The sequence below is a fragment of the Haliotis rubra genome, unplaced genomic scaffold (genome assembly GCF_003918875.1).
Source record: "Haliotis rubra isolate DU_JTF1 unplaced genomic scaffold, ASM391887v1 Scf1221, whole genome shotgun sequence".
Taxonomy (NCBI): domain Eukaryota; kingdom Metazoa; phylum Mollusca; class Gastropoda; order Lepetellida; family Haliotidae; genus Haliotis; species Haliotis rubra.
The window spans coordinates 2625-145838 of record NW_025765139.1 but is presented as its reverse complement, the minus strand read 5'-3'; the positions used below and the strand labels follow the sequence as shown (position 1 = coordinate 145838).

At 40.0% G+C, this 143214-nt stretch overlaps 2 protein-coding genes and 1 long non-coding RNA gene across 3 annotated transcripts; all 3 read left to right on the top strand.

Annotated features, from left to right (window-relative positions):
* Positions 1-36152: 36152 nt before the first annotated feature.
* LOC124265954 (angiopoietin-related protein 1-like) lies at positions 36153-57740 on the top strand. The gene is made up of 3 exons (XM_046700776.1): positions 36153-37148; positions 45685-45832; positions 56397-57740. The coding sequence occupies exons 1-3, from the start codon at positions 36503-36505 to the stop codon at positions 56875-56877; spliced, it is 1275 nt and encodes a 424-aa protein (XP_046556732.1). The 5' UTR covers positions 36153-36502; the 3' UTR covers positions 56878-57740.
* Positions 57741-62368: 4628 nt separating this feature from the next.
* On the top strand, positions 62369-124392 carry LOC124265956. The gene is given in 6 exon segments (XM_046700778.1): positions 62369-62630; positions 112906-113272; positions 121203-121352; positions 123043-123144; positions 123146-123274; positions 124168-124392. Coding segments are annotated over 6 exon segments (1059 nt in total). The 5' UTR covers positions 62369-62544.
* Positions 124393-137172: 12780 nt separating this feature from the next.
* On the top strand, positions 137173-141395 carry LOC124265957. The gene is made up of 3 exons (XR_006895595.1): positions 137173-137314; positions 139889-139967; positions 141198-141395. It is a non-coding gene; the product is annotated as an uncharacterized LOC124265957 (long non-coding RNA).
* The last annotated feature ends 1819 nt before the right edge of the window (positions 141396-143214 follow it).

Sequence of the window (143214 nt, the reverse complement as noted above, 5' to 3'; positions counted from 1 at the left end):
AGTGCCATGCATTAACATTAACTCACGACTATCTTAGCGCTAAGAGAGCTTGAAAATCTAGGCCCTGGACCTGTCTAAACCGGACTGAAGGTTAGATCCCTCAAACGTCCGGTTTATACATGCCATAATGGTATGATGAAACACTATCAGATAGATAAGGCAATGTGGCCACACGATCCACATTTTAATCGAAACTTTCAGCATTGGTAGATTAAAAGTAGCGGAATTTTCATAGGCGATCGAAGAAAATGAGAGTTACTATAGAATGTGTTTATTAAAGTCGGTGTATTGTAGGATGTGTAGTGTTAACGAGATGTGGACTTCCTTACTACCTCTTCTACCTGTAGTTCTTGACAAATCAATTATTCGCACCAAAGTGATTTTGTTTCTTTATTACTCTTACTGAGAATGATAATGTGCATATTCTCAACTTAGTATTAACCTTCCTGCAACAAGTTACATCGGACGCACTATTAATGACCATTCTTTTTGCCGGTCAGATGACATAAGATATAAATTAGGATAATTAAAGGGGCCTTGATATATTACGAAACTGTTGTTTCACGTGACTTCAGGTGATATTAATATTAAAATAAGCGAAGACTATGTTGTTTATTACCAATGTATTTGATATCAATTAGGATCAAATAGAAATTTATCATGCTGTTTATTGCGATACCTGACTCACATGATGTACATCAAGATCAAACATGTTGATCATGTTGTTTATAAAGATACTGTTTAGCTGCACTTGATTTCACATGATATTAATTGGAAACAAATAAAAACTGACTTTACTGTTTATTTAGATACTGTTTAGTTGCACTTGATTTCAGATGAACTTATGTGGACAAAAAAAACTGACTATGCTGTTTAAAGCGATAATATTTATGCGATTATTTATATCATATTTAATGTGATATTTATTCACATCAATCACAGTCAGCTGGAAAGTGACCGTGCTATTTATTATGATACCATCTTCTTGAACGTGATTTCATATTATACTAGCCACATAAAGAAACTGTGCATTGTCAAAATATTATCCCAGTTGATAAGTACGATAACAATGTCAAAGGTACATATAAACTTTAATGGAGGGATCATGAGACCATAACAAGTCGGGAGAATTTCAATTGAAAAGTCAATCACAATGACGTCACGAGTCCACAAGCGGGACAGGGGTCAAACGACCATGTCACAAGCTCAATAACGGCTATGTCCACCATCGGCATTGAGAACAGCAGTGCATCGACGACGCATAGAGCCTATCAAACGTGCAAGAAAGGCTTGTGGGATGTCACGCCAGATTCTCTCAAGTTCTGTTGCAAGGTCAAGGACGTTATCTGGCGGATGAGGAAGACGGCGTAGACGTCGATCCATCTCGTCCTAAACATGCTCTATCGGGGAGAGATCCGGTGAATGTGCAGGCCAAGGCAGTAAGTCAACGTTGTGGTGTTGCAAGAAATCCATAACAACCCTTGCCGTATGAGGGCGGGCATTGTCCTGTTGGAATGTTAACCCAGGACATGACGTTGCAGAAAAGGAATTGCCACAGGTCGAAGATCCCTGTAGCCCACACCAGTTAAGTTGCCCTGAACAATCACCAAAGGAGTTCTTTGGCGTGCTGTTATTCCACCCCAAATCATCACGGAACCACCACCAAAGCGATTCCTCTCCAAGACACAGGCCTGTGCATAACGTTCTCCCACGCGCCTATAGGCACGTTGACGTCCATCACTATGGGAAATGTTAAACCTGGACTCATCTGTAAAAACAATATTTCTCCACCAAAACAAGGGTCTGCGGACATGATTTCGGCACCACATTCGGCGATCTTATCGATTACGTTGTGTCAGGATAGGCCGTATGGCGGGACGTCGTGGTCTGATCCCGTGATGACGTAAACGTTGTTGAACTGTGTTGGGGTGGATACGACGAAGTCCTGTGATGGTTCGGGCAGTCATCACAGCAGTCTGAAACCTGTGGCGAAGATGGGTCACCCTTATCCATCTGTCCTGTCTTGGCGTTGTTACACGTGGACGTCCAGAACGTGGCCGATCGATGACGTCATTTGTGTTCTGGTAGGGTCTCACCAGTGCAGAAATGGTGTTCCGGTGGCAGTGGAAATTTGCAGCCACTTGTTGAGACATTCCCCCACGGACCATCCCAATGGCCTTATGACGTTGTGCAGACGTGAGCCTTGGCATGCTATGCGTTTCAATAGCCGTTTAATTTTTTGAACGATCGCAAGGGCAGGGATTGAGCTTTCCAAAGTGACAGTATTGTGTGGCATTCATTTGCTCTGTTTCTCTTTCCCGGAATGCACGTGCAACAAGGTATTGCACGTCTCAAGGACGAACCCACTGACGTCACGGAACGTGACACGTGCATGCATGTTGGATACATGTCACTAATCTCTGAGTTTAAATCCTTATGTGTCTACACAGGTTTGATAAATTTAGATTTGAAATTTTTGTATGCACAGTTTCTTTATGTGCCTAGTATTTATCAGTTATGATCAAATAGGAAATCACCATGCTGTTTATTTAGATACATGTTTGTTGAACTTGATTCCACATGCTATTAATGAGGATCGTTTAACGATTTATCACCCAGCTTATAACGATACCATTTTGTTTCACTTGATCTCAGATGATATATTTTTTTCAGAAACCGATTTTGCTGTTTATCATGATATCATTTTGCTGACCTTGATTTCACATGATATTAGTCATAGTCCAATATAAACCGACCGTACAGTTTATTGTGATATCATTTTGCTGACCTTGATTTCTCATGATATTAGTCATAGTCAAATATAAACCGACCGTGCTGTTTATTGTGATATCATTTTGCTGACCTTGAATTCTCATGATATTAGTCATAGTCAAATAAAAACTGACCCTACTGTTTATTGTGATATCATTTTGCTGACCTTGATTTCTCATGATATTAGTCATAGTCCAATATAAACCGACCCTACTGTTTATTGTGATATCATTTTGCTGACCTTGATTTCTCATGATATTAGTCATAGTCAAATATAAACCGACCGTACTGTTTATTGTGATATCATTTTGCTGACCTTGATTTCTCATGATATTAGTCATAGTCAAATATTAACCGACCCTACTGTTTATTGTGATATCATTTTGCTGACCTTGATTTCTCATGATATTAGTCATAGTCCAATATAAACCGACCGTACTGGTTATTGTGATATCATTTTGCTGACCTTGAATTCTCATGATATTAGTCATAGTCCAATATAAACCGACCCTACTGTTTATTGTGATATCATTTTGCTGACCTTGATTTCTCATGATATTAGTCATAGTCCAATATAAACCGACCGTACTGTTTATTGTGATATCATTTTGCTGACCTTGATTTCTCATGATATTAGTCATAGTTCAATATAAACCGACCCTACTGTTTATTGTGATATCATTTTGCTGACCTTGATTTCTCATGATATTAGTCATAGTCCAATATAAACCGACCCTACTGTTTATTGTGATATCATTTTGCTGACCTTGATTTCTCATGATATTAGTCATAGTCAAATATAAACCGACCGTACTGGTTATTGTGATATCATTTTGCTGACCTTGATTTCTCATGATATTAGTCATAGTCAAATATAAACCGACCGTACTGGTTATTGTGATATCATTTTGCTGACCTTGATTTCTCATGATATTAGTCATAGTCCAATATAAACCGACCGTACTGTCTATTGTGATATCATTTTGCTGACCTTGATTTCTCATGATATTAGTTATAGTCCAATATAAACCGACCCTACTGTTTATTGTGATATCATTTTGCTGACCTTGATTTCACATGATATTAGTCATAGTCCAATATTAACCGACCGTACTGTTTATTGTGATATCATTTTGCTGACCTTGATTTCACATGATATTAGTCATAGTCCAATATAAACCGACCCTACTGTTTATTGTGATATCATTTTGCTGACTTGATTTCACATGATATTAAGCATAGTCCAATATAAACCGACCCTACTGTTTATTGTGATATCATTTTGCTGACCTTGATTTCTCATGATATTAGTCATAGTCAAATATAAACCGACCCTACTGTTTATTGTGATATCATTTTGCTGACCTTGATTTCTCATGATATTAGTCATAGTCAAATATAAACCGACCTGCTGTTTATTGTGATATCATTTTGCTGACCTTGATTTCACATGATATTAGTCATAGTCCAATATAAACCGACCCTACTGTTTATTGTCATATCATTTTGCTGACCTTGATTTCACATGATATTAGTCATAGTCCAATATTAACCGACCGTACTGTTTATTGTGATATCATTTTGCTGACCTTGATTTCTCATGATATTAGTCATAGTTCAATATAAACCGACCGTACTGTTTATTGTGATATCATTTTGCTGACCTTGATTTCTCATGATATTAGTCATAGTCAAATATAAACCGACCGTACTGTTTATTGTGATATCATTTTGCTGACCTTGATTTCACATGATATTAGTCATAGTCCAATATAAACCGACCGTACTGTTTATTGTGATATCATTTTGCTGACCTTGATTTCTCATGATATTAGTCATAGTCAAATATAAACCGACCCTACTGTTTATTGTGATATCATTTTGCTGACCTTGATTTCACATAATATTAGTCATAGTCCAATATTAACCGACCGTACTGGTTATTGTGATATCATTTTGCTGACCTTGATTTCACATAATATTAGTCATAGTCCAATATTAACCGACCGTACTGTTTATTGTGATATCATTTTGCTGACCTTGATTTCACATGATATTAGTCATAGTCCAATATAAACCGACCCTACTGTTTATTGTGATATCATTTTGCTGACCTTGATTTCTCATGATATTAGTCATAGTCCAATATAAACCGACCCTACTGTTTATTGTGATATCATTTTGCTGACCTTGATTTCTCATGATATTAGTCATAGTCCAATATAAACCGACCCTACTGGTTATTGTGATATCATTTTGCTGACCTTGATTTCACATGATATTAGTCATAGTCAAATATTAACCGACCGTACTGTTTATTGTGATATCATTTTGCTGACCTTGATTTCTCATGATATTAGTCATAGTCAAATATAAACCGACCGTACTGTTTATTGTGATATCATTTTGCTGACCTTGATTTCACATGATATTAAACATAGTCAAATATAAACCGACCGTACTGTTTATTGTGATATCATTTTGCTGACCTTGATTTCACATGATATTAAACATAGCCAAATAAAACCGAACGTAATGGTTATTGTTATATTATTTTGTTATCCTTGTTTTCACATGATATCAATCACCATCAAGTGAAAAACCCATCGTATTGTTTATTGTGATGTGATTCTGCTGAACGAGACGTCTCATGACATTAATTAGGATCAAATACAGACTAACCATATTGTTTATTAATCTCCTCTTCGATTGTGGTTAATTTCAGATGCTTAACATGCATACGTCGTATTAATCAAGATCAATTGGGAAATGACCATGACACTAATAACTCGGCTGTTTTCCAGAGCTTGGCATAAGATAATGTTGATTAACAACAGGTGGACACTGGCTGTGTCGTTTACAGAAATGCAACTTTCGCATGACTGGAATAGCGTATTCCTGACTATAGTATGACCAGAAATTCTTGAGAATTTTAGGATTATGTTTAATTGGATTTCTAGTATAAACAACCTTGACCAGCTATCAAGTGCTTGGTTTCATTCAAGAGACAACTCCGTTAATCCTTTTTCATTAGTTACTGAAGAGTTATCCCCCTTTGTTTACTTGCTAGCAGACGACATTTTCAGTGATCCTCAGTATGGATGATTTAGAAAAGAGGAAGTTGATTTTAGAGTATTATAACAAGGACATCAGATCAGCTAAAGTGACTTCGTGTAGAACAGGCATCCCTTTGTCCACTGTTTATCGTGTTTTGAAAAATATTGCAAAGCAAATTCTCAATAATTTCTGGTTGTACTGTAACATTCATTCATAGGGCTGTGTATTGCGTACCCGTATTGCGATACATTGGGAACTTAAGTGTTTAACATTGTGTGACACTGATTATGGATGCGGATCCCATTTTCTACATTATATGTCCCTAAACATATATGTTATGGTTCTGATAACAGCAATCTCAAACCTAGGTTGCGTAGTCAAGGCTTCTATTTTCTTTTTCAATTTATAGTATTACAGTATTCCGTTTTGTCATTGAATAACGAATGAAAACGTGTTGTGAAGGGAAGTCTTTGTAAATTTTAATTTGAACCATAATGACTGACTGACTGAGTTTGGTTTTACGCCGCTTTTAGCAATATTCCAGCAACATCACGGCGGGGGACACCAGAAATGGGCTTCACACATTGTACCCATGTGGGGATTCGAACCCGGGTCTTCGGCGTGACGAGCCAACGCTTTAACCATTAGGCTACCCCACCGCCCCGAACCATAATGATAATCACAGAAACTTCATATATGTTCTTTACCCAATGTACCAGTTCTCAAAATAATTATTGCAATACGTATCGTTTGAAAAGCGCATTGCCGATATACCGATATACCGGTAGTACCGTGGAGCCCTATTCATTCAACGTCTTTGAGTGGTATTTTAGAAGTTGGGAAGTACAATATGGAACAAACTTTATGGATAACAACTTCTTTATTTCGTGAGTGCGACGTTTCGATAGAGATTCGTGTACCGTTGTCAAACAGTACAAAAATCTGTATCGAAACATCGGACTCACAAAATAAAAGAAGTTGTTATCCATAAGGTTTGTTCTACAACATTCATTTACATGCCCAGAACCATTTGGATGGTTGATGGCAATCAAATCATCTTGCTATTAAACCATTTTACGAAATAACTTGTATTAAACAAATTGGGGACATTATTTCTTACGTATATTTGTGAAATTAAGATGAAGAACGCGAAAGAAACGATCTACATGTATTTGGAAAGCTATTTGGCTTCACTAAACGACGAGTCTACCTCCTGTAGCCGGCGCGATCGATTTTTAACTAAAGGAAACGAAGGTTGTTCTTATGGATGTAAATCAAATTTCGGATCTGAAAAAACAACGTTAAAGAAACAACATGAGTGGCAGGTTAAATAATTATGACTGGCCACTGTCACCAGGTGTATGGGAATTTATGATTCACAAACTGATAGTATAAACCCGTATAAACCTGAGGCAGTGGAGTGGCCTAGTGGTTAAAGCGTTCGCTCGTCTCGCCGAAGGTCCGGGTTCGACTGCCCACATGTAAAGGCTATTTCTGATGCATCCTCCTCCTCCCCATGATATTGCTGGAATATTGCTAAATGCGGCGTAAAACTAAACTCACTAACTCACTCACTCCGTATAAACCGTTGTCAAAATATGGAACAAATTAATTAAAGTTCTCAAGTTAAAATGTGTGCTACTCAAAAATAGTCAAAGAACACCCGATTCTTTCACAAGGACATGTTAAGCTATAGTACTAAACGAATCGAGTGTTCTTATATTTCTTTGAGTAGTATTATTGTTCATTCATATAACGGTAGCTCTTCGTGGAAACAGGATGGATTGTGACCTGGCATATTAAGTCGCATCAAAGATTATGATTTCATTGTCTTTAGAGTGAGCGAGTGAGTTGCATTTTACGCCGCTTTTAGCAATATTCCAGCAATATCACATCATGGGTCACCAGAAATTGGCTTCACATAATATACCCATTTTGGGGACTCGAACCCGGGTCTTTGGCGTGACGATCGAACGCGATAATCACTAGGTTACCCCACCGCCCCTTGTCTTTAGAGACCAGTCGACCGATGTGTATGGTTGCTACAAGACTGTAACTGGTCATTCAGATTGACAGAGACCGCCTCCGTGGTGTAGTGGTTAGAGCGTCCGCCCGGAGAGCGGAAGGTCGCGGTTCGATCCCCGACCGCGTCATACCAAAAGACGTTAAAATATGGTACTTGTTGGTCCCTGCCTGGCGCTCGGCATTAATGGGTACAACAAGGACTGGTCGGCTCGGAGTCAGTATAATGTGTCTGAGTGGGGTATTCATGCTTCACTGCGGCATGGTATCTCAGTGGGCTAGCACTATAAAACCAGCTTCAGTCTGGGCTAGTACAAGCAGCCGCACATACACATACACACGCATGCACGTCGTCATATGAGTGAAATATTCTCAAGCACGACGTTAAACCTAATTTCACCTCACCTCACCTCAGACTGACAGATTGTTTGACAAGCACTAATAACATTACATCCTTACCAACAAGGAGGAGATACATGGCGCAGGCGATGTACCCCACGTCTGTCAGGGGTGTCACTTTGTAGATCCTCTTCAAGTATTCCCAATCATCTTCATTATACGTGACGTTGTTGTCGTCGAAGGAAACGTTCATGTTGTAGATGTCAGCAGTCATGGTGTTTACAGTTAAACTCTTCCGGTACTGGTTCGCGTCCAGTTCACTCGAAGTTTTAAGTGAACACGTCTTGAGAGTCAGAATAAATACGTCTTTCTATCAGCGAACCGATGTCTATCCAGTATGGTACAGCTTCATACGCCACGACAGAATCTACAGTTTCATGTGTCGTCCAAAGATTTGCAGCTTCTTACGGCACGCCAGGATCTACAGCTTCATATCACACGTCAGGATCTACAGCTTCGTTGGTTACGGCAGGATCTACAGCTTCCTATGGCTTGCCAGGATCTACAGTTTTATATGTCGTCCAAAAATGTATAGCTTCCTACGGCTCGCCAAGATCTACAGCTTCATACGGAACGCCAGGATCTACAGCTTCCTACGGCTCGCCAAGATCTACAGCTTCAAACGGAACGCCAGGATTTACAGCTTCATATCACACACCAGGATCTACAGCTCCATACGGCACGCCAGGATCTACACCTTCAAATGTCGTCCAATGGTTTACAGCTTCTTACGCACGCCAGGATCTACAGCTTCATACGGCACGCCAGGATCTACACCTTCAAATGTCGTCCAATGGTTTACAGCTTCTGATGCACGCCAGGATCTACAGCTTCATCCGGCACGCCAGTATATTTTACTTCATATGTCGTCCAACGATTTACAGCCTTTTACGCACGCCAGGATCTACAGCTTCATAGATTCACAGCTTCATATAGCACATCAGGATCTACAGCTTCATACGGAACGCCAGGATGTACAACTTCATACGGAACGCCAGGATCTACAGCTTTATACCACCCGCCAGGATCTACAGCTTGGTATCATTAGCCAGGATCTATAGCTTGGTATCATTAGCCAGGATCTACAGCTTCATATCACACACACCAAGATTTACAGCTTCATATGGAACACCTGGATCCGCAGCTTTATACCACACACCAGACAGACAACGTTTCCCTCGGACAGCAGTGAATGTAGATTGGCGTCTGAAATCCCGAGTAATGACTTTTACTAAGATGGGTCAAATACAATCACTATCGTCCGCGAGTATCAATAGTGAACGGGCAAATGCCATTTGCGTGTCGCACTTACTGTCAAAGGCGATATTCCCCGCCCCCATCCATAGAGTCAGTATCTGTTTACCTGACGGTCACAGTCAGCCAATTAGGATAGACCATTCATAAATCTGCCCGTAAGTGTTGATGCTAATCAGATGATATAACGTGGCATCGTTCTCCAAAGCGGAGATAACATTTTACCTCCATTATGTTCCATTGCCACGTGTCATCGATGTGTAGCAATCAGACTCCGAGTCAATTTACCGTCCACGCTGTCGGCAACGTGAGCACAGAACGCATACGATGCGACGGTGACTTATTGACGAGATCGAGACGTAGGCGTTTCGTGAGTTTTGACCACGATTAATGGTTTGCTGTATTGAATGGGTGGAAATGGACTGCTGGTCGGTTTTGGTTTAAACAAGTGATAATTTGTGCTGCATCAGCAACTGTTCTGTTGCACCATGGTGATCACATGCACAGTGAAGCAATGGCTGTACACCCACAACACCTCCCATCACAATCGAGGATGGTCATGTCAGAAATTGAAACGTGTAGGAGAACAATTGGTGACGTGAGATTAATGGAGAGAGAGAGAGAGAGAGAGAGAGAGAGAGAGAGAGAGAGAGAGAGGAGAGGGAGAGGGAGGGGACAATTGGTGTCGAGTCATTACATGAGAATAGTGTGTAGAGGTACGTGAAATTATTTCTTTGAGAGGCATTTAAAAGAAAGTCAAGTTCTATAGATAGTCAACTTCTTTATTGCTTGCTTGATAACGGTGGTAGTACCTACACCTAAACGTCGCACTCATTGCTATAAGGAAGTTGACTATCCATAGAACCTGTCTCGACAGAGAGACAGAGATAGAGGGAGAGGGGGAGAGAACAATTGGTGTGGTGTCATTATAGGAGATTAATGTGTCGAGATTCGTGAGATTGTTGTCTACAGAGCGAGAGACGAATTGGTGTCGTGTCATTATTACGTGAGATTAATGTCGAGAGAGAAATGAGTGAGAGAGGGCGAGAGAGAGAGAGAACAAATGGTGTCGTGTCATTATATGAGATAAGTGTGTAGATATACGTGGGATTATTCTTTGAGAGACATTTTAGAAGTTGTAAAAATAAATGAAAGTCAAGTTCTATGGACAGTCAACTTCTATATTGCATACTTCATAACGGTGTAAGTACCTACACCTAAACGTCGCACTCATTGCAATAAAGAGGTAGACTATCCATAGAACTTGGTTTTCCTTCACGTTAGATTATTGTCTACAGAGAGCGAGAGGGAGAGGGAGAGAGAACAATTGGCGTCGTGTCATTACATGAGATTAATGTGTAGGGATACGTGAGATTAATGTCGAGAGAGAAAGAGAGACCAGTTAGTGTCGCGACAATATTACGTGAGATTAATGTGTAAAGATACGTGAGATAGAGAGAGAGAGAGAGAGAGAGAGAGAGAGAGAGAGAGAGAGAGAGGAGAGAGACACAACTAAAGTATAGACCCGCAATCGATCCTGATGCTGAAATAGGTATCTCCACTAATATCGCTGCCCCCAGCTCCACCAACCCCCCACCCACCCCTGGCAGACCTTGAAGACTCTTTGGTATTTCCAACTGAAGCATCAAGATGGAATAAAATTAAGCTAGTAAGAAATTTCATGACACATTACTAGCAGCCTTGAAATACAAACATACAGTGTACGTGTTTCGTTAGGTTATCACATTGATAATGGCAAACTCTAAACAAGCGAATCGATGCTCATGTTGTTGACCACTGGATTGTATGGTCCAGACTCGAATATAGCCATATAGCTGAAATATTGCTGAGTGCGGCGTAAAACTAAACTCACTCACTCACTAAACAAGCGGTAGTGATTCTTTAAATTTAAGGAAGAAAAGTACGTGGCCCTAAAACGTATCCGTAGAATACGAACCGAACAATCTCGTTTGAATTAAGGAGGGGATATTTTTATGCACAGAATATATTTTTGCCGCTATTTCAAGATTAGACATTTTTATTAGGAGTCTAATTGTTTCTGAGAACCACGGTGCATTTTGTTCAAGACACGAATAATTATACTCAACCCTGAAAACAACTTTCAGCTTCTCGAAGAAATGTTTTGCCTCATCCTTTATTCTCCAACAAAATGCTTCTCACTTTTTGTTTTATTTCTTTGTATTATTGATTAAAACAAACTCAGCTAATTGGAAACAAAAATTTTGAACTTCTTTGAGAGGCATTTTGGAAGTTGTATAGATGAAGGAAAACCAAGGACTATGGATATTAGTCAACTTCTTTATTGCAATGAGTGCGACGTTTCGGTGTAGGTACTAACACCGTTATCAAGCAAGTTTGAAACTGAATAATTTGTATCGACACATTTTGTGAATGATCCAGGTTCGCCTACAAGCTTTATTTAACGACTTGGATCAAAGGATCGATTTCCATCAGGCGACTTCACACAAGAAACCATGAGGCTTGTCTGCCCATAGACAGGTGTCAAACTGACCCATTTACTTGACTGTGCGTTATGTGGTGTATTTCATGTAATCTGGAAAATAATCACCATCCAGACCTTAGTGTTTAATAAGAAACCATAGACTTACTTGTGTGGGAAGTACCGCCAAAGAGTGTTTCATATAACTCAGCTCTCGTAACGAGTGTAGAAGATTGGTTCGTTGTCAGTTCCTGCGTATCGCAGTTGAAGACTGCAGCTTATTAGGGCTCCATGCTTCTAGGCAGGAGACCTATTGTAATCGTTCGGATAATTATTATTATGTTTTACAGACTAAAGATGAAAATGCAACAAAGAGGGTTCGGGTGATCCTGGCACAGTCAGGCTGGTAAGGCTCATCATCAGCTCAGGGCCCTCGCCCCCTCTACACGCAGCCCTCTGCATTACCCAGATTGTCAGAAGGGCTGTGGTTCCGGTGGAGAACCCGGGCACTCTCCTGATCTGCGCCAAGAGTTTAGGAGGTACCAAACCAAGGGCACCGTATTAGTATTATTATTATTATCTGTTATTCCGCCGATTTTTACAAAAAATCACACAGGTGCGAACCGAGGTGTAGTTATTCCCCTTAAAATCTCTAGGCTCTAGGCCCAATAGCAAAGGGGAGATAATTCAAATTGCTCAATCCTCCAAAATTTCACAGTTTGACAGCACATATCACAAGAACTAATTGTTCCAACACTTCCAAATCTCTTGTACAGATGCACAATCGAATTCCCAACAATTTTGCCTGAAGGGTCAAGTCGCTAAAACATACCGTTTGGCAGTTATTTATGTTTTCAGTTTTTGGCCATGTTTTTCAGCAGTTTTCTGAGTAGTTTGCTCCCAAAATGTGCAAATTCTGCACAAAAAGTACCAGTGTGGTAGATGAAGGCTTGGTGACTCCAGAACACTAATTGTTTTGATCGTAGACCCAAGAACAACTGAGATACAGCCTTTTAAAGAGGGAACTAATTCTTCTCCGGAACTTCTTAAAAGGTACATCTTCCCCGCGACCCCGGCTGTATTTGGAAGATTCCCTCACTGTCAAAAACGTGTTCTGGCTCCGTTTTGAACGATGATTTCTAGCCCTCAGAAACAATAGATAGAACTAAAAGCCGAGGAGCCCTCATCGTTGCCTGCAACTATATTTAGTAATGCTTTACATAACAATCTGGCCAAATAATATGGCGTTATCACCACAGTGTTGAAAGGAGTCCTTTACACTTGTCACATGCTCGCACATGAGAACTAAACAATTGTGAAATTTCTTACCTGAACTCACCTATTGAACATTCTCTACTAACGAGTAACGAGCAAATACTAGAAGCAACCAGACAATAATAGAAACAACGAGAAAATGTTTGAAATAGCGTAGAACAATCGATTCAGCGAGAAAATAATAGAAATAATGAGGCATTTCGTTTTTCGTTTGTGTTACAAATACATTCGCAGTCAGTTGGTTGTTATTGGTTATTTCAGTCCTGTTATAAAAACTGTAACTCGCAATGTAAGAGTCCGTTTGTTATTGGGGATTTCAGTACTTTCCGGTTATAAAAACTTTAACTCACAGTATAAAAGGTTGTTAGCTATCGATTATTTCATTACATCCCAGATTTATATAAGCACATATATATATGATGATATATCATCATCATCATCATCACGATTATCATTCAGCACTACCACCATCATCATCATCATCATCATCATCATCATCATCATCATCATCATCATCATCATCATCATCATCATCATCATCACAATCATCACTCACCACCACATCGTCAATATCATCATCATCATCACAATCACCATTCACCACCACAACCACCACCATCATCATCACAATCATCATTCACCACCACATCGTCAATATCATCATCATCATCATCATCGTCACCATTCACCACCACAACCACCACCATCATCATCACAATCATCATTCACCACCACAACCATCATCAATATCATCATCATCATCACCACCACATCATCACCACCACAACCACCACCATCATCATCATCATCATTCACCACCACAGCCATCATCACTATCATTTCACCACCACCACCACCACCATCATCATCATCATCACAATCATCATTCACCACCATCGTCAGTATCATCATCATCACTGATCACCACCACCACCACCATCATTATCACAATCATCATTCATCATCACCACATTCACCACCACCACCACCACCATCATCATCATCATCTATCATCATTCCCACAATCCACCCACCTGACCACCACATCATCATCATCATCATTCGCACCACAATCATCACTGTTCACCACCACCATCATCATCATCATCACAATCATCATTCACCACCACATCGTCAATATCATCATCATCATCATCACAATCATCATTCACCACCACAACCATCATCACTATCACTATTCACCATCACCACCACCATCATCATCATCATCATTACCACAATCATCATTCACCACCACCATCATCATTATCATCATCACAATCATCATTCACCACCACCATCATCATCATCATCACAATCATCATTCACCACCACCATCATCACTATCACAATCCACCACCACCACCACCATCATCATCATCATCACTATCACTATTCACCACCACCACAACCATCATCATCATCATCACTATCACTATTCACCACCACCACCACCACCATCATCATCATCACAATCATCATTCACCACCACATCGTCAATATCATCATCATCATCATCATCATCATCATCATCACAATCATCACTCACCACCACATCGTCAATATCATCATCATCATCATCACAATCACCATTCACCACCACAAGCCACCATCATCATCACATCATCATTCCACCACCACCATCCATCATCACTATCACTATTCACCACCACCACCACCACCATCATCATCATCATCATCACCGCTCATCATTCATCATCATCGTCAATCATCATCATCATCTGAATCACCATTCACCACCATCCACCACCATCATTATCACAATCATCATTCACCACCACAACCATCATCACTATCACTATTCACCACCACCACCACCACCATCATCATCATCATCACAGCAATCATCATTCACCACCACATCGTCAATATCATCATCATCATCACAATCACCATTCACCACCACTCATTATCATGATCATCATTCACCACCACAACCATCATCACTATCACTATTCACCACCACCACCACCACCATCATCATCATCATCACAATCATCATTCACCACCACATCGTCAATATCATCATCATCATCACAATCACCATTCACCACCACAACCACCACCATCATTATCACAATCATCATTCACCACCACAACCATCATCACTATCACTATTCACCACCACCACCACCACCACCATCATCATCATCATCACAATCATCATTCACCACCACAACCATCATCACTATCACTATTCACCATCACCACCACCATCATCATCATCATCATCATCATTACCACAATCATCATTCACCACCACCATCATCATTATCATCATCACAATCATCATTCACCACCACCATCATCATCATCATCACAATCATCATTCACCACCACATCGTCAATATCATCATCATCATCACAATCACCATTCACCACCACAACCACCACCATCATTATCACAATCATCCACCACCACCACATCATCATCATCACTATCACTATTCACCACCACCACCACCACCATCATCATCATCATCACAATCATCATTCACCACCACATCGTCAATATCATCATCATCATCATCACAATCATCATTCACCACCACAACCATCATCACTATCACTATTCACCACCACCACCACCATCATCATCATCATCATCATTACCACAATCATCATTCACCACCACCATCATCATTATCATCATCACAATCATCATTCACCACCACCATCATCATCATCATCACAATCATCATTCACCACCACCATCATCACTATCACAATCCACCACCACCACCACCATCATCATCATCATCATCACTATCACTATTCACCACCACCATCATCATCATCATCACTATCACTATTCACCACCACCACCACCATCATCATCATCATCACCTATCACAATCACCACCACATTCACCACCACCATCATCATCATCATCTCACCACCATCATCATCATCACTATCACTATTCACCACCACCACCACCATCATCATCATCACCACATCACCACCACACGACATCATCATCATCATCACTATCACTATTCACCACCACCACCACCACCATTCACATCACCACCACCACCACCACCACCACCATCATCATCATCATCACTATCACTATTCACCACCACAACCATCATCATCCATCATCCCCACCACCATCACAATAACTGCCTTAAAGTATATTGGTAATGCCCCTATACTCGCTTCCGACAACTTATTGTCGGGCATCAATGGTCATCTCTACATTAATCAGTACAGAGAGTATAAGCGGATTAGATGCCTGTGGATATGTAATTATCGTATGGAAGCTTGCTGTTGCGAGAAGGAGCGGTGTTTCCATAACAGGTCCCTTCATCCCTGAACGACCTGATTATACTAAATCGCGACTTAGTTAGGCTGCGATCTGTCAGACTACTTAGTTAGCTATGACAAATGCCCCCCAAGAAAATGCATGTACTCTTCCCTGAGCATATGTATAACTGAACGTTCGCACTGATCATCAAACTAAAGATGGACGGGTAGGGACACTTACTCTCGTGTAAACTGTAGGGGTCTTTGGTTTGGAGGTGTACGTTTCTGCGTGTTTGTGCCTGCGTGTGTGCGTGCGTATATCAGACTCATCAAATGTCACCGTTATCAGTGTTCAGCCCTGAGCTGGATTGCTATTATCCCCGCTGTAACAGACTGTTCAGACTTTAGTAGTAGAATAGTTCCAGGCGCACAATGGCTGGTTAACTGCAAATACTTGCCACACACACGCTCGCCTAACCAACTGACTGAGACCAGTTGCCACACACACGCTCACATAACCAACTGACTGAGACCAGTTGCCACACACACGCTCGCCTAACCAACTGACTGAGACCAGTCGCCACACACGCTCGCCTAACCAACTGACTGAGACCAGTCGCCACACACACACTCACCTAACCAACTGACTGAGACCAGTCGCCACACACACTCACCTAACCAACTGACTGAGACTCCTTGCCACACACACGCTCACCTAACCAACTGACTCGGACCAGTTACCACACACGCTCACCTAACCAACTGACTGAGACTCCTTGCCACACACACGCTCGCCTAACCAACTGAATGAGACTCCTTGCCACACACGCTCGCCTGACCAACTGAATGAGAACAGTTGCCACACACACGCTCACCTAACCAACTGACTCAGTCGCCACAGACTGAATGAGACAGCCACGCACACACTTCGCCTAACACTGACTGAGACCAGCTCACCTAACCAACTGACTGAGACACACGTCACCTAACGAACTGACTGGGACTCCTTGCCACACACACGCTCACCTAACCAACTGACTGAGACCAGTTGCACACGCTCACCTAACCAACTGACTGCCACACACACGCTCACCTAACCAACTGACTGAGACCAGTCGCCACACACACGCTCGCCTAACCAACTGACTGAGACCAGTTGCCACACACACGCTTGCCTAAACAACTGACTGAGACCAGTTGCCACACACACGCTCGCCTAACCAACTGACCGAGACCAGTCGCCACACACACGCTCACCTAACCAACTGACTGAGACCAGTTGCCACACACACGCTCACCTAACCAACTGACTGAGACCAGTTGCCACACACACGCTCACCTAACCAACTGACCGCGGTCACATCTTATCCCCTTGGTATCAAACTATTCCTACTTTTATATATACAATGTAAATGATATTTGACCATTCCATGAATACAGATATCGATACGATATTGACAGGTGTCGATTTTCTTGACATTATGTGCTTCGTTATATTTCCTTTAGCAAGTTAAAATAGTTTGATACATTAAAAGGTAATACCCTAAAGTCTGCTTGAATTATACATTGCTTCTAGCTGACCTTTAATCAGACAGTAGACGCAATGGCAAACAAGTTCCATCCAACGACATGTTCAGACCCTAAAGGTATAGAAATACTTATTTCATTGTATTATAATTATTTCGGGTTTTATGAGACGAAATTCAAATAAAAGATATATTAAAGAAAGGAAAGGTAGATAAAAAAAATATATCTTGAATATGCATTTAGAATTTGAACTTTGTTTGCTATTTGTAACCTTCAGGGCTATTTGTTGTAATTAAAAATGATCGATTAGTAGATGGATGCCCTTGCCATACCTTGTTACACATACAGTCGGTATGGGACAATCAACCCTTCTTTTTGCAGATATTTCATATGATGAAGATTTTTTATATTTGTTTTTGGTTATATTCTATATTTGATTTTCTACGGGTATTGTCCTTTGGGGATGGTGAGGTAGCCTAGTGGTTAAAGCGTTCGCTCGTCACTCCAAAGACCCGGGTTCGAAGCCCCACATGGGTACAATGTGTGAACCCAATTTCTGGTGTTCCCCGCCGTGATATCGCTGGAATATTGCTAAAAGTGGCGTAAAACCATATTCACTCACTCACTCACGCTTGTCCTTGTGGTACATAAACAATGAAACGTAGATATCGGAATTTTTCTCTGTCGTTGAAAAGAATAAACTAGGACAGCATCACCAAAGGATGCAGTATGAAAGCTGAACTGAGGTTATCATAGACCGGCTTCTGTGACGGGGCTGATCCACAACAACAGGCAGCAATATGAGTGAAGAGCTCCGAATTCCACTTCCACGTAAACAAGTTTCCGCCTTGCAATTTCTGAACAGCGAGAACAGACGATTTAAAATGGAATGACAGACCAACAATAATAAACAGTATGGTGAATGTGCGGAAATACCAAAGATCACAGGATTTGATGATAAACAAGTCATGAAAATCTCAGACTCTTTCCAAAAAATACGAACACATTGGGACACGAAGGTCCCATGTATGTCAACACTCCGCTTTCTCGACGGATATCAAAGACGTGTTTCTTTCAACCCAATTCCAGGAAGGTTCTCTGAAAGGAACGCGCACTTGTACGCGTTATGACTGCATAATAATGATTAACATTCACAGATTATATTTCAATGTTGAGAGAGTAGAATTATTACTCCAATTTAATGGGTTTCAGCGTTAGTTCATAAACGATGTATTTATTTTTATAAATTATTTTAAATATTTATCTACATTTATTTAAGCCTCGGAGACGTCTAATTTGACAACTACAGGGATTGAACAGTTAAATACTTTATATTTTGAAGAATATATGTGTGTTCTCCAAGAATATATGTATGTTCTTTAATACCATTAGTCAACAATAGATCAAATTTTCATCAGCATCTCTGATTTAGCGTGATCAAATCTCAGTAACACACTGATTGTGATCCTCGACAAAGACAATCGTGTCGCAATGTTATAATGCTATATATGAAAGCAACAGAACTGTGTCCGTATTTGGAAGAAATCTCTGCTGAAAACAGAGGCAATTGTACAATTCTGACTATCCTGTGAACATGGTTTCATGGATCACTATCAAATAGTGATGAAACAGGTGTTCGCGGATAGTCTGGTCACTTGATCGCCTGACGCAACACAGGTACATATTAGGGGTGACTGTTGAGGGGAAAACAACAAATGCGATAGCGATAGTCTATTGCGACCAACTATTGCAATACTTATCAAATGAATGTATAGTTTATATGAAAAAAAAACCAAGCCAAAGTGGTTTCAATCTCTTTTAATAACTGACAAGAAACTTGAAACCTTGTTTAAGGTCAGATAACGCTAATTCCAGGTGAAAGAATTTTGTACTTCCTGTATTTTGCGCTGCGCATTTCAACGGAAGTCAATTACTAAACTATCGGTGCATCGATAGCCCTAGTACATATGGTACACGTCAAAATAGGGAATAAAACGGACATGATTTTGGTCACGGGGCCTTGAATGTACCCTTGTTCGAACAGCTTCTGAGTCGTGTGAAACTCTTTGAAAGCATCTTGGAAAGATGTTCTATACTACCGCTTTCATTTCTAAATGTTAACAGCTGGAACTGCAGGGATATCGATGTCATCGCCCTTGTCATACAGTCCAGTGGAGAGGCGGTGGGGTAGCAACGTGGTTAAAGCGTTCGCTCGTCACGCCGAAGGCCCGGGTTCGATTCCCCACATGGGTACAACTTGTGAAGCCCATTTCTGCTGTCCCCCGCCGTGATATTGCTGGAATATTGCTAAAAACGGCGTAAAACCATACTCAACCAGTCAGTCAGTCCAGTGGATGTCGATTTGTCCTTCTGGAACGTTAGGTTTATATCTAAATAAGTCCATATTTGAGCCTATATGTTTAAGACTCAATCAATATAAGTCTCGCATATTTGGTTAATTACATGTCATCGAATCCCAACTGTGCGGATCGATGATCACTTTTCCAGTTACTTGAATCTCTTGTACAGCTTGAGCAGACCGCTGTCATATGTAGCTGAAATATCAGGAGTGGATACAGCTTCGTGCGAAACGGGAGGTGGGGTGGTGGGGGAAGGGGGTGCGCACCCCTGCACTCCCCTCTGGATCCGCCTATGAATATTGCTGGGGCTAGGTTAAAATATATACGAATACACTATTCACCAATTCTCAGAGAGAATGCCCAATTTCCTCTTTCTTCCGTCGTTTTGATTTGTACTTGTTTAGCAGACGAATAAACACGAATAGAAGTCAAATACGCATCCAGTACTACCAAGTAAACATGGTATAATTCGTAGAAATCAACTGGAAATCACTAATTTGTTTGTAACAATCAAAACTTGTGTCACAATTTATTCATTCTTGGTGTCGGAAAAGCTGTAGTGTTAAAACAAATGGATACAATTAGAATGTTTACCATCAAAGGCGTTTAAAATCACTCCCCATAGGTTGTTCGTACATGAATCAAAAACATGTAAAATGAAGGGATTATCATAATAAACAAAACAAACGTACCACTACGAAATATAACCACAATAGCGGTAATCTACGTTACAGAACGTAAAATACAGTGTAAAATGCATATATGTTGACAAACATTTGTTTTGAAAGCTCGCAAGTTTTTACTGGATATATTATATGTAGAAAAAGTGTCATCTTGGGACACATCGTACTATATAAAACCGTACACAAAGACGAACCCGGTCTATAAAAATAGTTGTGTTAAGCATGAAAGCTACTATACCATTACTGTACGGAAACATTAATAACAGCTACCTATAAAAGTGATTAGAATGAATGCTTTGTGTTTTCATAGTGTACTAAAACCGAAAAGGGAGTGCAATCTGCTTCCAGTCAAGATCATGGTCGTTTGCAAACGGCGAAAGTAATCTACGTTATGAAATCTACGTTACCACCTGATATGGAATCTTACAAAATATTACTGGAAATAGAAGGTTTCGCTTCGTAGCATAGTCAGAGAACCTAGGCAAAAAATTTGATAACCTGCAACAGTTGCCACCGGTTGCTGCCACATGATCGCAGCACTTCAGTGACATTTCACGAAATTCAAATTTGGAAGGGAAACTTCAACTTTATTCTGGAAATTCCCTGTGAAACAGTTACGATTGCTGTTAATTTACTTCATTATAGGGATATAGTTTCACGATATTTCAAAACAATTGTTCTACTGTTGAGAATTTCTTCGGTAGAAGCATTTGGAAATGATCACCATATTTGGGTGTCGTTAGCCATCATTTCAAAAGATTGACAAAAGATGTATTTCGTGAAGCTTGTATCAATTCTGTTTATATCACATAGATTTTTTAGACATATTAATATTGACCCTAAACGTATGATATTTCGATCTCTTAAAACAAAATGCAACATATCTTTCACATCAATTTTGTACTCGCTCCTCAAAGTAAGGTAACGTAGATTGCAATGAATCAAGTAATACCTTCATAGCTATCACATGTTCCGGTAGCTGTTCGAATATTTGATTGATTGCTAATCAAGTAGCAATAGTGACTTTCATATATGGTAAGTTGTTGTAAATTCAGTCTATATGAGGACGATTATTACGTCCAATGATTTAATTTGTAAGGTAACGTAGATTACAGTTTGGTAACGTATATTACACAAATATAATTGTTGAATTCTGACAGAATGGGCAAGACTCATGCCGAGATCCAGCGGGATTACGGACAAGGGAATAGGGAGAAAGAATGAATGAATGTTATTTATGTGAACAAGTGTTTTTTGTGCAAATCTGTAATCTACGTTACAAAGGCATTCACTCACAATCAATAATAATATTACCTTTTATAAATACTGATGTATTGTCAGTGAAGTTCATGATATTACCTCTCAGATGTCGATTCATTTTGTCGACTTCTTTTGCGTAAAGAACTGCATTTAACAGTATAACATAAAGATATATTTTCAAGAGCTTTGACTTGATCAACTTTAATGTTATAATGCTAACAACCTCAACTGAGTGGAAAGGATGTTACATGTAATGTTGTTTCCTTAACGCAACACAACTTTGGGATTAACGACTGAACTTTGTGAATGATATCTCCCTTCAATGTTTTATGCAGCCATCATAAAGAACAGTCACGTAGATTACAACGATCGTGTAGGGTGGTATTGTATGAGATGTGATGGAATTTTTACAAGCTCCCCTTGAGTTCTACAATTTCTGATTTTCGTTCGTGACACTCTCTTCAATAAAACAGCAACAACAAGTGACAGAAATATTGTCTTTAGTCTTTACGATTTGTGTCTTTCAAATTGGTCATTCTCTGTGAGAATTGGTGTAATGGATCTACCTGACACCATCTCGCAAATGAAACGGGACGTTACCTTACAAAGTATGAGAATTGACAAAGTATGCTCGACAAGTACGTTGTAAACAACGGAAGTGTGAGCAAGTTAAAATTTAATGTTTGAGCCATATTGTCACTTTAACAAGATGTACTGTTACTATACGTAATCGAAAGGCAGTTAAATAACTAGAATTAAATCACAAATTGTTTTAAAACTAGTCCTACAAAATTAAAATATCAGGCTGTTAGAACACGATGAAAAATGAACATGGGCCTGTAGATCACAGAAGAAAAGTTAGGCTCACAACACAAGGACTGACTGACTGTCTGAGTTTAGTTTTACGCCGCTTTTAGCAATATTCCAGCAACATCACGGCGGGGGACACCAGAAATGGGCTTCACACATTGTACCCATGTGGGGCTTCGAACCCGGCTCTTCGGCGTGACGAGCCAACCCTTTAACCACTAGGCTACCCCACACAAGGAACCATGGAGACTTACTTTGTTTTAAATGTTTTATTGATCTTTCTTTTAGGTACCAAACCATGACATCAAATAACAGTAAAATATAACCATGCGTCTGTATACAGAGTTTGGCAAGCATATTATAACAAATGACATTGTAGGGAAATGGGTCGGTTGTACGTTAGTATGAATCAAACAGTTGGTGACAATCAGACCAGAATCCAACAAATTTGGTAAAATTACAAGAAGAGATTGTGTTCTCTCGATATTGTAAACTTAACTTATGTCATTTCTGATCATATCGAACTTTGGTGTGCAAGTATATGTTCCTATTTTAAAAACACTAAATTTGACAACTGATATCAGGAGATTAAGGACATCGTTCTCTTTTTTCAGAGAATCCAAATATGATTTTCTTCTTATTCAATGTGATATCTGTTTTTGTTCTTATCCATTTAGAAAATTGATTCCATATGTTGTTTGATTTTGGACAGTCGTAGGAGAGATGAATTCCGGACTTACGGTAACTCTGCTTCTTGTGTGGCTTGACAGAAGGATTTATACTTTTCCCTTAAAACAAACAATATCTATTCCATTTTCTACCTGTGTGTACTAGTGGTGGTCCGATTAATTGAAATAATCGAAGATTGGTCGCAGTGACTAAACGACCAAGGAATCGATCATGTTTTCTCATAATCGAACACAAACAATTCTGGAACACTTGTTTTCATTAACAGTATTTTTCACAAGGTTGGTTTTGTCTGTTATATTTCATAAGCACTACAAGCTCGTGATTGAATTTATCTTAAAGACTCTAAGAAATTTATGTTCCTAACATACTAGTCATCCTTTAAAGATGTGTAATTTTGACCAAAAAAACCCAAAGAACTACATGCATTAACAAATTTCATAAATGACGCTAACCAATTATTTTCGATGATTGATCGGTTGTAATGAACCAATTATCAATTATGAGATTTTAACCAATTCCCAACACTAGTGTGTACACACTATTTTGCCAATATATGAATTCTGTAACTGCATAGACAGTCAGAGGTGATACAAATATTCATAAAACATGTATGTCGATGCTATATGTTTGTCAATGTTTATGCAGTGGCTGTTCCCATATGCGCGAACGTGTAAGAATGTGCACTTTTTACACCCGACCATCGTGCTGATTATTTAAGTAACATGCTGAGACTGACTTGGACCGAGTTTATATGGGGAAATGGCTCACATGTGCAGGAAGTCGTGGTGTTGGTGCACTGCCATGACAGTTATTATAAAATTCCCAGTCAGGGCGATATTGCATTCTGTGATAAAACATTCCACTGTTGGAAAAACTATATTGGTAAAGCTTTCTGTGGTACGGGCGGTGAGGTAGCCACGTGGTTAAAGCGTTCGCTCGTCAAGCCGAAGACCCGGGTTCGATTCCCCACATGGGTACAACTTGTGAAGCCCATTTCTGGTGTCCCCCGCCGTGATATTGCTGGAATATTGCTAAAAACGGCGTAAAACCATACTCACTCACTCACTCACTTTTTGTGATACACATACACGGAATGTTGGGCAATTCCAATTCTGACGCACCAGTTACCAAAAAGTATGTCCGATGCAGTGCCCTATTTTTATGTGTCCCTTTTTGTCCCATACCGATGGGGAGAGCGGAAGGTCGCGGGTTCGATCCCCGGCCGCGTCATACCAAAAGACGTTAAAATATGGTACTTGTTGGTCCCTGCTTGGCGCTCAGCATTAATTGGTACAAGGACTGGTCGGTTCGGAGTCAGTATAATGTGTCTGAGTGGGGTATTCATGCTTCACTGCGGCATGGTATCTCAGTGGGCTAGCACTATAAAACCAGCTTAAGTCTGGGCTTGTACAAGCAGCCGCACATACACATACACACACATGCACGTCGTCATATGAGCGAAATATTCTCAAGCACGACGTTAAACCCAATTTCACCTCACCTCACCTCACCTCACCTCACCAAACCGATGGGGCAAGGCACTCTGACCTTTAGTCAGACAACTGATATCAGTGTTTGACAGAGATTCTTCAGCACAAGTTCATGGTACAATATAGACTCTTTTCAGTAGATGGATTATGGAAAGTCTTGTGGATGGATTATCGAAACAGCTTTGTCCTCTTTTCATGTGTGTTACCAGAGTGAACCTCGAAAAATCGTTCAAGTCCGACCTATGTCCTCCTATTTGAAACCATCTTCTCTCAGCCAACTGGACTGAACCGAACTGAACTTCAAGAATTTTAGACATTAGTATCTAATTAACATACGTTAAATGCATGTGTACATACAAATATATAACCATAGATGTGGTTTGTAAAATGGACTTATGAACGTGAGCGAGTATATGTTGTTTGGCTCCGCATTCAGTAATATTCCATTTCAATAATGACCACCTTCTGCAACACCGTGTCAGATGTCGTAAACGTTGCTGAATGTTGAAATGATCTATGTATATATGGTCTATATACCTGTATGTCTTTCTAACGCTGTTTCTAAGCGTGACACGCCCCTGTGTTGCCATTCGCCCGTTTAGTCGTGTCACGATCCAGATCATAGGTTCGGCCAAATAATATATACTTGTCAAAAATAATTAGGGATATATGTAACTTTTGAAATTGTGAATAATGATCTATTTATTCTTGGACACACTGATAAAATATCAATCATAAAAATACCAATATCCCTAACTTATTTTGTTCAGTATATCTTTGTCTGTCTGCACACTACCCAACACGTGAACGTCTACGGTCATGCTCACGTTTGTTTATACCCCCGCAATAGTTTGACATGTATCAGTAAATCGGTATCGCCACGGGAACGGGTGATGTCTTGCTACCCATGATGACACGTTTGACTTTTACCTCCTGAATTGCCTTATATCATGCTTAACTGGCAAATTTCGAGATAGATTTTATGCACGCTTTATTCGCACCAAGGAAAGATAGAAAAACAACAACTAATTTTTGGCATGTGTGCTTGTTAAAACGTGCGCTTGTCGCACCGAGCACGTTCTTTTACATGGGTACAATGTGTGAAGCCCATGTCTGGTGAACCTCGATTTGACATTGTTGGACTATTGCTGCGTAAAACCATAGTCATTTTCCTAACTTAAATCCAAAAAGCATTTCGGAAAGGGTGAGATTTGAAGTTAAATTACTGACAAGAAATCGAGGAAATTTTTGTACGCACTTGTGCGTGATTTAATGTTGAATTTCAGGGTATTTGGGCACCGAGAACCACTACTGAGTTCAGAATACCCCGTAAATGGACAACCGAATTCCTCTTTCCAAAAGAGGAACCAGTGAAGATCCAGGTTAGAATTGGTCTTCCGCAACCCATGCTCATAGCAAGAGGCGACTAACAGGATTGGGATGTCGGGCACGCTGACTTGGTTGACATCGTTTCCCAATTGCGTAGATCGGTGCTCATGATGTCAGTCAATGGATTGTCCTGTCAAGACTCGATTATTTACACACCGTTGTCATATGGCAGGAATATTGCTGAGTGCGGCGTTGAACAATAAATCTACAAACATGCAACGCAAAAGAGGGTTGACATCTTCAACAATGACATATTCTTATATCAGGTCCCGACAAGGTGAATACACAGAGGAAAGTGGTTCAAATCAAATACAGTCTAGGTCTGGCTATGCCAGTATTGCCTAAAGACGTGGCCAATAAGAAAAAAAAGGTTTGACTTTTTCTTTTAAGCGACATAATGAAATGGTCTCACGGTACCACGCACCAGGCGCTGCCATTCTGTCAATTTCCTTAATATTCCGATTGTTTTGGCTGCAGCAGAAGGTGTATGCATTCACCATACCAGGGAGAGGAAATCACGTGGCCAGACCTCGGTGTTTATTTGTGATAGGGGCATGTACACACTGGGCCGCGTGAGGCCAAACAGCCTGAGCCAATTAGTCGTCGCTATCCGACGTTGCGCAATCTTGAACTGATTTAAAAATGTCACCTCCGTTCTATTGCAGAGTTTTGTGAAAAGCGGACAAGCGCCCAAATAACGGGCGATGGTCTTTACAATATTGTCCATCATACTCTTGTTGATTACGTATTGTCATACATATGTCTGTCTGTCTGTCTGTCTGATTGTCTGTCTGTCTGTATGGACGAACGGGAGCGGGAGGAAGGGACGGAGGGAGGGACGGACGTATGGATAGAGGGAGGGAAGATCGGCTGGCTGAGTATGGTTTTACGCCGTTTTTAAGCAATATTCCAGCAATATCACGGCGGGGGACACCAGAAATGGGCTTCACAAGTTGTACCCATGTGGGGAATCGAACCCGGGCCTTCGGCGTGACGAGCGAACGCTTTAACCACTAGGCTACCCCACCGCCCCAGGGAGGGAAGGGAGGGAGGGACGGACGTATGGATAGAGGGAGGGAGGGAGTGATGAGGAAGGGAAGGAGGGATGATTGATGGATGGATGTACGACGTATGTATGGAGTTAGTGAGTTTAGTTTTACATCGCACTCAGCAGTATTCCAGCTATATGGCGGCGATCTATGAATAATAAAGTCTAGACCAGGTAATCCAGTGATCAACAGTATGAGCTTCGATCTACGCAGTTGGGATACGATGACATGTGTCAACCAAGTCAGCGATCCTGACCATCCCGTTAGTCGTCTCTTACGACAAACATGGGTTACTGAAGATCAACTCTAGCCCGGGTCTTCACGGGTGCCTGTCCGTCTGTCTGTCTGTCTGTCTGTCTGTCTCCAAACTGTTGGCCACCTTAGCGACCATTCGTTGCAACAGCTGGAACAAGCTGACTTATGAAACATAAGGGAATATACGCCATCGTAAAATGTCCTTTCGCCAAACCCCAATTTTCTAAGAAATTCAAATGTTTCCTTTTGTATACAGTCAAACGCTGATTGTTGAGGAATGATAACTGTGGCTTGTTTGCATTGTTTCGATTTGCTCTGGGTTGTTGTGGCCAGTGTTGGATGGGTGTGCTTGGTTTGGGTTGTACTTTGCTTGAGAATGATTTGGATTGTTGCAGCTTGCTTTGAATTATTGTGGTTTGCTTTGGATTGTTGTGGCTTGCCTTCTATTGTTAAGACGTGCTTTAGAATGATATGGATGAGGCTTGCTTTGGCTTGCACTGGATTACTGTAGGCTTGCGTTGTACTGATGTGCATTGTTTTGTATCACTATGGCGTGCTTTGGATTGTCTTGGCTTGTTTTATTGCACTGTAGCGTGCCTTGGATTGTCTTGGCTTGTTTTGTAGCACTATGGCGTGACTTGGATTGTCTTGGTTTGTTTTGTAGCACTATGGCGTGAGTTGGATTGTCTTGGCTTGTTTTGTAGCACCATGGCTTGCTTTCTATTGTATTGGCTTGTTTTGTAGCACCATGGCTTGCTTTCTATTGTGTTGGCTTGTTTTGTAGCACTATGGCTTGCTTGCTATTGTATTGGCTTGTTTTGTAGCACTATGGCTTGCTTTCTATTGTATTGGCTTGTTTTGAATTGCTGCCCTGGCTTTGTATTATTGTTTGCTTGCTTCAGAATGTGTATGGCTTGCTTTTGATTGTTGATGCTTTTATCGGATTAATTTGGGTTGCTTTGATTTCGTTGGCATGGTACCAATTGCTTCGGATTTGTTTAAGTATGTTTTTAAGCTTTTTTCCTTAAGATCCTTGATGAATAATATTTTAAATGGAAATATTTTAATAACTAAGAATTGTAAGAAAAAGATTATTATGCATTTGTTTTGTTTACAGTTTTAAGAGTTTCCTGCGTGTAGTACCTCCTGGGGAAGGTAGGGTTCTTTCCGTGTACAATGCCCGCAACTAAAACTTCTGAAAAACACAGTGCTTTTAAAAGTGCCAGCGAATGTCTAACTCAGTTCTAACACGGAAGACCCATTAATTGATTAAGCTTGTCATAGAACCACGACTGCCCTTCTCAAAATATACTCATGAAGTCATCGACATGATTCATTCGAAAAAAGCATATAACGGAGGCATATTTTCAAGTTGAAATCGGCACCTCTACGACAAACGGTAACATATGCATCCATCATGAGATGCCAACTCCTTGAGATCGTGACGTTTGTAAATTGGGGATGAATAACGACTGCATGTGTTTTGCGAGCTGCTTTGACGTACAGAAATGAAGCTCCACCGTGAGAGATTGCAAACCACGTCTTTTACACTGTATCAGAAACATTATTTATTTATTTTTATATTTTTTTATTTATTTGTTTTTATTTTATTTTATTTTATTTTGTTATTATTTTTTTTTTTTGGGGAAGGATCATTGACTTTGCGATTGCATCCGTACCCGGAACAGGACATGAATTATCAGATCAGTAGGCAATTACTTTCGTTGTTCTTGGAAAGTGTTATGGGACCTGTTGCACTAAGGGATCTTAGCGCTACAACATTCGGAAGTAAATGTTAATGTATGGTTCTTTTCTTGAAATATCGAGGCAATAATTCCATGCCCATGTTAAAAATGGTTAAAAGGAACAACCATAACTATGTTATTTTATAGTTTCTGAAAAGAGTCAAGAATACCACGTTCTTTCACATTTACTAATTTTATCTGCTATGTTGGTCGTGAATAGGCTAATAGTTAGCATCTTAGACTAGTATACATTGCCATATTAAACGCCGTATCATAGTTGTATTTGATTATTTCAACATTTGACAAACCCCGCATAAAAAGTCCCCAGTATCCATTTGTGAAGTGAGGGCCGATCAATGTGGATATCCAATACGAGTCATCGTGCCCTTACGGTGTGGTCGTTATGCCCATTGTGTATTCAACGCTGGTTAAAGATTCCCTGCTCAAGTAATATTGCTGTAAAAATGTTTACAGGGACTAAAACAACATGCAACACCCCAATAGGCAATACAACATATACATGAATTCTCTGGATCTAACGAATCCGGTTTCTACTGTCGTTTGACCTTTCTTTAAAATTTTAGTGCTACGAATTAATCATCCATGTTACATAGCATTGGTTTAACAATTGAACGTTACCTAGGCTTAACATTGTCAAATATTCTGTGAGGTACACATCACCCATTTGACTAAAGAATGTCACCTTGGTAGGTATAACATTCTTTGAGCAACACAACAGGCGATATAGTCTTACCCAGACAAATTAGATATTTGGCGAGGTTTCCAAACGCCGTTCAACAATAAAATAATACCCAGATAATTTAGTGAGTAACACAACACCCGTTCAACAAAACAATGCAGCTGCAAGTAAAGTACAACATTTATGTATGTAAGTGCGACGTAAAGACCCACTTCAAAGCAGAGCACCTGTTCCCAAACGCATTGGGTATAATACATGCATATATACCGATGTTGGCAGCGTAAGACCCAAGCTGTTCCTTAGAAACAAATGTATCCCTTGGTAGCGCTTGTTGGCTGACCTGGAGTGATGGAGTGAGTGAGTGAGTGAGTGAGTGAGTGAGTGAGTGAGTGAGTGAGTGAGTGAGTGAGTGAGTGAGTGAGTGAGTGAGTGAGTGAGTGAGTGAGTGAGTGAGTGAGTGAGTGAGTGAGTGAGTGAGTGAGTGAGTGAGTGAGTTTAGTTTTACGCCGCACTCAGCAATATTCCAGCTATATGGCGGCGGTGGTCTGTAAATAAGACAAGACAATCCAATGATCAACAGCATGAGCATCGATCTACGCAATTGGGAACCGATGACCTGGAATGAATCATGTAAACTGAAAAACATATCGCAGATATCTACAGCTTACCTGGAATGTTCATCAGCGACATTTATTGACGCATTGTACATATCCACAACTGACCCAAAATATGCAGCAAGAACATCCGACCACCCCTCTTAGATAATCACAGTCGATCTAGAATGTCCGCCGAGAACACCCTACCGTACATTATACATATTCCACATATAACCTAGAATGTGCATCAAGAACACTCATCCACACATCCTACATATCAACAGCTTACACAGAATGTGAACTCCCTTCCACACATCGAGTATAACCACAGCAAAGCTAGAATGTTCATGAAGAACAGCCTCCCACACATCGTACAGATCCTCATCTGACCTAGAATGTTCATCAAAACACATTACCCCACATTGTACATATCCCCAGCATGCCAGCAGATCTGGACCAGTCTCAACATGCCGTAGATCTGCAGTAAATCAAAAGGCCACATGCTTGATAGCGAGGCGCATGGACAATGATCTGATGTTGGCTGCCAAAAGACATTGTCTCTCGGGATGGTTGTATGGCTTCACTTGATTCGGGTTTCATGTACTGCACGTGCTTCCGCATTACTGATTAAAGAAGCACTTCTTCATTACTGAATGTGAATTTAACGACTTCAATGGGCCACGTGGTTCAGTCGCACTAAATGAAAGCTAAATATTTTAACGCCTTTGTTTCTTTTGTTACAAGCACTCAATGGTATTCACGAGGCGGTGTTTAAATGTGTTCCGATTGGAAGGTTTCATTGTCTCTATCATGCCAGAGTGTGTCATTTGAAATCGATATCATTTAGTTGGGAAAAGAATACTCAGTAACACAAGAAACAGCAAATAGAAATAATGTTTTCAACATTGCAAGATACAAACATTACCAAAAATTCATCAGTAGTACCGTTTATAGAAAACCTCGCAGCTGTAACACACAGATGACGTCACTCTTGAAGGCTATGACGTCATGAAACAATGGAATACGTCGTATGTTTCCGTTGTAAATGATCTTGGTCATATCAAACATGTCTTTCAAATTTAACTTTAGATTTTATGTATTATGGCTTTCGGCAAACCAACCGACACACTGATGTACCTTTCAGTCTTGGCATTCAGGAAATTATATGATTATCAAGAAGACTTTTAAGTGCAGTTAAATGTCCGTGATCAAATCCCATTTAAGAGATTTCGGACCAATCATCATAAACACCCCCCCCCACCCCCACCCTATTCACTTCCAAATTAAGAACAAGTGCTACATAGTTAATGATTTATTGTAGTGTATGTTGTAATCTAGGGAAAAATCCCAGCGCCTTGAGCAAGCACTACTTGCCTGTATATGTGCACTGTATAAATATCGTATAATAATAATAATCAAAGTGAAAAGCGAAGATAGCATTCCGCAGTATATCGCTTGGGTTATTAGTTATAATATATCTTAAGTATTATAAACGTCGATGTACATCCCTGCTATCTTGGCATTTATTGTATTGATTTGCATTTATTTGTCTCATGTACCACCGTTGGTGGGTTTTTGAGAATAAAGATGAGATGAGATGTTACCGTCTTGAGATTTTCCAAGAGTGTTTCTTTAACGGAACGCTCTTTTCAGAGCACTGACGACTTCATTACTGGCAAGACTTTTGAAATGGATGAACAATGTATGCCAATAAAAGCAGCTAAAGGAGAAAGGGCGTTGTGATATATCCGGAGACAGAGACGCCTGAGTATCAATACTGACGTGAAACGTGGGGTAAGGCAAGGACATAGACGATGGGCGTTGTTAGTTTATCTGTCAAAGATGAAGGGTCATTATGCCAACAATATTATTGTATAAAACTATTTTTTTAAATAACATAACAAATCCCAAATTTATACTTTCTTTGTAAGTCGCTTGATTCAATTGATATGCATGTAGTTCTTGCAGGCTCGTGCACATGTTGCTTTCAATTTTATAAAGTCTAATTAGTTTTAACACGTCTCAATTTAATTTAGAAAACCCATTTGTAAAGAAAGTCATAACATACGAAAGCTGTATTTTAAAGTTTGGTTAGGTGTCAACATAGTACAATAAACTACATTTATAACAAACATGCTAATGAACTGACGGATATATCGAATTGTTTGGGGTTTTTATTTGGTCCCTACCACTTGTTGTGTAGTCGAAATGCGTACAACGAACTACGGATATAACGAACTAAAATTAGAGGTACCTTAACCATAGTCCATTGAACGCATTTGTTTTTGTATACAAAGAATATATTTCTTTGTCAACATTCACATCAACAGTTTTTCAATCCTAGCACCCCCACGGTACCCCTAATTGTACACACCTCACCTGCGTCATCAAGAGTACGGGATATCGAATGTATCGCGCTAAGACACTCTATGGTAAGTCCAGTTATCGGTGGTACGATACAAGCAAAGTTTGTAGAATTCTAGCAAGAACATCGTTTCATAAAGACGAAAGATTTCGAGATAAGGAGTTGTCGTTGCATAGATACTACCATGCTACCCTCTAAACACGTTTGATCTAATAACCAAATAAATATATAAAATTCATGTTTGCATAACTGAATGAACAAACACTGTTTCGACCCTTACATAAAGCAGAATTGTATTATATATGAATACACCCGGTGGTAGCGTCTTGTCCGAGGTTTTTAGCACTGTTCTAGCAATAACACCAGAAACGGGCTCAACACATTCTTCCCATGTGGGGAATCGAACCCGGAACTTCAGCGTGATGAGCGGACGCTTTAGATATTAGTCTGCACAAACGCCCCAACTACATCACGAGCATGCGTTTATGAATCAGTGAGAAATTGTGAATATACCATAAATCATTTTCATTAATCAGTCACTTACGTTTAGTTACACATAAGTACGCATCTAATTACCTTTGAAGGTTTCCGTTGATCTTGGTGCGTCATCAGAAAAGGCGATGCTGGTGGGACTGTTTAAAGCACTCAGTCCGGGGAATCGTAGACTATTTTTCCAATTTGAGACTCCTCGTCCACCTTTTCCACAAGTTCACGCAACTCTTGTAACTGTTTCTCAATCTTGTCCAACCGGTCATTCGTTTGTTCCTTGTCCGAAGTGGACGTCTCAACATAGTTGTTGAGACTGTTGATGGAATATTCAATATTGGCTGGACACCCACAACTGTCAAGCCTACCACTGGGGACAGGGGATGGGGTGGTGAAGGCTGGTTCAGTGGTTGGGGGTAGCAATCCCTGGGTTGTGTACAACACCCTCTGTCTCGACCGCTGTCGTTCTTGCTCCTTCCTTTCTAATTCCCTCTCTCGTTCCCTTCTCTCAGTTTCTCTTTGCCTTTCTCTCCCTCCTGCTGTTGGGAAATATATACTTTTGCATGCAAATTGTGTGAATGTCAGGTGCTACAAGTAGACCTGGGTGCCCTTGTACAAAACAACCTTAGCGCTACGACAGTCGTAAGTCCATGTTAAGGTATGAGAGTTACGATCGCTTTAGCCCTAAGATCGCTTTGAATAACGGCACCCTGAACATGCTGCACTTTGCAAGAACACCTGGTGTCATCACTGTTCATTGCTCCAGTCATAATAATTGCACAGCAATATTTAAAATTGAATCCTGTTACTGGGGATGATCAAAACTGGTTATTTATGTCCACTGTTCATCACCTATCAACACTATTTAACGGTTCAGTGATGGCTTCTATTCAGCGCTAATTAACTGTTAAGTGCTGGCTTCCATTTGTCCTTTCCATTTGTCCTTTACCAATCACACATCAACGCCTGTTACCTGTTATCTTCCATTATTTAGCCTAGTGGTGGTCCGATTAATTGAAATAATCGAAGATTGGTCGCGGTGACTAAACGACCAAGCAATCGATCATGTTTTCTCATAATCGAACACAAACAATTCTGGAACACTTGTTTTCATCAACAATATTTTTCACAAGGTTGGTTTTGTCTGTTACATTTCATAAGCATTATAAGCTCGTTCCAAGTCATGATTGAATTTATCTTAAAGACACCAAGAACTTTATGTTCCTTACATACTAGTCATCCTTTAGAGATGTGAAATATTGCCCAAACCTCCCAAAATAACTACATGTTTGTTTCCTTATTTTTTTGTGCATTAACAATTTCAGAAATGACGCTAACCACTTATTTTCGATGATTGATCGGTGGTAATGAACCAATCATCAATTATGAGATTTTAACCAATTCCCAACACTAGTTTAGCCTCCATCTTTGTTGTCTTATTACTTGTGTTGTTCTTACATGTATATATATATATATGTTCTCTGCCTCATACTATTCATTCACCTGATGAAGGAGTAAGGATATACTCCGAAACGTTGTGTTCCTCATCATAAAGAAATTTGACATCCATAAAAACTTCTTCCTGGTTATCTGTTTAGTATTGACGATCTGTATTGGATGCCAGCCGCGAAAATGGAGGGCCGTAATGTTTCTAATCCACCATAGCATTATGGAAATAAATATCTAGACTCTTCCTTGAACACTTGCTATTTTGGACTTGTACCATATGTTCCTGTATTTGTTCAGGTGAACATGTGTTCACCTTTACGCGAACACTTAATACCATCACTATTTGATAGTGATTCATTAACGTATGTTCATGATATAGTGAAAATAGATTCTGTCGTTGGCAAAGATTTCTTAAGGATGACAAAGTGTTTTAATGAGTCACAAAGAGCATAAGACGACTCAGTATTACACATTAAATCTGAAATTTATTATTCGGCATTTTCGTTTTATGTTGCAACATCAAAAGAAATATTTCACAGCAGAACATATACTGACGAAAGGTTACGGTGTTATTTAACTTTTTTCCGAATTAAAATATATTGTTGTATAAGCATATCCCGGTGTCGCGTTGTGTGGAACGAAAGACAAAAAATACCGCCAGTCTTTCCGTTTTCTGCTTCATACTGAAGTCAGCTTGTTGACATTTTCCGCCACGAGCCAAAGTCACGTGATCCGTTATTGTATCAGAACCAGACTGGTATCATTGTGTGGAACATTACAACACATCCCTTAAGCAAATACTACAACTTGGACTGTTCCCTGGCTGTTGGTCTCAGAGAACCCAAACCTACGGGTTTCTTTGTATGTGGAGGCAAGTTTCTCCAGACCATTTGGACGCGCACAGGCGTTTTTAAGTGGATGCCTACTAGGGCCGGCAGACCAATGGCCTTTAAGGGAATCCATCGTCACTAAACTTTCAAAGGCCCGATTCGCTTGTGGCCGGTGTTTTTTGACATCCCATTGTTTGTGCAGATTGGGATTCGTGGCAATCTTTCATTGCCGTTTCCCCAAAACGACCGACGCCTGTCTATCCAACATCTGGTCCACTTACCGTCTGGAAATTGGCCTGGAAGCATGGAAGTGCATATACTTCGAAATATACTGCTAATATGTGTTCTGCTTCTCGTATGCGTACAGCTCAGCTTGCAGCAGAGGGATTATAATGAATACGACGACATCGACGACGGACTGACACCAGCTCCTAGGGCACGACGGCCACGACCAGATCGACATCGTACAAGCAGTCGGACCAGAGGAAGGGACAACAGCAGGAGGGAGAGAGAGAGGCAAAGAGAAACTGAGAGAAGGGAACGAGAGAGGGAAATAGAAAGGAGGGAGCAAGAACGACAGCGGTCGAGACAGAGGGTGTTGTACACAACCCAGGGATTGCTACCCCCAACCACTGAACCAGCCTTCACCACCCCATCCCCTGTCCCCAGTGGTAGGCTTGACAGTTGTGGGTGTCCAGCCAATATTGAATATTCCATCAACAGTCTCAACAACTATGTTGAGACGTCCACTTCGGACAAGGAACAAACGAATGACCGGTTGGACAAGATTGAGAAACAGTTACAAGAGTTGCGTGAACTTGTGGAAAAGGTGGACGAGGAGTCTCAAAATTGGAAAAATAGTCTACGATTCCCCGGACTGAGTGCTCTAAACAGTCCCACCAGCATCGCCTTTTCTGATGACGCACCAAGATCAACGGAAACCTTCAAAGGTAATTAGACGCGTACTTCTGTGTATCTAAACGTAAGTGACTGATTAGTGAAAATGATTTATGGTATATTCACAATTTCTCACTGATTCATAAACGCATGCTCGTGATGTAGTTGAGGCGTTTGAGCAGACTAATATCTAAAGCGTCCGCTCATCACGCTGAAGTTCCGGGTTCGATTCCCCACATGGGAAGAACGTGTTGAGCCCGTTTCTGGTGTTATTGCTAGAATAGTGCTGAAAACGGCGTAAAACCATACTCACTCACTCATGATATAGCCGGATTTGCACAATCGGCTCTGTTTTTAGCAATGATTTCTTGTTGACGTGCAAAGTTCTTTGTTGATTTTATTAAATCAAATAGTACACGTTTAATCTTTTACTGATATGGGGTGCGATTAGATCTTTAAATGATTGACTTATTATCTGTGCTTACTTTTGGGGGATCATATTTACTACCGTTCTTAGTTTACGCTGTTAGATAGGTCCGTTATTTTGTGTGTTTGTGTGTCTGTGTTTCTGTCTTTGTGTCTGTGCGTGTCTGTGTGTGTTTGTGTGTCTGTGTTTCTGTCTTTGTGTCTGTGCGTATCTGTGTGTGTCTGTGTGTCTGTGTTTCTGGCTTTGTGTCTGTGCGTATCTGTGTGTGTTTGTGTGTCTGTGTTTCTGTCTTTGTGTCTGTGTATCTGTGTGTGTTTGTGTGTCTGTGTTTCTGTATCTGTGTGTGTTTGTGTGTCTGTGTTTCTGTATTTGTGTCTGTGTATCTGTGTGTGTTTGTGTGTCTGTGTTTCTGTCTTGTGTCTGTGCGTATCTGTGTGTGTTTGTGTGTCTGTGTTTCTGTCTTTGTGTCTGTGCGTATCTGTGTGTGTTTGTGTGTCTGTGTTTCTGTCTTTGTGTCTGTGTGTATCTGTGTCTGTGTGTCTGTGTGTGTGTGTGTGTGTGTTTCTCCCTATATGTGTCTGTGTAAGCAATCTATGTCATCTATTGTCATTAAATATAAAATCTAAAAACAAATATGATTTAACAATGAAACTGATACGATGAATCCGCTTACGCGCTACACAGCACCCTCCCGCAATTAGACCACAGACCTCATGCTTTGACCTATGGAGGTTTCACTTGTGTTAAAATCTGTTTACAGAAATGTGGAATGCAAGTACAGTGTAACCAAAGAAGATAAAACAAAATTAAGTCTCAGTTTGCAGGTATTCACGGGCAATTTACATACAATGTACATATGATTTCATGTCAGTTGAAAGTTATATTTACGGACATTTACATTCAAATTTACAAAATGTATTGCGGGATTGACACTGTGTGTGTGTGTGTGTGAAGTCAGAGGTAACTTTTTTGTATTTGCTAGGAGATAACATCGGATGTCATGCCGTGGTGGTCGATATTCGATTACAATGAAGGTCCTTACCCTTAATATTTATAACTTTTGGTGTTTGATATTCTATTAACTGAAGGTGTTTGCCATAAGTTTACATTGAACCTCGTACCCACAATAACTGTAGGTGTTTGGTATTAGACTACATTGGACTTATATTGGACGACAAAACCCACAACTCTTTGATATTTGATATTAGATTTCTTTGGATCGTACCCATAAAAACTGTAGGTGTTGACATTAAATTACATTGAACCTCGTACCCACAATAACTGTTTGATGTTTGACATTAGATTACATTGGTCCGTACCCACAATAACTGTAGGTGTTTGATGTCAAAACCCACAATAAATGTTTGGTGTTTGATACTAGATTATATTGGCCGTCAAATACTACAATAAATGTTTGATGTCTGATATTAGATTATATTGGACGTCAAAACCTACAATAAATGTTTGACATTAGATTATATTGGACGTCAAAACCCACAATAAATGTTTGATGTCTGCACCAAGCAATCCACCGAATCTTGACCACCAGATACCAAAATGTCACCTCTTAAGACAGAAATGCTGAAGATTCATTCTACCTGAATTTCCACCAGTTCTTTGATGAAAGACTACAATGTATGTCTGTATCCTTAATGACTATTGGCGTTTATGTCAGATTACAATTAACATCGTTAACAGATTATATCTTTACGCAGTGGGAATGATCCAAAACAAGTTTTATAACAAAATATTACTTAAATCGACCTACAAGCATGTTTTCTAAGAACAAAAATACTAGATTTCGTGTTGTATATTTTACATATTTTATTGCATGTGTAAAGCATTTTACTGACAATCCGTTTTCCCGCCTGTGTCAGGAATATAATATAGGTAGAAACAACGCCACATTAACTCAACCTGCAACCAACTGCTCGCATATCACCTCAAACTAGGCCCAGGAACCAAATTCCGGAATTCCTTGCCATTTGTTAACATCTTTAATCCATTATTGTCCCTAACAATAACATTTCTTACCTCATAAATGTGGAGGTTTCCTCCATGTTCGGCTAATTATACAGTATTGTTGCCACACGTTACTCGGGGGAAATTGTGGAGTTGGCGATTTCCTTTAGAACACTTCACGATTTGTCTGTATGTTTGTGTGTCCATGTGTCTGCATTTGCTAGCTTCGCTGGTGTGTTTTCTTTGGTTTCTAGTCCTTTTGGTATACTTGAATATCTTCATCATGGGGGCCATCCCCCATCCTCGTATCGACGGATCAATTCACCCATCCATCCAACCATCCATGTTTATCCATGTAGTCGTAGCTATCACCTATGTGTCTATTAAGTATCAACCTATGCTTTGTTGTAAGAGGGGAATAACGGGATCGGGTGGTCAGGCTCGCTGACTTGGTTGACACATGTCATCGGTTTCCAGTTGCGCAGATCGATGCTCATGCTGTTGATCACTGGATTGTCTGGTCCACACTCGATTATTTACAGACCGCCGCCATATAGCTGGGATATTGCTGAGTGCGGCGTAAAAGTAAACTCACTCACTCTATTAAGTATCCGTTATCAATGCAAAGCATCTATGTGTCTATTTATTACTTGCAAGGCTTCATTTTAGCATCAAGTTATCTGTCCAGGCACAGTCCAAGTTCGTCCATAATTATAGTGACAAGCATTTATCCAGGTGCCAATATACGTTTTCCTTTATTTATCTAGCCTTCTGTGTATTTATCAACGCATGCATTCATTTTGCCATCCATCAATCTTCCTGTCCAAAATATATATGCATCCTTTCTGGTATCCAACTGCATATCTATGCATCTATCCATTTGTTGACTGCTGCATCTTATCTGCAATATTGCGGGATCAACCGTCAGTCTATCATCAAAACATCTGGACACAATATGAATGTGTTTCAACTAGTGGTGGTCCGATTAATTGAAATAATCGAAGATTGGTCGCAGTGACGAAATGACCAAGCAATCGATCATGTTTTCTCATAATCGAACACAAACAATTCTGGAACACTTTTCGCATTAACAATATTTTTCACAAGGTTGGTTTTATCAGTTACATTGCATGAGTACTACAAGCTCGTTCTAAGTCATGATTGAATTCATCTTAAAGACCCCAAGACAGTTGTGTTCCTAACCTACTAGTTATCCTTTCAAGATGTGACATTTGCCCCCCAAAACCCAAAGAACTACATGTTTTTTCTTTATGTTTTGTGTATTAACAAAAATAACCAGGACAACTTTCATAAATGACGCTAACCAATTATTTTCGATGATTGATAGGTTGTAATGAAGCAATCATCAATTATGAGATTTTAACCAATTCCCAACACTAGTTTCAACCCCATTCGCATTCATGATTTATCTATTCAAACTCTCATATATCTTTGCATTCTATCCATTCATTTTTGTGTCATGTGATGCTGCTACGGTGCTTAACCTAAATAAAAGTTGTAACAAATAGATACATTCATGTAATACTACAACAATGCAATAATGTATGTAAACCCGAAGTAAAGTATCACATGCTTGCTTGATACAGCAATGCTTAACATGAATGTAAACGTATAACAAATAATAGATTCATGCAATGATAAAACACTGCTAAACATGCATGCATATCTGGGACAAATTGAACGCGCATGCATACTACTACAATGTTCAACACCCAAAGCTTTAACAATGCTATGCATGCGAATCTGTAACAAAACATATACTCATGCCAATAATGGTTGTCACCCCCCCCCACACCCCACCCCATGCATTCAAATAAACAAAGTAAAACTAAAGCTGCAATGAATACTGCATGCAAATAAATTACAACGAATGCTATGCATTTTGTTTGCTCATTAAAACTGTAACAAATAACAATGTTATGCAAACAATACCAGCTATCAAGTCTGTAACAATGTTACACAATATCCATTCAACAAAGCTCAATATCCGAATGTTCAAGTGTTACATCCTGAGCCTGACGGTATCTTGGCGTGGCTTACAAGAGTAACAAACACAGAGCAACCCAACACCGCTTTTACGACCGCTTCTGAGGCATTTCCCCAGGTTAAACCCCATTCCCCGGTCGCCTCCGCTGTTCCTTGTCTTACCCCTCAGAACGGAAGTACAGACTTGTGTTTTTCACCCCAGGGGAAGTTCTTTCCTTGTCAATTCTCATTTACATCCGCCGAAGCATTTGTGCCAGAAATAGATGCCGTGAAGTCAGCACATGAATTAGGCATGGTGAAAAACGTTCCTCGTCCGACCATCCGAATGGTGCAATAATAGAAACGAGGTGCCTCTTTCGGGGATATGTGGCTAATCAAATCAGTTTATCATGTACAGATGTACAAAGGAAATGCCAGCTAAACTCGGTGCCAGTCTGCTACCACCTGCTTGTACTACATGGCTCTGATACTTTGTTGGACGTGACTGAAAATATTAATATTGTTTTTTATGCTTAAGTGATGTACGTTGAATTTCTGTTTGTATACGTATCTATTTTGTTAATCTTGATGGATTTCTTTTAATTATCCCCACTTTTCTCGAAACGTAATTCTTATAATGAAGTAAAGACAACATTTTGTGTTTTATTGCCGCAGCAGCTGCATCATCACCATCACCATCATCATCATCATCATCATCATCATCATCATCATCATCATCATCAAGTTCTGTCGCTATTTCATCACTGTTATGTTCATCATCTTTAAACTATCACGATAGTTGTCGCCATTTCTACCAACATGCTGGTCAGCATTGTTATCATTAAAACTGTCTTTGGCATCATCATCCTCATCATCTTTACCATCTTGTCATCATTATTATGCTCATCATCTTTACCATCATACCTTTAATTGAGATCATCATCATCACCCGCTGGTGGTTTATGTGATAACGGCGACTGATTGTGTGATTTCAAATTGTAACCAACTTTAGACTCTAACTAGCGCGCTATAATGAATGCATTATTATATACTACCCATCAAAAGTTTAGACTCACTAGTGTAAATGTAGCCACTTACTTGTCCACTGTTCTAAACTAGCTTTTTGCAAAATATTCCATACTGTTTAAAGGTACTGTTTAGTTATGAACTGGTGTATTGTAAAACATATTCGTAACATTGAAAAGATTATTGTCATGAGTTCAGTAAATGATTAAAATCTGTGAAAATTGGCGAATTCTTAACAAAACTTTACACCAAAACGAATCTGTTCACATGCACGACATTTGCTCATGCCTTTCGCAATTTGAAGCATCATCCTTGTGCAATTCATCTGCATAAGGTTTTCAGTTGGTTCCCCCCAAGTTGGTGGAGAAATTCATCTTCGATGTAACCACATACATATACATAACATAGTGAGTGCTTTAAGTGAGTCTAAACTTTTGATGGGTAGTATATATCATATTCCCCCCTCTTTCAGTTGTTCGTGTTGTCGTTTAGTCAATAGAAATACATTTCACAGCCAAATGAGATTAAATTAAATACAAAGGTCAGTGCGCCCCACGAGAGGCACTCTTGTGTCACCAGCATACCAGACAAAACAGTTGAAGAGCTTATAGACTCATTCCAGGACAATCCCTCACCCCACCAACCCATCCACCTTCACCCCACACACCCCTCACCACCTGTTTTCCTAACAACCCGTGAAGGTCCGGGTTAGAATGAACCTTCAGTAACCCATGCTTGTCGTAAGAGGCGACTAACGGGATCGGGTGGTCAGGCCCGCTGACTTGGTTGACACATATCATCGGTTCCCAATTGCGCAGATAGATGCTCATGCTGTTGATCACTGGATTGTCTGATCCAGACTCGATTATTTACAGACCGCCACCATATAGCTGGAATATTACTGAGTGCGGTGTAAAACTAAACTCACTCACTCACTCACTCTTCCTAACATCCCCGCCCTCTTCCCTCAATTCAAATGCAAATCCAGACAATATTTAACGTGGCTTTGCACCAAAATGATAAAAAATCCACCTGTTAACCATCTGCAAACGATTCGTTTTCAGCCAAATATTTACGTTCTCAAGAACTGAAGTTTTAGAATGGAAAGCGTTTGGACAAAATTGGCCACACCCTTACAAAGTGACTAAAAAATTATCCGTTTTAAAACAATAGATGTCGGTGATCGCATCCTTGACCTCATTTCAATCTGAATAAATATCATCCGGTTTGAATTACTTCATATAGAAAATGTATATGTCTGAATGTTTGCCAAACACCCATTGGCCTTGAGGGTTGCATTCCCCAGTTAAAGAATTTGTAGAAATGTTGAAGTGCATATATTTTAGCTTAGGGCAACAGTCACATTACCACGGCAACACGAGTGCTGAGTTGTTAGCTGGCGTTTACCAATAAACACAAATATATAATCAGACGATTCGGACTAGATTTGGTCTTCATCAATGCATCCTGGTCATATGAAAATACGAACGGACTGGTTGATGCATGTTATTGTATCTTACGATGCTCATGATGTCAATCACTAGATTGTCTGGTCCAGACTCGAGTAGTTACAACCCCCATATAGCTGGAATATTGCTGAATTACACACAAAACGAACAGAAGTATCACTAACAATGACTATATAATGCCCAAATAATTATTCGTTCTGATAGTAGTCACAAGAAAACAGCAATAACTCACTGGCTTGTCTCGAAACACGGATGTTTCCTCGAAGGTTCCGAATGTTTCGTTTAACAAGGCTTGACTGTATTAAAACACAGGGCTGTGTTCTGTGATTCTGATCTTAAAGTGGTACCCTTTTAATGATGGCACATGTGTTGTACATTCCAAAGCCTCAAATGTCATGGAGACAACATCAGGTCCATTCAGTGGGTGAGTGAGTGAGTTTAGCTTTACGCTGCTTTTAGCAATATTCCAGCAATATCACGACGGGGGACACTAGAAATGGGCTTCACACATTGTACCCATGTGGGCAATCGAACCCGGGTCTTCAGCGTGACGAACGAACGCTTTAACCTCTAGGCTACCCAACTGCCCCAAGTCGATTCAGCGTTTAATCAGACACAGACAGACAGATATAGTAAACTACGGTTATGACGAACTCAAAGGGACCACAAAATGTTGTTCGGTATAACCGTAGTTCGTTATAAGCATTTCGATAAAACGTACAAGTGGCTGGACCCAAATTCATTACGTTGTATCCGTCAGTTCGTTACAAGCGAGTTCGTTATAAGCATACTGTAGACTGTAGACACAGTTCCCAAGTTTGTTAATTTCATCGCATTGACTCATGTATATATTGACAACAAACAGGAAATTCCTGAACAGATGCTGTACACGTGCATGCCGGCCAACTTACACGGCATGCATCCTATGAAGCCTCGAAGGTTGATAACCTGTGTTAAAGTCAACCAGGTGTGGCTAGAAGCTCTGACCCAGATATTGCCTGATCCATTTGATGCAAACAAGGTGTTTTGTTTGTCGGACATGGTGAAGCTGTATGGGGTAAAGACGCTGATTAAGTCCTGAGAATTAAGTCGTTTCATATGAACCCATGAAGATCAGGTTAGAATTGATCTTCAGTAACCCATGCTTGTCGTAAGAGGCGACTAACGGGATCGGGTGGTCAGGCTCGCTGACTTGGTTGAAGCATGTCATCGTATCACAGTTGCGTAGATCGATGCTCATGCTGTTGATCACTGGATTGTCTGGTCCAGACGCCAGACCGCCGCCATATAGCTGGAATATTGCTGAGTGCGGTGGTAAATAACTACCAAACCAACGTACAATTATGTGGTCTGTTATCTGTTACTCTCTGTCTTTTATGGCTAACGTTAGATAGAGGAGTAAACATGTCTACGGTCATCTGACAAACGACCAAACGCTCTTACTGCTTTATCAGCAGGTTTATAAACATAGGCACTATATATTCAACACAAGTTGACACCAGACGGAAAACACATGCTGACCTGGCAGACCAAACCGTTATGTGGGTTCCTACAGTTAATCCCTCCCGAATCATTCCAATCTTACGTTACAATGTAAACAAACCGCCCCTTGCCGAATATGTTTTTCCAAATGCCAAATGGAATCGATATTTCGACATGCTGGCAAAGCACATGAAATATGCACACGTGGCACCGACCTCTCTGCTTTGTTTTCAACAGATTGTCAGGACGTTCTAGATCGAGGGAACCCCCGGCGGGGGATCTACCAGATCAAACCTGAAAGCAGCGCCTACACATCCCTGGTGTTCTGCCAAGATGGATGGACGCTCCTGCAAAGGCGGTACGACGGTCAAACAGACTTCCACAAGTAAGCCATGACGTCATCGCCTGTAGCCATCAGACCGACCTCTGTGCGCATGGATGGTCGAGGGGTAGCCTAGTGGTTAAAGCGTTTGCTCGTCACGCCGAAGACCCGGGTTCGATTCCCAACATGGGTACAATGTGTGATGCCCATTCCTGGTGTCCCTCGGTGTGATGTTGCTGGAATATTTCTAAAAGCGGCATAAGACCAAACTCACTCTTCTGTACTCAAGGATGGTGGAGGGGTAGCTTTGTGTTGAAAGTGTTCGCCCATCAACAAAAATTCTCGAGTTTAATTCCACACATTTGTAAAATGTGTCTAGCCCATTTCTGATTTATCACACTGACAGTGATATTGCTTGAATATTGCTAAATCGGCGTAAAACCATATTCACTCACAAGGATGGTCGAATAAAAGTTTCAGAACCACACACCATATACAATTATACAATCTACGCAATCTACATTTATTAAACAGTCCTTATTTGTTCGACCAGTAAGTCATGATATTTGCAAAACGTAATAATTCTGTGTAAGCATATAAGCCACTAAAAATGTTTGAGGTAAAATAGTTTTGGATAGATTTTTTTTTACATTTAAAACAACTGGCAAATCTGGATCATATGTTATGTCAACTAACAAAATAGCTCTTAGATCTTGCTTGGCTGAACCTGGCACATTTAAGTAGATACTGAAGACTGTTCAAGTCGTAGAATGTAGAGCTACTGACTGAGTTTGGTTTTACGCCGCTTTTAGCAATATTCCAGCAACATCACGGCGGGGACACCAGAAATGGGCTTCACATTTGTACCCATGTGGGGATTCGAACCTGGGTCCGGCGTGACGAGCCAACGCTTTAACCATTAGGCTACCCCACAGTCCCAGTCGTAGAATGTAGAGCTACAGTTGCCCAATATATTAACATAACACCGAAACACGAATGTTTACTGAAATTTATGTCCACTCTTAACGTAACGCATTTTATAGGACATGGTAAGGAAGAAGTCATGCCCTGTTAATCGATAAATTGACATTACACGACTGTGGTGCCAAAATGGTAAGTAGAACATTAGCGGAAAAGTAGGTGATCAGTCTTCGTCAGACACAGTGCCAGGCTCTTGGGCACCATGTCCCCCACGCTTCGTAAAAACGCCTTCCACATTCATTATAGTATCAATTGCCTGTATCACTGACTCATCCATCAAATCTTGGAGCCAAAGCAGCTTCATCTTCTATTATCTGTTGTGTTATAATAATAATAATAATAGTCCATTTATATTGCGCGTTTATCCATGCACATTGCATGCTCAAAGCGCTGACATATTACCCCTGGTCAACGAGTACAGAACACTCCATGTGGAGAATACAACCGGTCGCCTGTCAGGCGCTCAAGGTTCAAATTCAGACTACCATCGCATCATACCAGGTACCCAATTTTACTGCTGGGTGGACAGAGGCAATTTTGAACAAACTCACTTGCCTAAGGTGAGACCACATGCGTCACATGCGCTTCGTTGTGGGGCAGGACTGAAGTCCTAGAAACTTTCAGGAGTCAAGCTGCCAAACACGGTCACCCATCCGAGGACTGTCCGCGACCAACGTTGCTTAACTTCAACTGATTGTGACCTGAGCTCTACGCACAGGACCACACACCGCCACGGATATAATTACATTCTATCTTGATAAATGCCACAGATCTTATCGCCTGTTTAAATTTGTTCTATATCCACATCTATCACATCACTATCTTAGACTCTCGTTCGTGGATGTTTTTGATTTGATTGTAGGAGGTTGACCTTTTGATATTCTGGTTTAATATGTCGCTCTGACAAATAGGTTCGCCATGAAAAACAGTAATATATGTCTGCAATAATAAACCGAATCTTAATAGAGTAAGATTTCACACAACTATAAAATTGTAACAAGTAATCCTACCACACAATAAAATAACCCTGTAACACTCAACGCAATGTAGCATATCCCTGTAACAAGTAATCACATAACACAACCATAGCATACCTGTAACATTCAATACAATCACACAACTATAACATCTCCCTGCAGCAAGTAATCAAATCACACAACTATAAAAATGCCTGTAACAAATAACCTTATCCCACAACTATAATATAATCCTGTAACTTTCAGTATAATCACACAACTATAGCATATCCTTGTAAGAAGTAATCACATCGCACAACTATAGCATATCCCTGTAACAAGTACTCACATCGTACAACTATAGCATACCCCTGTAACAGGTAATCACATCGCACAACTATAGCATATCCCTGTAACAAGTAATCACATTGCACAACTATAGCATATCCCTGTAAAAAGTAATCACATGACAAAACTACAGCATATCCCTGTAACAAGTAATCACATTGCACAACTATAGCATATCCCTGTAACAAGTAATCACATAGCACAACTATAGCATATCCCTGTAACAAGTAATCACATGACACAACTATAGCATATCCCTGTAACAAGTAATCACATAGCACAACTATAGCATATCCCTGTAACAAGTAATCACATTGCATAACTATAGCATATCCCTGTAACAAGTAATCACATAGCACAACTATAGCATATCCCTGTAACAAGTAATCACATAGCACAACTATAGCATATCCCTGTAACAAGTAATCACATCGCACAACTATAGCATATCCCTGTAACAAGTAATCACATCGCACAACTTGAGCATATCCCGGTAACAAGTAATCACATAGCAAAACTATAGCATATCCCTGTAACAAGTAATCACATCGCACAACTATAGCATATCCCTGTAAACAAGTAATCACATTGCATAACTATAGCATATCCCTGTAACAAGTAATCACATCGCACAAACTATAGCATATCCCTGTAACAAGTAATCACATCGCACAACTATAGCATATCCCTGTAACAAGTAATCACATCGCACAACTATAGCATATCCCTGTAACAAGTAATCACATTGCATAACTATAGCATATCCCTGTAACAAGTAATCACATAGCACAACTATAGCATATCCCTGTAACAAGTAATCACATCGCACAACTATAGCATATCCCTGTAACAAGTAATCACATCGCACAACTATAGCATATCCCTGTAACAAGTAATCACATGCACAACAACTATAGCATATCCCTGTAACAAGTAATCACATCTGCACAACTATAGCATATCCCTGTAACAAGTAATCACATCGCACAACTATAGCATATCCCGGTAACAAGTAATCACATAGCACAACTATAGCATATCCCTGTAACAAGTAATCACATTGCATAACTATAGCATATCCCTGTAACAAGTAATCACATAGCAAAACTATAGCATATCCCTGTAACAAGTAATCACATAGCACAACTATAGCATATCCCTGTAACAAGTAATCACATCGCACAACTATAGCATATCCCTGTAACAAGTAATCACATTGCACAACTATAGCATATCCCTGTAACAAGTAATCACACTGCACAACTATAGCATATCCCTGTAACAAGTAATCACATGGCACAACTATAGCATATCCTTCTGACAAGTAATCACATGGCACAACTATAGTATATCCCTGTAACAAGTAATCACATGGCACAACTATAGTATATCCCTGTAACAAGTAATCACATGACACAACTATAGCATATCCTTGTGACAAGTAATCACATCGCACAACTATAGCATATCCCTGTAACAAGTAGTCACATGGCACAACTATAGCATATCCCTGTAACAAGTAATCACATCGCACAACTATAGCATATCCCGTTAACAAGTACTAACATAGCACAACTATAGTATATCCCTGTAACAAGTAATCACATAGCACAACTATAGCATATCCCTGTATAAAGTAATCACATGGCACAACTAAAGCATATCCCTGTAACAAGTAATGACTTCGCACTATAGCATATCACTATGACAAGTAATCCTGCCACACAAATGTAGCATATCCTTGTAACAAGTAATCATATCGCACAACAGTAGAAAGGCTCTGTAACTGGTAATCTCGTCACACACCAACAATATATCTCTGTAACAAGTTATCGAATGACATACCAGTGGCAAAAATAATTCCCTGTTACAGTAATTCTGTCAAAAAACAGTAATATCTGTTCTGTAACAAATTTGACATTGAATTGACGTCTTTTCCCCGTTCTTTCACACACACGCTCGCACGCGCACATACACACAATCACTAATAAAGTTCACATGGCAGATCGCCGTTTTTGTTATGTCAGCTTTCAACATTGATTTGCAGAAATGTGCACCCTTTTTAGCCAGCCGCCAGGTTGTATTAGCGTGCGGTTAACTGATTCCAATATGGACGCCTCCCAGTGTTGCTCGAGATATGTCAAGTGAAACCGAGTCGAGCCGAGTGTGGTCGCGATGTAAGAAGGGAGCTAACTCGTCTTCGCTTAGAGCATAAGCTGAATACCCCCCAGTTGTGGTTCACTGTTCACGGAAATATTCGCCTTTATAGAAAGGAAGTTAAAGCAGCATTTCCTTAATGTGTATTGCTATTTCTTTCTCGGGCAGATTTCCAGAATGGTTTAATGCACGGTTAATGTATGTAAATAAACTCAGATCTTTCATGAACTAGTCTTTCAACCACTTGACACCCCCCACTCCAACCCCCCAGCCTCACCTGAGATTAACATACACGGTACGCCAAAGGCGTTTACAGCATATTGTCGACGCTGTTGAGAATTTATTTTTTGTAAAGAACATATCAAATGTTCTTATGTGCATGTGTTGTGTGGCTGCACGAACGGCTAAGGACACGCAGTTCGCAGGCAGGGTTGCGTCCCTTGAGCACGCTGAAAGCCTCTGATTGTGAGTTTTGAATTCCTGTTGAAATTGGGTTTTAAACAATCACATCATACCTGTGCTCTTGGTTTTCACCTTGTTGGTAAACGTCTGAGTCCTGATTCACCTCGAGATTTCCTCATGATATAATAATAGCAATGGAATACTGTGCAAAACGGTGTGAAACTTCACTCACTCACTCACTGTGTATTGTGTTATTATGTCACTCACTGTGTATTGTGTTAATAGGTCACTCACTGTGTATTGTGTTAATAAGTCACTCACTGTGTATTGTGTTAATAGGTCACTCACTGTATATTGTGTTAATAAGTCACTCACTGTGTATTGTGTTAATAAGTCACTCACTGTGTATTGTGTTAATAAGTCACTCACTGTGTATTGTGTTAATAAGTCACTCACTGTGTATTGTGTTAATAAGTCACTCACTGTGTATTGTGTTAATAGGTTACTCACTGTGTATTGTGTTAATAGGTCACTCACTGTGTATTGTGTTAATAGGTTACTAACTGTGTATTGTGTTAATAAGTCACTAACTGTGTATTGTGTTAATAAGTCACTCACTGTGTATTGTGTTAATAGGTCACTCACTGTGTATTGTGTTAATAGGTCACTCACTGTGTATTGTGTTAATAGGTTACTAACTGTGTATTGTGTTAATAAGTCACTAACTGTGTATTGTGTTAATAAGTCACTCACTGTGTATTGTGTTAATAGGTCACTCACTGTGTGTATTGTGTTAATAGGTTACCCACTTTGTATTGTGTTAATAAGTCACTCACTGTGTTTTGTGTTAATAGGTCACTCACTGTGTATTGTGTTAATAAGTCACTCACTGTGTATTGTGTTTGTAGGTTACTCTCTGTGTATTGTGTTAATAGGTTACCCACTTTGTATTGTGTTAATAAGTCACTCACTGTGATTTGTGTTAATAGGTCACTCACTGTGTATTGTGGTAATAAGTCACTCACTGTGCATTGTGTTAATAAGTCACTCACTGTGTATTGTGTTTGTAGGTTACTCACTGTGTATTGTGTTATTAGGTTACTCACTGTGTATTGTGTTAATAAGTCACTCACTGTGTATTGTGTTAATAAGTCACTCACTGTGTATTGTGTTAATAGGTCACTCACTGTGTATTGTGTTAATAGGTTACCCACTGTGTATTGTGTTAATAAGTCACTCACTGTGTTTTGTGTTAATAAGTCACTCACTGTGTATTGTGTTAATAAGTCACTCACTGTGTATTGTGTTTGTAGGTTACTCACTGTGTATTGTGTTATTAGGTTACTCACTGTGTATTGTGTTAATAAGTCACTCACTGTGTATTGTGTTAATAAGTCACTCACTGTGTATTGTGTTAATAGGTTACTCACTGTGTATTGTGTTAATAGGTCACTCACTGTGTATTGTGTTAATAGGTTACTAACTGTGTATTGTGTTAATAAGTCACTAACTGTGTATTGTGTTAATAAGTCACTCACTGTGTATTGTGTTAATAGGTCACTCACTGTGTATTGTGTTAATAGGTCACTCACTGTGTATTGTGTTAATAGGTTACTAACTGTGTATTGTGTTAATAAGTCACTAACTGTGTATTGTGTTAATAAGTCACTCACTGTGTATTGTGTTAATAGGTCACTCACTGTGTATTGTGTTAATAAGTCACTCACTGTGTATGTGTTAAAAGGTTACTCACTGTGTATTGTGTTAATAAGTCACTCACTGTGTATTGTGTTAATAAGTCACCACTGTGTATTGTGTTAATAGGTTACTCACTGTGTATTGTGTTAATAGGTCACTCACTGTGTATTGTGTTAATAGGTTACCCACTGTGTATTGTGTTAATAAGTCACTCACTGTGTTTTGTGTTCATAGGTCACTCACTGTGTATTGTGTTAATAAGTCACCACTTTGTATTGTGTTAATAAGTCACTCACTGTGTTTTGTGTTAATAGGTCACTCACTGTGTATTGTGTTAATAAGTCACTAACTGTGTATTGTGTTAATAAGTCACTCACTGTGTATTGTGTTAAAAGTTTACTCACTGTGTATTGTGTTAATAAGTCAGTCAGTCAGTGTATTCTGTTAATAGGTCACTCACTGTGTATTGTGTTAATAGGTCACTCACTGTATATTGTGTTAATAAGTCACTCAGTGTATTGTGTTAATAAGTCACCTCACTGTGTATTGTGTTAATAGGTCACTCACTGTGTATTGTGTTAATAAGTCAGTCAGTCAGTGTATTGTGTTAATAAGTCACTCACTGTGTATTGTGTTAATAGGTCACCACTGTATATTGTGTTAATAAGTCACTCAAATGTATTGTGTTAATAAGTCACTCACTGTGTATTGTGTTAATAAGTCACCACTGTGTATTGTGTTAATAAGTCACTCACTGTGTATTGTGTTAATAGGTTACTCACTGTGTATTCTGTTAATAGGTCACCACACTGTGTATTGTGTTAATAGGTTACCCACTTTGTATTGTGTTAATAAGTCACTCACTGTGTTTTGTGTTCATAGGTCACCTCACTGTGTATTGTGTTAATAAGTCACTCACTTTGTATTGTGTTAATAAGTCACCACACTGTGTTTTGTGTTAATAGGTCACTCACTGTGTATTGTGTTAATAAGTCACTAACTGTGTATTGTGTTAATAAGTCACTCACTGTGTATTGTGTTAATAGGTTACTCACTGTGTATTGTGTTAATAAGTCACTCACTGTGTATTGTGTTAATAGTTTACTCACTGTGTATTGTGTTAATAAGTCAGTCAGTCAGTGTATTCTGTTAATAGGTCACTCACTGTGTATTGTGTTAATAGGTCACTCACTGTATATTGTGTTAATAAGTCACTCACTGTGTATTGTGTTAATAAGTCACTCACTGTGTATTGTGTTAATAAGTCACTCACTGTGTATTGTGTTAATAAGTCAGTCAGTCAGTGTATTGTGTTAATAAGTCACTCACTGTGTATTGTGTTAATAGGTCACTCACTGTATATTGTGTTAATAAGTCACTCACTGTGTATTGTGTTAATAAGTCACTCACTGTGTATTGTGTTAATAAGTCACTCACTGTGTATTGTGTTAATAGGTTACTCACTGTGTATTGTGTTAATAGGTCACTCACTGTGTATTGTGTTAATAAGTCACTCACTGTGTATTGTGTTAATAAGTCACTCACTGTGTTTTGTGTTAATAGGTCACTCACTGTGTATTGTGTTAATAAGTCACTCACTGTGTATTGTGTTAATAAGTCACTCACTGTGTATTGTGTTAATAGGTTACTCACTGTGTATTGTGTTAATAAGTCACTCACTGTGTATTGTGTTAATAGTTTACTCACTGTGTATTGTGTTAATAAGTCAGTCAGTCAGTGTATTCTGTTAATAGGTCACCACACTGTGTATTGTGTTAATAGGTCACTCACTGTATATTGTGTTAATAAGTCACTCAGTGTATTGTGTTAATAAGTCACTCACTGTGTATTGTGTTAATAAGTCACTCACACCAGTGTATTGTGTTAATAAGTCACTCACTGTGTTTGTATTGTGTTAATAAGTCACTGTATATTGTGTTAACAAGTCACTCACTGTGTTAATGTCATTGTGTTAATAAGTCACTCACTGTGTATTGTGTTAATAAGTCACTCACTGTGTATTGTGTTAATAAGTCACTCACTGTGTATTGTGTTAATAGGTCACCACTGTGTATTGTTGTGTCAATAACTGTGTATTGTGTTAATAAGTCACTCACTGTGTATTGTGTTAATAGGTCACTCACTGTGTATTGTGTTAATAAGTCACCACTGTGTATTGTGTTAATAGAGTCACTCACTGTACGTGTGTTAATGTGTCAGCCAATAGGTCACCACTGTGTATTGTGTTACTGTGTATCACTGTATATTGTGTTAATAAGTCACTCACTGTGTATTGTGTTAATAAGTCACTCACTTGTGTTAATAAGTCAGTCAGTCAGTTGTGTTAATAAGTCACTAACTGTGTCAATAGGTCACTCATGTATTGTGTTAATAAGTCACTCACTGTGTATTGTGTTAATAAGTCACTCACTTGTTGTGTTAACAAGTCAGCTCCACTGTGTATTGTGTTAGTGGAGTCACTCACTGTGTATTCTGTTAATAGGTCACTCACTGTGTATTGTGACCCACTTTGTATTGTGTTAATAAGTCACTCACTGTGTTTTGTGTTCATAGGTCACCACTGTGTATTGTGTTAATAAGTCACTCACTTTGTATTGTGTTAATAAGTCACTCACTGTGTTTTGTGTTAATAGGTCACTCACTGTGTATTGTGTTAATAAGTCACTCACTGTGTATTGTGTTAATAGGTCACTCACTGTGTATTGTGTTAATAGGTTACTCACTGTGTATTGTGTTAATAAGTCACTCACTGTGTATTGTGTTAATAGTTTACTCACTGTGTATTGTGTTAATAAGTCAGTCAGTCAGTGTATTCTGTTAATAGGTCACTCACTGTGTATTGTGTTAATAGGTCACTCTGTATATTGTGTTAATAAGTCACTCAGTGTATTGTGTTTAATAAGTCACCACTGTATTGTGTTAATAAGTCACTCACTGTGTATTGTGTTAATAAGTCAGTCAGTCAGTGTATTGTGTTAATAAGTCACTCACTGTGTATTGTGTTAATAGGTCACTCACTGTATATTGTGTTAATAAGTCACTCACTGTGTATTGTGTTAATAAGTCACTCACTGTGTATTGTGTTAATAAGTCACTCACTGTGTATTGTGTTAATAAGTCACTCACTGTGTATTGTGTTAATAGGTTACTCACTGTGTATTGTGTTAATAGGTCACTCACTGTGTATTGTGTTAATAGGTTACTAACTGTGTATTGTGTTAATAAGTCACTAACTGTGTATTGTGTTAATAAGTCACTCACTGTGTATTGTGTTAATAGGTCACTCACTGTGTATTGTGTTAATAGGTCACTCACTGTGTATTGTGTTAATAGGTTACTAACTGTGTATTGTGTTAATAAGTCACTAACTGTGTATTGTGTTAATAAGTCACTCACTGTGTATTGTGTTAATAGGTCACTCACTGTGTATTGTGTTAATAAGTCACTCACTGTGTATGTGTTAAAAGGTTACTCACTGTGTATTGTGTTAATAAGTCACTCACTGTGTATTGTGTTAATAAGTCACTCACTGTGTATTGTGTTAATAGGTTACTCACTGTGTATTGTGTTAATAGGTCACTCACTGTGTATTGTGTTAATAAGTCACTCACTGTGTATTGTGTTAATAGGTCACTCACTGTGTATTGTGTTAATAGGTTACCCACTTTGTATTGTGTTAATAAGTCACTCACTGTGTATTGTGTTAATAGGTCACTCACTGTGTATTGTGTTAATAAGTCACTCACTGTGTATTGTGTTAATAAGTCACTCACTGTGTATTGTGTTTGTAGGTTACTCACTGTGTATTGTGTTATTAGGTTACTCACTGTGTATTGTGTTAATAAGTCACTCACTGTGTATTGTGTTAATAGTTTACTCACTGTGTATTGTGTTAATAAGTCAGTCAGTCAGTGTATTCTGTTAATAGGTCACTCACTGTGTATTGTGTTAATAAGTCACTCACTATGTATTGTGTTAATAGGTTACCCACTGATATGCAGGAGCCACGATGATTACTCACTCACTTTGTATTGTGTGACTCACTCACTTCCTCACTGTTGCAGGAGCTACGACGACTACATTGAAGGCTTTGGCAACTTCTCTGGAGAGTTCTGGCTGGGCCTTGAGATCATGCATCAGCTGACCATGGTGGAGCCCTTTGACCTACGAATCGATCTTGAGAGCCGATCAAGCAAGTTCTACTACGCCGTCTACTCTGGCTTCAAGGTCGGCAATGAAGACGAAGACTACCGACTCGATTTCACGAACAGAACCAGCGGAAACACCCGAGACGGGCTTCGGCACAACAAAGGTCGTGGGTTCTCTGCTCGGGACCATGACCGAGACGCATGGCGCAGTTACAGCTGTGCCAATCATTATCGATCTGGATTCTGGCTGGATCGATGTGGATCCGATCTGAACAGGGATCCGACTAAAGGTGTATTCGGTGGTACAAAATGGGGAGGTCGGTACGTTAAAAGTTCTCTGATGAGGATGAAACCGGCAAGATCAATGAGGCCGAAAGACTTCAATGCATCTCCTTGAATTAGCACCAAGGAGGTTGAAAATTGAAACTATTTTTTAAACATGTTGACAATTGTTGAAATTAAATGACTGTTCTTTAGCGATCATCTTACACTTCATCTAATCAATACTTATTGTTCCAACTTGACGGCTTTGTATACACAACGTTGGTCAACCACCAGTGTTCACAGACCGAGATGTAGCGTGACCCTTGGCTATTTTAAGTCATCCAATGAAAACAGGCCATGCACTTCTCTCGCGAGATAAATATACCGTACTCCGTGCACAGTCTTGTGAGAACCCTACGGGGCTCATCTATATGCAATGTGCAAAGTAGTACATGTTGAACGAGACATATGGCCTTACGTGCGATGTTATCTAAGCGCTCATTGGTCACAGCCCTGTCGCGCACTCCGGAATGTGCCGAAAACAGAGTCAATGCTGCAAAGCGACCGTAATTACCCACGGGTGACGATCGAACGCTGAGTATACAGAACCGTGATGTATTGAAATCAAATCTAGTTACCTACAGTCTGCCAACATAAGGCAGCTTTGTCACATACGATAGTAAATATATTTGGCCGTTTAGGTGTATAAATCTAGGAAATGATTGTAAACTTTGCTGGTAATTCCCCCAGAAACGGTGATGTCCCGTTATTTGCCCTAACTTGGAGGAAGAACTGTTATAACGCTATGTGATCTTGTGTGCACAATATATAGCAATAGTGGTATCTATTCCATATCATTCTTTGTGATAGATCTCTGTCAGAGGTCATTATAATATCGACCATTACTTTAAGTCCGATATGACAAAGCGTAGGACTGTGTTATGCATTATCAACTTGAATATGCAAGTGCAATAATTAAAGTTGCTATTTATGTGACAGATTCAGTTGTTTTTTTCTGTTTTGCATGTGAATTTGTTCATGCTACTATTTCATGTATAGGGCGGTTGGGTAGCCTAGAGGTTAAAGTGATCGCTCGTCACGCCGAAGACGCGGGTTCGATTCCCCACATGGGTACAATGCGTTAAGCCCATTTCTGGTGTCCCCGTCGTGATATTGGTGGAATATTGTTAAAAGTGGCGTAAACCTAAACTCACTCATGTATATGGTATTTAGATATTACATGAGTGACGGAAAACTCTTGTATTATGTATGCAGAGTTGCGTCCCTTGGCGTGGCAGGATTTGACGATACATCACGTCCAAGCGACATTCGGTAATAAAACTGAAATATTGTTCACTCACTCACTAATACATTCAGAATACTGAGTGTATAGCAGTGAAGTAACAGTATTTTCAGTTTGGTAGTACCATCCTGTAGACTGTGCAATGTCAAACTGTTTTAGATTAAATAACGGAATCTATGCATTTCGAGACCTATAATAGAACGCTTTTTCCTCAAACACTTGCGGTGCGGTAGGGTAGCCTAGTGGTTAAAGCCCCGTGGCGAAGACTCGGGTTCGATTCCCTACATTAGTGCACTAGACTAAACGCCAAAAGAAACGTTACCCTCCTTCCTTAGTGACGGAGGTACCTATCTTCAGCTGGCGTTGTGATGCGTGGACGTCCACTTCTTGGTCTGTCTACGGTGACCCCAATCTGTCTGAAGCCCTGAATAAGTCTTATAACCGTGATACGGTGGCATCCGAGGGCGTTGGCAACAGCATTGTATGTCGACCCCATCTGCACCATCCCCATGGTTCTTTCTTTCTTCAGCTGTTAATCGTGGCATATTTCTCGTACTTGTGTATAATACCATGCATGATAGTCTCTCTTTATACTCTATAGAATCATTCTACACGTGAAATTGATGCAAATACTGCTTGAATATTGCTACGTTTTGGCGATTGATATTGTTATGTGTAAACAGAAAATGGAAAAATGATACTGTGCAAGCAAAAATGTTAACAAAGATAATTTAAGATGTTCCTAAACATTTTTTCACAATACCAAAGACGCGTTTTACTTGTTTTCACTAATGCATATCAGCAGAAAATGTTTTAAAAGACTGAAATCATACAAATGATTATTTTACACTTTTACACACTCTACAACAATTGTTTCTTGTTTAATAGTTGAAAAATGATGAATTTAAATGGTTTATCTTTGTCTCAAAGCAGAATTTTATTTCAACCTTTCTTTTGGACATCTGAATGACCGTTATTGGTTTATTTCGGCATGGACGATAATAGGACAATTTAACTCTTCTGAAAAGGATGCATTTCACCTAAATATGAATGCATTTGAGAATTTCTTTTCGTGATTTACATAAAGCTGTGGTATTAAGCTTTCTTGTAAACTTATACCTTCTAACATATCTTTGATAGTTTTTAAGTAATTCATAAAGGTAGGAGGGTAACGTTTCTTTTGGCGTTTAGTGTATGTGAAGCCCATTTCTGGTATTCCCCGTCGTGATATTGGTGGAATGTTGCTAAAAGCGGCTTAAAATTAAACTCACTCATTCACTCCTCCTAATTAGGAGTGTATCTCAGTAGGCTAGCCCTATACAACTAGCTTAAGTCTGGGCTAGTACAAGCAGCCGCACATACACATACACACGCATGCACGTCGTCATATGAGCGAAATATTCTCAAGCACGACGTTAAAACCCAATTTCACACCTAATTAGGAGTAGGACAAATGCCGGCGTTGACAATGTCTGGAGAACACTCATTTTCAATTTTGTTTTATTGAGATAAGACAAAACTTTATTTTCCAAAGGGAAGTGTTGGTTTCATCGGGACTGTACTTTTAACATGATACATAAATTACACCACACGGCATATATGAACGAAGTTAAGCATGTAGGGTTTCTTACAGCACTAAAATAAACAGACCTAATGAATTCCAAAGCTAATAATGACCATTTCTCACTTTCGCAATTCACAGATCCAAAAAGTAATAAAGCATGTTGATGCAACGGCTTTTGTTTCGGAAACAACAATGAGAGTGTTTATTGGCTTCCGAATCGATTGGAAGCACCTTGGCGACCCAGCCATCCTCAAAGCACTGTCGGCATCTGAGAAGAGAAGTGAAGATAATTACTATCATTGTCCTCCAAGCCATAACTAGCGTGAAGAAGATTACCATTAGAGGAATGTCCTAGCGGTTAAATTGAATCAGAAGTTAATACTTCTAAGACAGTGAAAATCAAAGGGCTTTTGAATATAATTTTACGCAGTGTCAATCCAACTTCAAAAGACAAAGAAACTCGGATGGATTATTTGATAAAGAATAAAGAAAACCTTATGATTTTCGTTTGGTATAAAGTATATTTACATAGTCCATTAGGGTAAATAACGTTCAGAGCCAGTCCTTTTATTGAAGAGTGTTGGTTGGTCTTTTGTTTGTGCCAAGAAGGTTGGATTTGTGTCTATCCTTGCATCATTAGGGATTGATTGATTGATTGGTTGGTTGGTTGGTTTGTTGACTGATTTATTGGTGAGTGAGGTAGTGAGTGGTGAGTGATTGAGTGATTGAGTGATTGAGTGATTGAGTGATTGAGTGAGTGAGCGAGCGAGTGAGTGAGCAAACGCTTTAGCCAGTAGGATACCCCACCGCCCCAGTTTGTGAACGGAAGCTGTGACACCAGATTTTCCTTCAACGTGTGTGTAAGCGAAGTCTAGTTCAAGAACAATCTGAGGATGCTTGTCACAATACGTTCCCAGTAATAGAAGCGGCGTTATGGTTCGGTGTGTCAGGCAAAACGATAGCGCGTCATCGTAACCGGATCTGCTTTGATCCGTGCTCCTAACATCAATCTCTGGTTTGTCGCGATTTTTGCCCACCGTCACATGTTTGGATTGTACTTGTGGGTAAACGTTTCTGTATTCTGAAACAATATTTACCATGCTCATCAGTATCCTTGTAGTTCCTGGTTTTCGCCAATCTCACCTGAAGCATGTTTCTTTTTCCATTTCAATCACATCCCGCCATGACATGAGTGATGTTCTGGGATTAATGCTAAAATCTGTGTAAAATGTTAGCCGCACATTTTACCAAGCTAAACATTTTTCCAAATTTTACAATTTTACAAACAGCTTGTCTTGTTTGAGAGCATACCTGCAGACGAGTGGATGTACAATTAATATATCAATATAGTGAATATATCCATCGTAGTGATTATTTTTTAAATTTAGGGGTCACAGATGACCAATTTGACAGTTTGACCAAAGCATTAATGTGAACACTTTACAGATGTGCTCATATGGATTAAAGGATTAACGTGTCCTTTCCCTTTCACACTTGGACCGCCATATAGCTGGAATATTGCTGAGTGCGGCGTAAGACTAAACTCACTCACTCATTCACACTTGGACTTACGCATGCTAACAGAATACATATGTAATGGATTCCGTTTAACATTTTACGGGGACACCTGACAAGTGCATTTCATATCTCAAGATGAACTGTACAGTCTTCATTTGAACTGTACCGCGAGTTTGTACAGTCTTCATCGCCCAGGGATGTGTTAATGAATCTAGTGTTCACTTCGCTATCTACAGCCATGAGAATGAATACATTCTTGTAATGAATGGCGCATTATGATTTGACTACATTTAGCTTGTGTCTTAAAATAAGCACATTTTCTCATAAAGAAATTCTTTGTACATCGTCCTTTCTTTGTACAAAAACGTTCTTCAATCCCTGGATACTTCTTACAGTCCGTTTGGCTCTAAAGCGGACCGATGAATTGCAATCTAACTCGAAAACTGATAAATATATAATACTCAATGAAACACTGTATATAATCAAAACATCAGACCAACTCTGTGATTTTTTTTGCAGAATTTATGTCCTAAAAATAAAAAGAAGATTTTTTTTTAACAGTTGTTAATATTAAAGTATTGGCACAGTTCACTGTTTGTTACGAGGGAGGAGTGCAAAGAGAGGAACAGCCAGGTGTGCGAAAAGCACGTGCACAAGTGCCGACAAAGTTATTGATTCATTAACCTGTGAAGGGGCAGTATCAAAACTAATGAAAGAAGAAAACTTTGATTCGTTGTAAACAGAACTTGTTCAGAATGCTATTTGGAGGTTATATGATAAAATTGTATTGATAGTTTGGTAAACAACATTTTTTATATTTAAGACATAAATTCTGCAAAAAAATCACAACCGCTTTTGAGCCAAACGGACTGAAAACACTAAATACACCTCCAGACAATGAAATGGGCAGTCCCGTCCGTAAAGGTTGCTTTGTAGCACACGATCACGCCCAAACAAGTCATCTTGTTAAGTGAATATAGTTCATTATTCCCCTTGTTGTCATTAAGTCACATTTCAGCTGGAACCGTAGACAAAGATGTGATGAGGCTATGTCTCACGGCACGTGGATGAAGACGGGGAGGCAGATGTTTCATGATGTAACCCCTTCACAAACACTGATCATCTGCGAAAACTCAACGCGATCGCATGCTTTCTTTCCAATCGATATCGGTTCCCACGCCACGCTCACTGCGCATATGCGGAAGCGATCCCATTTTCAATTAGATCTGAGTATTGCAGTGTCGTTTGTCGAGCATTGAGCGTGGTCTCGGGGATTCTGTTGTGACAGTGCTCCCTGTTGCAGGATTCACTGGATGCAGGTCAGGAGATATATGTGTCTTTAGACCTGATATGGAGACCTGAATTCCTGGATAGATCTGTGTGGTTGTCCTTGTCGGGTTTAAGGACTTGAAGCTATGATTTCTATTGACATTATGGACAGGTTGCCCTTCAGTACGGACAAACTCAAGCAGTCAGCGCCATGTGCCTTGAAAATAGCTGGGTAAGTATAATTGTGTTGTACTAAACTATACATCAGGAAAGTCCTGTCTTGACACATGCTAGACATTTTGATACGCCCTTCCCTGCTGCATTTTCTCCAAGCACCGACGGGTTATGGGTTGTCAAAACAAGAGTTGATTATTGGGTATTTAATTCAGACTGTTAACATCGATTGTGCAGCTCCACCGACGCCGTGCAAGATCAAATATTGATAGTGTGTGCATGTTAATCTCACTTAGACTGACTGGTGAAATAATATGGGTTTAGTCTATACTGTCTCTTCAAGCTGCGTCAAGCATTGATAGACATATTTACCTTTTGCCTGACAGCAACGTAATGCTTACGAGGCAGACAATCCTTAAACACATTGACCAAATGGGGCGGTGGGGTAGCCCAGTGGTTAAAGCGTTCGCTCATCACGCCGAAGACCCGGGTTCGTTCCCACATGGGTAAAATGTGTGAAGCCCATTTCTGGTGTCCCCTGCCGTGATATTGCATAAATATTGCCAAAAGGGGCGTAAAACCATACTCACTCACTCATTAACCAAACCTCCAGCTACTGGAACCGCTTGTCGACATATTTCATGGAAATAAAAACAGTCGGAACAGGGAATAGACCTCCGAGGTATTTCATTAAGCACCAAGAGGATTCCTACGTCACGAGTGAGCAGTACCCCCACTTTAACGATCCCCCATTAGGAGGGATGAGGCTGGGAAAACATCAACGTGATTGACCATCATCCTCATCTTGATATGCTGGTCGGCCAAGAGATGTCAAAACCGCCACCCTCTAATACCAGCCGTGTCAGATGGTCGATATCCAGATAGCCAATAAGTAATACAGTAGAACCCTTTAACTCCGGACCTTGTTTGCTGGGGTTAGGTGTTTTTGTAAGAAATCCATGTAAATTCCAGCTTTATCCGTAAAACTATTTGTTTAATCTCTAACTTGATCACCCGGACGCCTTCACGCGAAATGTTACTGTTCATAATAATGGCATTTCACTGACACTGTGTCAAGAAATTAAGGTTTCGTGGAATGGTAATTAAAGTAGTAATAAGACCGTATTACGAATGGTTATGTATACTGTGTAGGTATGAACAGTTTTGAATCACAATGGACGAACGACCCCTATCCGTCATTCTGACCTTTCCCATTCTGTTACCCTCATTGTTGACCCATTGGCATTCATCAGCGTTAGGTGATGAGGAGAAACTCACACAGACACTATGCATAGAGTCGAGGTCACAATCAGTTGAAGTTAAGCAACGTTTATCACAGAGTCCTTGAATAGGTTACCGTGACTGGCAGCTTGACTCTTGAGGGTTTCTAGGACTTCAGTCCTACTAGTCTAGGTAATCGGTGTAAGAATTGCTCACAAGGTGATACTGACTCACCTGATGTCATTCAGGTCACCCAAATTGTTGCTGTAATATGAAAACTACGAGCTAAAATCATCGCTTTCATTCGACATCATGTGAGGTAAAAATGGCTACGAAAAGCCTGTATATCACAGTCCTGTCTTTATTTTACGTGTATGAGCCCAGCACTGCAAGATTGCGACCAAAAATCCAAGATGATCATATCTTAGCAAATACAAAACATGAATTCTGCACGCGGTTCAGTGTCAGCTGATGTCTGGCCAAAGGAACCATCATGAGCAAACTAGATCAGAGGTTATTTGCTGGACAGTAGCAGCAGTATAATGGAGGACATGGGGAGCCCTTTTGAGGAGGAAAGCCAGGACCTTCTGAGGCTGCACCCAAAAGACATCATCGACGACCAGTCAATTGAGTGTCTAACCACTACAGTATCAAAGGGTCAAGAACAGTATGCAACGTTTGTGGAGGATCGATTTAGAATAAATGCCAAGCCAATTAAAGCAATGATTACCAGAAACAAGGTGGTTCTGTTCAATGTTCAAGATCTAAGAAATATGGGGAAAAGGTCAGGCTCCTCAAAAGAGAATCCACACTCTTTGCAAGTCTGTACGTTGCGTGCCAGACATGAGATGGTGATTTAGACAATTTCTTCAGTCATGAAAATCACCCCTTCCCTCCATCTCTCTCTGCCTATGGGCAGTTTCGTCAGGGGAAGAAGTCTGATCTCATGGCTTGTCTTGAACAGAAATTGGAATCATCAGACGATAGGACATCAGGCACTGAAGTGCAAATCGTGGATGGTGCGGCACTTGCTAACTTCCTTAGACCTGAGGGCTGCAAGACACTTGGAGAGTATGCTGCAAAGGTCTTTGTTCCATACATAAATACAGCACAAAATAAGGCTCTGATAGTGGATGTTGTTTGGGATCAGTACTTTGACAACAGTCTCACCCGTGAATGTCCGGGTTAGAAGGAACCTTCAGTAACCCATGCTTGTCGTGAGAGGCGACTAACGGGATCGGGTGGTCAGGCTCGCTAGCTTGGTTGACACATGTCATCGGTTCCGAATTGCGCAGATCAATTCGGAATGCTGTTGATCACTGGATTGTCTGGTCCAGACTTGATTATTTACGGACCGTCGCCATATAGCTGGAATATTGGTGAGTGCGGCGTAAAACTAAACCCACTCACTGATAACAGTCTCAAGGCACAGACAATAGAACAGCGTACCAGTGGCCCTATTCATCGCAGACGAGTTGGGGTGTCTAGCCCCAGACCAAAGAACTGGCAGCAGTTCCTTCGCCTTAGCAACAACAAGACTGACTTGTTCAAATTCCTGAATAATGAACTAATGGCAAATACATCGGCAGACCAGCATCTCATTGTTACTGATGGTGCCAATGTACTATGCTCAACTCCACAAGGCACAAGCAACATTGCTCCCTACAACCACCAGGAAGCAGATTCCAGGATAATGGTGCATGTCAGAGATGCTGCTATGCAGGGCTTCCACGGGACCTTTGTTCGAACTGTAGATACTGATGTGGTAGTATTGGCAGTGGCAGTTGTGCAGCAGCTAGCGCAGACACAACAGATAGAACTCTGGATTGCCTTCGGTTGTGGAAAGGACTTTAGGTAAATTCCACCTTATAAGATATGTGCTTCAGTCGGTCCACAAAGATCCTTGGCACTTCCTATGTTTCACGCTTACACAGGCCGTGATGCTGTGTCCCATCTTGTCCAGGTTGGAAAGAAGACTGCATGGAAAGTCTGGGAGACACATGATGAAGTCACTGAAACCTTCTATGCGCTGCACAATGCACCTGAGCAAATTGCTGAAGAGACAGAGGCTTCTCTGGAGTCCTTCACCATCCTCTTTTATGACAAGACAGCAATGTGTTCTTCCATCAATGAAGTCAGAAAGAACTTATTCATTCACAAAGGACTTTAGATGTCAGGTCTTCCCCCAACCAAGGCTGCCCTACAGCAGCATATCAAGAGGGCAGTATTGCAAGGTGGGCATTACTGGGGCTGCACCACAGTGCCATATCGGCAGTTGCCCTCTCCTGCTGAGTGGAGATGAACAGTGGAAGCCTCATTGGTCAAACTTGCCCGAAGCCAGTGCAAGCAGTGTTCTTGACGGAGCAGGTGTAGCAACTGCAAATGTGCTTGTGCACATCTAAATTGCACTGCCTACTGTACATGCAGGACTGACTGTGACAGTGCCGAAGGTTTTGGCAGTGGCATCCTGGCTTTGACTGGGTTAATGACAGTTACAGTTGCTTTGTCTTCGGTAGTTAGCTGAAATATATTTATGCTGTTAATTTGTATTTAATTTCCTAAAAGAACAATTCCTACACAAAAATAAAATAAAGACCACGCCGTGATATGCAGGCTTTACGTACCATTTTTACCTCACATGGGCTGTGATGTCTTCAACGGGAACGAAGGCGATGATTTTAACTCGTAGTTTTAACTCGTAGTTTTCATATTTTCATTACAGCAACAATTTGGGTGACCTGAATGACATCAGGTGAGTCAGTATCACACATAGTGCTAGTATATAACTTCTTCATTTTTACAGTGATTTTAGAACAAGGAGACAAGATACAGAATCATAGCACCTCACAATTGTTCAAAAACTGCATCGTTGGTGCCAGTTGCTAAGGAAAATGTTTTGCCTAGCAACCGTTGGCTATGCAACACTGAAATCTGAGTGGCTCCACCCCTGAAATTGTTCAGTAGGTTCTTATGAATATTTGTGCCAAGTTTCATGCTTGTATCACCTTGTGAGCAATTCATGCTCTATTTAACACCTAGGGCCTAAACTATAACCCACAATGAGTGAGTTTGTTCATACATTGCCTCTGTTCATCCAGCAGTGAATGGGTACCCGGTGGGATAAGTCATATGATCGTTAACCTTCTTGTGCCTCACAGGCATCTTGGGTTTACCGGGGTTATTAATGTGTCAGCGCCTTGATAACCATGCACAAGTACGTCCACACAGCCGCTTTATGAATTATTATTATATACAAACAGAAACACATACACACAGACACAAATAAACACTCTCACTCACGCACAATATACGTACAGTTTCCTGTAACTAACGTTAAATCCCATCTCCCCCCATCGCTATATAGAGGAGATCTATGTGTCTACGTCACCCACGCTCCTGAGTTATCCGAAGTGGCAGGGTATTGCCCATGATGCATTCATATATTCACTGCCTCTATCTATCACTGCTTTCATCTCGACATCTGGGTTGATGGTTATGTCATGATACTGTGCCATTGTCCGATCAATGACCATTACGTTGCAATATTCTCTACACCCAGTGTCCGTCAAGCTGAAAGGGAAATATTGATATTGATATTAATGGTGGACGTCTCACACAGCTGCCCATTCAGATGTCAAGGACCACAAGGCATCAATCTCTGTGCTCAATACCATTAAATACAGATTGCATAGACTTGTTTATTCACGGTTTATGTAGAATAAAGGCGGCACGAGTGACCCTATCGACTGAGGCGTATCAATTTTAGAGTACAGAGTTCCTTCCCTTGGGCGTGTCAGGATCCTGTAACTGTTATTTCGAATCACATCACGCCAAGTTGACATGCGGTGGTATATCAGAAATATTGCTGCTGAATATTCCATTCATAAGGAGGCGGTGGGATAGCCTAGTGGTTAAAGTGTTTGCTCGTCACGCCGAGGAACCGGGTTCGATTACACATGGTTACAATATGTGAAGACCATTTCGTGATATTGCTGGATTAGAGCTAAAAGAGGCGTGGAACATATTCACTCACTCATTCACCAGCTGAGGAAATATAAATGTCTGTCAACACGATGAAGAGATGAGAGGTCTTACAATGTATTTTCAGCATTTGGTTCGACACTTGTATACGTTTAATTTCGCTTTTCTCATGTTTTTATGAACAGTAAAACACCGCTGTGTCGAACCTCGGTCAACTCAGAGTGGATCCCTTCAACACTTTGGCTTTGACTATGTGTATAATAATACCTTTTTCTAAGAATGGACAATGTTATTTAGAAAGTGGTCAAATGTAACATATGTTATATCTATCTGGGATTACCATCCGGGATTCGAACCCACACTCTCAGACTCAAGCACCTATCGCCAGCACACAAGTCAGCGGAAGCAGCGATGGCTGAGTGGGTTGGATCGCTGACTTTGTGTGCTGGCGATTAGGTGACTCTGAAAGTGTGGGTTTGAATCCCAGAATGGAAGTTCAAAGATCTGTACTTTACAGAGAAGTGTAATCCCAAATATAACATATCTTACCTTATTCAACACTTACAAAATGGATTTTGATATTGGGTTCCACTAAAACCCCTGGATAAAGAAAACATGAGATTAGTAATAAATGGTTGCCCTGGACCTCTAATGAACATGCACCAGGATAGCTTCCTCCACCCTCGTCAACAGCTGGATTAATGCTGTAAAAGGCTACAAATACCCCATAAAGCCCGGGGTTTAAATGTGATCGCTAACAAACCACGTAGTCGTACGTGGAGACTAACGGGATTGGGTTTGTCAGAGCTGCTGACCTCGGCTGATGCATGTCATACCATCCCAGTTTTGTAGGAGGATGCTCATGACATCAATCATTGGATTGTCTGTCCAGAGTGAAGTATTTACAGACCAGTGTCGTATTGTCGAAATATACTGCGTCGATAACAAACATGACTGTCACATATAACAAGGTAACAGAAACAGCCAGGCCAAATAACACGACAAACATCGACATCATTAAAAGAAAATCTTGGCAGTAATTCGCCCTGACAGTAATTGAACATTCACGTCCAGCAGAACCAGGAAGATCACGAATACTTATTCCTGGGAGTTCCTGTAACGTCAGTCTTCAGTAAAATCTATATATGTTAAAATGAAGACGTGGCCTTCGAGAGCGGATCAGATTGCCTCGTGGTAATATGATCCGTTTACTTCAGCATGTCTCGCCATCGTAACAAATGGATCCGTCATTATCATCCAGGATGGCGAGATGGTCACATGCGCCGTCTTGTCAACAGAGTCATTCGATAGCATATGTCTGACGAAGCCGATTGGATCTGATGGACAACGGTCAAGAATGGCTTCTTTTGTGTTAGCGGGCGTCTGTCTGTGGCGTGTGTTCATCTGAATAGAAACCTCGTTCCGTGTTCAAGTTTGATCGGTATTTAATGAGTTGTGTGAGCTGAGATATTCTACCTTTCTGCAATGGTTGAGTGTGCCTTCGCTGGGGATATTCAGTATATTCATAAGACTTATTCACGATCGATAACACATAGTACTTCGCTTCTGATCCACGTATTAGGCATGGGTGGCTAAGTGTTCCGAGGCCCAGAAGCATTTCCCATGCGTTACAATGGATTGCTTGTAGTATCTAATACTGAATTGTGATTCTTTTGTCTTCCCTCGTGGGATTTACCTACGTCATGTTGACATGCAGTGCAAAATGACGAAAAACTCATTTTACTGGACTGAAATATATTTGTAAATGTTAATGATCATATTAAGAAAATGTAAGACATCCAAACCTACGCGTTCACTTTAAACCTTGAAGAATGAAAAATCTGCTCATTACTGATGATTCGTTACACAAGCGTGCACCCACATATCTATATATATCATACAAACACAAAAGACTGACTGACTGACTGACTGACTGAGTTTAGTTTTACGCCGCTTTTAGCAATATTCCAGCAATATCACGGCAGGGGACACCAGAAATGGGCTTAACACATTGTGCCCATGTGGGGAATCGAACCCGGGTCTTCGGCGTGACGAGCCAACGCTTCAACCACTAGGCTACCCCACCGCCCCACAAACACAAACATGAGTGGAGCGTGGAGCAAACAGTGCGGAAACAACGTCTGGCAGATTGGTTTGGTTTCGGTTTTCTGTTGTTTAAAGCCGCACTCAGCACTAGTCCAGCTGCATGGCGGCGGTCTGTAAATAATCGAGTCTGGACCAGACAATCCAGTGATCGACATCATGAGCATCGATCTACGCAATTGGGATACGATGACATGTGTTAACCAAGTCAACGAGCCTGACCACCCGATCCCGTTAGACGCATCATGGGTTACTGAAGATAAATTCTAACCCGGATATTCACGGGTTGGACATATGTATTCACGCCACGCCATTATCCAGATACAGATGGTGGTTAACACACATAACATCTGCATCACCCCGACGTGATGTCGCCATCCCTTTACCATGTGAATAGTGTCTGGCAATAAGAATGTAATCCTCGATATAGTGACTGAGTTAGCTTTGGTTTACGCCACTTTTAGCAATATTCCAGCAATATCACGGCGGGGGACACCAGAAATGGGCTTCACATATTGTACCCATGTGGAGAATCGAACCCGGGTCTTCAGCGTGACGAACGAACGCTTTAACCACTAGGCTACCCCATCGCCCCTGAAGTCACTGTGATACTAATATAAAGTAAATCACTATCGAATGACTAGTGTTGTTTCGATTTTAGCCATCAGTCAATGAGTATACTGTTTTTGCTCTGCAAGTTATCGTGTTCAACGATAACAATAGTGAAGGCTAAAATACCAAGACAGTACTCCAACAGTAGTGGGAACCTATGGCATTGCGCACGAAGCGTGCCAATTGATATTGCCCGATCATATTCTACAGTTGTATCAACATGCATCTGACAGATTCATATCATTATACAGTCACACATCCGATTGCCTTAAAGCCATTGGGGATAACGGGGAAGCCATTTATATCGACAACATGCTATCTCGAATCTCCGAACAATCACATTAATTCGCCAAATTGATGGGGACCCGTATCACTTGTGGCGGTTCGGATGCATCAAGTTAGAAGGCAGGATATAATTGAAATACTGCTTAAAGCATTCACTCACATTGTTATTTACGGGGTGATGAGTGAGTTCTATTTGTTCTATTCCACAGATGGTTACATTGCGTGATGGAAAAACGCTTCAGGTTTCCCAAGCTAGCATATTTCTGGAATATTGCACTCACTCACTCACTCACTCACTCACTCACTCACTCACTCACTCACTCACTCACTCACTCACTCACTCACTCACTCACTCACTCACTCACTCACTCACTCACTCACTCACTCACTCACTCACTCACTCACTCACTCACTCACTCACTCACTCGTTTGGGCAGTCATGGCTTTTCTTTAAGTGAACTGCCGGAATTCGATTACAAACAATACAAACGTAAATCCCAAAACACATCTACGATACCCAAATTAAACGCATTACCATCGAATATCCTTTTCTTTAGGGGTACTTTTTTTTACCCGGCAGTTTACCTTGGATAGTCATAGTCTTCTCAGACAAGCCGGATCCTGTAAGTAGAGCTTATAATGGAGTCACCGTGAACATAGATGGCTGTAGCGTAATGTCCCCATATTGTTGCTATTGTTGAAGGAGAACTACCGTGATGAAAACGGAAATTGATTTGCTCTTCGGGGTACAGCAGTCACTCGTTCACTGGTAATGACATGGCGCGACCTAATGTCTCCATGACCAGACACGTGTTCCTAATCACAATCATCCTTTCCAATCTGGAGATGCTGGTGCCCCGGGCTTTTGAAACACCGCAATTTAATGTGAAGAGTTACTTCCCTTAGGATCGCATGGATCTTGTTTAAGGGTTTCAAAATGGTAAGTCCTTAAGGCTTCCCTCCTACATCCAGAAGACCTTCTGATCGTGGTTAAAATACTGTTCAAAGGGGAGATAAGACAATCGTCCCGGTGCCAGAATGTTCACATGCCAGTATCAAAGTCTCACTCTCTCTCTCTCTCTCTGTCTGTCTCTCTGTCTCTCTCTCTCTCTCTCTCTCTCTCTCTCTCTCTCTCTCTCTCTCTCTCTCTCTCTCTCTCTCTCTCTCTCTCTCTCTCTCTCTCTCTCTCTCTCAGCAAACATTAGAATTGTAATGGAGGAAAATGCGATTATTTTTCAATAATTGAGTCTATTATATGGTAATAACTGTCTTCATTCTGTAGAAAGCGGTTGATTGTAAGCCCAGCTGAAATAATGTTTTATCAATCTGTTTCATTTCATAATCCGACTGAGCACACAATCTGAAACGCCGGCCGTCAAGTGCATGCATCTGAGGATCATGAATCTGGGAACGGTTATTGCACGATCAATGGAGTTAGTGTTTAGAGAAGGAAAGGTGAATCGATATTCTAAATACACCAAACGCTGTGGTTCTATACCAAATATCAGTTTAGTTCACTATAGACAATTTTATGGCAATTACAATTTTCCTAAGCATATTGATGCGTTCGCACAAACATGTTTATTGATGCAGTGGTGTTTACAGTAAACATGGGAATAATAAACAGACCCGGAAACAATATTCTCCTGATCAGAGAGAATAATGCTTGACTGATGCCACACAGGCTAGGAGTGAAGAAAGGGGTTCACTCGTGTGTGTTAATTGCCTGGTTCCATAGTGTAGAGTTCCCTTGTTGAGTGTCAAAACCAGTGAACATCCGGGTTAGAGCAGGTCTTCAGTAACCCATGCTTGTCGTAAGAGGCCACTAACGGGATTGGGTGGTCAGGCCCGCTGACTTGGTTGACCCATACCATCGTAACCCAGTTGTGTAGATTGATGTTCATGATTTTGATCACTGGATTGTCTGGTCCAGACTCGTTTATCTACAGACATTCCATACAGCTGGAATATTGCTGAGTTCGGTGTTAAATAACAACCATACCAACCCAACCAAGCATGTCGATTCGGCGTGACCATGCCTCCAGGTTTGCTCAGCATCAGTGGTCGTGGGTTTCACCACAGATGTAACGTCTTCATCGTCAAACAGGCAGAAAAGAACATAACCTTTATTAAGCTAGGTACAGATATACATTTAAGAATACATAGGATGGCGGGTTGGTTCACCTCGAAGATAGTACTGTTTTTATGATGGTATTAGAGAATGTACATATACTAAGCAGCAAAAGAAACGTCAGTTTGGAATTTTCCTTCGCAGAAACGGATAACTGTAAACTCATTTAATGTTTTGATTGTATATTTTTGACAACATCTCCAACTTTACCTGAGCAAAGACATTCCTTCCCAAACTCAGAATGGCACCCAGGAAATGGTATCAAAAACGCAACCTGATCTCGGAGATGGTACGGTTTTCTCCATGTTTTTGATGCAACTCATGCTGCACGTGCTGTTCACAAGGACCAGCCCTATAAAATGCACCCCAAACCTGGTTGAAACATTCACATTACAACGTCAGCAGGATGCCGCGACTCACGACAGCTCAGAGGAACCAGGCGCTAGGAAGACTTGAAGCTGGCCACACTGCACAAGCCGTTGCCAATCACTTCCAGGTCAACGTTCGGATCATCTACAGGCTGCAGCAACGTTTCCCGGCCACCAACACCACAAATGATCGCCCCTGTACTGGCAGACCAAGGGTGACCACAAGACGACAAGACCGCCATGTTGTACGACAGCATGTACAGAATCCCTTCATGCAGGCATCCGAAACAGCACGCCAGACAGTGGGAACACACGGAAGACCAATCAGTACTGATACAGTACGCCGACGTCTTAACAGCAGGAACCTCCATTGCCGTAGACCTTACCGTGGACCTATTCTCACCCCTCGTCATCGGCGATACAGGCAATGGAGAACTGTTCTGTTCACAGATGAGAGTCGGTACTGCGTATCAACTGCAGATGGCAGAACAAGAATATGGCGACGACGTGGTCAGCGTTACACTGAACAATGTGTTATGGAAAGAGGCTCACGGGGAGGTGCAAGCATTATTGTATGGGGTGGAATAGGCCTGAACCAGAGAGTGGGTCCTGTGGTGTTCCAGAACCTTGGTCCAGGGGGAGGAAGCGGCATCACAGCGATGCGCTACATTGACCAAGCTCTCAAACACCACGTCATACCACATTTCGCACGTCACCGGAACAACATTTTCCAACATGATAACGCCCGGGTCCATATTGCCAGAGCTACACTGGACTTCCTACAGGCAGAACGGTGTCAACATTATGCAGTGGCCAGCCCTTAGTCCTGATTTAAACCCAACTGAACATCTTTAGGGTGAAATTCAGAGGAGACTGAATAATGTCATACCAAGGCCGAACACAGACGATTTATTGCGCCAGGCCTTTCTCAGAGTGTGGTTCCAGGTGCCAATGGCCTTCATCAATTGATTGGTGCACTCCAAGCATAGACGCTGTGCTGCAGTTATTGTGCTCGTGGTGGCCACACTAGATACTGAAGTCAAGAGTCTGAATGGACTGCAAACGTTCACACAATGTATTGAAATTGTGCTGAGTTATTCATTGATGTGTCAGGATATTGTACACAAATAGTTTTTGATCCGCTTATTATGTCCATTTCTGTAATGATTTGCTTACAGTGCCTATCTTATTTTGAATTCGTAATGACGTTTTTTAGCTGCTGAGTATCTCTCTCATTCTCTCTCTCTCTCTCTCTCTCTCTCTCTCTCTCTCTCTCTCTCTCTCTCTCTCTCTCAGTCTCTCTTTCTCTCTACGTCTGTGTCTTTCTGTGTGTGTGTGTGTGTCTGTCTGTCTGTCTGCCTGCCTGTCTCCCTCCCTCAGTCACTCTGGCCTACGTGCGACCGGTTGTTCCTGTGGTGTTTACGCAATAACCTCAATAGCATTCGTCTGTTATCTCGCATCTGAAGTTTGGAGCAAATAACCTAATCAATATTCCCTACTTCAGGGAATTCCAATCTTGATTCAGAATCTATGTACAGACGTTTTTTTGAAACTCTCAGGGGCCATCTTGTTTTAAGGTCGTCATCTTTGTCAATCAAGATCATTTCTCACGTCTTGGTTTGCGCGGTAAGCTTTGTAGCCGACGTCTTTCATTTACCTAGTTGTGTATTCAAAAAATAATTTAAATGATGAATGTGGAATGGTGATGTCTAATACGTCGTTATGGGTCTCTATTGGTTGTTCCTTGTTCAGTCGCCATGACAGGTGATACCAGGACTTGCAGCATAACGATATTTTAACCATTGAGTGAGTATGGGTTTTCGTCGCTATTTCAATATTTAAAAACTTATTACGCCGGATGACAGAAATGGTTTACCTTAAACTTAAAGATATTTCTATGGGACTATCTATCTATCTATCTATCTATCTATCTATCTATCTATCTATCTATCTATCTATCTATCTATCTATCTATCTATCTATCTATCTATCTATCTATCTATCAATCTAATACATTATATATTTGTCTATCATCCATCCATCCATCTATCTTTCTATCATCCATCTGTCTATCTATCTTTCTATCTATCTATCTATTTCGACTAACAAATTGTCTTGCCTTTGCGTGTATGTGTCACGTAACCACCGGTTATTTGTTAGTAATCCACAAACACATGCTAATCGTGTTGCAATCGTAAAATGGACCTAGCTTTAAGTCAAAATTCGATATGAAATGTTTTTTGTCTTATTATTTAACGACAAAACAGTCAAAGGATTTCGAGATAACCAGGTTCACCGGTATTTGTGTTCAAACTTCCAAGATAATTCAACCAATTATGTCAGTTGCTTGCTTACGAAGCGATTTGCGTGAGAAGGTCGAGTTTCACCAGACTTTGTACAGGTCACAGGATGAAGCATAACTCGCCTTAACATGGCAGGAGAATATCATATTGACTTTCCTAATTGGCATTTGATAAGCCCTTGTCTCGCTCATTGGCAGCATATTACATGCTGGGAAATTTCTAGATTACCCTTAATTCCAAGAACCATTTGCAATAACTGGAGTGTCAGAATAATGGCAACCAATGGGTTATTCTGGAAGAATTGTATTATCATGCTAGTAAAAAGGCCTACGTCAGTGTTTAAAGCGCAATGAATTGCAGATGTGATGCGGTTTTATAATACTTCATTCATTTTAACAGAATTTTATTTTAAAAGCGGAAGAAAGAGGAAAATTAATGAAAGGGTCTGGCGATCAACGCTTTGTGCTTTCAAACCTATTGTGCCATCCACATAGTGAATTACCCTCATTTACGCCGTATATAATAAGCGAGGTACGTTAGAAATGGGTTTCACAAACTGAACCGGAGAAGGAACGGAACCCGGATTTGAAAACTCGCGAATTCGGCATGACCATCAGGCATTTTAATCCACAAGGTTAATCCACTGGCATCATTGTTATAATCAAAACAATTGGTCCGGTGGGTATATTTTTCACTTTTAGAGAGATACATAGAGAATCTCACCCAAGTGTCTTTTGATATCAAATATATCACCACGAGTTGATAAAGTAACAAATATCCGAGGCTTGCCGAGGATATTTTTACTTTTATCAACGAGTGTTGATATATTTGATATCAGAAGACACGAGGGTGAGATTCTATTTATCATCAAAAATCACTCTTCATTAGTTTTCAATGAAAATTGTACATCTCTGAACACAGTACTGCCATTAGATTTGCAGTGCAGCGATGTCATAACATTGTGACGTCAACAAGTTCATGACGTCATAGCATTGTCAGGGCATTGTACAAAATCTACTGTCGAAACGATATCTCCTAGGAGATATCGTCTGATCTCACACAAGCGATATCTACTGTGGAACACAGTTTTGGATGATAAATGATATGGAGGACTATGTGTACTCATCGTCGACATTGTGAAACCAACTGAAGAGTGTGCAGCTTACATGCTTGAAACATGTTGTTGAATGAGACTATATTTTTGATGGTTGTTTAACTACGTATCTGCTTGGAAAAGTGGATACATCGTTCATGATATAGCACCCTTAAGAAGGAAACAGCATGCGATCATTTAATATTACTATAGTTAATCTGTCATAAAATGACAGATTATCAATATGACGCATCAACAATGGTAATATGACAGATTAATGATGGTAATATGAAATATCAACAATGGTAATATGACAAATTAATGATGGTAATATGATGCATCAACAATGGTAATATGACAGATTAATGATGGTAATATGACGCATCAACAATGGTAATATGACAGATTAATGATGGTAATATGATGTATCAACAATGGTAATATGACAGATTAATGATGGTAATATGATGTATCAACAATGGTAATATGACAGATTAATGATGGTAATATGAAATATCAACAATGGTAATATGACAGATTAATGATGGTAATATGAAGTATCAACAATGCTAATATGACCGATTAATGATGGTAATATGACATCAACAATTAATATGATGGTTAATGATGGTACTGCATCAACAATGTAATATGACAGATTAATGATGGTAATATGATGTATCAACAATGGTAATATGACAGATTAATGATGGTAATATGACGCATCAACAATGGTAATATGACAGATTAATGATGGTAATATGATGTATCAACAATGGTAATATGACAGATTAATGATGGTAATATGACGCATCAACAATGGTAATATGACAGATTAATGATGGTAATGTGATGTATCAACAATGGTAATATGACAGATTAATGATGGTAATATGACGCATCAACATGGTAATATGACAGATTAATGATGGTACTATGTATCAACAAGGTAATATGACAGATTAATGATGGTAATATGATGTATCAACAATGGTAATATGACAGATTAATGATGGTAATGTGACGCATCAACAAGGTAATATGGCAGATTAATGATGGTACTGATCAACAAGGTAATATGACAGATTAATGATGGTAATATGATGTATCAACAATGGTAATATGACAGATTAATGATGGTAATATGATGTATCAACAATGGTAATATGACAGATTAATGATGGTAATATGATGTATCAACAATGGTAATATGACAAATTAATGATGGTACTATGTATCAACAAGGAAATATGACAGATTAATGATGGTAATATGACGCATCAACAAGGTAATATGACAGATTAATGATGGTAATATGATATATCAACAATGGTAATATGACAAATTAATGATGGTACTATGTATCAACAAGGAAATATGACAGATTAATGATGGTAATATGACGCATCAACAAGGTAATATGACAGATTAATGATGGTACTATGTATCAACAAGGTAATATGACAGATTAATGATGGTAATATGATGTATCAACAATGGTAATATGACAGATTAATGATGGTAATATGACGCATCAACAAGGTAATATGACAGATTAATGATGGTAATATGACGCATCAACAAGGTAATATGACAAATTAATGATGGTAATATGTATCAACAAGGTAATATGACAGATTAATGATGGTAATATGACGCATCAACAATGGTAATATGACAGATTAATGATGGTAATATGATGTATCAACAATGGTAATATGACAGATTAATGATGGTAATATGATGTATCAACATGGTAATATGACAGATTAATGATGGTAATATGACGCATCAACAATGGTAATATGACAGATTAATGATGGTAATATGATGTATCAACAATGGTAATATGACAGATTAATGATGGTAATATGATGTATCAACAATGGTAATATGACAGATTAATGATGGTAATATGATGTATCAACATGGTAATATGACAGATTAATGATGGTAATATGATGTATCAACAATGGTAATATGACAAATTAATGATGGTAATATGACGCATCAACAAGGTAATATGACAGATTAATGATGGTAATATGATGTATCAACAAGGTAATATGACAGATTAATGATGGTAATATGATGTATCAACAATGGTAATATGACAGATTAATGATGGTAATATGATGTATCAACAAGGTAATATGACAAATTAATGATGGTAATATGACGCATCAACAAGGTAATATGACAGATTAATGATGGTAATATGACGCATCAACAATGGTAATATGACAGATTAATGATGGTAATATGATGTATCAACATGGTAATATGACAGATTAATGATGGTAATATGACGCATCAACAATGGTAATATGACAAATTAATGATGGTAATATGATGTATCAACAATGGTAATATGACAGATTAATGATGGTAATATGATGTATCAACAATGGTAATATGACAGATTAATGATGGTAATATGATGTATCAATGGTAATATGACAGATTAATGATGGTAATGATGTATCAACAAGGTAATGACAGATTAATGATGGTATATGATGTATCAACAATGGTAATATGACAAATTAATGATGGTAATATGACGCATCAACAAGGTAATATGACAGATTAATGATGGTAATATGATGTATCAACAATGGTAATATGACAGATTAATGATGGTAATATGATGTATCAACAAGGTAATATGACAGATTAATGATGGTAATATGATGTATCAACATGGTAATATGACAAATTAATGATGGTAATATGACGCATCAACAAGGAAATATGACAGATTAATGATGGTAATATGATGTATCAACAATGGTAATATGACAGATTAATGATGGTAATATGATGTATCAACAATGGTAATATGACAGATTAATGATGGTAATATGATGTATCAACAAGGTAATATGACAGATTAATGATGGTAATATGATGTATCAACAATGGTAATATGACAGATTAATGATGGTAATATGATGTATCAACAATGGTAATATGACAGATTAATGATGGTAATATGACGCATCAACAAGGTAATATGACAGATTAATGATGGTAATATGATGTATCAACAAGGTAATATGACAGATTAATGATTGTAGATCAGGAGATAAGTTCGGTAAGTTCTCAGTGGAGCTTGTTCCACCAGGAGATATGTTTGGTAAGTTCTCAGTGGAGCTTGTACCACCAGGAGATATGTTTGGTAAGTTCTCAGTGGAGCTTGTACCACCAGGAGATATGTTTGGTAAGTTCTCAGTGGAGCTTGTACCACCAGGAGATATGTTCGGTGTGTTCTCAGTGGAGCTTGTTTCTGTTGCAAAATATGTAAATTGAGTTTCCTGGTGGACCTTGCCTCAGTATAAAAGGATCCAATCACGTCAAAACGTGTGGATACTGGTTGTTTCGAGGTTTAACGTGACAGAGATAATAAACTGTTGGACCAAGTCCCATGCTTCACGATAGTGCTATTGATTTCTAGTCATGAAGTAGTATCAGACCTGTCTCACAACAAAACGTTATGTAATTAAGTTTCTCTTCTCGTCGGGGCATGACCAAGTCTCGTCTGAAAGCCCAAACGTGATGACGCTTCCTGAAGTTTGTGCAGCAGTAATCAGCTTCCACTCGACAACTAAATACCGTTCCTGCGTCACTGCTTGTAGTTCGATTGCCCGGACGACCCTGGATGTGTTCAAGCACGGATGTGCTTACGTCTACTTGTCAGAGCATCCTAGGGATAAACGCGACAAAACATTTTCCTGTACTCGTAGGAAATACTTTCTGACATATTGTTTCTGTATCTGAAGACCGCCTTTCACAAAAAGGGAAAAGAAACCCCAAAACACCACCGCTCTTCATGCAGTTAAAGATCTGAGTTAGAACTGGTCTTCAGCACCCCAGGCTTGTAGTAAGAGGCGACTAACGGGATCGGGTGCTCAGGCGTGCTTACGTGGTTGACGCATGTTATCTTATCCCAGATGTGCTCGTCAATCACTGGGTCACAAGGTCCAGACACGAGTGTTTTACGAATCTCACTATCAAATAGTCAGATGGTCGCGATCATGCTCCACCGGTGGCATTCGTCAAAAATACATGGGGGTAGCCTAGTGGTTAAAGCGTTCGCTCGTCACGCCGAAGGCCCGGGTTCGATTCCCCACATGGATCCAATGTCTGATGCCCATTTCTGATGTCCCCCGCCGTGATATTGCAGGCATATTGCTAAACGCGGCGTAAAACCATACTCACTCACAAACACATTGAAAGGCAATTCATGTGTTCAACAAGTAAAGCACGGCTAATGTATCGAAGGAGCCAAAATAATGAATTGCTCCGCCCTTGTCAGCGTATGTAGAAGTTATTCCACAGGCGACTAGTGCTGTCTTCTCATGTTTCTAAAATGAGAACTACGTATTGCCGTCTTTCTGGTCTAATGGATGGAGCGTCTTCCTGAAGAGGTCGGGGTTGTACTTCAGGCCGCGTTGTACCAAAAGATGTCTGAGGAAGGTATTCATTGTTTCCCTGCCTGGCGCTCGGTGTTTTTTATAAGGGAACTTAGTGGTCTGGTCGACTCTTGAGTCAGTATGCTGTGTGTGAACAAGAAATCTAAATTGAAACCTCACATGCATTACACATGAAAAGGGATTATTCAGGCTCGATTGGTTGTCAAAACAGATTCCAGTTTGCGCAAAAGCCAAACATTATACTACACCAGATGTTCGCGATAAGGATTTGCCCTGAGTATGTTTACTTGCTTTTTCAGTCGGCGATAACGTGTATTACGTTGCAGATAAAACCGTTCCTGCAATACCTGCTGGCGTGCATCCTTTGAATATATCATATCATTACTTATAATTACTCTTTTGTAGCACACCAAATCATCTTTATTACTCCGATAGATAGTCATATCATAAATAATACGGCATCGGAAATAATCCAGAAATATTGTTATACGTAACGGTATAGTTTGAACTTATGCATCGACAGAATCAGTGTTATGTTGGCACGGAAACCAAATGTTATTACAACTGAGAGCATATAATGTGTTGACGGATGAGATGTGTTATATGATAGTACTGAGTCTGGATAGTCTGCCAGGCTGGATCGTGAGTTCATACAGCACTCTTTTGCTTCCAAGTGATTATTTAATATCTTGTGACATGTTGTGTACCAGTCGATCCCTAAAAATGGCAAGGATAAGAAAAACAAACACCGCCAACCTGACCCCCGGGTTAGAAATGTCTTCAGCAGACCAGGACTTTTCTAATGCGCGTCATCTTATCCCAGACTGATGCTTACACTATCAGTCACTGGATTATTTGGTCAGACACGAGTGAGTGAGTGAGTGAGTGAGTCAGTGAATTTAGTTTTACGCCGCACTCAGCAATATTCCAGCTATATGGCGGCGATCTGTAAATAATCGAGTCTGGGCCAGACAAGCCAGTGATCAACAGCATGAGCATCGATCTGCGCAATTGGGAGCCAACCAACCAACCAATCAACTAACCAACTAACTAACTGTTTGTGTAGTCTAATTCAGACATCAGTGGTTATTGCATTTGACTATTGACGGAAACATAAAAATGAAGAATATTCCCAGATGAGCATAAGGAAAGAGTGATGGAGTATACACCACTTTTAGCAATACGTCGCCAACGTGCAGACGAGGCACCATAAATGAACTTCACACATTTTTTATCTGTGGGAATCAAACCCGGACCGTCGGCGGGCGGGGATGGCTTCAACCACTAGGCCAACTCACCAACCCCAAAGGGCATTTCACATACACTTGCTTATTGTGTCTGATGTGTCTGATGGTGATGAAAACGGGCAAATGATAAAGGAACGCTTGCATTTTCCTGTCATCCTTTATTTATTTCTCTCAGTATAACTTAATTCAAAGTACATTCCACTTTAAAGTGCAAATGAAACTGTGCGTGAATTTTGAAGGTGACCGAGTGGAACTTAATGCTTTCAACACTGCTTCATCACCGCGTGTCAACATATTGTTGGGGGAAAGACCAACGTAATGCAGGTCTCAGACGTGTAACACCTTGATGAATCCCATGTTTAAGTAAAACCGACTCATTGCATCCCAGAGAAAGCTGGATGGGATTTAAGCACATTATAGACAAGCGAACCCAACACTACCTAGTCTATATGAGCCCTTTGCCAAAAGATGAGCAAGTAGCTTATTTTGTCTTAAGAGGCTTAACATTTTATGGCGATCGTGTTCTGTATGAACCACCTAGTGGAAAATCTGAAATATTGTCTCACTGTTTGGGTGGAAGAACTGACTCCTTCTCTTAAACGTTTTCTGTGTGGGTGATTCACGGCTCCCATGTGGCTCACAGATCCAGTTGCCTTCGTTCAGGATCCCAACAAAATGCTATAAAACAAACGCCTATCACCACAGTATTAATACCAGGTTATAGTGCAGATGGGTCATGGCGACCTAGACACGGCTTTAAAGCAACACGCTTCGTATAATGATCTTCACTACCAATGAACTTGATCAATGTTCTAACCATCGATTTGGAGCTCGATCTATCATTTGTATTAGACACTTTGTTCGATTCAAACAGTGGCGGGTTTAGAAAATACCCCTGCATTTATCGTGTTTTCTGCAAGGGCACAATGCAATGTTTTCTGTCGGGGTTTCAAGCTTAGGATTGAATCATTGCAGAGTGGTGGATTGGTGAGCGGCGTTAAAAGAAAATACGAGTTTAGAATAGAATTGATTCAGACTAAATCTAACTGTGAATCGATTTATTTAAGAAATACCCTTGGCCTCGTTTGATTAAATTGTCTGGGTTGATATTAGTGAAGAGTAAAAGATAATGGTTGAAAGTGTGTATATTTGCAAGCAAATGTGGCCGATTAAATCAGCGGGACGTTCAAAAGGTCAAGGATGTTTTTGATAGTGAGTGAGTGAGTGAGTTTTAGTTTTACACCGCTTTTAGCAATATTCCAGCAATATCACGGTGGGGGACACCTGAAATGGGCTTCACACATTTTATTCATGTGGGGAATCGAACCCGGGTTTTCGGCGTGACGAGCGAACGCTTTAACCACGAGGCTACCCCACCGCCCCTGTTCTTGATAGGCGATGATCGCATCGATATAATAGATCGGCGATATTCATGTTATCATTTAGTCAGAGTTATAAATTATATTGGCTTTGAACCCATCTCACGTCATAGTTTCCGTCGCACAGCGGTAGAATGTTATATGTTATTGAATAAACGCGACATGAGATATGATCAAAGGATTGTCTTCTGCATCAAGCAGTCATCCATGTAGAGGTTTCAAATATGTTTCCCATCAGCATCCGTTTCTCCAACCTCCTGTCGTGATGACGACTTCATTGCCGCATCTCACAGTATGTTCACGGTTTTGTATATAATTACGAAACCTAGCAAGTCGGACGTTGTGTGCCTGAAGTCTACATGTCATATTGATCTGTGGAAACAGACACTATTGAAGTCGAGACAGGGCAAGACACTCCACACTCCCGGGGCAAGTATTTCGTCTCCTGTCTGCATCATTTTTCTGTGTACGTGATAGATTTACTCCTGTAAGATTGATTATTTACGTACAGTGATTTAACTTCAGCATTTCTGGCAGCATAAAGACCCGTGAACATCCGGGCTAGAATTGGCTAGAACCCATGCTTGTCGTGAGAGGCGACTAAAGGGATCGAGTGGGCAGACTCGCTGACTTGGTAGACACATGTCATCGTATCCAAATTGCGTACATCGATGCTCATGCTGTTGATCACTGGATTGTCTGGTCCAGACTCGAATATTTACAGACAGCTGCCATATAGTTGCAATATTGCTGAGTGTGGCGTTAAACAACCAACCAACCAAGCAACAGCGTAAAACAACATGCGTTCAATATTAAACACTGAACATTTTTCTGTCTGACCTATTGCGGCCTCCCGTCTGCTTTTTTCCTGAAACTGGGTCTTATGAAACCAGCTAAAACTAGATTGTTTGAACGTCCATGAGCCCGAATGATTACTTTATATATTTAGAAGTTGCAAATTGCTTCACATAGCTAGGATCCCCGCAAGCAAGGTTTCCTCTATATTCGGACTCAGACTTCAGCACGCTGCAGGTCTTCTCCGTTTTTTCATCTGTCTTTGTGCCAAAATAATTACGCGGATCCGACCACGGCTGTTTAAATAGTGACCAAATGTAATTTCGCCATCGTTGATATAACACTACCTCGGGGTGAACATGTGATCTTTGATCTTTCGCACGTTATTTGGAGAGCATACACTTCCAGAGGTTGATCTGAAATTAGTTTCGTTAATCGATGGTACTAGACCTATTTGGCAGGTTATTGTATAGATAATCATATAATATTTCAGTCAGTTGTTCGTGAGAAGAGTTCATCAGACTGCGTATGAATGTTCGTGACACTGCAGTATCGACTATTCAACACATGTTATACTTGGGATTACACTTTCTCAGTAAAGTACAGATTCTAGTACTTTCGTGAGTTGAGTCCCATCCGGGATTCGAACCCACACCCTCAGAGTCAGGCATCTAGCCGCCAGCACAGAAAGTTAGCCATATAACCCGCTCAGCCACCGCGGCTTCCACAATAACTGAAGTCGGACAACTGGTAGTCTAGACAACGGACTTTGTGTACCCTCTGATAAGTGTATAGTACAGATTCTGGTCCTCTTGTTTATGGGACTTCCCAAATATAACATGTGTTACATCTGACCACTTTGGCATTGTGTTAATGGCATTGTGTATTCATAGTGTATTCATAGACTATCTTGTATCAGGTTTATAAGTGGCTTGCTCACGATGACCCCAGAAATGAAAAGTTATTGACTTATCGTGCTGCACTATCATTGTGGTGTTGAAACAAACATCTTTGTGGTTGAAATCTTTTGTGAGGGATCTGAAGAATAACATCACATTTCTCTGTTCTGCTGCCAACATTGACACTTTTCCCGCTTGCCTTTATGAGCCGTCCTCTTGTTTTAAATCATCGTTTCATTTTCTTACATATACAAAACAAAACCAAATTCACAAAATGTTCATTATTCTCAAACTGCTTCTAACGGTCAAATGTTGCAAATGTTGCAAACCTGAATACAGTTACCTTCAGCCAAGGTATGGTGTATTTGGATCCGCAGGAAACAGTTTTAGTTTCATGGATTCAAAATTGGCCTGTAAATGTCACGACGTGCTTGTATGTTACCATGACCTCTCTGTTTGTCAGCTAACCCAATGAGACAACCAGACAATCTGGCCACATAAACGAATACATCTACTGGAAGGAACTTGTCCAGAGCACAGGAATCCCATTAGTTACAATAACTGTAAAATAATGCTTCTTTCATCTCATATCAATCACAGACGCAGACAGTTCTTAAAAGCATATTGTTAAATTGAAAAACCTAAACACGATCTCATCTTACTCGATTGAATTCAAACCATTTGGCATCAAGGTCCCTGCTACTGATTTCAACCAATACTACGGGTTTGTTTCATGTACTGCTTCTATTTTATGTCTTCGCCTTCTATGCCCCAGCACTTTCAACATTCACATACAAAAGCAAGGTTCTTTGAAGTCGGGAGAAGAATTGTACAGTGAAATAGATCAAAGTGGTTGAAGTTTTCTTCACGTTTTGCCGCCGTCTCCGTGCACATTCGCTACAGCTTCTGTGTTGGTCTGTGCGTGGTCGAGGGTGTTCAGATTAGTGCTGCTGAATGGTTTTACGCCTCTTGTTTCCATGGCCACATCTGGAAAGGCAATAACAATATTTCTCCCACACTGGACAAGTAACAAACTTAAGATTCGTGTCAGTTTCAAAGAAGTCCAATAAATTGGAAGTACGTGCGACCTTCGCGTGCCACGTTAAATTGATCTCAAAAATTACGATGTCATTTTGCTTTTAAGATGCAATGACGGTGACATCAGTTGTAATTATCTTGACACTACAACAGAAACACAGTTTACGGTCTTTTTATATGTAATTATACATGTTGTCATTGATATTGAATCGAGACAAATGAGAAAAGAAAATGAAACAAAATCAATAATACAAATAAATCTGCACTAAAATCTGAGGCGATTGTACGATTCTCAATATATCAAACGTATGTGCATATGAATCACATATCAAATAGTGATGGTACAGAATGTTTGATATATGGTACACATGATAGGAAAGTTGGCTATCAGAAAGTGAATTTCTATCGAATAGTGAAGGTACAGAATGTTTGATATATGGCACACATGATAGGAAAGTTGGCTATTAGAAAGTGAATCACTATCAAATAGTGGTGTTACAGAATGTTTCATACGGCACACGTGAAAGGAATGTTGGCTGTCAGTATTCTCACATATGACCTATGTGTCTAAAATACTTCCCTGGGTCAAAATAGCCTAGGTGAATATACTACCTTACATATCGTATTACTTTATTGGTAGTAATTATCTTGAAACAAACCAAATCCAATCCTAATTTCCTCTGATAGTTGGACTGGTTATTAGAGTCTTGTTCAGACTTAGTTGGGCTTTTTCGATTGAACTTCCGTTGTACTGAAATATCGTATGTCAGATCCACGCTGACAGGACAGGAAGGCTTCACGATGTCCCCTACTCACGAAGCTAGTTCGACCTGTACAAGTGTCATGTAGAGATAATGAATCTTTACCGCAGTAAGGACATGCTCCTGGTAATCACCCCAGACTATGTTTTATATATAAAGAGACTGCTCACGAACTGGGGAATAATAGCAAATGTTTCTGGAAGACTTCCAGTAGGCTCTGTGTCCATATAGTGTTTCCGTCTGTAGAAGATGAAATGAGGATTAGTTGGAGCAATTCTCCAGTAACATGGATACCGTTCTCAGACACAGTTTACAGACTTCGATCTGACCAGGCATTGTGTTAAACCCTTAATGGCAAGAGTTGGGGAGTGAAACAATGAGGGCAATGTCTCACGAGTTTTGGTCTGACGCGGGCGTGAATAGAACCTTTTCTAGTGAATAGAGACTTTCTAGTCTCTGGACAGACGCTGCATCAGCCTGCTGGACTACCTGCCAAGGATATCGTACCACTGACAAAAGTTGTGCCTTAAAATCTCCAGATGTCGCAAAATCGGTTGTAGTTAGGTTTAAGCATCTTGTGAAGCCAACTGCTATTCGGTATTAACATCTTGAGATGATGTGAAGTCAACTGTAGTTCTTCACTTACATCTTCAGATGATGTGAAGTCAACTGTAGTTCTTTACTTTCATCCCGGATTGGTCTTCAGCAACTGCTTGTTGTAAGAGGCGACTAACGGGATCGGGTGGTCAGGCTCGCTGACTTGGTTGACACATGTCATCGGATCCCAGTTGCGTAGAACGATGCTCATGGTGTTGATCACTGGATTGTCTGGTCCAGACTCTAATATTTACAGACCGCCGCCATATAGCTGGAAAATTGCTGAGTGCGGCATAAAACTAAACTCACTTACTCACAACTAACATCTTCAGATATCATAGAGTAGGTGGTGTTTCTGTAATTATTCTTCATATGCCGTCTATCAACTTCTCTTCTTACGGCAGACAACGCAGGCACTTGTCCAAATTTTAAACAATTTGTTAGATTTCTGTTCTTCAAAAATTGAAACTGAGATTGTAAATTATCGCGATGTGCACTGTGCTCTCTCAGGGTCAGTTTCAGAAATGTGCCGGCTGACGTCAATCAGTTCATAATTCTTTCTATTCTCCATTCTGCTTTGTGCGCCTTCATGAATATGTTATGGGAAGGAATTACTATTGTGCAATGTGCATGGGATTCAGTTATAACCCTGCCCCATGGCTTTCTCTAAATAGCTCCAAAATCGCAGAATACAAATTTGCAACAATTAAAATCGAAATATGTTCATGGTAAATATGCAATTTGTTTGAACAAATTCAATCTATGATGTTTTAATCATCATTCAATCTATGATGAATTAATCATCATTCCAACATTTCATTCCAGCAAGGTTGATTTGAGGCATTCACATGTTTGACGAAAAAAGTCTCTTGACTGTAGAATTGCGAGTACTGGGTTGAGTCCAATAGACTATAAATAGAGCAGCAATCACAAGTAAGAAAAAATAAGCAAAATAAATTATTGATATAAAAATGTAAAAGAAAAATGTTTAACTGAAGATTCGACATGTTTCTTTAAACCGTTGTCTTTTTCAATTAAGATTAGTTTCACGTTTCCATCGATTTCCTCCTCTTAGATTAAAACGCTTCTTCACAAGGGATTGGTCAAAGGTAGGTTCTCGCAAATTTTAGATACCCGTAAAGAGTGAAGTTCATCTAACTGTTTGACAACTTTGGTTATGTGCCATAGCTTCCACATGCACAAGTGATAGGAGAATCATGTGATCTAAAGTGCCACAGTTAGCCGTGCAGGGTTTGAAAGTCATTCATGGAACACGACTTTCAGCTTCACCAAGAAGCAGCTGAGGCAGAGACAAACCAAAGGTGTTTCTTCCATCACGTTTTCGTCAGTCCACCACTTTGGCAGATTCGGTTCATGTGCAATAGAAGGGTGTGTGGATCCGCTTTCAGGCATAACGCTTTAAAAACTATGACGCAGTTACAGACCTAAACACGTGCTTATCATATCCGCAGGGGTAACCACAGTTAGCTCCTGCCATTTAGAGACTTGTCCTCCTCCAGTTCCTCTAAATTCGCCCTAACACAGGGCTTCTTTAACGAATCCAGACCCTACTCCCAAGTACTTTAAGCATATACGTTTACGTTAAAAGCTCACTAGAATTCCAGATCAGGCCCAGTTATGCTAGTTGGGATGATCATACAACACCCGTACTCATTAAACATTTGATACCTCTGATTCCTGAATCACCTTTTGCTGACACAGCCAGATGTATCTGAAACTCGTTGTGCAGAAGGAAAACCTTTGACGAATGCGTGGTGTTTTGAATGATTCTCTTTTATCAATTCACGTAATTACCATTCCTTTCCTCCATTTAAAGTCAAATTGAATCTGTTTCTAAGATAATCGTTACTGCAGCTTGTTCATCACTTTCTGGCAGTTTGTGTCTGTGAGTAGAAAGCGCATTTTACGTGGGAGATTCAGATTAATTGAGGGTCGGGAGGTAGCCTAGTGGTCAAAGCGTCCCTCGTTACGCCAAAGACCAGGTTTCGATTCCCCAATGGGAATAATGTGTGAAGCCCATTGCTGGTGTCCACCGATGTGTTATTGCTGGAATATTGCTGAAAGCGGCGGTAAAACAATATTCACTCACTCAGTGAAACAATTACTGGAATTGTAAAGCAATAACTGCAAATAGAAGCAAGGTCCCACCTGTAATAATAATACTGATCTCTTCTGCAGTAAAATTACCCAGAAAGAACGTATGTTGATACAGATATTGGATGTGAAATTCCCAAAATAGATATAGCAGTCGTGCCATACCTCTCGAATCCCAATTTACGTATCGACCCAATAACTCCATATCAGGAATACGACGGTGTTTCATGGGCCTGGTGCTCAGTACGGTGAGTGCAACCATTACATTCATCAAAATCCTTGAAAGACGAACTGACAAGCAGCAAATCGGTTGCAGACCTCAACCCCGTATCTTGCAAAACAAACCACCGTCTGAATTATGGCTGACAGGTGCAAAAAGCCCTTATTTACAGTCATTTCATATTGATATTTTGCCCCATCTATATGTCATAAGAGATAAGGGAAATGACGGAAATATTTGACTTAAAGTCCGAATATCCATAAATCTTCACGAACAGAAGGATGGTATTGTCCTATGAATAACCGCCTCCATGGTGTAGTGGTTAGAGCGCCGGCCGGAAAACGGAAGGTCGCGGGTTCGATCCCCGACCGCGTCATACCAAAAGACGTTAAAATATGGTACTTGTTGGTCCCTGCCTGGCGCTCGGCATTAATGGGTACAACAAGGACTGGTCGGCTCGGAGTCAGTATAATGTGTCTGAGTGGGGTATTCATGCTTCACTGCGGCATGGTATCTCAGTGGGCTAGCACTATAAACAAGCTTCAGTCTGGGCTAGTACAAGCAGCCGCACATACACATACACACGCATGCACGTCGTCATGTGAGCGAAATATTCTCGAGCACGACGTAAAACCCAATTTCACCTCACCTCACTTATGAATACTTGATGAATTTCACCCTCCGTTCCTAACTACACTAAACATTTCTTCCCATGACACTTTTTCGTTCCAAATGCATCCCGAGTGTAGAAGCAATTGCGTACCCAGTGTACGTTAATGCGTTAATGTGTGTGTTCACAGAAGTGTTTGTGAGTTCTGCACATTAGGTGTTCTGTAAAATGACATTGTCACGCAACTCTAGAGTGTGATGTCTGATTGACTTTTTCCCCACGACAGATCAATAACCCAAGAAAATGGTTTCCTTGTGATGGAGGATACAACTCTCTTGGAATGTCACATCTAAGATTAACACGTTCTGGCTTGGGGGCTGACCGGGGAACTCCTTCAGAGATAACATTTCCTTGTTGACGCCTACCCAAGAAGAAAATTGGTCACCGGTTTTCAATGGATAGAATTTGAGTAAGCCAACCTACTTTATGCACTGATCGTGTTGGTAAGAAAGTCTCTTAACTTTATTCTGTGTCATTGCTCATGGCGTGAAGGTGGATTAAAGGGACTCAATTATACTCACACATTTTTTAGAGTTTACATCACATCAGATTTGTCGTAGATACAATGACAAATGTCTTCGTCCAGATTGCCAGTGTTATTGATCTAGAGACATAGAACAGCAGTGGTAGAAAAGGGACGTGCTCACACATTGTAATTCTTCAGTCAACTTCATCAATGATCAGTATGGTGCCTCGCTTTGTGATTATAAAGGTTATAATTTAAGTACGTCCTTGGTTGACACACCCGTGAAGATCCGGGTTAGAATTGGTCTTCAGCAACCCATGCTTGTCGTAACAGGCGACTAACGGGATCGGGTGGTCAGGCTCGCTGACTTGGTTGACACATGTCATCGGTTCCCAATTGCGTAGATCGATGTTCATGATGTTGATCCCTGGATTGTCTGGTCCAGATCCGATTATTTACAGACCGCCGCCATATAGCTGGAATATTGCTAATTGCCGCGTAAAACTAAAATCACTCACTCCTTGATGGACACTTGATTATATGGTATACGTGATGACTGATCATGACTGAAGACATTTTGTGTAAAAATAATGAACATAATTTTAACATTCTAAAAAGTGAAACAATTTATGTATTGTATATTACATCTACGTTACTCTCTTGTCAGTACAAAGTCTTTTCATTATCTGCATTACTGAAGGTCTTTAATCCATACTAGCATATCTCATAACCCCAATAATCACATCTAACAATGTAGTTATATAAAATTAGAACTGTTGGGTACTGACTTGCCATTTAGTGGAGTAGCCTGAAATTATTCTTCATTCCTCTTTTATCAATCACGGCTGCAGACATTTTTAGAATCAGATTGTTAAATTGAAAAACCTAAACGCAGTCTAATTAGAGTAGATTTATTTCCAATCCATTTGACACCAAGGACCAAAGGGTCGAGTTTGTTTCATAATAAAAATCATAGTTTTTTTATCTTTTTACCTTCAAAACCTCTCCACATACAACATTCGCAAAAGAAAGTTTCTTTGAAGTCAGGAGAAGCACTAGACAGTGACATAGATCAAAGTGGTAGAAGTTTTCGTCATGTTTTGAATCAGTCTCTGTGCACATTCATTATAGATTCTATTTCGACATGATGAAAAACCCATTATTGAGTACTAATATTTGTATTACAATGGTAACAGCAATAATTATCCCATTAGTGCACATGTCACAAGCTTAACATTTGCATGCCAAGTTAAATTATTCGCACAAATTATGATGAAATTTGGCTGATGGAAAGCTTGAAAACCCAATGGTGACATCAATTGTAATTATTTTGACGTTATAAATGAAAAACACATTTGCGGGTCCTTTGTATAAAATGATATATGTTGCCATTGACATTGAATCGAGACAAACAGTGCGCAAAATAGTTTCCAAATTTTGCGAGCCAGTCGGGTTAGCTATGCATGAAAGTTACTATTCCACAAAATAATTCACTAGTACGAAATTTCAATGTAGAAACTAAGCAAAAGATTATAAAAATAGATGAGAATAAGATATTGTCGGGATGACAGGGGTTTCATTATTGAGTTTCTAATATGATGAACATTTATATCAGGCCATAATCTTGCATGATTAAAAAGTGTATTATAATTTAACAAAGCAGAGAGAGTGATATATTTACAAAATGACCCCATGAAAATTCACTTGCCAGTCGGGCCAGTGACTTTTAAGATTTACTTGCCCGACTGGATTTTTACTAGCCACGGCCTACCGGCCAGTGGCTATTTCTCACACTGGAGACAAATGAGAACATAAAAGGACAAAACCCTTCTCATGGTCATTCAAAATCTCCACTTTAAGCAAAGATGATTGTGCGATTCCAGATACATCGAAAGCCTGAGTTTGTGCTTCACTATCAAGAAGTGATTATGCAAGATGTCTGCAATATGCTTCCAGATCAAAGGGAAGTTAGTTATTGGGAAGCCCAGGTCATCTCTTGGGTCACTATCTTTGGAGACTCGATGTAGCCAGAACTGCCTAACCTTCGCCAGGTGTTATGAAGAGATAGTGAATCTTTACCGTAGTAAGAACATTATAATGACATTCCCTTCAGGCTATGAAGAGTTTCCATCCATGAGAGGCTATACCATCCTTGGATTCGACGGTGATGATACTTAGGTGGCAAGTCAGCTGTAGGAATGTGTTAACGTCTTCAGATGTCATGGAGACGATAATCGAAATTCGCTATAAACTTAATCAAATGTGAAACCAACTCGAATCTTGTATAACTGTGTCCAAATCCTTATTTGGCATGGTTTTATTATGTCAACTTAGAATCGTCGTTCGACGAGGAAAACTAAAACATTTGAAAAGGTCAACTGAAGAGGAAAAGCAACAAAATGACTTTAATTGTCATAACATAATTCGTTCTTAACTCTGTTCTGCTTCAATTCTAATCATGAATGTGTCATAGAAGCTAATTAGTATCGTATAATATAGTTTTAACGCTGCCCTTACCGAATGCTCTGAATCGATTACAAAATGTAGAACAGTATCAACAGCATACTACTGAACGTTCTATATCTAAAACTAAAATATATCGTTTGTCCAAATAATTTGGTCTGTTACGCTCTTTGTTCGAACATAAACAATCTGTGATGAATGTGTTATCAATGCTCTGTATGTTGAATTTATCTCGTCTCGCTGAGCATTGCACCTCCATCAAGATTGATTTGCCGGGGCAATGTGTTTAACGAGAATCCCCTCTCGACTGTAAAATTGCGAGCACAGAGTTTTGTCCGGGAACCTGCAAATAGTACAGTAAACAGCCCAGAGTAGCAAAACAAGAACAACCCTCGACATGTTTTACTTCTAGAGTTTTTTTCCAAAGTTATCTCATTCAATTAAGATTACTTTCACGTTTCAATCAATCCCATCGATTCCCTCCTTTTAGATTAAAATGCTTCTTCACAACGAATCGGTCAAAGGTTGATTGTCACATCATTTAAATACCCGCCAAGATGTAGTTAATCTTAAGCGTTGGAAATGTTTGGTGATGTGCCATCGTTTTCCACTTCCGGAAGATTCAAGTGATCTTAGGTGCCGTAGTTTAGTGTGAAGGGTTCGGAGCCACAATTCGCAGTGCAGAGTTTGCGAAGCTGCTCATCATGAAACACGATTTTGAACTTCATCAAGAAGCTGTTGAGGCAGAGACAGACTCGGGGTCTTTCTTCCATCACGTTAGGTTCAGTTCGCTACTGTCACAGTATCGGCTAATATAACGAAGGGTGGTTTCTGCTTACAGGCATAATTTGGTGGAGACTCTATGACGCAGTTACGGAACTAAACACGTGCTCATCATGTCCGCAGGGGCACAGCATCATAGTTGGCACCTGTCATTTACAAACATGTCTAGAAACAGCACAAACCTCCTTCGGCTTCTTTTAATTAGACGTCTATCTTGAATGCCAAGTATGAACACATGTATTTTGTACATACAGTAAACTTGAGTAAACTATGTTTATAACAAACACGCATGTACTTAAATGACAGATATAGGTAATTGTTTTACTTTTTTTCTGTTTCGGCCAGTTGCTTTGTATCATTGCGTGTAACAGATTATTGTTATACTTAACTAAAATTAATGGTCCCTTTTCTTCAATTTCAATCCTGAATATGTCATAGAAGCAAATTAGTATTGTATAACATACATGTGATTTCGCTTAACTGCCCTTTTCGAATGTCCTGAATCAATTACAAAATGCAGGACGAATATTGAAAGCATACTACTAAACGTTGTATATTAAAATCCAAAATATATCAATTTCTCCAAATAATTTGGTCTGTTCGAACATAATCAATCTGTGATGAATGTGTTATCAATGCTCTGTATGTTGAATTGATCTCGTCTCGCTGAACATTTCACCTCCATCAAGATTGATTTGACGCAGCAACGTGTTTAACGAGAATCTCCTCTCTCGACTGTGAAATTGCGAGCTCAGGGTTTTGTCCGGGAACATGCAAATATTTCAGGAAACAGCCCAAAGTAGCAAAACAAAAACAACCCTCGACATGTTTCACTTCTAGAGTTTTTTTCCAAAGTTATCTCATTCAATTAAGATTACTTTCACGTTTCAATCAATGCCATCGATTCCTTCCTTTTAGATTAAAATGCTTCTTCACAACGAATCGGTCAAAGGTTGATTGTCACATCATTTAAATACCCACCAAGTTTGGTGATGTGCCATCGTTTTCCACTTCCAGAAGATTGAAGTGATCTTAGGTGCCGTAGTTTAGTGTGAAGGGTTCGGAGCCACAATTCGCAGTGCAGAGTTTGCGAAGCTGCTCATCATGAAACACGATTTTGAACTTCATCAGGAAGCTGTTGAGGCAGAGACAGACTCGGGGTCTTTCTTCCATCACGTTAGGTTCAGTTCGCTACTGTCACAGTATCGGCTGATATAACGAAGGGTGGTTTCTGCTTACAGGCATAATTTGGAGAAGACTCTATGACGCAGTTACGGAACTAAGCACGTGCTCATTATGTCCGCAGGGGCACAGCATCATAGTTGGCACCTGTCATTTACAAACATGTCAAGAAACAGCACAAACCTCCTTCGGTTTCTTTTACTTAGATGTCTGTCATGAATGCCAAGAATGATCACATGTATTTTGTACATACAGTAAACTATGTTTATAACAAACACGCATGTACCTAAATGACAGATATAGGTAATTGTTTTACTTTTTTCTGTTTCGGCCAGTTGCTTTGTATCATTGCGTGTAACAGATTATTGTTATACTTAACTAAAATTAATGGTCCCTTTTCTTCAATTTCAATCCTGAATTTGTCATAGAAGCAAGTTAGTATTGTATAACATACATGTATTTTCGCTTAACTGCCCTTTTCGAATGTCCTGAATCAATTACAAAATGCAGGACGAATATTGAAAGCATACTACTAAACGTTGTATATTAAAATCCAAAATATATCAATTTCTCCAAATAATTTGGTCTGTTCGAACATAATCAATCTGTGATGAATGTGTTATCAATGCTCTGTATGTTGAATTGATCTCGTCTCGCTGAGCATTCCACTTCCATCAATATTGATTTGACGCAGCAACGTGTTTAACGAGAATCTCCTCTCTCAACTGTGAAATTGCGAGCACAGGTTTTTGTCCGGGAACATGCAAATATTTCAGGAAACAGCCCAAAGTAGCAAAACAAAAACAACCCTCGACATGTTTTACTTCTAGAGTTCTTTCCAACGGTATCTCATTCAATTAAGATTACTTTCACGTTTCAATCAATGCCATCGATTCCTTCCTTTTAGATTAAAATGCTTCTTCACAACGAATTGTTCAAAGGTTGATTGTCACATCATTTAAATACCCGCCAAGATGTAGTTAATCTTAAGCGTTGGAAATGTTTGGTAATGTGCCTTCGTTTTCGCATATTCCAGTTCCAGAAGATTCAAGTGATCTTAAGTACCGTAGTTTAGTGTGAAGGGTTCGGAGCCACAATTCGCAGTGCAGAGTTTGCGAAGCTGCTCATCATGAAACACGATTTTGAACTTCATCAAGAAGCTGTTGAGGCAGAGACAGACTCGGGGTCCTTCTTCCATCAAGTTAGGTTCAGTTCGCTGCTGTCACAGTATCGGCTAATATAACGAAGGGTGGTTTCTGCTTACAGGCATAATTTGGAGAAGACTCTATGACGCAGTTACGGAACTAAGCACGTGCTCATTATGTCCGGAGGGGCACAGCATCTCAGTTGGCACCTGCCATTTACAAACATGTTTGGAAACAGCACAAACCTCCTTCGGCTTCATTAAATTAGACCTGACTTCTTTAATGAATGTCAAGCATAATCTCATGTAGTTTGTACATACAGTAAACTTTGTTTATAACGAACTGTCGGATATAGCGGACCTATTTTTATCCCCGCAACGCATTTTGCGGGGGGTATTAAAATGGACTCCGTCCGTGCGTGCGTCCGTCCGTGCACATTTGTCTTTTCCGGAGCAGAACTCTAAAGCCGTTGAATATTTCTTCACTAAACTTGGCACATACATAGATCTGGTGGTGTACTGGTGCCTTTTGGTAATTTTGGAATTCTGAATAAAATATTTTTGGCGTTTCCATGGCAACAAGTTCGACTTAGAATGAAATTAGTGGTAGTGCTCTTTTCCGGAGCAGAACTTTGAAACCGTTCAATATTTCTTCACCAAACTTGGCACATAGATAGATCTGGTGGTGTACTGGTGGTGTACTGGTATCATGAAGAGTATTTTGCCATTGCGGGGGATATTGATGACTTTGTCTTCTTGTTATTTTTGGTTTTGTATTTTAGCCGAATAACTGTACCTAACCACGCTTCTAACGAACTAAACTGAAGGGCAAAAGAAAGTATACCAAAAGTTACCTTTTCTCAAATTTTAAATAAATATTTTTGTAGGTAACTTATACACTGAAACAAGTCGCCCCAACGCAGAAATTTGATACCTGCAGTGGAATTCACGTGCATGTCGTGAATAAAACGTGGAAGGGGTAAATAGTATAAACCATGATTTTGGGGCCTCCGTCAGAGTTTCACATGCACTAAGGGTATAAAAGTTAGTGTGCAGGCAAGTTACACATGCAGTTTGAAAAGATCACCACCGATATGCCACGACTATAACGTGAGAAGGCCATAGGTATGCTCCAGATGGGGTCGACACACGCCAACGATGCAAGAACCTTCGGCGGCACCCGTGTAGCAATCTAGACTGCTGCAACGTTACAGACAGACGTGTCAGACACAGGAAAGACCAAGAAATGGGAGACCGCAGGTTACAACACCAGCTGAAGACCAGCATTTCAGGACGTTACACCTAAGAAACCGTTTCCTCGCGATAACGTCATCAGCGGCGAATTCCCTTCATCACCGTGTCAGTCGATACACGGTGGCTAGACGTCTTCGGGCCGCAGGTATCAGAGCCTACATACCCTTCAAAGGACAGGTGATGACCCATGAACACAGCCGTCACAGATTGCGTTGGGCCGGAGTTGTTCGTCGTTGGCAGCGTCAAGACTGGGCTCGTGTAATGTTCAGCGACCGTCGAAGAGGTGAACGTTTGGCTGCTGTTGTGTCCAAAGGGTCACACCATTCGGTGGTGTGGGTGTCATGGTTTGGGGAGCCATCTGTGGAGAAGAAAGAACGCCTCTTGTGATTACTGATGGGACTTTGAGTGCAGAGAGATATAGGGGCCAAGTTCTGCGTCCAGTGGTCCTCCCTTTTCTGAGACAGCAGCCTAATCGTGTGGTTTTCAAACATGACAATGCATGCCCTCATACTGCCAGGATTGTGGCCGATGTTCTGGAGAGGAACAACGTGAACGCTCTACAGTGGCCAGCACGTTCCACAGACATGTCCCCGATCGAGCACATGTGAGATGCACTAGACAGACGCATGCGGAAACGCCCTAACCATCACAGGATAGACAGCAACTTGAACAGAGCCCTCCAGGACGAATGACGTCCCATACCACGTGACCTTGTCCGATGTCTGACGTACTCGGCTAGGAGAGTGCGTGCCTATTGCGTCTATTGACGCAATGGGTGGACATACAGGATACTTAAGTGATGGTAGTGAACATTTATTGTGTGTAACTCAGTACCTGCTTATCCTCTATGTGAATGAAAACTGGTTTTCAGGACCTAAGAGAACTTGCGCATGTCTGACGCCACGTGTTTCTGTAGCATGCGTGTGATATTTAGCTCAGGTTGAGGAAATATGTTGTTAACACCACTGCATTATGTTGTGTGTGTCTAGGTAGTCTGGATCAATGATAATGACCTCTTGAAAACCTTGTATACTTTCTTTTGCCCGTCTGTTTATAATAGGCGGTCCCTTCAGTTCGTTGTAACAGTAGTTTACTGTACAGGTTTGTATTCAAGGCTCACAGGATGTGTGAATTCTATAGTCTTGCCCATGGCAGTATACAGATATGGTTGTGTTCCTTAACTGCAAGTATCATCTTGTCGTTTAAAAAAATCGCAGACTCGTTCCGATTATGATGTTTGGGTTCTCAAAACTACACCGGTGCTTATTCAACCAAACTGCGAAAGTTTGGCCGATATATTCTAAATAATCAGAGCTTCTTTGTTTAGGATAAGGATATACTTTTCGCGAACATCAAACGCTATCAAAGTGATCCAGTCAGGTAATGTCACCCCCATGCCTATTACGTCCTGTGGAATCTTTTTCAACAGACAGTGAAAACTTAATATTCTTTGGGGCTAACTTTCTGTTTTTACTGTAGTATTTCGAACTTCGTATCTGTGAATGGGGGCGATTTGTACCATGGAACCAGTGCTGTAATCAGAGAGACATTGTAAAGAGAAGCAAGGTCGTGGTTATTCTCTGATATTTCCTATTTTCTGCATTTTCACTATGTGGCAATGTGAATGTAGGATCCTTTACGTTGGATTCAGAACAATGGAAGCACTACTGGAATTGGAGAAAAGCTGTTATAGAGGCAAGGTCGTAACTGTGATGATGATATTGATCATGCCTGTTGCTCCTACGAAAGGCCCAGAAAGCCCGTATGTCTATACAGATATGGAAAGGGTAATCCCCCAAAGAGATAGCACACTTTCTTATACCTCTCGAACCCTGCTTAGGGTATCGACCCAGTCACTTCATGTCAGCAATAAATTGGTTCATCCTGTAGCTCAATACACTAAGTAGTCGTCATATTGATGTAAAACCGTGTAAGAAGAATCATGTAGTCATTGATGGAAAACACTGCAAGATATCTTGAAATACAAACAGCTGTCGGCAATATTGTTGACTGGGTCATACACCATAACTTTGATACACACTTGATATTGGTTTTTCAGACTATATATATCCCATGAAGAGAAACCGATAATATTTGACCGAAAGACAAAATGTTCATACATTTTTAAATGTGGAAACATACATGTAGTATTGCAATGATGTCGTGGCACCTCCAAAGGTGTGAAAGGTGGTTACTAAGATAGGAGGTGGCGCGATATTGCTTGGCAGTAATGGAAGGTTGGCTATTACTTAGTTAAAGTCATCCTTCTTGACCCACAGTCTAATGGAGAGTATGTTGTAGTGACACGAACCGTTTCCACCATCTATAACATTTCCATTCCCACTGAAACAACCTATGTAGGTGCCATTACTGAATCAGTTTACCTTAATAAGACAATGTGAATGTTCCTGGAAGTGTTTTTGAGTGAAGTTCTGAAGAAGTGTTGTGAAATGAAGCTGTTTTACAAGCCTGACTGACTCCTTGTTCTTCCCCATGATAGACCAACAACCCAAGAGTTCACATCTAACGGAAGATGCACCTCTCGTGGAATGTCACATCTCAGGTTAAGTTCTAGCCTTGGGTGCAACCTGAATGATTACGAGGGCTCCTGCCAACACATATCCTTCTTAACCGCTTATAAATGAACAAAATTAGTCACTGGTTTTAAACAGATATAATATAGTTTAACTTACCTACTTTATGCATTGATCGAGTCGAGATAAAAACACCGCTGACTTAACTTTGTTTCACTAACCTGTTAAAGGAACCGTAAAATCTATGACGATTTGTATTGATTTTTTCCGAGAATACGATACTATATGAAACATCGTAAGGTATTTACTTCTGTCAACTTCGTTGCCGTATGATTGTTTTGTCACTTGAAGTTTAAGGTTAGTCGTTCTTTTGTGATCATTCAAATCATTGTAGAATGAAGCATCGTTTCATTATATTATTTTTAGAACAACTGTACAGTAAGTTGATACACATGCAAAGGATTTTAAGCACTATTCATGAAATCAAACAAATAGTTCTGTCAAGAGAACAACTTGGGCAGTGAAGATGTTATCCTTTTTGTGGATTCGCCGTACATTATGCTTCTTTCATCTTAAATCACAGCTGCAGAATCTTCCTGGAGTCAGATTCTAAACTAGACAAACCTAAGCACTATCTTATTTTACAAGATCCATTTCCAACACGTTTGACATCAAGGACCTGGCTGTTCAATTTAGCCAATGGTACGGGTCTGTTTCATAAAAAAAAAAAGCAAACTTTATTTTTTTATCTTTGCCTTCCTGTGCCCCTGCTTTTTCAGCAGTCGCATACCAAAGAGAGTTTCTTTACAGTCAGGGAAATAATTGTACAGTGGAATAGATCAAAGTGGTCGACATTTGCGGGAGGTTTCGTAATCGTCCCTGTGCACATTCGATACTGGTGCTATGTGGGTCTGTGCGTGGTCGAGGAAATACTCATCATTTCTGCTGAATGGTTCTACGCCTCTTATTTCCATGGTCACGTTGGAAATGACAATAGCAATATTTTCGTGTCAGTCACAATGATTTTGAGACGCATGTCGCCTTTGTATGGCAAGTTAAACTGCTGTGGCAAATTTGGATGATATTTTGTTAGTGAAACAGTCTTCAGAAGCAATGATAGCGACATCAATTGTTATTATCCTGACATCAACAAAGTTTTGGCCATCGCTACTGAACCAAGAGAAAGATGAACTATGTGAAATTAAAAATGGACAAAACCATTTCATGAATCTTTACTAAAAGCAGGGCTGATTGCGTTTACGAATCACCATCAACGAGTGATATGATACCTATTGTTTGCAGAGGGACTATATATTCTGACCCACACGTTACATGCATCAGAAACACATGCATTGGCAAGTCAATTATTCACTGAAAATAACACATAAGATACAATTCAAGAAAGGGAATTGCGACGATTATCCCTGTAGACATTGATGTGTTAGATATGACCTCAAGGTGTCCTCCACAGAACCTTTAGAAACCCCTTGAAAGTTGTAACCCTGGCAAAGTAACTCTTCTCCATGACTCGTACAGCCCTCAAAGAAATAACCATGCCTAGTGGTACCCCCGAAGGTGTGAAATGTGGCCAATAGGATGCACGCTGGTGAAATATTGCTCGGCATTAAGAGAAAGTTGACTATTAGGTAGTTAAAGTCATCCTTCTTGTCCCGGGGGGTTATGGAGAGTATTTTATAGTCACATATATCATTGTGACATGGTGTTGCTAAACTTATTTTCCTGCCTTAAATTAGCTAGAATACCTTGTATATCACTTTACTAAAGTGGTAACATTTGCTCCAAAACTTTAAAAATGAAATCTAAAATAACTGAGAACAAGAGTTGCATATTCATCCCCTCCGACAGTTGGACTGGTTTTAGGATCTTCCTGAAATTTTGTTGTTGTTGTTTTTAAATTCCAGTTGTACTAAATTATCGTATATCACCCACACGCCGACAGGACATGAAGGATCCACTTTGTCTCCCTCTCAGTCAGCTAGTTCGACCTGTACAAGTGTCATGAAGAGATCTTTATTACTGTAAGAACATGCACCTCAGGCTGTGTATTATATGTAAACATACTGCTCACGAACATGGGAATAATTGCAAATTATCTGAAGTCCTTCTCACTGTCACCATTTCCTTATTTTGTTTCGTTCCTTTTGATTAATGGTGTACCAGACTGGATCTTCCCCTGATCAGTTCTTCCTCGGGGACGTTTTGGCCGAGGACAGTCCTTCCCCAGGGCAGATTTGGAATAGTTCTTCTCCGGGAACAAAACAGCCTAGATCAAACCTCCCAGCTGAAGACATATTCTGAGCAATTTCTTCACGACCTAATTGCAAAAATACCACTTACTAAAAGCAGTGTGCGAAATAGCCACTGGCCCGCTGGCCCGAGCCCAGTAAAAATCCAGTCGAGCCAGTAAATCTCCACAATCACTGGCCCGACAGGCTGGTGAATTTTCATGGGGTCATTTCGTAAATGTATCACTTTCTCCTACTTGTTAAGTTATAATACACTTTTAATTCATGCAAGATTATGGCCTGCTTAATGGTGACTTATTCAAGTTATTTGAGCATAAACAAAACATTTCAGACATGTGTTTTCTAATTTGTTTGTGATAGTATTTTCCCTTTTTGTAATCTTTAGCTTAGTTTCTACATTGAAATATCGGGCTAGTGAATTATTTTGTAGGGTAGTAACTTTCGGGCATAGCTAGAACCGTCGGCTAGCAAAATTGGAAACTATTTCGCACACTGACCGTAAGTGACTATGATTCAACCAAGGAACGATCTTGCTCACTCTGTGTTTCAGGCATACTGAAAATAAGAAAGACTATGTTAGGCCAGATAACCACCATAGTTACTGAACAGAAGGGTGGGGAAGGTTCAGCTTCCTGTGCAAGTTCTTCTCCCAACTAAAATTAAGATTTAATGACAACTGTTTACTGACATCCGACATATTTATAGCTCTTGAGTTGTCTGAATGCAAGTAAATATGAGAAAATGGCCGAAATAATTCCATTACCCTAATTTTAAGAAGAAACAGCTGGCAAGTCCTTTTGACTTTGAAATGCATTAGATTTCTGAAAAGGACAGAATTGTTACCTTTTCATATGGCATACATAGGATTTACAAAATAACCTACAGCTTATTTGTTTAGTTAATGTAGATAGTATTGCTCATTGACCACAATCGCATTTAATGTTTCCAATATTTACAATATATTGTAATTGTAAAGTCATATTTCAATGCAATGACAATAATGTGTTTGAAGGAAAAAGCTTTTTACCACGAAAGTTTCATCTTCACTATTTCTTTTTATAGAAAGAGCAAACTAGTAATTGGATCATGGAGGAGACTCAGATTAAGCTCGTGTTCATTTGAATTTAATTTGTTAAAATCTCAATATTCATTGCCTAATTAGCACTTTTATCCCTTCGTCAAAATATGACAAAATCACCTATATTTAGCATGCTATTCCTCTACTTGATTTACCACATATGTTATGTTCATTTCCATTTTAACATCATGCAGAAGATTAACATATATACAATGAAAATCACTTGCGTGATGGAAGCTAAACACGTGTCAATCATATTCAATATTTATGAAAATAGTGTACCTACAATAATATGAAAATAGTGTATCTTTCAATATGATGAAAAAAGTGTACCTTTCATTATCTTGAAAGAATGTTGAAATATTACGAGATGAATATATGAAGACTAAGATTTAATAAAGAATAAAAATGCATACAATATGATTTTCCTGAAGAAATCCTTAAGCAGAGAGATTTGGCGAGATCCTGTTTCCAATGATAATACATGCTTGAGTACTTGTGGAAAGTAAGACCATATGAGAACTCTCACAGTGGAGATGAACCCGCCTTAGCTGCCCCTTCCCCACTTTTATTCGATACATAAAAGGGGTATGTCTGTCCAGGGTAGGGGAAGAAATAATCTTGGCTCCTTCTTCCTTGGAATAGAATTTGTCTTGGACAAACTTTTACCGGGAACAAACCGGCCAGTTCCATCCCGAAGACGTAGGTAGGTCGTGGTGAGGTGATGTCACGACCAGAACATTAAAGAATTTGGGAGTTTTCTGTTCTTGAACCCTTCAAACTTAATTTCAAATGTCACGATGTACTTGACAGGCACCGTGGCGTCTCTGCGTTAGGTATTTGCAGGTCAATCATTAATGTCAAATCATAATGATTCTTTACTTTATATATATACAGTCCAAGTCAAAAGTTATTCTGACACACAAAAAAGCATATATTCTGGGAGCTGATTACTATTGTGTGAAATGCATGATTTACGACTAACAGTTCGACATGGCATAAACTAATCAGGTACAAAATGCATAATGCATGTTGGCAACACACCGCTAAACGTTAGTTTAAACATCCACCTTGGTAAAATATTCTCTTTGTTGGAACAATCTGTGATGAATTTATTATGCTCCGTATGATGAATTGATCCCATCTGCGCTGAACACTTCATCACTGACTTGACGCGTTTATGTGTTTAATGAGACTCTTCTCTCGACTGTGAAATTGCGAGTACCGTGTTTATTCCAATAATCTGCAAACATCACAGCAACAATGGAACCCCACTCAAATAAAATACGACTTTGTCCTCTTTGCTTCATTGAAGATTCGGCGTGTGTCATTTAAGGAGATTTTCAAATGATATCTGAATCAATTAAGTTTAGTCTCACACTTTAGTTAATATTCCATCGATTTCCTCATTTTTTTAATTTAAAATGCTACTTGACAATAATTTGGTCAAAGGTTGCGTTCACATCATAACACGCCAACAGTGAAATTAATCCAGATTGTTGAAAACGTTTAGCGATGTGCCATCGTTTCCACATGACAGTGTTATTAGATACAAGTTGTCGAAGGTGCACAATTCGCAGAGCAGAGCTCAAAGGTCAAAATATGTTTATTTGTATGTAAGACCACCGGCCCATATACAGCGGTTACAAAGAAGGTTCTCATTTAGGAGGATAACAATTGTTTTCTTAACATAATAGCATGATGGATATACAGTGATAATCTTTTTTAAAATGGAGACATCGCATGAGGAAACAATTTTGTAAAATGCTGCATTATTACTTCTGATTGTAATACAGTTACGGAGATAATCAGAACGGACTTTATCATAAGCTTGACATTCAACAAGAAAATGTAATTCGTCTTCAATGCCTTTTTTACAAAATGGACATGATCTATAATTTCTATAGTCTTCTTCCTGGATGGATAGTCTTCTTCCTTCATTTACTAGCTAAGCTGCTCCACGTGAAACACGATTTCAACCTTCATCTAGAAGCAGCTGAAGCAGGAACACTCTCGAGGTCGTTCTTCCATCACGCTCAGCTTAACTGACACAGTATCGGTTAATATAGCGTGCACAGAAGACTGTATGCTTCCGCTTTGGGGCATTATTTGGTCAAGTGTCTGTGACGTAGTTACAGTGCTAAACATGTGCTCAACATACCCGAAGTGGCTCGTCAAACAAGTCAGCATCAGCCTTTTAACAAACGTGTCTATAAGCGGCACACACCTCCTATAGCTCCGTAAAGTTTATCCTGACGAAGTCCCTCTTTACGACATGCAGAGCAGACAATCAAACAGTCAAACCCTGTTGTGTTGAAGCTGAAGAGATGTGCATAAATATATCGAGTTACCCGGGGTTCGAGACAACAGCAAAATGATGAATATTTATATAAGATACGCAAGGTAGAAATTGTTACTTCGAGACAATCTTAAGTTCGAAATGTCAGAGGTATCTCATGTGAACCTTCTATACCCTTTCTCAAAATATTTCATCAGTATACACAGATAGTTTCGTCGTTTGCCTGGGAAGGATTTGTGGCCTGAATTCGAGATTCACTCCAATTATGAAGCTTGGGTTGTCAGCATAACATCTGCGCTCGTTTAGCCAAACCGTGAAGCCTATAATACCTTAAATATTTTTGTGAAGACGTCGTATTATATCTGACATTCACTGTGTAAAGCAGGACATCCCATTTTCACGGACAATTTTGGTGTCATTACAGAGGGACATGCGAAAATACATCGAGTTATCCGCGGCTCGACACAACCACAAAATGATGACTAAAAGACACGCAATGACCAAGCTTTTACTTCGAGACATCCGTACATTCGACGAGTCTAAAATATGCAGACGGCAATCTTTTACTTGTGACAGCCATAAGTTGGTCAAATCAAAGTAACCTATTCATATAATGTACACTTCTATTTTGCCTTAAACGTCCCATGGAATATGTTTCAGCAGATAGTCGAGAATGGTTATTCTTTGGTGTTTCCTATTTTCTGAATATGTTGCAATTTGCAACTGTGAGGGTAGGCGTCTTAACGTTGGATTCAGAACATTGGAACCAATGCTGGACTGGAGAAAATCTGTGAATAGAAACAACGTCGCAGCTGTGATTATGGTATTGGTAATGCCAGTTCTACACATAACGGCCAAGAAAGCACGTGTCGATACAGATGTGGGATTGGAAATTCCCCAGAGAGATAGCACACTTGTTTTATACCTCTAGGATCCAGCGTCAGGTCTCAACCCAATCACTTCATGTCAGTAATAAACTGGTTCATCATGAACAGTCTGCAGCCCAATATATTAAGTGCAGTCATTATACTGATGTATAAACTTGGAAGACGAACCGTGCAGCCATTCATGGAAAACACAGAAATACGAAACGTCATCCAGCAAGTGGGTTGAAAACGCGATATCATGCAATACAAACGCTGTCTGACATATTGCTGATTGGGTCATAAAACCTTACTTTCACTCACACTTGATATTGATTTTTCGGCCCATCTGTATCTCTTGAAGAGAAATTGAGTGATAATGTTTAACCCAAAGACAAAATTTCCATTCATTTTCAATGGTGAAACAATGGTATTGTCATGATGAATTCTTGAGGAATTTCTGAATTCTTGAGGAATTTCCAACAAACCAAGAATGAAACATCTTCCCTATCTATAACATTTCCATTCCCACTGAAGGAACGCAATTATTTTACAATTCTGAACGTTAATACACATTTTGCATGGAAGGTCCAAACAATGGAACAATTACTAGAATTGAAAAAATAGAAAGAAAGTGTAAATAGAAGCAATGGCGCTCTTGTGAATATGATATTAATAATATCTGTTCGATATTTAACATGACACACGCTGACACACGTTCATTTTATTCTGATATTCTAGCCAAACTATATATCTTCAAGGATAAGAGACCCATGAAGATCCGGGTTAGAATTGGTCCTCAGCAACCCATGCTTGTCGTAACAGGCGACTAACGGGATCGGGTGGTCAGGCTCGCTGTCTTGGTTGACACATGTCATCGTATCCCAATTGCGTAGATCGATGTTCATGATGTTGATCACTGGATCAATAATAATGAAGTTATCATCCATAAAGCACCATACCATCATCATACATTCTTGAAAAAGCATGCCCCTACTTTTGAAATCATTCAAGAAAAATGAAGAATCGTATTATTAGATTATTAAACCTGCAGCGTAAGAGCCGACTAACGGGATTGAGTGATCAGGCTCGGGGATTTGGTGGACACATGTCATCGTATTGTGTAGATCGATGCTCATGCTTTTGATCACTTGATTGTCTATCCCAGACTCGATTATTAGCTGGAATATTGCAAACCAACAAACCAACCACAGCACCTTCCATTCTTCATAGTGCAAAGGCTTGATAAGCTGACATACAGTGAAAAGGTTTCTAATCAGTTTTGACCATTCTGATTATCACAATTACGAAATAAAACAGTCACACACACAAAGAGTTCATCTACAAATACCTTCTGAGAAAGGCACTTTTTATATTTCATCCTTTCACCTTCCTCTACCCCAGCACACACAACATTCGCATGCGAAAGCGAGGTTCTTTGAAGTCAGGAGAAGAATTGTACGATGAAATATAGGAAAGTTGTTAAAATTTTCGTCACGTTTTCATACCGTCCCTGTGCATATTCGCTATTGATTCTATGTTGGTTTCTGAAGGATGAGGATTCACAGATCAGTGCTGCTGAATGGTTTAATGTCTCCTGTTCCCATGGCCACATCTGGAATGGAAATACCAATATTTCGCCCACACTGCACAAGTAACAAACTTAAGGTTCGAGTCAGCTTCAAACAAGTCAATGTCACTTATGTATGCTATGTTAAATTGATCTCACAAAACATGATCTTTTTGCTTATAGAAAGCCTTTGAAAAGCAATGACGGAGATTTTATTGTAAAGATTGAAATAGAGTTTCAAGTCTTTTCATATGTACTCATGGAAACGAATAAAGGAACGAATGAAAGTACAAGTGTTCCTTTATTCATTCCCAGAATTTCACTCGCAGTGCAATATATACCTTGTGAAGAAACCCGGAAAAGAATAAAGTAACACTTGTACTTTGATGTGTTCCCTTATTCGTTTCCATGAGTGTATGTTGACACCAGCTTTGCATTTTGAGAAAGGCTCTGGACCACGGGGTCGATTTTAGACAAGACATTAATAACGGCTACCGATGGTGTCCCAGCAAACTGTGTCTCCTGTGCATAATTATTTCTTGAGAAAATAGTATGTGACTATTTCCAGAGATATTTATAAGTAACCTTGTTATACGCCCGTTCCGAGTTCATTACAACACTAAAAGCCTGTTATTCCACGTACTGGTTTTGGATCGTTTAATGAGATTTCTGTTAATTCATCCTTACAAATTACATTTTTCGAAGCCGATGTGAATGCAAAAAAAGTCACAAAGAGTTTTTTGGACCTGTTTCTTGGTTAATTAATAAATCATTTGAGAGAAAGCGTGGGACGATGTTGCTATTATCTAACGTTCTAAACCAGAAGCGAAAGCCTATTGGAAAAGCTTGGCAAATTTGATCATCACAGGCCATGACACTTGCTTCAAACTGGCTCAATATATCAACCTTCTTTACGACAATAGCACCCTCTTCGTGGCAGCCTCGAGTTACGCTATCGTCTTTAAGTCGGCTAATGATGTCTCAGTGTGCTGAGCAAACTGAGACGGATCTGGATGTTGATTGGACTAAAGGAGATGATCCCGGCATGTAATATAACTGTATTATTGCTAACTGTTCATCTTCATTATTGTGAAGATCCGATGCTGCTGATGATGGGACGTGTTGCACTGTGAGTTGTCACTGTATCTAAATTAATATTGAAATGGCTATGCTTTTTGAAACATGACTATATTTGTATATTTTTAATGCCGCATTCAGCAGTATTCAAGCTATAAGACGGCGTCTGTAAAAATAGAGTTTGGAGCAGACTATCCAGTGAATAACATCATGAGCATCGTCTCGGATTGGGATACGATGACATGCATCAAGTGAGCGAGCCTGACCACCCGATCTCGTTAGTCGTCCCTTAAGACAAGCATTGGTTGCTGTTAAAGAGAAACTCCTCCTGGATCTTCAAGGTCAGATGTATGTGTTTTATAAGGGTATCAGCTGATTAACGTTAAAGGTGATGATTTAGATGACTGAGAAGAGTTTTGAGTCCCATCGTTTGATATGGTAGGGATAAAAGACGGAACTTTTGCTCTCCGGACGAACGTTCTGTCCACTTGACCATTGATGCGGTCCCGGCGAAGCTAAGAACTGTACACATGGACGTAGGTTTCTAGCACGCCTCTTGCAATCATGAATTAATACCCATGTCTAATTTTAATCATTTAAACACAATTACAAACCCAGTGAAACAGGTGCGTTTTCAGTGTAACATTGAAATAGTTGGGTTCAATTGACTTCGGTTTAAACAGTAGTTCAGTCAAACCACCGGTGTCAATCAAATGTGTCAGAAAATGGCTATGTGACAGAGATCTCGAATATCTCGGTGTAGCACCTTACCTCAGATGAAGTTCCGTATGATTGTGGGTGTGCGCCACTGTCAGAAGTCGGTCTCCACTTGTCACGATACGGGCAGAACAACCAGCCTCTGTGCACATCCAGTAACCCGTGTCCCACTACTGTCGGTTCAGGCGAAACTTGTTTCCAGCAAAATAAAGTATTCACCGTATCTTAAGCCTTGGCGGTACCCACCTACTCCTGGAAAATTAGCTCTCCCGGGACATCCGAAATATATATTTTAGCCTTTCCGGCACGACATCTGTAGCACCAAGGAATCAGGGGTCTTGGTTATGACACCTACCTTATCGGATCCTGGCATGGTCTTCGGAAATTTATTCATTTACCGTCTCAAGCAATCATATCCGGACCATCGGAAAATACGCCATCTACTGTCTGAATGTTCTACATCTTGCCCTTGTTCGTTCCCTCATTCTTTCCTGAATAGACTATTGTAATAGCTTGCTTTTAAACAGCCCCAAGAGCTCTTAAACCGTCTTCAACGCATAGAAAATATTGCTGCACGTATTGTCAGCAAAGCACCAAAGTTCTCAAGCATGACCCCTATTCTAAAACAGTTACACTGGTTGCCCATAAGAGCTAGGGTGAACTTTAAAGTTTTAACCCTTGTCTACCAGTGCATACTAGGCACTGCTCCGGCCTATCTCAAAGAATTGTTCAAACCGTATCTTCCATGCAGACAGCTTCGCGCCAGTGACAAAACCGTACTTCACATTCAAAAATGGAAGTTGAAATCCTATGGTTTTCGCTCATTTCCAGAGGCGGCCGCGATGAACTGGAATGAGTTACCAGCTCGCCTTAGAACAAGCCCAACAGTCACATGTTTTAAAGCAAATCTAAAGACATACCTTTTCTCTACGTTTTACAAGTGACTCCAAAATTCTATCTTGTCTGCGCTATGAGCATGCTGTCGGTGTGGATTTAGTGCAATATAAATGGACCAAGTTTGTGCTGACTCGGCTATAAGGGCTCTCATATCAACTGTAACGATGAACAGTATATATCACCTTCTGTCACAAAGGACAACTCAAAAGAAGCTAAGGAACACCTTTGCATATCCTTCACGTGCGTATGTGTGTTTATGTGCTTGCGTGCATGCGTGCGTGCGTGCGCGCGTGTGTGTGTGCGTGTGTGTGTGTGCGTGTGTGTGTGTGCACGATTATAGAACACACAAAAAGGACGGCTGACACTTTACTAGTTACTGTTTACGTATTACATCTTTCATATCTTTAAATACTTCTTGAGGGGCGGTGGGGTAGCCTAATGGTTAAAGCGTTGGTTCGTCACGCCGAAGACCCGGGTTCGAATCCCCACATGGGTACAATGTGTGAAGCCCATTTCTGGTGTCCCCCGCCGTGATGTTGCTGGAATATTGCTAAAAGCGGCGTAAAACCAAACTCAGTCAGTCAGTCAGTTAAATACTTCTTGACCTTAGTTTACGTTCAGGAAGCGATGGCCAGATCAAAAAGGCGCACAGAATGAAACCATGGGTTCCTATGATTCATTTATCGTGATTTCAAATTCAACACGCAGCTCGTCCTAACTTCAACACTGATACTAGGGCACTCAATCACAGTTTAACCAGTAATTTAAATTACGTCAACTTTAAGTCAAAGTTGATATTTCTTCTTTGACATTACTGGTATTTATTGATCTTTGATGACGGGAAATGTCAAACAATCAGATTAACTTCTACTTGGCAGCGTATCAGAAATGTTTCAGATCGATATAAAATGTGTAATGTTATATTGGAGATAACATATTTCCTCTCTTGTCGATGTATCTGGAAGATGAAGTGGAAGGCTGTTGTAACTGATGAATGGTGGGGAAAAACAGATGTCTGGGGGATTACCTAAATCAGACACAAGAACTAGCTGACAATGCTTGACATTCATTGGAAGATGATCTCCATCAAGCCTGTTTCAGTAAAAGCCTACGTATTCTATAGCGTCTCATTTATCCAGCGAAACTCATTCCATTGGGCGCATAATAGTGCTGAATATCCTATGAATTGATCACGTATATCCGTGTTTACAGTAAACGTTTATTTCACTTTTAATGTGATTAATTTTATTTTATTCCAGCACAAAGACATTCTGCCTACACATTTGAATCTTTCACAAAATCAACTATATTTTTATGCAGATATCTCTTTTGCAATTTGTTTGGGAGTACCAAAAAGAGGATCTCAATGCTTTTTTTTCCAATTTATATTTCTGATAACTAGCCATCTTCTATAGTAATGGAAAACTATTTTTCATGAATTACTTTTTAAGATCCAATATCTATAGTGGTTCCTTTATTTTTCAGTGCTCTTTTCTCATTAATTGGCATCGCTGCGTCCATACGCTGGGCAACGTCCTCCTCACACATTCCGCAACTCAACGACGTCCCAAACAGCGGATGTAGTTCTTCATCCACTGACGGTTGCCCATGGCAACACGTGATATCAGACTTAGCCAATCGTCTGCAGTTACTCGAGATGGCATTCAAAGAACAAGTGGTTGCCAGGGAAACAATAGTTAAAGAAGTCAGTAACCAGTCCGATGTGAATTCTTCGCTGGAAAAAAAATTAACATTATTTCTTCAGCGATTGTCACAACTGGATTCTCATATACACAGATTGGAGACCAGACTTGAGGAGCTGACAAACAGACTGCATTCTGATGGTAGGCAAGTTTAATGTCTTGGTTGTCATAGCAAAAGACTCAGTTAACTTTGACTTGAAATGGTAGCCCTATCGTTAAATTTATTTATAGCGAACCCTGACCCGTTAATCGTTGTATAACACTTTTTTTTGTCTGTCTGGACACAACTCTGACTTTTAGAACATTGCTTCTCGTTGGTTTTATTGCTGACGTTTAGATTTAATCGTTGACATAACAACCAATGATATCAAATCTCCAAATGTCATTGTTCTTGGCGGTTACCACGAACGCATTCATATTGTAGAGAAACATTTAACACATTTTGATGAAAATCAGATTGTTGTAACTGAAGAACAAGAAAAGGTTTTGAAAACAATTAACGGTAAAAAGACATGAATGGACCAATAACTATCAGTGATGACTAAAAGTTACGCAATACATACCGAATACATCAAGACAGATTTAAAGGGAATGGGGTAGAGGGTTACATTTTCGTCTGAGTACTTTTATTGTCAGCAAATTCAAACTTTATGTTGGCCACTTGTAATCAATCGATCCAAGACCTCGACGTTCTTTGACCCAAATCAACCACATTTCTGATGTGCCATCTCCGAATGATGTTTTATGTGTATCTCTAGACAACATGCAAGTTGCTCTACGTATGATGTTGTTTACCACACATGTATCTCTCGTACAACATGCATGTTGCTCTACGAATGACGTTGTTATCCACACGTTTCTCTCATACAACACAATGATGTTGTGATTCAAACATCTATCTCACGTACAACAGGCATGGTGTACTACGAATGATGTTGTGGATTCACACACATCTATCTCACGTACAACAGGCATGTTGCTCTACGAATGATGTTGTGATTCACACATCTATCTCACGTACAACAGGCATGTTGCTCTACGAATGACGTTGTAATCCACACATGTATCTCTCATACAACAGGCATGTTGCTCTACGAATGACGTTGTAATCCACACATGTATCTCTCATACAACGGTCATGTTGCTCTACGAAAGACGTTTTAATCCACGCAAGTATCTCTCATACAAAACATATGTTGCTCTACGAATGACGTTGTAATCAACACAAGTATCTCTCATACAACAGACATGTTACTCTACGAATGACGTTGTAATCAACACAAGTATCTCTCGTACAAAAGACATGTTGCTCTACGAATGACGTTGTAATCAACACAAGTATCTCTCATACAACAGACATGTTGCTCTACGAATGACGATGTAATCCACACAAGTATCTCTCATACAACAGACATGTTGCTCTACGAATGACGTTGTAATCCACACAAGTATCTCTCGTACAAAAGACATGTTGCTCTACGAATGACGTTGTAATCAACACAAGTATCTCTCATACAACAGACATGTTGCTCTACGAATGACGTTGTAATCCACACAAGTATCTCTCATACAACAGACATGTTGTTCTACGAATGACGTGGTAATCCACACAAGTATCCTCTCTCATACAACAGACATGTTGCTCTACGAATGACGTTGTAATCCACACAAGTATCTCTCGTACAACAGACATGTTGCTCTACGAAAGACGTTGTAATCCACACAAGTATCTCTCATACAACAGACATGTTGATCTACGAATGACATTGTAATCAACACATGTATCTCTCATACAAAAGACATGTTGCTCTACGAATGACGTGGTAATCCACACAAGTATCTCTCATACAACAGACACGTTGCTTTACGAATAACGTTGTATACCACACGTGCATCTGTCATACAACGGTCATGTTGCTCTACGAATGACGTTGTAATCCACACATGTATCTCTCATTCAACATTATTTTACACTGAACTCAAACTAGGTTTAATATATACTACCCATCAAAAGTTTAGACTCACCTAAAGCACTCACTATATGTCATGTATAAATACATGGTTACATCGAAGATGAATTTCCCCACTAATACTTCGGGGAACCAACAGCACCTCATTCAGATTAATTGTACGAGGATCATGCATCAAATTGCTAAAAAGCATGTGCAAATATCGTTCATGTGAACAGCTACGTTTTGGTGTAAAGCTTTGTTAAGAATTCGCCAATTTTCACTGATTTTCATCATTTACTTAACTCATGACAATAATCTTTTCCAAGATACGAATTTGTTTTACAATACATTAGTTCATCTGTAAACAGTACCTTCAAACTGAATGGAATATTTTGCAAAATCAAGTTTAGAACAGTTGACTGAAGTAAGTGGCTACATTTACACTAGTGAGTCTAAATTTTTGATGGGTAGTATAGTTGTGATAATCTAGTCGTTATACTGTCATTCGCTGACAGCTAAGTATAAATATATGTATTCTCAGTACATGACTCTTTGTCGTCACGATATGGCTGAAATATTGCTGATGCGACGTAAAAGTTTAACTCACTGAAACAACAGACATGTTGCTCTACGAATGACGTCTTTAATGTTCATGACGTCACAGATCACATCTCTATCTGAACCGGTTGCATTTAGTGAAGTTTCTCTGTGGGTATTATCGTTTATACTTTTTTCTCTTTTAAAATGTCAATGTTTAATATTTTGATTACCCAACACGAAGTTGGAAATTTCGGATTATCTTTTAGTCGGAATGAATGCTGTAAATCCCTCACCAAAGGCAAGGATTAACGTCATTCATTGGTTAATTTCAGTCGGGCCAGATAATCCGTAATTCCCCGCAGCTCGATGGCTATGCTCGAAGACGTTCCCATAAATAAAACTCTAGACTTGCCCATATCCGATTTTACGTCGATCTATCAAATAACGTTTGTTCTGGGAATTATAGTAGGCTTTGACTGGAACAGTGATGCCTGCCAGCGTAGAGACCACATTGACACCCACAATGTTCTGTGAAGATGGCAGTAGATAGATAGCTTAAGTCATATGTCCTCACACTCAACCCACACATAACGGTACACCATTGGGTTTGCACTTCGGATGCTTCGTATGCTGAACAGTTTTTTTTATGCAAGAGAGCGAACACCGTTTTCACCACTTTTTGAAGCATTCCATCAACAAGTTAAACTGACGAAACCTTTTCCATGTCCATCAGTCGATTGTAAGATTGATAAGCAAGGGTTTATGAATCACTGTCAAATAATGCCACGAGGTGTTACAAAGGTACATGTAATAGTATTCTGCGTATTCCCATCCCTGGCTGTCCGTATGAACTCCTGCAAAAACATGAAACACTTATACTGACGGTACAATAATAATAATAATAATAATAATAACAATAATAATAATGCCCAGTGTCGGTCTTTTGTGGAGAAGCTTTCTGAGAAGCCATTGCATCGTGTGTACATGCAGTGTGTGGAACAGAATAGCAATCCCACCGACTCATTCGCCTGGATGAAATCGGCTGGTCTCAAATGTGAAACTGAGGGCTTCCTTTTTGCTGCTCAGGACAAGTCACTTCCCACTCGCAATCGGCTAAATGTGATTCTTAAAGGGAATATTAACATGAAATGTCGACTTTGCAATGAATTCACAGAGACTGCCCAACACCTTGTCAGTCGATGCCCTTCCTTGGCACAAACAGCATATCTTAAGAGACATGATAGCATGGCTCGTTGCTTTTACTACCGTCTCCGACATGCCTGTGGCTTTGACTCCGAGGTCCATCCATGGTACGACTTGAACATGTCCAGGGCGTCATGGAAAATTATGCTTTCAAACTTTTCTGGAATCGGTCCATATACAGTCTCAGAAGAATTCCTGCCAACAAACCTGGGCCCTTATTCTCGAAACGTTCGTAGCCCTAAGAATTCTTAACTTTGATCGTAGCCATGTGTTAAGAATGGGCTTACGAAGTTCGTAAAGGCTACGAACGTTTCGAGAATATGTAGCCTGATCTTTTGATAAAGCCAATGAATTTATATATACACCTGGAACTTAATTAAGCACCCTATTTTCTGGATGATGAGAAACAAAACTTGCTGTAACTCTCTCACTATTCCGAAGAATAGTGGAACCTTAGCTATTGTGAAACATACGATCTATTGGCGAATGAAAAACAAGACAATGATTCCAATACGTGTTGTTTTAATAGCGTAACCAATGTGATTTGGTCATATTGATTCTTGATGAAAATAGTCACTGAACAAGTATGGTCGTAGCATTGTCAATGGCTGACTATTACAAGAAATGATGCACAAGGAATGTCACATGTTAACTTTATCTGAAATGGGTCTGGCATCGGTATCGGTGTATCCCCACGTGCTTGGATGACAGCTTGAATCCTCCTCCTCTCATGCTACTGGTAAAACCTTCTTGAGTATGATTCTTCATAGCACAGCAGCTTCCAGCTATGCAAGATGCTGGAGAGGGTTCTCTCAACCTCTCACGGCGTCCAAGAAAGTCCCAGATGTGCTCCAAAGGATTCAAATCGAGGGCTCATGGCTGTCCAAAGGTAATGTCATGATAGCCTCATTCTGGAGATGTGCGGTCACAGCACGTGAACGATGCGGCCTGGCGTTGTCGTCGATGAATATCGGGTGTGTAGCCAACGGGTGGTTGTCAAAGTGGGGCCACGACAACTGGATGGAGAATATCCCGGATGTACCACAGCTGACCATCAAGATTTCCTCGGACAGGTCACCATTTGAGTTTACAGTCGTGTGAAAAGACAACCCAGATCATAACCGATCCTCCACCATAAGGAACAGTAGGGTGGATATTCCTGGGCACGTAAGCAGTGTTTTATGCCTCCACACTCTCATTCGACCATCTGTAACGTGGAGGAGGAACCTGCTCTCATCTGACCAGTGGACCCTCCTCCATAGTTCCTCAGGTTCCACTGGCGACAGGCCATACAACACTCCAGACGTCGTCTCTTATGGAGATCAGACAGAGCAGGACGTTTGATGACTCTTCTGGACCTCATACCAAGTGCCCTAAGGCGATTTCAGAACGGTTCTGGTCAATAATTGTCTGTAGGGTAACCACCGGAACTTCAAAACCGAACTTGTGGCAAAGGGTTCTCGCCGCCACCAGACGTGCCAGGCTGCGATCATCACACGGGACGTTGTCTTCCTGGGTTGTCCAGGCGGACGATCTCTCAGATCTGTCATCTGATGTTTTTCGGACAAGTCGGCTGATGACCGAGTGACCAGTTGTCGTCAATAGCTTTGAAGGACATGCCTGTTGCATGCATGCCGACAATTTGCCACCTTAGTGCTTGAGAAAAGTCTTCTCCTCATGTTTCAGTATTCATTAATGGAGACGGTTACAAATTTGTCTGCTTTTATACCCATAAATTGCATGTTAGAGAAACTGAATTTTGGGAAATGTGTGGGTTGTATGCTTCACGTGCACAAAGGGATGCGTTGTGACGAGTGCAAGGAGCTGAAACACCTTTTAGACTACTAGAGATGTGTTGTAATACAGAGATATCATTCATGTTTAACGATGGTTAACAGTTGCTTTACTATCATGAAATATATCAGGGGGTTCTTAATTAAGTTCCAGGTGTATATATCATTGAATTTTTCTGTCCCTTTTGACACCAATGTGATTGGCAAGATTCAGCGAAAGCATACTAAGTAAAGCGGACTACTCGCCTTTGAAATGTCTCGCTGGCATCCCAAGTACACCGATGTCAGAAGCTCCCATTGTTCTCGGTACCCATGCGCAGATCAGGAAGAATGCCAGGGTTCTCCACCAGGAGCACAGCCCTTCTGACACTCTGGGTAATGCAGAAGGCTGCAGTGTTGGGGAGTATGCATATTCTCCGGAAAGTTCTTGGTGGGTTCGACTAGGCAGTGTTTCCTGGGAGAAGTCCCATTCTCTGTCTGGGCTGCGTGTAGAGGGGGCAAGGACCCTGAGCTGATGATGAGCCTTACCAGCCTGACTGTGCCAGGATCACCCGAACCTCTCTGCTGCATATTATCTTTAATCTGTAAAATATATTAATAATAATAGTGGATTTGTATTGAGCTCTTTCCATACTTGGATATTATGCTCAAAGCGCAGTGAGGATTGATCAGCAGAAAGTTTGGCGGAACAGATAAGTTTTGATAGATGTTTCGAAGGAAGAACAGGTTTGACATTGGCGGACATCAAGGGGGAGATTGTTTCAGGCAGTGGCTGTAGCATATGCGAACGATTTCTTCCCATAACTGGACTGACTGACTGACTGAGTTTAGTTTTACGCCGCTTTTAGCAATATTCCAGCAATATCACGTCGGGGGACACCAGAAATGGGCTTAACACATTGTGCCCATGTGGGGAATCGAACCCGGGTCTTCGGCGTGACGAGCCAACGCTTTAACCACTAGGCTACCCCACCGCCGGGGAGAGACATGAACTTCGGGTTGTTTTCCAGGATATACCTAACTGAACATGACAAAAAACACAACACAGGATACGCAACTACGACAGCAGTAAAATATATTGTGCCCATGTGGGGAATCGAGCCGGGTCTTCGGCGTGACGAGTAACGCTTTAACCACTAGGGCTAAACCCCCAACTGGAGAGTTTCACTTTGGAACAGTTAACAAGATGTTTGGATTCAGACCGAAGGGTTCTGCTGGAGACAGTTACAATGGGAAGTAAGTCGCAGAGGTACTAGGGGCTGTTTGAGAGTAGCATTGGAATGCCAGACAAAGGAGCTTAAAAAGTCAAAGTGTGGATTAATACTTTATATCATCCTTGTCGCAGATTCATAAAATCTGGAAATTTCAACCCCATGTTAATTATAAAATATTTTACTGAAAATGCTTTAAACAACGCTTTACTGAGGCCTTGAATGTTGTAACTTGGATCGAAACAAAGTTTTAATCATCATAGAAAGCGCTTGATGTGTTTTACCTCAAATTAAAGCCACCAAAACCTGGAGCTGCATGTATATTGCTCGATATCCTTCTTGTCATACAGTCTAGTGAGAGTTTTGATGTCTATGAGCCATTATGCATTTATATGAAACCGATGATCAGTCTCGCTGGTCTATATATATTTCAGGGGCAAATCAATGGAAGGGAATTGACTGTTCGATGGCTATTGGATGATATCACATAATCGATATATTTGAAGCTTAAGTGCATGTTCCTGGTCAAATTACCTTCCTTAACTTTGGACCGAGAGCGGAAGGTCGCGGGTTCGATCCCCCCGACCGCGTCATACCAAAAAAGACGTTAAAATATGGTACTTGTTGGTCCCTGCCTGGCGCTCGGCATTAATGGGTACAACAAGGACTGGTCACACGGCTCGGAGTCAGTATAATGTGTCTAAGTGGGGTATTCATGGCTTCACTGCGGCATGGTATCTCAGTGGGCTAGCACTATAAAACCAGCTTAAGTCTGGGCTAGTAGAAGCAGCCGCACATGCACATACACACGTATGCACGTCGTCATATGAGCGAAATCTTCTCAAGCACGACGTTAAAGCCAATTTAACATCACCTCACCTCCTTCACATCCTTGACTTTGCCAATCCCAGCAGGAATTCGGACTTAACAAAATTAGCATACAGTCAAACAACGTTGTGCCGAACTTATTAAGTAAAAGCTTGTCTCGAAATATAACCTTGTCTCGAAGTGAAAGCTTCTCCTGCGTATGCCACATCCAGTCATCATTTTGCGGTTGTGTCGGAATATCGGATAACTCGAAGTATTTGCATACTTCCTTCAACTCCGACACGACGTTGTTTCGCCGTAAAATTGGTTCATATGGAGCTGTATACTTTTTACCTAAATTCCATGCCCCAGGAGACATCAGACGTCTTCACATATAGAACCCTGGTATTCGGCGTGATGACTAGTAAATGCTTTATCCACTGGGCTATGTATACCCCTCCGTCCTTTTTCCACAGTTAAATGGGTGCAGTGTGTGAACATAAAATGGTTTACAAGTTTACTTGTCCGTGGATATGTCTGACTTTGACCCAAGTTTCTTCTTGGCCTTTCAAGTCGCTGGGATTCTTAGTCATAGTGATGATAATAGTAGAAGTGATGCTGCGACTTCATCCAGAGGTTCAGAAGCTGAATCCATTCGAAGATTTTCAGAGATGGGACAAACTGCACTCAGAAAGTAGAAAAGAGACTTCGTCTGTTTCCAAGGTAACTTTGTGACCATTTCATTGAAATAATAGTTATCATTCATGCACCTCATCTTGCCCTATCTCACTCTCACTTTGCATGTTGGTGCACAAGTCTTTTCATGGCTTTCATCTTTTTGCTTTGTTTTGTTTTTACCGACATCAAAACGGAAATGCAAGAAAAGTCAGAAGCAATATCTTTTGCAGCTAAATAGTAAAACATGATTTATCTTTATGGTGTAGCCATCGCATAGCCCCTATAATTCAGGTTTCCCAATATCCCTTTTGGTTTCTTCAGAGACGAAAGAAAAATTATTATGTGCCGCTCAACATATACGCTCATAAGCTCACTATCTTCACGATCCAGCATGACTGCACACAAACTCATTTGAAACAATTTTGGTTGTAAAAATTCCCACAGCTATCATAATCGGTTCCGCAGCATATATTTAAGATGAATTGAACTTCATCAACATGAAGATGGTTTTGAAATGATAAGCTCTGGCTTATATGTTGCCAGAGGATGTAGCTGAGCCGCCCCTTCTCTGTTTGCAGATGTCAGTTGTATGTGTACAAGAATGTTGAAGTGGACACCGGTCAACCCTATCTTTGAAAAACGTTTTCCTTCAGCGTGCTAAGTACAGGAAATCGTCCCTTCAAATCTACCAGCGCCTCAACCAATGGCGATCACCTACTAGGCACCGTGTTGCTGTAGGTTCTTTACAATACATCTTCGTTCGGTCAAGGGCTGTATGGTCCACTTATTGTCCTCGAGAGTTAATTTCGCGAGTCGAGACAAACTGGTGCTTAAAGCCTTTGCTCGTCAGAGTGGATAATATATGGAGATTCGAATTTGCTTTGGTTTTATTCGTTAATTTTCGTATGAGCATTATATTTGTTTAACTGCCGAAGATGGACAGTTTTAAAGTTATTGATATCTTGTAGCATGCACCAAGGATATAGCCCGCTTCCTGTGATGATTTTGTTTTCCTCTGCTCTTCTGTTACATCTCTTCCATCGTAGTTGTGTTGAGCATTCTTTTCCAAAAATGGTAGATAGACTACCATAACAATCTGTAGTCCTTCACTTAATTTTACATGTAATGCAACAGTAAATATTTCTATTCATATTATAAGATTTATACATTATTAACTCATTAACTGACAATATGAATGATATAGTGAAAATAGTTTAGGCCCTGATATCTCATTATATATAGCGGCTAAGAGGGGCAAGGACACATATTATCAATTATATTCATTCATTCATTCATTACATTCGTGATTCATTCATTCATTCATTCATTCATTCATTCATTCATTCATTCATTCATTCATTCATTCATTCATTCATTCATTCATCCCGTGATGATCCCCGTTAGAATTGGTCCTCAGCAACCATTATCCTTGCCGTAAGAGGCGACTAACAGGATCGTGGAGGTCAGGCTCATGACTTGGTTATTGCGACCTTGTTGTCTTCGTATCCAAATTCCGTAGATTGGTGGATCATGCTGTTGATAACGCTGGATTGTCCTGGTCCAGACCTCGATTATTTACAGACCATCGCCATATAGCTGGAATATTGCTGAGTGCGGCGTAAAACAACAAACAAAGAGAACAAACATTCATCACCATCGTCATATTATGTTATTACTATTATTTTAGAAAATTTACTTTTTGTTTTCCTCACTCGTATTCATCTTTCCAGAACAGGTCAACTTTTCGCCCAAACACGGAGGGCTATCCCTGAAGAACGAGCTGTGTGTGGTGTTGTTCAAACGTGAAAACAACAACATCGTTGCGACTCTGATAGAAGACCATCCTGAAACAGCTGGATGACGTGAAGCTGTCCGTCAAGCCTCACTACATGATAGGGTCGGAACACCTCAAGTCCATTCCCAGAGTCAAAGCTGTTTCTGGTGTGTCCGAGATGGAGGACAAGGGTGTCAGAGCTTCCTCCGGACACAGGACGACCTGCATACATCTGCTGTTCGTTTCATGAAATCTCTGGGAGGTACGTTGAGGTTCAATTACGAAAGATGTAGGATGAGGTTCCATATTTGGTCGACGTGAAATGTCAAGTGCGTAGAGAATTCTTGAAAAGATCAGCATGAAAAAAGTATCAAAAGTTTGTTGAAAACTAACCTCTGTATTTCATTTATTTGCATGTTTAGTCAAGACAGAATGTGGACAATATCTCACCTTTGTTCAATCAGTATGCAGTATGAGAAGGAACTAACCGAAAATGAATTTTATTTATATATCTTAAAACAGATGGCATAAAAGATTGGCTCCTGTTTTAGTAGCAGAACATGTTTTCGGGGAACATCCATAATCAGGCTTCTTTGACAGTCGTACCTGTACAATTGAATTCTCATTCAGACACCCAGTTGGTACCTTTCACAACTAATCTTTTGCAGCGCAAGTTGGGATGCAGGATTTCTCATCATGCCTAATCCTTCGTATCTCAATGAAGATACCGCTGTGATGATGTAGGGATGCATGAGACCTTCCTCCGAGTACCTCTGTGCTTTAGCTAATTATAATATGTAGAGCGGTGGGTGGGCAAAGTTCATCACACCGAATTCCTGTGTTCGATTCGCCACATGGGCACAATGTGTTAATTCTATTCCATGTGTCCAACGCTGTGATATCCAAAACCTGTGACGTACCAAATTGAAGGATTTTACTGACGCCTTGTGTTCCGCTTAGATGGAAAATATGTTTGAGTCTATTTCAGAACTGCTTCATCGGTTGCCGCTAATTATAGGTATGTGCTAGATGAAGTGGAGTGATGCAAAAATTAAATAAAATAAAAATAAACATTTGTTGTTTCAGCTCAAAATAATTCTCATAATGGCAAACGACGAAGGTTCCAAAAAGTTGACAGCGCACAACATGTACAACACCAGTTTACGTCTCGTCCAATCACACGAAGTGTTACAAGAGTTGGCGTCCACCGGAAGAGTGTTCAGCATTTGGCGCGAGCTGACGTCACATCAACTAAGTCATCTCAGGAAAATCATGCGTTCAGTATTAAATATAAAGACAAGCATACGGTGAGAGGAAACTGCCGACCGGGTGTGCTCATATTCTGAACTGCATATCGAAGTCGTGGATGGAGGAGGTCTCTGGGATACCTTACGCAGACTGGAGAGAAAGGATTGTGCATTCTGTGTCGCCGGAAGTCAAGATGTATGTCCACTGCGACAGTTTCCTATAGACGTTGGGCTGTTCTGCAGTAACGTTAGACTGCAACGGTTTGTCGATCCCCGGAATTATGATGTTCAGCTGTCCGTATATTTTTTCTGTTTCCCATTACTGACCTGACCTGAATTTTCATTCCGACGTGAAATAATTTCAAAATTCTTATCTCAATTTTCCAAACTTCTGTTATATTTTTATTAAAATTTTGTTTCGGGCAAAGCGACTCCATCTACATCATAAATCAATTTTATAAACCAAGTGATTCAAATTTTAAAAGTAAGCATCATGAGTTACACAATTACTGAAAATGTATTTATTTATTTATTTATTTTTTATTTATTTATTTGGTTGTGTGTTTAATTTTTTAATTTATTCTTTTTTATCCGCCTGCTGTCTTGTTGGTTTAGGTTTGAGATGAGAAACACAGAAAATAATACGGATAGCCTTATAGCTGGGCGTTCAGTCCAGATGAAAATAGATTTAACTACATTTCATGTCCATTGGAGCGTTATTGTTAGGTGCTATTGAACACAAAGCTGCATAAGAAAATTGGTCATTTTTGTAGTAGGTGCCGTGGTAATACAATGTGTGAAATCAGTAAGACACATTCCTGTGTCCCTTGCCACAAAGCGATTGACGAGTTGTGTCTGTCGTACCGTGAATTCAAGCCCAGGATTTAATAATAACAATTACCCCTTTGGTAATCAAATTATTTAACCATACTTAAATTCGGGAATTGCACACAATGAATGGGAAAAGCTAGTCTATCGTACAGACCCTGAAATAAATGTACCCAGTGTAGGCCATGCAAGTCTAGACTATGTGGCAAGTCTAGATATTCACAGTTTCAGGAAAATGAAGAAAGTCTTTGGGCTCCTACTATTTTATTTTAATTTAAAAACATTTTTTCTGTAAAATATGCCCATTTCAGAGACTGGCTGTTAGTCATGGAAAAAGCAGGGACACAATGACAATGACATACCTTAATTCCACTCTATTTCGACGGAGGAAAATGTCGCATTTTCAAACTTTTCCAATTTGATAATCTGGTGTCCCCAGCCGTGATATTGCTGGAGAATTGCTGAAAGCGGCGTAAAAATAAACTTACTCACTCACTCCAATTTGAAAGATACCGAGTGTGAGTCGTACGCATTTAAGACGTCAATTACCGTGTCAAAAATCTTACCTATCTCTAGAGTCCAGTGAGTCCTCTACACGTGGAATCCCCTGATTGCAAGATTGACGTTGTAAACACCGACGTCCGCCATATTCTTTCACCAAGGGACATCACTCTCAACAATATAATAATATTAAAAATACTAATATAGGCCCATGGGACTAAAAACGGTACAAAATCCCGAATTCAGACACAGGGACGGAATTGAAGATGAAATTAAATGCAGGCAATTCTGGTTATTTAGTGTTGTGAACGAATGCTGTAAGATGGTGTTAAATACTTGGATATAAAGTCGTCTTCTGTCGAGGTCGCCTTGTGGTAAGGGACACCTGAACCATTCGGTCAGCGTATATTTCTATCTACATCATATCATAATTCATCCTAAACGCTCAAGGTATATATTGTGGTAACAATGATAGTTTTACATTACATGCAATATGTGCATAATGCAATCATTTTCTTGATTCATTTTTATGTTAATTACAGGTCAGCATTGTTTGCAACTGTTTTGTTGGAACAGTTCCAGAAAACGAAGAAATTCAGTGTGCGGTTGTTATTAGTTCACCTATTATCAAATGTTTAGTTTTATATAGTTCTCATCATCAATATAATGACATTTGGAAATGCTTCATTATGTATTTGTGAGGTTATGATACTTTATCAACAATGCATTCTAATATGACTCCTACCAGTCCCAAATAACATAATCGGATCCCCGATGTTTAAGAACTGTATAAACGCTTTGAATACGCTTACAGCTTTGCCGGCGGACGGTCTGCCGTAGGTCACATGTCATTGAGACAAGCAACCGGTTTGTGAGAACCGTCGGACGCGAACCCGCGACCTTCGGATTAATTAGCTCGACAGCTAGCCGACAGGCCGTCGCACTGTGGTATTTTAATACCGGTATGAATAAAATTCCCGGCGATGCGGAAATGGGCGGAAAGAGTCGAATAGGTCGCGGACAATTACGAATATATACCGGTGAACTTGGTGTCGTGATTTTGCATTAAACTGGAACGGTAAAGATGGATCTGATGCCATTTGGCTTTTACTCTGTGATCATTCCGTAATCCTGGAATTAACGTGTGGCGTGGAATGACGATATGCCTCAAACTGAAAAGGGTTGTTGGTACGTCGGAGCGTCAGACATGGAGTTCACGGTGCATGCATGAATGACGCGCTTTTATATAAAATCCGGTGATTTTGTGACAGAAAAGTGATGAGAACACTGTAAGGATAATGTGGATCCTTGCAGGAACAGGGAAACGAGCATGTTAAATTGGCAACTTTTGATTGAGTTAGCCTTCGAATCATTACTGAACGAAAATTTTATGTTTGCGTGTGAAATAGCAGGCTTGAGTGCAATTCAGGCCAATTCCGTGGCGAAACAAACGGCTTACATTTCATAATGGCCAACAAGGCAGAAAGTTGCGTCCCTTAGGTGACATAGGCTTCTTATCTTACATCCGGGTTCACCCCGATGTATTTTTGGGGGTTTAGAAGAATCAGATGCCTGTTCTCTTAGGGGTTTCATCAAGAGGGGTACAAATCCATGACATGCCTGTGTCACAGGTTTTCCTCGCACATCGACCTGACAACTCTTCTAGAATAGTGTTCAAAAGGGCCTAATACCAAATATCCATTCACTCCCTCATACATGATGCAATCGACAACATAATTTAATATAAACTTGCTTTTCTTGGAAATATTCATTTACATTTGAGTTGATTGTCTCGCGATGCAAACGACAAAAGCATGAATATAAAACCTGGCAGGTCGTCCTCTAACTGAAATATCATTCCCGTTCTCTTGGGTTTCAACAAGACGTTACTAGTCCATAACATGCCTGTATCACTTCAGGTTTTCCTCCCACATACACCTAGCAGGTCGTCCTCTAACTGAAATATCATTCCCGTTCTCTTGGGTTTCAACAAGACGTTTCTATTCCCTAACATGCCTGTATCATTTCAGGTTTTCCTCCCACATACACCTGGCAGGTCGTCCTCTAACTGCAACACTGTTCAGAGGGGCGTAATACCAAATGCACCCACTCCTGATGCAATCAACAAAAACATGAATATTAAGGTGTTATTCTTAGAAAATTGACAACTGGTACCGAGCCGAAGGAATAAATGTTAAAAATACTTCTACCATGACTTCAGGAAATACTGGATTGTGATTGGTTAATTAAAGTCATTCAGAGGTATATAATCACGTTATATACCTCTGATTTTCCAACACAGTATGTTTATCTCCTAATTTGATCATTTACACATGGGCTGACCGTCTCATCATGCAACTTATAACAAAAAGTATTTGAAAGTAGTGCTCTTTGAAAATTCAGAACTGTGGTAATACATGTTAAAATAGTTTTGTTCATTTACATATGAGTTGACTGTCTCATGATGCAATCGATAAAACAAATGAATATATAAGTGTTATTCTTAGAAAAGTCATAACGACCTACACGATTTAATAAATGTTTAAGATATTTTGAAAATTCAGAACTGATCCGGAACCGAGGTAATACATGTTAAAATAGTTTTGTTCATTTACATATGAGTTGACGTTCTCATGATGCAATCGATAAAACAAATGAATATATAAGTGTTATTCTTAGAAAAGTCATAACAACCGACACGATTTAATAAATGTTTAAAATAATTTGTTGATTTACATTTGAGTTGACTGTCTCATGGCCTGCGTGTACTATTGGGAGATGCATCATGATGCATACAAACCAGATTATCTGATGATGTATTTATCTACATACGAATATATTTGTACTATAACATGAAGACAACGCTATATTTGCCTATGTCACACCTTGTACAAACTACCGTATACATGCTCAATGTGTTCCTTTTGTGCCAGTTCATTTTACAGTGGCTGTTTTGTTATGTAATATAAGTGGTTGTTGATTTATTATGGTATATAAAGCTTGGTAATTCAGTAAACTTGATCATTGAGCAAATCTTCTGTGTTGTTCTTATTGGCAAGCGGAGAAGAAACGGGATCTCACAATAATACCGTAAGAGACATGAGTGGAATGAGTTTAGTTTTACGCAGCTTTGGAAATATTCTCTAGCAATATCACGGTGGGGACACCAGAATGGACTTCACACATTGTACCTATGTGGGGAATCGAACTCGGCCGTCGGCGTGTGACGAGCGAACGCTTTAACTTACTGTGGGTAACCCTACCGCTGGGGAGAGACATATGAACCCCAATCCAAACCAAATCACGACAGCAGTAAATATAAGACTTTTACAAAATACATGTACATTGAATCAAATTATCAAATAGCATAATGTACCATACACAATATATTTCAACCACATTTTATTGAGTATCATGCGGTGGATACTTACTACTGATTTAGGTGTACAATATTTTTATAACGTTCTTCGAATATCGTTATATTTTTTCAATAAATATGAACATTTTTAAGTTCATATTAATTTCCTTTATCAGTTTTGGCCAAACCAATAATTGGCTAAATCAGGGTTGGTGCATCTCTGCAAATGACAGGAGTCATCAGATGGTAAGGCTCTGCTGGTTGGTGCATGTCATCGTGTCCAAGTTGCGTAGGTCGATGCCCATGATATCAATCACAGGATTATCTGGTACAGAATTGATTATTTAAAGTCCGCCGTTACCATACGCGCGTTCGCTAGCAACAATTCTGCAGTCCAGCGCTGGCGCCTTTAACGCCAGGGACGTGTTAAAGTAATGTGACGGTCCACCAATCGCGATATAGCGTTACTAAAATATGCGATACGCAGGTTCCAGTCAGTGTAGAGTGTGGGAGTGTAGCTTGCAGACTCGATCGGTTACAATAGCAAAAGGACTCTTGCTCTCGTGTATAATTTCGTATGTAGGTGCAGTTCCCGTAATATTCAATATTTGAGTTTAAAGAAAGGTAAAGAAAAAAAATTCCAGTCTAGTTTTCATCAGTTAAATGTACAGAAGCACATTGACACGTTTCATTGTAAATTTCTAATTACTAGTATACCCCTGAATTATGTTCACCTGCACATCATGCCAAACGTTCACGCGTTTTGAATGGAATAATCATTTTCTAATTCCATACACAATGATAGAACTAGGTTCCCAAATATATCCCCTACTATTAAAATGATATATATGATCCGTAAGATTATTCTGGTATTATAATTCCTGCAAAAATAACTACATCATATTCAATCAGCGGACTCATCTGAAGGAGTGCGTGTGTCAACATTCCAGCAATATCTCGGCGGGGACTCCAGAAATGGTCTTCACACATTGTACCCATGTCGCGAATCGAACCCGAGTCTTCGGCGTGACAAGCGAACGCTTTATCCACTAGGCTACCCCACCGCCGATTGGTCAGTGTAGACAATGGCAATCAGCAGGACACATGTTACCAGGGATTCCGTTAAAAACTTATTTATATCAGGAATAATATATTCCAATATCGTGTTATTTTAGTTAAACTGCATACAATATTTATATTAAATGTTAATAACTATAGCTTACCACTTTTGTAGAATTGATTGCCACAGCCGGGTATATGTTGACGTGTAACAGCTTGATTATCTTTGAGATTTCCTTCAGCCACGCTGTTTCGATCGTGATAATGTTATGTTGAATGTAACTGTCACGCGGCTGCAAACAGGACTTTTAGGAGTGCAAGTATGCCTTTCGTGATACATGTATCCATTGCAAGCTAACGGTCGTTTCAAGGCTAGATAACGGTAAAATGCTCGTGGTTGGTGTCAATAACCGTGATTAGGTCGATCACTCATGATTTTGCCAAAGTTAATGTAAGAATTATGAATGAATTTTTGAATAGGATTAACACAACAGATTACAGTAATCATTCCAGATACACGATGGATTTGTTTTACCAGTATGTGTAATGGCACGAGTATGTTAACACATGATCACATGATACCCGCCACCTTTGATGTTGCACTCGGGTTGATGGATTGCAAAAATAACATCGTCAAGCGTTGTTGTTCAACTGTAAGTAGAACGTAATACCCTATTCAATACAGTATTTGTATGTTTATTGGTGGTAATTGAAAATTAATTCACTATCGGGATTCGGCTAAATGAAGCATTTTATGTCGTATGTAGCTCGTTTCACGTAAATACCGTCTGGTATGCGAAGGTTCGAGGTATCTGGGGTCCGGATTAGCGGGTTTCCGGATATCTGGGGTCCGCAGAAGCCGGTTCCCAGTATAGGTGGTTGTATGCGGCCTATACGACGATACGGGGGTGAGATAAGTATATTAAATCTATGGACAAAGGCCAAGTGTGACAAGGGACTGTGTACCGCACAGCATATGCATATTTATATGGAAGTGTGTTAGCGCCACAGTCTAAAAACACTTTCATCTACGTAGATGACGAGACTTTCATCTTCATTGAATATACTTTAGTTTTACGTCAAAATAATTTCATCTCCATATATGATAAATTATTTCATCCAGCCTCGTAAGAATGTCACCCGTCACGATCCGCGAGCAGGGAGTACAAAAGTCATATTATCCCGCCACGCCTCGGTGACCACGCGAAGTGAGAAAAGCGTGCATCGCCAAGCCTTTAGTAACGTGGGCTGCATTGAGGTCAATCTATCAGCTGGTGTCAACATGGCAGCAAGTCGATTCGATGCGTATTGTTTTCTTTGATTGAGTAAACACATTCGGCTAGATAAATGCGTTATCACATCGTGTCGAGGGAAATACGGGGTTTTATCAGTCCCTCGTGGTTGTATTCCCCTCGCCTCCGGGGGCGAGTGGAATACAACCTTACGGTGGACTGATAAAACCCCATATTTCCCTCGACACGATGTGATAACCTAATAATTATTGCATATCGTTATTGAGACTGGTATATTGTGTGTTGTAAGTTACAACCCTAGCTGGATGCAGTTGAAACAACTTGGATATAGCTCATGAATACAAATACACATATTATTTATTCATGTGTTTGTTAGGATGTTGGTCCTTAATATTCAATTGTATTTTCCCCTGTATTTTCACTGGTGAAATCGTTTCAAGATGAAACTCAATGAAATTCATTTAACAAAACTTCGACACATTTAAATGAATAGTTACTTCATTAAATGTTCGGATAGTACAGTGGACTCTCTATAATCCGACATCGGAATTATCCGACAATCTGTGAATTCCGACATATTTTTGGGTCCAGGCAGCGTTCTTCTATATTATCACCATTTAAACATTGAATTATCCGACATCTGTACATTCCAAATTCCGACACCATTTTCTGGTCCCAATAACACTATTAATCTGTACAATCCGACATCCTCTCCCCGATATTGGACTAAAATAGTCAATCAACCTGTCAATGGCCAGTTGACAACTACCATCCTGTTACTGGTAATCTCTTTGGTCCAAGCACTTGCTAATTGGGAGGTAATTAGCAGTGTGAGAACGCCTCCTCTACCTTTGTTTTACAAGCTGAGTTGCCAATGTGAGGACCTAGGTATGTTTTGTGTCAAGCATAGGATGAATGGGCTGAGAAAGGGATCAATTAATTTGGTGAGATCAATTACCAATGAGTCAGTGGTGTCAATTTGAATTGTCACTGTCCGCAATATTTGTTTTTATTATGTTATTGTACTGAAGATAATAAATCCAATGATACACATGTACATGTAAATACAGAAAAAAATTCAACTTTATTTACCAAGAAAATATCTATTAAGCACTAATTTCATGATATAAGTCAGTTACAATGTATGGTACTGTTTGAAAAGTATTCAAGCAAGGAGACATTGAATTATCTGACGCTCTGTATAATCCGACATTTGTTCCCGGTCCCAGTGAGAGAGTTGTTGTTTGAGCCGAAGACGGTACTTGTTGTTTCCCTGACTGGAGATCGACTCGGACCAACAGACACACAGACACACAAGCTAGGTTCACCTCACACCACCGTAAATATATACCACTTGCATGTATACTACACATCAAAGGTTTACTCTCACTAGTGTAAATGTAGCCACTTACCTCGGTCAACTGTTCTGAAGTAAATTTTACAAAATATTTAATACTGTTTAAAAGCACTGTTTACACATGAACTGATGTATTGTAAAACTAACTTGTAACGTTGAAAGGATCATTGTCATAATAATAAATGATGAGACTCAGTGCAAATTGGCGAATCCTTTACAAAACTTTACACCAAAACGCTGCTGTTCACATGCACGATGTTTGCGCATGCTTTTCAGCAATGTTATGCATGATCCTCGTGCAATTCATCCGCATAAGGTTTGCAGTTGGTTCCCCAAGTTAGTGGAGAAATTCATCTTCGAGTTAACCACATGTATGTACATAGCATGTAGTGAGTGCTTTAAGTGACTTTAAAACTTTTGATGGGTAGTATATATGGGACGATCGGAGGATCAGGCTTTTCAATGACTTACTTGAACGTAATTGTCATCGCATCCCTGTTGCGTAGATCGGTGCTCATTCTATCAACCACTGGATTGTCTTGGCCAGACTATCTACAGACCATATAGACGGAATATTGCTGAGTGCGGCGTTAAACAATAAACCAACAAACAGGCAAAGAAACAAAACACATAATTACTGGCGAATACTAGACCAAATAGACATTTCAATTCCCAGTCTTAAGCCAATCCAAGTCAGAAAAATTATCGAGCTTTGCTTGTCTAAAGAGTCCACCGAATGGATCCGGTGGTAGAGCTTGAGTTGATTACGCGTCATGGTATATAACAGTTGTAATATCAGTCACGGGTTTGTCTCGTCTCGATCATTTGCAGCCCGCCTTCATATTGCTGGAATATATTTATACAATGCATGTTTTAGATTCTGTTTATATAACGCTATTAGCTTCAGAACCCCCGTATGGGTTGTTTTTCTGACTATAATGGGACCCGTGAAGGTCCGGGCTGGAATACTGATCTTCAGCAACCCTACTTGTCGTAAGAGTCGACTAATGGGATCAGGTGATTAGGCTCGCTGACTGGGTTGACACATGTCATAGTATCCCAATTGCGCAGATCGATGCTCATTATGTTGATCACTGGATTGTCTGGTCCAGACTCGACTATTTACAGACCGCCGCCATATAGCTGGAATATTGCTGAGTGTGGCGTAAAACTAAACTCACTCATCATCTGACTATAATGAAACAATAATGAAGAACCAACTTCTGCTAATTAACAATTTCTGACTATGATTACACAATGCCATTTACAAATGGTGGTTCTGCGGCTGACTTTGTGTGCTGGCGATTAGGTGCCTGACTCTGAAGGTGTGGGTTCGAATCCCAGGTGGACTCAACCCAACAAAAAGTACTTGAATCTGTACTTAACTAAGAAAGTGTAATCCCAAATATAACATATAAGTTATAATTTCTGACTATACTTAGTTTTTATCTATATTGGTTCTTATTCCGCTTATGGCCAATATTAGGTAATTTCCTTCATAGATTACAGTAATGTCAATAAGGTGTTCGGCATAAAAGGCTAATACTGTCTACTACGTTTTGCGTTAATGGAACATTGATCGAGCGAGTAGTCTGGGAAGTCCTGAAGGGGAATAATGTGCCTAAATTTGAAGTGCAGAGTTCTCTCCCTTGTAGACTACCCACGTCAGAAACCTATGATTCTGTGTTCGAATTCAGGTTCACACCGATTATGTTAATACTTTTGTCAGTTGTTTTCATTTAACATACGTGACATGAGTCTGCATCACAGATCATCTCAAAAATACAAGTATTGAAATGCAAGTTATCAGAACGTAGTTAATCATAATTTTTCGTTTTCGTTTCCATTCCAACTTTCCCTACCCTAACCCGATCCCCGCCGAGGTTTTGCTATTCAACTGCTGGAATCTGAATGTAGACGGTGCGACTTGAAGGCTTAACTTCCTCTTTGGCAACATTCCATTCCTTCCAGACTTCCATTCCATCCCCTCCATTCCACCTTCCATTCCATTGTCCCATTCTGTCCATTCCATTCCATTTCCGATTCATTCCATCTTCATTCCTTCCTTCCGGCTTCCATTCCTTCCTTCCATTCCTTCCTTCCATTCCTTCCTGGTCCTCTCTTCCTTCCTTCCTTCCTTTTCATTTGCCAAGATCAAGGGCCGCAACTCGGTTCCTGGTACGCTGGGCCGCAACTCTGCTGACAGAATTCTGGCGCGTTAGACAGATGGAACATGTCCTCAGTACCAACGTCTATGAGCATACGATTTGAAAGTGAGTGAGTTTAGTTTTTACTCCTCCGCTTTCGGTAATCTTCCAATATCATCGGCTTGGGGACACGCAGTAAATGGGCTTCACACACTGTACCCATGAACGTCATCTTCGGCGTGATGAATGGGCGCTTTTAACCATCAGGTAGCGTAAAACGTCCTCACTCACACACTCACTCGCACTCAGTTTCAGCTAAGCCGAACTTCTAGTCACCCATCCATATGTTCTCTGAATATCGTCTCACGCCGTAACTGTACAATGACACACTATCGGGTCGCATTTAATCAGGCTTAGGGGCAGCCTAACTGTAGATTAATTACAGGTCTCTTATGTTAATTTGAAACTCAAAAAATTCAAAACAAATTAGGTGTAGCTCATATCTTATTTTCTATAATTTTAGGGTTGTACTGTAGATTATATACCTTCCAGTTCTGATTTGAAACCTCTGATTTCAAAATATACTTGATTTAGCGCCTATATCGTATATGTTTTAATTTGAGTTAGCATGACAGTGTACAGTGTATACCTGTCATCTTATTTTCAAACCTATAAATTTAAAACAAACTAGGTGTTGCTCATATGTCAGTTTAATTTGAAACCTCTGAATTCAAAAAACATGTTAGAATCTAATCTCCTAGTTAGACAACCCTTACAGATTTTATATACACTGGGGATCTCATGTAACCAGGGAACGAACTCCTAGACTACATTGTGTTTTAATGTTCTGATCACGGTAGCAAGTAAACCACAACGTCACAAGTAACCATATAGATGGTATTACAAAACACTGTATTCAGAAACCTAACCTGAGTTAGTAACGGTATAAACAGTCTATATGTGCTCTTATTGATATCAAAGACTGTTCTTGACTTTTTTCACTCTCTGCGCTGTATTGCCTAAAAGTAAAATGAATAAGTTTATAAACAGGTTTATTCAGTCCTTTGTCCACAAAGAGTTCTATTTCTATATCGCTTTATAGTTACAGTCTTCTTTGTGAATGACAAACCTGTTGAACTAATACGGTCAAGCGGTGGCTTGAAAAATTGAATTGGCAAAACTTCAAATGTGCTTTCAGACGTCCCTTACCGCACGACGTAAGTATGAGAGATTTAGTGTCGTTAGATAGCAATATTTAACGAATCGATAAGGAAATCCTATTGTCAACGTTCTGATTTCCCTGCAAATAACAACGTTCCTCAGTCATGTGAGTGAGTTGAGTTTTACGCCGCTTTTAGCAATATTCCAGCAATATCACGACGGGCGACACCAGAAATGGGCTTCACATTGTACCCATGTGGGTCCGATGTGTTCGGCGTGACAAACGAAAGCTTTAACCTCTAGGCTACACCACCACCCTCTCAATCAGGTGAGCTGTTGTGTTCTTTCTTGTATAACGATTACAAGGGGTACCATGTCGTATGCATGTGTATTTTACCTTTCTGTATCTCTTAAAATGTCCATGTCCATATTGTAGAGGCTAAACATTATTTATACGTCATTTATACGACTTTGCACAATTGTTTATAACTTTTAACATGTTACTTAAAATAAAACTTTGCCTCAAAATACTACTGGTTAAACTGTTGTGTCTCGTCTAAAGGTCTGGGTTCGAATCAGGAATGAGTACAATAGATGGAGTAATTCTTGGGTGTCCCTGGGACGGCAGGGTAGTCTAGTAGTTAAATTGTTCGCTCGTCACGCCGACAGCCCAAAGGTTCGATTCCCCTCATGGGTTTCAATGTGTGAAGCCCATTTCTGGTGTCCACCGTCGTAATGTTGCTGGAATATGGCGAAAGCGGCGTAAAACCATACTCATTCTCTCACTCTTGGTGTCTCCGCCGTGATATTGCACTGTTATTACACAAAGGGGAGGTGGTGTACTTAAAGAGTTCGTGCCTCACTCCGAAGACCCGGGTTCGATTCCCCACATGGGTATAATGTTATTGAAACCATTCCTGGCGTCCCCGCCGTGATATAGCTGGAATGTTGCTAAACGCGGCGTAAAACCATCTCTTTCACCCACTATTACAAAAGAGGTTTGTACTCATCCTACAATGAAGAGCAATAGAGATTGAGGGTGATGCTGATGAACATAAAGTTGTATATCCTATGGCCCTAAAGGTCTGCTTTTCATTTCAGGTAACCGTTCTAAGCCAAAATGGCAGAAATGCAAAAGCTAATAAAGGCAGACTTGGTGCTTCGTATTTCTAATCCTGAAGAGCAAAACATCCCACGTGAGTGCTTAAAATCCCATGGGTTCAGTGTAGAGACGTTGTCACGGAATACGTCCTGCTCAGCTGTAGCTTCGATGAGCTCTGCAGGAAGCTGAGAAGATGAAGCTGCAGATGCCTCTCCAGGGTGTAAAGTTGATTTTACTTCCATCATTGTAAATCCATTCCCGAATACATCATCAAGTACATTACTTATGATGACGACTACTTGTATCATGGACTACACTGTAATGGGGACGGTAAGGTAGACCATTCTGGTGTCCTCCGAGGTGATATTACTGGAATATTGCTAAAATTGGCGTAAAACCATATTCACTCTGTAATGGAAAATGTACCTCTTCTATGCATGTAATATCATATAATGGAGAATATGCCCCCTGTATGGATGGGTAATATGTCGTGGGAAGTAATATATCTGCATGCATGGACTACTATGTAATGGAGAATATGCCCCCTGTATGTATGGGTAATATGTCGTGGGAAGTAATATATCTGCATGCATGGACTACTATGTAATGGAGAATATGCCCCCTGTATGTATATGGGTAATATGTCGTGGGAAGTAATATACCTCCATGCATGGACTACTATGCAATGGAGAATATGCCCCTTGTATGGATGGAGTAATATGTCATGGGAAGTAATATATCTGCATGCATGGACTACTATGTAATGGAGAATATGTCCCCTAATATGTATGGGTAATATGTCGTGAAGTAATATATCTGCATGCATGGACTACTATGTAATTGAGAATATGTCCCCTGTATGTATGGGTAATATGTCGTGGAATGTAATATATCTGCATGCATCGACTACTATGTGATTGAGAATATGCCCCATGTATGTATGGGTAATATGTCGTGGGAAGTAATATATCTCCATGCATCGACTACTACTATGTGATTGAGAATATGCCCCATGTATGTATGGGTAATATGTCATGGGAAGTAATATATCTGCATGCATGGACTACTATGTACAGTGAAGCCCCGTTAGTCCGGACTCCGATAATCCGGATGTCTCGCCTCCCGGGCGATTTCAACTTGTTACCAATCTATGCCTATATAATTTGCCTCGATAATCCGGAAATTCGGTTTCCGGAACCGGACGATAAAGTAGCTGTCACCAATCAGTAAAATAAACAGTAAATTGCTTCACAGTCCGGACGCTGTAAGTTGTGTTCACGAACCGTAACAACACCTCCGGCGATGTTTACTTAATTAACTGGCCAACTGGGTTGTTGTTTTAATTTAGACATTAAAAGCTCCGACTGAAGATACTGTACATTTACACTTTGATTGACACCACAATACAAAGGCGTGGATGACAAGTGAGCTGTTTTGTGATTGGTTAATGTACTTTGACAGACAGATGCGGTCACGTGGACTTAAAGTGATTTTGCTTTACGACAATGCTGCAAGTCACAAGTGTGCTTCGCTAATTTTGCGAAATGTGACCAAATACCACGTCTCATATTCAACCGATGGATGCAGGAATAATTCGGACATTCAAGGCATACTACAATAGATCGCTTGTTAGACATTACCTCACCTGTGCTGAGGAAGGACGTGATCAGACACGTCGGATCAACATGCTGATGTCACTCGGTAAAATTATTGATGTGATGAATTAAGCTTTACATTAAATGCTTATTTGTTTTATCAGATTCGTGTCGTTTTTTGTAATAGTTAGGGAAACAACTTGGGTCTTGATTCAGTAGTCGGACTATTCGCAATCCGGACAGATTTACTGAAACGCAACCGTCCGGATTAACGAGGGCTTCACTGTAATGAGAATATGTCCCTGTATGTATGGGTAATATGTCGTGGGAAGTAATATATCTGCATGCATCGACTACTATGTGATTGAGAATATGCCCCTGTATGTATGGGTAATATGTCGTGGGAAGTAATATATCTCCATGCATCGACTACTATGTGATTGAGAATATGCCCCTGTATGTATGGGTAATATGTCGTGGGAAGTAATATATCTGCATGCATGGACTACTATGTAATTGAGAATATGTCCCTGTATGTATGGGTAATATGTCGTGGGAAGTAATACATCTGCATGCATCGACTACTATGTGATTGAGAATATGTCCCTGTATGTATGGGTAATATGTCGTTGGAGTAATATATCTCCATGCATCGACTACTATGTGATTGAGAATATGTCCCCTGTATGTATGGGTAATATGTCGTGGGAGTAATATATCTGCATGCATGGACTACTATGTAATGGAGAATATGTCCCCCTGTATGTATGGGTAATATGTCGTGGGAAGTAATATATCTGCATGCATGGACTACTATGTAATGGAGAATATGTCCCTATGTATGGGTAATATGTCGTGGGAAGTAATATACCTCCATGCATGGCCTACTATGCAATGGAGAATATGCCTTGTATGGATGGGTAATATGTCATGGAAAGCAATGTACCTGCATGCATGGACTACGTACTACATAATGAGAAATTTACCTTTAGTCGGCACGAAGTTATGGAGTTAAGAATTAACTTCATCTTTATCAAGTTCAATAGAACAACCTTCTAATTAACTTGTTGATTTGCATTAATTAAAATGTACTGCTAAATACAAAGGTTGTTTTATTGGTTTGACTCACACCTAAAACTGGATATAAAGACATCAAAATGTACATGTGTCATTCCATAATGTTTATGCATTTTGTTCAGGAGGTGGCGGAGACGTTGGAGTCAACCTGCCTGTCTATAGAGACATTCTTTGAAGATCACCTTGCAACAGACAATGAAGGTCTGTATATACCAACTGGTAAACGAACATGTGATCATGAACTGCTTTCCTACCACTCTTGCTCAGAAGTTGTCTGATCAAAGTTACAACATTCAAGGCCTCAGTACAGCTTTCAAGATGTTTTATGGTTGACATGTGGAGGAAGTTTCTAAATTTGATGCATCAGTGGCCAAAATATGTCCGATGCAATTCCTTATTTTGACTTATACCATACGTTCCCGAATTTTGTTGAACAACTGGCTAGACTTAGCATATGTTTATGACGGGTGCCGCCAGTGGGGCAGGATACGCTCACCTGTTCGCGAACACCTGATATCATCACTATTTCATAGTGATTCATAAACACATGCTCTGTCATCGTATGGTGACAATCACTGGATTGTCTGGTCCAGACTCGATATGTTTACAAACAACATCGTACAGCTGTAATAATCCTGAAGCAAATATATACTCATGATATAGTCACAACTGAACAATCGACTTTGCATTTGGCAGAGATTTCTTCTGTGTGTGGAAAGGGTTTTGTCGCTTCTGTTTACATGCAATGAGCAAACATTTGCTATGCAGAATTTGAATTAGATCCCATGGAAATAGTATTGGACGTTCTACAAAACATATAATTATCATGCACAAAGGGGTGGAGTTTTGATATAATAAAATATATTTACAGCATGATGCATATGACCATGAACCTGTTACTTGTGTGGACATGAATTTTATCTATACAAATACTTTTTAAATAATTGATTTTTCATTGATCACCTTTTTCATAAGGAAAGCAAGATTTATAGATGTCAACACTTCTTTATTGTGAATAACGCGACGTTTCACCTGATGAAGGGGCAATCATACACTCCGAAACGTCGTGTTATTCACAATAAAGAAGTGTTGACATCCATAAATTTTGCTTTCCTTATGTATTCCACTTCTAAATGCCCTTCAAAGATTTCACCTTATTCATCCCTCACATCATCCATACTTCTACGGGTTTTGTAGCTGCACTACGTTCCTCCATTATCTGGACGTAGCAAATAGCTGAGTTGCCTCCCTTGGGCTCCATCAGGAACCTATGAGTGAGTTCGAATCTCGGTTCGCCTAAATTATGTTTCTCGGATCTCGGATCTCGGATCCATCGATTAATGGAGCTACGTCGTGTACACCAACCGTTGCATCATCATCAACGTCATCGTTGTGGCAACCTTCCTATACACCTTCTCCACTGTGTTGCAGTCGACTTCATCAGCGCACCATTCGTACAACGCAAGGGAGACAAATTCGATGGGTTTGACGACAAACAAACTTTCTTCAGACCATCATTAAGATCTTTACTTGTGAGTATGTAGACATAAATTCATGTCAATTGCGCAGATTGATGCTCATGCTTTTGATCACTGGATTGTCTGGTCCAGACTCGATTATTTACAGACCGCCGCCATATAGCTGTAATATTGCTGAGTGCGGCGTAAAACTAAACTCACTCACTCACTCATAAAGTCATGTGGTAATGACCAGTGTATGAAATAAGAACAAAACCCAGCCAGACATCAGGCCTGGTAACTTAAAAATGTTACCAGCCCAAAATGGATTTAACCAGACCAGACACCAAGATATGGTGAATTTATTCCAGATGTATTGAATATCTAAAAATTTTACCAGGCCATCGGGCTGGCTGGCTGAATATTAGGACCGTCCGTCAGAAATCTAGCCCCTCTCGGGTGGTCGGACGGAACCTTATTTCCATACACTGGCAATGAAACCTTTTGATGAACACATAGTGCACAATCTGATATTGTTAAAACATGTATTTTAACAAATTGGGGAAACTTGAATGAGAGACAAGCATTTCTTACACACCCGTGGGTGAGAAACCCATGTGATGAAAACTGGTATCCACACGTATGTGTGAGATCGATTTCTAATCCCGTGATTGGCTACTCCATGGTGATGACCTAGGGTCAGGGGTATGACGGACTACTTTCCTGATTAAAATTCATTGATAAGTTACTCGTGCTTCAATCGAACAGAAACCTGTTACTCGTGCAAAAATACCCGTTTACACCTACCTGTTATTTTCGCGATTGCAACATAAACGGGTATTTATTTATACAATGAGTCACAAAGTAGAATAAATTATAACACAAATCTATTTATTTTCTAATTCCTTTTATTAAAAGACTTTTGATTTCTAGTCATGAATTCAAAATGGCTCCAACAATCAATGATACCTGTGGCAAACAATAATGTGAAAATCACCGTTACAGATGAAGCCCTTGATTCCTTCGAATATTCAAAAATGTACAACACTGGTACTTTTACTGGAGAGATGCGACAAGTGTCATGTGTCGTCTTGCAAAAATACCTGACACGATAACGTCAGTGTCTGTCCATTGTGAGATCGAATTTGCCTCGTTGTTTCTTTGATCAAATGCATTGATGAAGATGACATTTTTCACTGATACACAAAGATGAAGACCCACTTCCAGCTCCGAGATACTATGTGATTCCAATGTTATCAAATTCACTCATGACAATCTGAACCCAAAACACACTCGTTGAAACAATGTAACAACATGGAACGTTTTGCAAGGCTTCATGAGTGCAAATGGCAATCGAACATGTACAGGAACGGTTGATCTACACATAAGTCATTGCTCAAGATATTCCTCCGACGCATGATAATGAAAAGTTTATGTCTTGATAACTTACAGGATGTAATCAACTCACATTTCATGAAAACTCCGTAAATTCCATTACATTCCAAGTGGCAGTTTCTGGCCCGGGAAAACGAGAAGGATGTGGCGGAGAAGAGTATCCCCATTGATAGTGAACGTAACCTCAGCAATGTCACATTCAAGCACACTGGGTGCACCTAATTACACACACTCAAAAGTTTTGGCTCCGGTCGATGGGAGAACATTGAACGTAAACTGGTACACAAGTACAGATCCCCAAAGTGCAAAGATATCCAAAACAATCTTCCGATGACGACAGCCACCAAGCGATAACGATGACGTCACTCGCTCAAATATTTTACGCTTGCAAGAATTAAAATCATCCACATTTGCATGGTAACATCATCGTTTTAGAGGGTTTAATGAGACTTTCTGTGATCTTATCTAGTTATCATTATCACTATTGCCTTGATGATGCGAAGAGTTGGCAGAAACCTTTTTGGAGGGTCACCATGGGGATGAGTAGTGATTAAGAGCCAAGTGACGTCACTCATTCATAAACGTTGTGATATGTA

Excerpts from the sequence above, each read along its gene's own strand:
- LOC124265954 (XM_046700776.1), top strand. The coding sequence starts at position 36,503 with ATGGAAGTGCATATACTTCGAAATATACTGCTAATATGTGTTCTGCTT. Across the intron at positions 37,149-45,684 it reads ATCAACGGAAACCTTCAAAG|ATTGTCAGGACGTTCTAGAT; the intron begins GTAATTAGACGC and ends TGTTTTCAACAG. Across the intron at positions 45,833-56,396 it reads GGTCAAACAGACTTCCACAA|GAGCTACGACGACTACATTG; the intron begins GTAAGCCATGAC and ends TCACTGTTGCAG.